Source organism: Hevea brasiliensis, chromosome 4 (genome assembly GCF_030052815.1).
Source record: "Hevea brasiliensis isolate MT/VB/25A 57/8 chromosome 4, ASM3005281v1, whole genome shotgun sequence".
NCBI lineage: Eukaryota > Viridiplantae > Streptophyta > Magnoliopsida > Malpighiales > Euphorbiaceae > Hevea > Hevea brasiliensis.
The window spans coordinates 29,359,630-29,503,808 of NC_079496.1; the positions used below are offsets into that span (position 1 = coordinate 29,359,630).

A 144,179-nucleotide genomic window follows, 5' to 3' on the forward strand; every position below is an offset into this window, starting at 1 on the left:
CGGCCTCCCCAAGGACAAATGGCAATTCGTCCACAGGCAAGTTCTCTTGAAGTCGATGCTTGTTTTGACCTAGTCGCTTAACCCTAGACCAGGATAATGGTTGTGGAAGGTTCAGGTCGCTCACTTGGTCTGACCACATCACCCTCATCCGATGTCCATGAAATGTGAATAGAGGGAGGGCTCGCAACTCTCTGAATGTCAGTACCGCTCATTTTCAAAGATAAATATAAAAATTAATCGAAGAAAGATTAAAGCTCTTATCGGAGTGTAAATCGGTGTCGGAAAACACTAGAAAATGAAAGAGAGCGTCGTAGCTACTCAGGGAATCCGAAAATGGCATAAGTGGGCAAATGGCCAATACTCCTTCCTATTTATACCTATCCAAGCATTAAATGCTCACAAAGCCCTAAGTGACGCATCAGTTAGTGAAATTTGACTGTTTCGATGACTCATCAAAAGAGAATTCTAGAAACATGGTAGGGAGATCGGATAGCTAAAGATTAGTTACAAGAGATTGGATGAGTGTGAGTTGTGAGAACAGATCAGACACAGCTATAAGAGATCAGGAAAAATAATGCAATCATAAAACAAAATAAATAATTAATTTTGAATAAACAAAACTTCATTTTATTTCCAAAAGGTCAGATTGCATCATTTGGGCGATCTCTCAAGATCAATAATTACAAATTTTCCTTAACTACATTTTACATATCTTGCTCCTATGGTTCGAACCACTCCTAATTCCAAGATGCCGTTTAAGAGATACATGGAGATTAAGAGGGTAGCTCTTGTCAATTATGGAAAAGACTATGGGAAGCTCGGTGTCTTCGTCAATGTCATCGACCAGAACCGAGCTACAATCGGGATCCCTGATGTGGTTAGGAGCCAAATGAACTTCAAGAGGCCGTCACTGATATCAAGATTGAAATTAGTGGTCCCCTTGTCAGAGATCGGTCTGTAGTCCATACCTGTAAACCGATCCAAGATAAACACGGTAGTCAATTTCGACCTGGATAAGTCAATTAGTCCAGTTCCCTCACCGTCATTAGACGATGCCCTCATAAGTCTCAGGTCACTATAATAATCCATTTTCAGATGATGGGCAAGGAAAACATTCAAAAAAAAGATCAAAGTGGTTGTCGTGAGGAGAATTCTTGCCGAAAAAATCAAAAGCAGAAAAGTGAAACATTAGTAATTCACCGGAATGTGAGTGTGTAAAGGACAAAATTCCTCTGCATATATATAGGGCCTCATTGTGGGCAGAACTCGACGCGGTTCATCAGTAATCAAAGAATTAATTGCTTTAGGAGATGAGAATGGGATCAGAAATTAAGATCAGGAAGAAGAAAGATCAGACGCAGAAAGAGCCGAATCGAGAGATCGAAATAAGAGGTCTCAGGTCTACCAACTATAAAAGAGATCGGCTAAACTGAGAAATGACCTATATGTTAGTAGTATGTCCTAGAGCATATCATTTAGTATGTATCTTGTACATGTTTTTATTAATAAAAGGCATTTCCATTTTTCCATTTACATAATATATTTATGTATCATAGAAAAGGTCCATTGATATTTTGTTAGAAATTCTATTCTTAAGTTGTTAAGAATATGAGTGACAGTATTTTCAGCACCAAGTATCATAAATAGGTTCACAATCGAGGATACTTCATAATAAGGACATGACTTATCCAAAAAGATTGTATTTATGTTTGTTCCCAAGTTATTTATATGAGATATAAATAAGATAGAATGGTGAGTCTCATGCCATATAACAAACATGATAGGCACTTATACATGATAAGTAGGCCGATCCAGTGACACTTATGACAAGCACATGGAGTTTACTCTTGTCAATGTATTGTCATAAATCATATCAGTGCATATAATCTTTAGACCTGAGATAGCACAGTTATCTTGTAAATAGGTGGTTTGAGTTTGATACTGTTGTCATACTTGTACTGTGTATGAGTATATAGGTGTAACACCTCTCAGTCATGTTAGTAGTATGCCCTAGAGCATATCATTTAGTATGTATCTTATACATATTTTTATTAATAAAAGGCATTTCCACTTTTCTGTTTACATAATATATTTATGTGTAATAGAAAAGGTCCATTGATATTTTGTTGGAAATATTATTCTTAAGTTGTTAAGAATATGAGTGACAATATTTCTAGCACAAAGTATCATAAATAGGTTCACAATCGAGGATACTTCATAATAAGGACATGACTTATCCAGAAAGATTGTATTCATATTTGTTACCAAGTTATTTATATGAGATATAAATAAGATGGAATGGTGAGTCTCATGCCATATGACAAACATGATCGGCACTTATAAATGATAAGTAGGCTGAACCAGTGACACTTATAACAAGCACATGGAGTTTACTCTTGTCAATGTTTTGTCATAAATCATATCAGTGCATATAATCTTTAGACCTGAGATAACACAGTTATCTTGTATATAGGTAGTTTGAGTTTGATATTGCTTTCATACTTATACTATGTATGGGTATATGGGCAACTATTGGCTCCTACTAGTTATATATGGAGGTAGGTGTTGATCAAGATGGAATCTATTCTTCTAAGTAAATAGGGATAAAATCCTATGTTCATTTAATTGTTCTTGATGTTTCAAGTTCCTAGCCAGGACAGATAGATTTATTCAGAAAAGAGTTTCTGATGAGAAAATCTTTTTAATCAAGTACTGGAATTAAAAGAGAACATAATATTCATAGCAAATGGAGTTTGACATAAACCATGACTCCAGCATGAGTTGTGTGACACCCCTTACCCGTGTACAGTATACCCGAGTAAGTAATGCTACACGGTGTACCGGCACACTCTAATATACCTTAATTAATTTATATCATGCCTTTGAATATAATTTATGAAACATACTTTATTTAAGCCATTTATCGAAAATATTATTTATTTGAGGTTCCGAAAATTTTAAAGAAAATCCGGCGGAGTACCGGCTAAAAATGGAGAAAACAGTTCTTCGGAACCTGTTAAAAACACTTCCAAATAATTTTCCAAACAATCCCAACTTCAATTCATTAACAAAGTCTCAATATCAAGATCTCAACAACATTTCAATTTCAGTTCTCAATCGTCATTTCTCAGGGTACTCATATGTATAAACAACAAATAAATACTCAAATTACTTCCATACATAACCATAAATCTTCATTATTTACATGAACTTCAAAATACATTACACAAGTTTAATTACATATAAGAAAATCAAAATTTAATACAGAATGCCAAAATGGCACCTAGTGTCCTACCAATGCACTGCAGAAGTTGAGGTGACACGGACACTGTGCAGAACTGCAGGATGGACTCACCCAGTCTGCGGTCTACTGGGCTCACGATCTGTATCTCCAGTACCTACGCGTGGCAAAAGCAACGCGCTAAGCAATAATGCTTAGTGGTGCAATAATATAATAAAAGAAAATAGCAGAAAGTAAGTATGTATAGAATGTGTATGATTTCTTTATTTGGTATTGGTATATCTATTATTTCATTAACTTTGCCCACTTTTATTCATTTGGTTGCCCAAGTAACCTACACTAGACCACTGGACTGGATAAACGGGTAAACTGGCACTGGGTATCGAGTACCTCGGGCCGTCACACCATCCGTCACATATGCATCTCCCGGTGTGCAGTAATGACTAACAAGTCAGAATAATATCAGGCACAAGGCCAAGTCTAAATGCAAGGTCAGAATGGCTAAAAGCCATAAAATCACAGAATGGCATATTGCCATGTGCAGTGTTGCTAACTGAACCCTATTGGCATGCCAAACTATCCAAACCAATCTTGTTAGGTATACTAGGGCATTTGAAACCTTTAAATTCTTCAATTTGTGAATTTCAAGTTTTTGGTGTCACTATTCACCTCATTGGTCAACAAAAATGTTGACTTTTAGGTAGAAAATATGTACATTGACTTTGGCACTCCCAATATACCACATTTGGCATTCAAAACTTGTTGGCATTAAGCATTTATACCATTTCAAAGTTTAAACCAAGGGAAACAGAATTTTTAGTTTTTGTAGCTCAACTTTACTGTTCCATTGGACACTGTTGGAGTGGGAATTTGAAGAAATGGCAAACATGAAAGTTGTTCCTTATTTTGTCTAGTTGAATTTCCTTTTTTGAATCACTCCATTTGGAGTTTTTTACCTCTAGATATGGTCCAAAAACCACAGCTGGCCGGATTGCCAATCTGCAGAATTGACCATATCTACAGTAACATGAACAGTAAATGGAATCACTTGGTTGGATGGGTTCTGGCCATAATTTGGGGTAGGTTATTTCATGAAAGTTGTTTTTCTATGCCTTAACTTGTTGCTGTAAAACTTTCAGGTCAATTGACCACATCTACAGTGAGTTATGGCCAAATGAACAGTTACTGTTCATTTGGTCATTCTGCAGAATCAGTTGTAGGGTATCAGGATTGGGGCCAACTTTTGGTCCTCTTGCTTTGGTCTTTTGGGCATGGTTTCTTCAGCAAAAATGTGCCATTATAAGCCTAGTTTCATGTCCAATTGGCCAAACACCAATTGGACCTACACAGCCAAAGTTATGGCTGTCTATGTGGACTGAAATTTCAGTCATCATTCTGCACCCTCTAGGCAGCACACTCATTCCCTTTGCCACGCTTTATTTCAGTCCCAATTAAGGTCAAATTCCTTCAAATGGTCACTAATTGACCATTAGGATGTTCTTTAACAATTTCATAAGCCAAGCCAATTTTCACTCCCCAAAACCCTAGCTTCACATTATAATTTCTACAAGATGTCTTAGTTAGCATACCAATTCATCATCCATATATATATATATCCTAAACATCATTTTTAGTCCACTCTAAGACCAACAAAACACTTATTCCTATACCTTCAATAGGGCTGCCGAATTCTCTAATGGACATACACATGAGTTTGGTTCATTTCATTCACAAATACTTGTTGGTTTCAAGTCCCTAACATAGAAAATAAAAGTTTTAAGTAGATAGGTGCACTAACCTCTTGTAGGCAGATTTTTCCCAACCCAAAACTTCACTTTCCTTCACTTCCTAGGCTGCCAAACACTCTTCCAACATGAGTGGACAACTTTTAATGAAAGGGGTTTAGGGTTTATGGTGAAAAGAAGGGAGAAAGTAAGCTTTGATTGAAATTGTCAATGGAGGTTGGCTATGGGCAAGGGTTTCGGCTGGAATGGGAAAGAGATGGCTGCTGGTTTTTTTCTTTATTTCTTGGTCTCAATTATCTCTTTTATTAGTTAGTCAAATGGTTACTTAATTATGATTGGTTATAGTTTTCTTAATGACATCACCATGATGTCATAAATAAACCTTTTCCTCTTTTTCTTTTCTTTCCTCCACTACTCATTTTCAATTTAATTTCTAGTATTTTTTATTCATATTTTATGTCATATTAATTATTTACTCAACTGGACAAGTCGGCCAAAAATCACCTCTGAAGGCGAAATGACCAAAATGCCCTCCGTTTGGCTTAACGGGTCAAAATTGGCTATACCAATTGAAAAATTTTTCTAGGTATTTTCTTGGCATTCTAATGCCATGGGAACCTCAATAACCCTTCTCTGGAGTCCCAAAAATTATTTTATAATTTTTCCCCCGAGTCTAGGGCTCCTCGTTGCGAGAACCGCAACTTCTCTCTTATTACCCATCGCTTGGGCACCGGCTCATTTGACTTGGTTGTATTTTATTTCTAAAATTTTTACTAAATTTTTTTCATTAATATTTGAGTTAATTATGGTTCCTGACTTTAGTTTAAATATTTTTCCGGATGTTCTAGCTGTCCGGACCGACACCGGTGACTGGAACAGTAGAATGTACAGAGTTGCTACCAGGAGGGTGTTACAACTCTTCCCCTCTAATTTAAATTTCGTCCTCGAAATTTACCTGATGCAAACAGTTGAGGGAACTGTTGCCTCATCATCTCTTCACTTTCCCAAGTTGCCTCCTCAGTGTTGTGGTGCCTCCAAAGCACTTTCACCAGTGGAATCTGCTTGTTCATCAATTCTTTTACTTCCCGAGCTAGGATCCGTAGAGGTTCTTCTTCATAAGTCAAATCCGGTTGTATTTCAATTTCTTCTCTGGAGATGACATGTGAAGGGTCTGAGCGGTATCTTATGAGCATGGACACGTGGAACACATTGTGGATCTTGTCCAGCTCTGGTGGTAAAGCTAGCCTATAGGCCACTGGACCCACACGTTCAATGACTTCATATGGGCCAATGAACCTAGGGCTTAACTTACCTTTTCTTCCAAACATTAACACTTTCTTCCACAGTGACACCTTGAGGAACACTTTGTCGCCAACCACATATTCTATTTCTTTTCTCTTCAGGTCGGCATAAGATTTCTGTCTGTCCGAGGCAACCTTCAAGTTGGCTTTGATTAGTTTCACTTTCTCCTCAGTCTGTTTCACCAGGTCTGGCCCTACCAGTTTGTCTTCGCCCAATTCAGTCCAGCACACTAGAGTTCTACATTTTCTCCCATACAGTGCTTCATACGGGGCCATTTGGATGCTAGCTTGGTAGCTATTGTTGTATGCAAATTCTGCCAGTGGGAGGTATCTATCCCAACTTCCCCCAAACTCAATGATACAACTTCTCAGCATATCCTCAAGGACCTGACAAGTATTTCACGTTATTGTTATCATTTTAATTCAATATTTGTATCAATTTCATTGGTTTCAATTGTTTACCTGGATTACTCTTTCTGATTGCCCATCTGTCTGAGGATGGAAAGCTGTGCTGAAATGGAGTTGTGTACCCAAGGATTCATGCAACTTCTTCCAAAATCTCGATGTAAACCTTGGGTCTCGATCAGATATGATGGAAAGTGGAATTCCATGCAGTCTAACTATCTCAGCGATATACACCGCTAACTTCTCCGGTGAGTAGTCACCCTAATCGCGAAAGTGTGCTGACTTTGTCAATCTATCAACTATCACCCATGCTGCATCATGTTTCTTCTGGGTGAGAGGTAGACCACTTACAAAATCCATGGTGACCCGATCCCATTTCCATTCAGGTATGCGTATAGGCTGTAGCAAACCTGATGGAACTTGATGTTCTGCCTTGACTTGCTGACATGTCAAGCATTTAGTCATATAGTCAGCTATGTCCCTCTTCATACCAGGCCACCAATACTGGAGCTTCAAATCATGATACATCTTTGTACTTCCTGGGTGCATAGCATATACACTGGTGTGTGCCTCTTTTAGAATACTGACTTTCAATTCCCCATTATCTGGTACACACAGTCTTCCTTTATGTACTGAGACACCCATCCGCTTTCACTTCATGGTCGATTGCTTTTCCCTCCGGGATTTTGCTCATAATAGCCAAGAACTTTTCATCCGCTTTTGCCCATCTAAAATCTGCTGTAGTGTTTGGCCTCACTTGCAACTCACCAAAATAGCTCCATCTCGAATCAAAGATAGACGGGCATTCAATGATCTCAAGGTGTCATGGATTTTCTGCTCAAAGCATCAAGAACTACATTTGCCTTCCCGTGATGGTAGTCAATTATACAATAATCCTTCAGAACTCAATCCATCGCCTGTCTAAGGTTGAGCTCCTTCAGGTTGGCAAGTATTTGTGCTTTTGTGGTCCGTGTAAATGTAGCACTTTTCCCCATACAAGTAATGCCTCCATATCTTTAGTGCGAAGATAATTGCTGCAAGTTCTAGATCATGGGTAGGGTAGTTCTGTTCATGTGGCCTTAGCTGCCTGGAAGCATAAGTGACCACCTTCCCCTCTTGCATCAATACACACCCTAACCCATTATGTGAGGCATCACTGTAGACCACAAAGTCCTTTCCTGACACTGGCTGTGTTAACACTGGTGCCTCTGTCAACATAGCCTTCAACTTCTCAAAACTGGTCTGACACTTGTCATTCCAGTCAAATCTGACATTCTTGTGTAACAACTTGGTCATTGGAGCAACTATTAGGGAAAATCCCTTCACAAATCTTCTGTAATACCCAGCTAGCCCCAAGAAGCTTATGACCTCAGTTGTATTCCTGAGAGGCTTCCATTCCATCACTGCTTCTATTTTCTTGGGATCCACCCTAATCCCATCAGCTGACACTATGTGTCCAAGGAATGCAATTTCATTCAGCCAAAAGTCACACTTGGACAACTTAGCATACAGTTCCTTTTCTCTCAGGGTTTGCAGAACAATCCTCAAATGCTCATCATGTTCTTCCCTGGTCTTGGAATACACCAGAATATCATCAATAAAGACCACTACGAACCGATCTAAGTATGGGTGGAAGATACGGTTCATAAGGTCCATGAATGCCGCTGGTGCATTTGTTAGGCCAAAGGGCATCACCAGAAACTCATAATGCCCGTACCGGGTCCTGAATGCAGTCTTTGGCACATCTACATCCTTCACCCTCAACTGATGATACCCTGATCTGAGATCAATCTTAGAAAATACTCCTGCTCCCTTCAACTGATCAAACAGATCATCAATTCTAGGCAACGGGTATTTGTTTTTCACAGTCACTTTATTCAATCGCCAGAATCGATGCATAGTCTCAAAGTCCCATCCTTCTTTTTCACAACAACTTTGGAGCTCCCCATGGTGACACACTGGGCGTATGAATCCCTTATCAAGCAACTCTTGCAACCGAAGTTTTCAACTCCTCAATTCGATGGGTGCCATCCTATAAGGAGCAATGGAAATGGGTGTTGTACCGCAGTTGTCTCAATAGCAAATTCAACTTCCCTTCGGTGGCAAACCAGAAACTCTTCAGAAATACCTGGGAAGTCTCTTACTGTGGGTATATCACTCAGGTTTGGCTTAGCCTGCCTAGTATCCACCACATGTGCTAGGTAGGCTTCACAGCCTTTTCTCATCATTCTTCTTGCAACTGTGGCTGAGATGACATTGGATAAGAAATCTGTCCTTTCCCCCACAACTGTGATCTCATTACCCTCAGAAGTTTTCAAAGAAATCCTCTTCAGTTTATAATCAACTATTGCCTGATGACGTGACAACCAATCCATTCCCAAAATCACGTCAAACTCGTGGAAGGGCAACTCAATCAGGTCCGCCAAGAATTCATACCCTGAATCCTTAACGCAACCCTTGTATACCTCATTCACCACTACATCAGAACCCAATGGATTAGTGACCGAATGTCTTGGTCACTCTCCCTACTAGTATCCCCTTTCTACGGGTAGGTTGATGCAGATGTATGAATGAGTGGATCCTGGATCCACCAATGCATGCACAGGTGTAGTGTAGAGGGAGAATGTACCCCTGATGACGTCCGGGGCATCTTGCTCCTCCTGAGCTCTCAGGGCATAATTTCTGGCAGGTGATCCATTATCCGCCTCTCTGCCGCCTGATTCGTGCCTCTGTGATGGTCCTATCGCGTCGATTTGCGATTTTTACCTCTTTGTGGTGCGAGAGCAGTGTCATGCTTGTGTTGGAGCAACAGTAGTAGTTCTGCGGGCGCTTCACCGGTGATGCTCTGTCGACCCACATCTTAAGCAAGCACCAGTTACTCTCCAACATTCCCCCTTGTTCCATTTCAGACAGTGTGGACATGCAGAAGATGTTGGGGCTGGTCCCCTGAACCCCATCCCTGGAGAGCTGCCCACTGATGGTGTGGACTGACCTCTCCTAGGGGTGAACTGTGGCCTGGGCCCGGTGACCACGACCTTGTGGCTGACCTGAACTCTATACAGATGGACCTCTGAACTTCTTCCCAGGTGCAGGAGATGAGCTAGACTGACCCGGGCCCCTCTTCTGCTGTCTATCCCTTCTGGTCTGCTCACTGATTCTTACTTTTTCAACCTTTATTGCAGCTTCCACTAACTTGGTAAATTCTGTGATTCCCAAGGCAGTGAGCTGGATCTTTATGTTGTCATTTAGTCCCTCTTCAAATCTCTTGCACCTTTCAGCTTCATTAGGGACTATCTCCCTTCCATAGCGGCTCAATCAAACAAATTCTTTCTCATATTCTGCCACTGACAGCTGTCTCTGCCTCAAGTTAATAAACTCTCTTCTTCTCTCTTCCAGGTATACAGTACCCACATATTTCTTCTTGAATTCGGAGAGAAAGAAGTCCCAAGTTACAGCTTCTGGCTGCACTTCACTGGACACAGTATCCCTCCATTCGTAGGCATCATCTTGCAACAGGGATATGGTAGCTTCCAGGTTTTGCTCTGGAGTGCAGTGGAGTTGTTTTAGAACTCTGCCCATTCTGTTCAACCAATTTTCGGCTGCAACAGAGTCATCTTCTCTCTTACCATAAAAGTCCACTGCTCCATACTTCCTTAGCCTTTCCAAGTGTGATTTCTGCTGTGGAACTGGTGGTGGTGGTGGTGGTGGTGCTGGCATTACCCCGGCCATTTGTCTAAAGAAGTCGGCCATTTGCTGGAACATGGCCTGTGGAGGCTGAGCAGGCTCTGCTTGAGCTGGTGGAGTAGGTTCTCCCCTACCCCGGTCTCACCGCTGCAGTGGAGCACGACTCTCCACTTCCTCCTCATTGCTCTGTGATGAAGGGTCCATATCCTATTCAAAATAAGAAAAAACAAACAGATCTGCATTAGTGTCACCTCGACTCTTACAAATGCAATGCATGGTATGGACTCAATCTAGGCCCAGAAACGCCTAAACCGTGCTCTGATACCACTAAATATGACACCCCTTACCCGTGTACAGTATACCCGAGTAAGTAATGCCACACGGTGTACCGGCACACTCTAATATACCTTAATTAATTTATATCATGCCTTTGAATATAATTTATGAAACATACTTTATTTAAGCCATTTATCGAAAATATTATTTATTTGAGGTTCCGAAAATTTTAAAGAAAATCCGGCGGAGTACCGGCTAAAAATGGAGAAAACAGTTCTTCAGAACCTGTTAAAAACACTTCCAAATAATTTTCCAAACAATCCCAACTTCAATTCATTAACAAAGTCTCAATATCAAGATCTCAACAACATTTCAATTTCAGTTCTTAATCGTCATTTCTCAGGGTACTCATATGTATAAACAACAAATAAATACTCAAATTACTTCCATACATAACCATAAATCTTCATTATTTACATGAACTTCAAAATACATTACGCAAGTTTAATTACATATGAGAAAATCAAAATTTAATACAGAATGCCAAAATGACACCTAGTGTCCTACCAATGCACTGCAGAAGTTGAGGTGACACGGACACTGTGCAGAACTACAGGATGGACTCACCCAGTCTGCGGTCTACTGGGCTCACGATCTGTATCTCCAGTACCTACGCGTGGCAAAAGCAACGCGCTAAGCAATAATGCTTAGTGGTGCAATAATATAATTAAAGAAAATAGCAGAAAGTATAGAATGTGTATGATTTCTTTATTTGGTATTGGTATATCTATTATTTCATTAACTTTGCCCACTTTTATTCATTTGGTTGCCCAAGTAACCTACACTAGACGACTGGACTAGATAAACGGGTAAACTGGCACTGGGTATCGAGTACCTCGGGCCGTCACACCATCCGTCACATATGCATCTCCCGGTGTGCAACAGAACAGCTAACAAGCAGTAAATAATATCAGGCACAAGGCCAAGTCTCAATGCAAGGTCAGAATGGCTAAAAGCCATAAAATTACAGAATGGCATATTGCCATGTGCAGTACTGCTAACTGAACCCTATTGGCATGCCAAACTATCCAAACCAATCTTGTTAGGTATGCTAGGGCATTTGAAACCTTTAAATTCTTCAATTTGTGAATTTCAAGTTTTTGGTGTCACTATTCACCTCATTGGTCAACAAAAATGTTGACTTTTGGGTAGAAAATATGTACATTGACTTTGGCACTCCCAATATACCACATTTGGCATTCAAAACTTGTTGGCATTAAGCATTTATACCATTTCAAAGTTTAAACCAAGGGAAACAGAATTTTCAGTTTTTGTAGCTCAACTTTACTGTTCCATTGGCCACTGTTGGAGTGGGAATTTGAAGAAATGGCAAACATGAAAGTTGTTCCTTATTTTGTCTAATTGAATTTCCTTTTTTGAATCACTCCATTTGGAGTTTTGTACCTCTAGATATGGTCCAAAAACCACAGCTGGCCGGATTGCCAATCTGCAGAATTGACCATATATATAGTAACATGAACAGTAACTAGAATCACTTGGTTGGATGGGTTCTGGCCATAATTTGAGGTAGGTTCCTTCATGAAAGTTGTTTTTCTATGTCTTAACTTGTTTCTGTAAAAATTTCAGGTCAATTGACCACATCTATAGTGAGTTATGGCCAAATGAACAGTTACTATTCATTTGGTCATTCTGCAGAATCAGTTGCAGGGTATCCGGATTGGGGCCATCTTTTGGTCCTCTTGCTTTGGTATTTTGGGCATGGTTTCTTCAGCAAAAATGTGCCATTATAAGCCTAGTTTCATGTCCAATTGGCCAAACACAAATTGGACCTACACAGCCAAAGTTATGGCTGTCTAAGTCGACTGAAATTTCAGTCATCATTCTCCACCCTCTAGGCAGCACACTCATTCCCTTTGTCATGCTTTATTTCAGTCCCAATTAAGGTCAAATTCCTTCAAATGGTCACTAATTGACCATTAGGATGTTCTTTAACAATTTCATAAGCCAAGTTAATTTCACTCCCCAAAACCCTAGCTTCACATTATAATTTCTACAAGATGCCTTAGTTAGCATACCAATTCATCATCCATATATATATATATATATATATATATATCCTAAACATCATTTTTAGTCCACTCTAAGACCAACAAAACACTTATTCCTATACCTTCAATAGGGCTGCCGAATTCTCTAATGGACATACACATGAGTTTGGTTCATTTCATTCACAAATACTTGTTGGTTTCAAGTCCCTAACATAGAAAATAAAAGTTTTAAGTAGATAGGTGCACTAACCTCTTGTAGGCAGATTTTTCCCAACCCAAAACTTCACTTTCCTTCACTTCCTAGGCTACCAAACACTCTTCCAACATGAGTGGACAACTTTTAATGAAAGGGGTTTAGGGTTTATGGTGAAAAGAAGGGAGAAAGTAAGCTTTGATTGAAATTGTCAATGGAGGTTGGCTATGGGCAAGGGTTTCGGCTAGAATGGGAAAGAGATGGCTGCTGGTTTTTTTCTTTATTTCTTGGTCTCAATTATCTCTTTTATTAGTTAGTCAAATGGTTACTTAATTATGATTGGTTATAGTTTTCTTAATGACATCACCATGATGTCATAAATAAACCTTTTCCTCTTTTTCTTTTCTTTCCTCCACTACTCATTTTCAATTTAATTTCTAGTATTTTTTATTCATATTTTATGTCATATTAATTATTTACTCAACTGGACAAGTCGGCCAAAAATCACCTCTGAAGGCGAAATGACCAAAATGCCCTCCGTTTGGCTTAACGAGTCAAAATTGGCTGTACCGATTGAAAAATTTTTCTAGGTATTTTCTTGGTATTCTAATTCCATGGGAACCTCAATAACCCTTCTCTGGAGTCCCAAAATTTATTTTATAATTTTCCCCCGGGTCTAGGGCTCCTCGTTGCGAGAACCGCAACTTCCCTCTGATTACCCATTGCTTGGGCACCGGCTCATTTGACTTGGTTGTATTTTATTTCTAAAATTTTTACTAAATTTTTCTTATTAATATTTGAGTTAATTATGGTTCCTGACTTTAGTTTAAATATTTTTCTGGACGTTCTAGCTATCCGAACCGACACCGGTCATCGGAACAGTAGAATGTACGGAGTTGCTAACGGGAGGGTGTTACAAGTTGGGATTTTAATCAAGAACTGGAATTAAAAGAGAACATAATATTCATAGCAAATGGAGTTTGACATAAACCATGACTCCAGCTTGAGTTGGGATTTTGTAACAGAGAGATTATAGTGCATGGTAACATATGATTATAGGTTCATTTAAGGTAAACCTTATTACTAATTGGGTGGCCATGGCATGCTATGCTAGGTGTTAACCATGGTCTATGAGGTTCATAAAATGATTTAGAGAAATCATTTATGGTAAGAAAGAGTTCTGATGATATTAAGAGTTGATATCATGTCTCATTGCCAATTAGTAATGAGCCTAGTAAGTCAAACACATACACAAGTTATCACCTTTTTAAATATGATTTAATTAATTAATTAAAGAGTTTAATTGATTAATTAAATAAGTTTGGTTTGCAATTAAATTGCAAAGTCCCTAGCATGACTTGAAACCAAATCTAGATTATTGAATGTGTAATATAAATTAAATTTATATTTAAAGTGTTTAAATATGAATTTAATTAATGAGAAATTAATTAATAGAGATTAATTAATTTATTTATATTTGATATAAATTAATTAGAAGAAGAGAAATAATTATTTTGGTTTAAGAACTCAAAATTAAGACACAGGGGCATTTTGGTCATTTCACAGTGTGACACGTGGCACCATGAGATGGTGACACATGGGATTACACATAAGCTTGCCAAATGTTTTTTAATCATGTAAGATGATTAAAATCAAGATTAAATATAGGTTTGACACTTGGCACAATGTGATTGGGTCACTTAAACCTAGAGCTAATCAAAGGGTGACATGTGGCAAGGGTTTAATGTGTTAACCTAGCTATTTAAGTGTGGTTATGAAAAGAAAAGCAACCAGCAGCCACTCCACTCCTTTGTCACGCCATTTTGAGGCTTTTCATCTATTCTTCTTCATCTCTCATCAATTCAAAGAGATTAGCCATCAATCTCTTGAATTAAGAACACTAGAAATTGTTTTCTAGTGTCCTGTTTACATCTCTAATCTCTTAAAAGGAAGAACTTGAATTTCTAATTAATATAAAAAGCTTTAGAAGCTATTCAAGGGCTGCCATAGGTGTTCTTGGTGTGGACAAGCTAGAGGGACAACATCTGGTGTCCTGAAGACGAATCTCAAAGGCGCAGACACGCTGCAGTGCATTAAGAGGTTAGAGTAATCGTTCTTGATTTAATCTAGGGTTCTAAAATTAATCTGATTAATTTTAAAATCTTAAATGGCAAATATAGATCCAAAAACATATTAAAAGAGTTTTAATATGTTGTTTATCATTGAAATCAAATAGATAAAAATAAATCTTGCATGGTGCATGCGACCCTAGGTGAAAATTTTTGAATTCAATAGTATAAACTTGTGTTTTTCATGCTTCCGATCCTTCAATTGGTATCAGAGCCACTATATTTGCCATTTAGATTGTTGATTATATGATTTAATTGTGTGTTTGATCATGAGATCAAAAGATCATTGCTGGTTGCAAAGCAAGGTGGCGGCATATTTAAAAAAAAACACCATCAATGGTGCGCATGGTTTGGCTACCATGGGTGGTTCAAGGTTTGGCTTTTAATTCTGCAATTGTTGTATGATCTAAGGCCTATTCTTTGACTAATTAAAGTGTTTAATTAGTAATTTTAATCATACAATTAAATTATGATTCAAATCAGAATTTTAAAAATTGTTTGAATGTGATTCAAATCTGAATTTTAAAAGTTGTTTGAATGTGATTCAAATCTAAATTTTTAAAGTTGTTTGAATCATATTTAAATCTGATTTTTTAAAATTGATTGAATAAAATTCAGATCTGATTTTTTAAAAAATGTTTGAATGTGATTTAAATTTGATTTTTTAAAAAATGTTTGAATGTGATTCAAATATGAATTTTTAAAGTTGTTTGAATGTGATTCAAATCTGAATTTTTAAATTTGCTTGAATGAGATTCAAATCTGAATTTTTAAATTTATTTGAATCATATTCAAATTTGGATTTTTAAGTTGAATATGAGATATTCAATTTAATTTAAGTATGTATGTTTTATTTAATTGCTAAATAGTGATATGCATAATGGATGATCATGGACTATAAAAGACAAATGTGATTGGATTTATTTCCTTTATGTTTCTTTGGGATTGTAAATTAATTAATTTATTTTAATTTATTTTGGGCATGTATTATTAAGTTTGTAATAATTTTTGGGTTGTAATTTCATTTATTTAAGTTCTTGTAAATTCGCCTTGACTTAGAAGCATTACACATTTCTGAGGATTTAACCCAAAATCGTTCAGAGTGGAAAAAGCGAATCCATATAGCCGACCCCAAATTTTTGGGATAAAGGCTTAGTTGAGTTGAGTTGAGTTTCTTGTAAATTCGCCTTGGTATGCCAAGGATTACTATGTAATATTGGATTGCAAGAAGTTCAAGGAGGTTAAGAGCATTGGTGGGACCAGTGGGAGGAATTCAAGATCAAGTGTTGATTATGTACTCCTTCAGCAACTCTTGTAAAATGAATGAATGAAATGCACCTAGGAATGCCCTGATTCAATTCTTGGTGGCTCAGAATTGAATCCCGTAGAAAGTCCATGATCATACCATATTTATTGCTTATCCATGAATGCATGAGATGTAAGGGAATGTATGCTATTATATGATATATACATGCTAATTGGATAAGGTGCAAAGTGAGACCTTAATTGTAATTAGAATGACCAATAAAATCTTCCAAACAAATGATTTAGTTGGAAATGCCATAATTAAAGTAATTATAACATAGGCTCTCCATTGGGACAATTATTTTAAGAAATTTTAAATAGTTGCATAAGATGCAATTAATTTAAGAGATTTTCTTAAGAATAATTGTTAAGCATGAGATGTTGTAAATATGTAAATGGTTTAGTGGCCAATATTAGATGTACCTGAGGACATTAAAATTATTTGCATAATTACTGGCTCAATGGGATTAACTTAACTAATGCAAGATAAGTCAATAATGGATGTACCTGAGATTTTGAGCATTAGGGGCCAGGTAAAGGATTGAACCTCACATGAGATGTGATGGGCAAGGAGTTGCTCTGTGACACCCCTTACCCGTGTACAGTATACCCGAGTAAGTAATGCCACACGGTGTACTGGCACACTCTAATATACCTTACTTAATTTGTGTCATGCCTTTGAAGCCAATTTATGAAATATGATTTATTTAAGCCATTTATCAAAATTATTATTCATTTGAGGTTCCGAAGATTTTAAAGAAAATCCGGCGGAGTACCGGCTAAAAATGGAGAAAACAGTTCTTCGGAACCTGTTAAAAACACTTCCAATATTTGTATTCCATCATCTCAACTCCAATATCCACAATCTCATCAATATTTCTCAAACATTCCTTTCTCATATTCAAGCAATAAATAAATGCTCAAATTTTGCATTCATAGTCATCACTTTCATTATTTACATGAACATCAAAATATATTACATAAGTTCAAATACATATGAGAAAACAAAATTAAGTTACAAAATGACAAAATGACATCTAGTGTCCTACCAATGCACTGCAGGTGACGAGGTGACACGGACACTGAGCCGAGCTGCCGGATGGACTCACCCAGTCTGTGGTCTACTGGGCTCGCGATCGGGATTTCCAGTACCTACGCGTGGCAAAAGCAACGCGCTAAGCAATAATGCTTAGTGGTGCAATAATATAATAAAAGAAAATAGCAAGAAAATAAATGTGTAGAGAATGTTTATGCTTTCTTTGTTTGGTATTGATATATTCATTGTTTCATTAACGTTGTTCACTTTTATTCATTTGGTTGCCCCAAGTAACCTACACTAGACATCGGATGGATAACGGTAAACCGCACTGGGTACCTAGTACCTCGGGCGTCACACCATCGGTCACATATGCATTTCCGGTGTGCATGAGCGGCTAACAAGTCAGAATAATATCAGGCACAAGGCCAAGTCTCAATGCAAGGTCAGAATGGATAAAAGCCATGAAATCACAGAATGACATTTTTGCCATGTGCAGTACTGCTAACCGAACCCTATTGGCATGCCAAACTATCCAAACCAATCTTGTTAGGTATACTAGGGCATTTGAAACTCTTAAATTTGTCAATTTGTGAATTTCAACTTTTTTGGTGTCACTATTCATCATTGGTCAACAAAAATGTTGACTTTTAGAATAAAAATGTGTACATCAACTTTGGCACTCCCAACATACCACATTTGGTGTTTAAAACTTGTTGGCATTAAGTGTTTTTGCCATTCCAAAGTGTAACTCAACACAAACAGATTTTTCAGTTTTGGTGAGTCAACTTCACTGTTCCATTGGACACTGTTACTGTTGGAATTTGAAGAAATGTAAAACATGAAAGTTGTTCCTTATTTTGTCTAGTTGAATTTTCTTTTTTGAATCACTCCATTTGGAGTTTTGTAACTCTAGATATGGCTCAAAAACCCAAGCTGTCTGGATATGCATTCTGCAGAAATTTACCATATCTACAGTGCATGAACAGTAACTTGAGTCACTTGGTTGAATGGGTTCTGGGCATAATTTGGGGTAGGTTCCGTCATGAAAGTTGTTTGTCTATGTCTTAACTTGTTGCTGTAAACATTTCAGGCCAATTGACCAAATCTACAGTGAGTTATGGCCAAATGAACAGTTACTGTTCATTTGGTCAATTCTGCAGAATTCAGTGCAGGGTATCTGGATTGGGGCTGAGTTTTGGTCCTCTTGTTTTGGTCTTTTGGGCATGGTTTCTTCAGCAAAAATGTGCCATTATAAGCCTAGTTTCATATCCAATTGGCCAAACTTCAATTGGACTACCACTGCCCAAGTTATGGTAGTGCAAAGGGACTGAATTTTCAGTCCCTCTGCTGCTGTCCTAGGGCAGCTTGCAAACTCAATTTGCAACCTCATTTTTCAGTCCATTTGTTAGTCAAATTACCTAAAATGGTCACTAATTGACCATTAAAATGTCCTCTAATAATTTCCTAAGCCAAGTCACACTTTCACCTTTCCAAACCCTAATATCCAAATCAATTTACTCATAAACCTTAATTACATACTTAGTTCAATATCCATGCATTTTAATACCTTAACCCTCATTTCCAGCCACTCTAAGTTTATTAAACAATCAAACTCAATCTTCCATAGGGCTGCTGAAAATTGAAGGTACCCTTAACACATGTAATTTACTTCAATTCCTTAAGATTTCTTAGCTCAAAAATGTTATAACTAGAATTTAAAAGAAGGAAAATGAGATTGTAGCACTAACCTCACTTAGGGCAGATTTTTCCCTTCCTCAAAGTCTTGGTTTCCTTTTCTTTTTGCTCCCACAATAATCAGCAAGATGATAGAATGAATTTTTGTGTTGGTAGTTAGGGTTTTTAGTGGAAGAAAACTAAGAAAGATGAAGGATGAAAGGTTGTTAATGGTGGAATGGGTAAGGGTGAGTGAGTGGCGTGAAGAAGACGAGAGGCAGCTGGTTTTGGGTTTCTAAAATTCTGCCTCATTACCCATTTTTATTTCCTTTTTATGGACTTGCTTAAATTTGATTGGCCAATACACTTTTACCTTTCGAAATTTACCTGATGCAAACAGTTGAGGGAACTGTTGCCTCATCGACTCTTCACTTTCCCAAGTTGCCTCCTCGGTGTTGTGGTGCCTCCAAAGCACTTTCACCAATGGAATTTGCTTGTTTCTCAACTCTTTCACTTCCCGAGCCAAGATCCATAGAGGTTCTTCTTCGTATGTCAAATCCGGCTGTATTTCAATTTCTTCTCTGGAGATGACATGTGAAGGATCTGAGCGGTATCTTCTGAGCATGGATACATGGAACACATTGTGGATCTTGTCCAGCTCTGGTGGTAAAGCTAGCCTATAGGCCACTGGACCCACACGTTCAATGACTTCATATGGGCCAATGAACCTAGGGCTTAACTTACCTTTCCTTCCAAACCTCAATACCTTCTTCCATGGTGACACCTTGAGGAACACTTTGTCGCCAACCCCATATTCTATTTCTTTCCTCTTCAGGTCGGCATAAGATTTACATGCATGCGAGGCAATCTTTAAATTGGCTTTGATTGATTTCACCTTTTCCTCAGCCTGTTTCACCAGGTCTGGCCCTACCAGTTTGTCTTCGCCCAATTCAGTCCAGCACACTGGAGTTCTACATTTTCTTCCATACAGTGCTTCATATGGGGCCATTTGAATGCTAGCTTGGTAGCTATTGTTGTATGCAAATTATGCCAGTGGGAGATATCTATCCCTACTTCCCTCAAACTCAATGACACAACTCCTCAAAGATATCCTCAAGGACTGACAAATATTTCACGTTATTGTTATCATTTTAATTCAATATTTGTATCAATTTCATTGGTTTGATTGTTTACAGATTACTCTTTCATTGCCCATCCGTCGAGGATGGAAAGTCATCTTGAAATGGAGTTGTGTACCCAAGGATTCATGCAACTTCTTCGAATCTCGATGTAAACCTTGGGTCTCGATTAGATATGATGGAAAGTGGAATTCCATGCGATCTAACTATCTCACCGATATACAATTACGCTAACCTCTCTAGTGAGTAGTCACCCTAATCGGCGAGAAAGTGTCTTGACTTTGTCAATCTATCAACTATCACCCATGCTTGCATCATGCTTCTTCCGGTGAGAGGTAGGCCACTTACAAAATCCATGGTGACCGATCCCATTTCCATTCGGTATGCGTATAGTCAGCAAACCCGATGGAACTTGATGTTCTGCCTTGACTTGCTGACATGTCAAGCATTTAGTCACGTAGTCAGCTATGTCCTTCTTCATACCAGGCCACCAATATTGGAGCTTCAGATCATGATACATCTTTGTACTTCCTGGGTGCATAGCATATACACTAGTGTGTGCCTCTTTTAGAATATTGGTTTTCAATTCCTCATCATCTGGTACACACAGTCTTTCTTTGTAGTATAGACACTAATCAGCTTTCACCCCATAGTCAGTTGCTTTTCCCTCTGGGATTTTGCTCATAATAGCCATTAGCTTCTCATCTACCTTCTGCCCATCTAAAATCTGCTGTAGGAGGTTTGGCCTCACTTGCAACTCAGCCAAGATAGCTCCATCACGAACCAAAGATAGACGGGCATTCAATGATCTCAAGGCTGTCATGGATTTTCTGCTCAAAGCATCAGCAACTACATTTGCCTTCCCAGGATGGTAATCAATTACACAGTCATAGTCCTTCAGGAACTCAATCCATCGCCTCTGTCTAAGGTTGAGCTCCTTCTGGGTTGGCAAATATTTCAGGCTCTTGTGGTCTGTGTAAATGTAGCACTTTTCACCATACATTTAATTCCTCAATATCTTATGTTCGTAGATAATTGCTGCAAGCTCTAGATCATGGGTAGGGTAGTTACATTCGTGTGGCCTCAATCGCACTGGAGGCATAGGCGACCACCTTCCCCTCTTGCATCAATACACACCCTAACCCATTATGTGAGGCATCACTATAGACCACAAAGTCCTTTCCGGACACTGGCTGTGTTAACACTGGTGCCTCTGTCAACATAGCCTTCAATTTCTCAAAACTGGTCTGACACTTGTCATTCCAGTCAAATCTGACATTCTTGTGTAACAACTTGGTCATTGGAGCAGCTATTAGGGAAAATCCCTTCACAAATCTCCTGTAATACCCAGCTAGCCCCAAGAAACTTCTGACCTCAATTGTATTTCTGGGAGGCTTCCATTCCATCACTGCTTCTATTTTCTTGGGATCCACCCTAATCCCATCAGCTGACACTATGTGTCCAAGGAATGCAATCTCATTCAGCCAAAAGTCACACTTGGACAACTTAGCATACAGCTTCTTTTCTCTCAGGGTTTGCAGAACAATCCTCAAATGTTCATCATGTTCTTCACTGGTCTTGGAATACACCAAAATATCATCAATAAAGACCACTACGAACCGATCCAGGTATGGATGGAAGATACGGTTCATAAGGTCCATGAATGCCGCTGGTGCATTTGTTAAGCCAAAGGGCATCACCAGGAACTCATAATGCCCATACCGGGTCCTGAATGCAGTCTTGGGCACATCTACATCTTTCACCCTCAGCTGATGATACCCTGATCTGAGATCAATCTTAGAAAATACTCCTGCTCCCTTCAACTGATCAAACAGATCATCAATCCTGGGCAACGGATATTTGTTCTTCACAGTCACTTTATTCAACCGCCAGAATCAATACAAAGCCTCAAAGTCCCATCCTTCTTTTTCACAAACAACCGAGCTCCCTATGGTGACACACTGGGGCGTATGAACCCCTTATCAAGCAACTCTTGCAACTGAGTTTTCAACTCCCTCAATTCAGTGGGTGCCATCCTAAAAGGAGCAATGGAAATGGGTGTTGTAACCGGCAGTGTCTCAATAGTAAACTCGACTTCCCTTTCTGGTGGCAAACCAGGCAACTCTTCTGGAAATACCTCTGGGAAGTCTCTCACTGTGGGTATATTACTCAGGTTTGGCTTAGCCTGCCTATTATCCACCACATGTGCTAGGTAGGCTTCACAGCCTTTTCTCATCATTCTTCTTGCAACTGTGGCTGAGATGACATTGGACAAGAAATCTGTCCTTTCCCCCACAACTGTGATCTCATTACCCTTTTTTTTATTGTCACACCCCGGCTTAGTGGGCCCCAGCTCAAGCCCCTCTATGGGTGGCCATCTTGCCAGCGTACCCCTCTAGAGGCCGGCGATGGAACTCAAATCGGTACTGTCCGCTTTGGTGGAGTTCAATCCCTTCGCCCTGCAGAGCTAGGATTCGAACCCATATCACCTCACGGATTTGCTTCGCCTCTTACCAATTGAGAGCTCAATTCAATTGGTAAGAGGCAAAGCAAATCCGTGAGGTGATATGGGTTCGAATCCTAGCTCACAGGCGAAATTGAACTCCACCAAAGCGACATCGATTTGAGTTGCATCGCCGACCTCTGGCAAGATGGCCACCAAACTGAAGAGGGGTGTGACATGCTCACTTATAGTTTATTGTAATTCCAATAATGGATGTACCTGAGGATGATCAATAGAATTATAAGAATTCAATCACCCACTAGAAATCCATCCAACTAGGATTTCCGTTTTCTACTTTGGAAGTGTAGGATTCGCTAAGTTAGTGGGAGGACCAATTTGATTAAAAGACCATAATGATTTTGGTTAATTACATGATACATTTACTAATTAATCTGGTTATTTTCTGCAGTTAATTTTCTGATTAAAATGAGCACAAAACAACCACCACCATCCAATATCCTTGCAAGCATACTTGATCACAATAGGTTGATAGGACCTAATCTGTCTGATTGGCTAAGAAATTTGAAACTTGTCCTGAACCTTAAACATATAGGATATGTTATAGATTCAAATGTTCCTGGTCCCTTACCTCCAGAGGCCTCACAAGAGGAACATGAAACTTTGGACAAGTGGAAGGAGCATGATATGAGAGCAAAGTGTTACATGCTTGCTTCCATGAGTAATGAGTTACAGAAGCAACATGAGAACATGCAGAGTGCTAGTGAGATCCTCCTTCACCTACAAGAGTTGTATGGTGAGCACAGCAGGAATGCTAGGTATGAGATATCTAGATAGCTATTCCGTATGAGGATGTCTGAGGGACAGAATGTTGGGGATCATGTCCACAAGATGATTCGGCTGATTGAACAGTTAGAACATCTTGACTTCAACATGGATTTCCACCTACAGACGGATTTGATCCTTCAGTCCCTTCCTGAGTCTTTTGAGAATTTTGTGACAAATTTCCATATGACTCAACAGGAATGCACCTTAGCTGGTTTACTCAACATGCTGGTTATTGCCCAAAAGAATATGCCGGGCAATAAAGGAAAAGAGGTAGCTTTGATTGCATCTTCTTCTGTTGGAAAGTCCAACAACAAGAAGGGCAATAAGAAAAAGAAACCTCAGATTCCTGGTCCTTCCAAGAAAATAGCTAAATAGAAAAGGAAGACTAAAGCTGATGGAGGCAAAGGAAAGTGTTTGCACTGCCAAAAGGATGGGCACTGGAAAAGGAACTGCCCAGAGTATCTTGCTTCTCTAAAGGACAAAAATGATACACCTTCGGAAGGTATGTCCATATTTTGTTATTTAGATTCTGATGATACTCATAGTTCATCTACAGCTTGGGTTTTAGATACTAGTGCCAGTTCTCACATTTCTAATGATATGCAGGAACTAGCAAATAGTAGCAGCTTGCGTTCTCAAGATATTAGAGTCCAGATTGGCAATGGTTCAACTGTTGAAGCTTTAGCCATAGGATCTAAATCTTTTTACATGTTTGGACATGTTTTGTGTTTGGATAATATTTTATATGTACCTGATGCTTTTAAGAACATCATTTCTATATCTAGTTTGACTAGAAATGGCTATGAATTTCAGTTCACAGATGATGTTTGCAATATTTATTTTGGAAATAAATATGTTGGTTCGGGTTATATGAATGATGGTCTTTATTATTTGGATAATAATGACAAACACAAATTGAATGCAAGTGATCTAAAAGAATGCAATGCCATGGTGAAAACCAACTCAAGTTCAAAATATATTTGGCACTTAAGGTTATGTCATGTTGCAGAAGATGTTAGTAGTATGCCCTAGAGCATATCATTTAGTATATATCTTGTACATATTTTTATTAATAAAAGGCATTTCCACTTTTTTGTTTACATAATATATTTATGTGTAATAGAAAAGGTCCATTGATATTTTGTTAGAAATATTATTCTTAAGTTGTTAAGAATATGATTGACAATATTTCTAGCACGAAGTATCATAAATAGGTTCACAATCGAGGATACTTCATAATAAGGACATGACTTATCTAGAAAGATTGTATTCATGTTTGTTCCCAAGTTATTTATATGAGATATAAATAAGATGGAATGGTGAGTCTCATGCCATATAACAAACATGATAGGCACTTATAAATGATAAGTAGGCCGAACCAGTGACACTTATGACAAGCACATGGAGTTTACTCTTGTCAATGTTTTGTCATAAATCATATCAGTGCATATAATCTTTAGACCTGAGGTAGCACAATTATCTTGTATACAGGTAGTTTGAGTTTGATACTGCTTTCATACTTGTACTATGTATGGGTATATGGGCATGTGTTGGCTTCTACTAGTTATATATGGAGGTAGGCGTTGATCAAGATGGAATCTGTTCCTCTAAGTAAATAGAGATAAAATCCTATGTTCATTTAATTGTTCTTGATGTTTCAAGTTCCTAGCCAGGACAGATAGATTTATTGTAAAAGAGTTTACGATGAGAAAATCTTTTAATCAAGAACTGGAATTAAAAGAGAACATAATATTCATAGCAAATGGAGTTTGACATAAACCATGACTCCAGCTTGAGTTGGGATTTTGTAACAGAGAGATTATAGTGCATGGTAACATATGATTATAGGTTCATTTAAGGTAAACCTTATTACTAATTGGGTGGCCATGGCATGCTATGCTAGGTGTTAACCATGGTCTATGAGGTTCATAAAATGATTTAGAGAAATCATTTATGGTAAGAAAGAGTTCTGATGATATTAAGAGTTGATATCATGTCTCATTGCCAATTAGTGATGAGCCTAGTAAGTCACACACATACACAAGTTATCACCTAATTAAATATGATTTAATTAATTAATTAAAGAGTTTAATTGATTAATTAAATAGGTTTGGTTTGTAATTAGTTTGCAAAGTCCCTAGCATGACTTGAAACCAAATCTAGATTATTGGATGTATAATATAAGTTAAATTTATATTTAAAGTGTTTAAATATGAATTTCATTAATGAGAAATTAATTAATAGAGATTAATTAATTAATTTATATTTGATATAAATTAATTAGAAGAAGAAAAATAATTATTTTGGGTTGAGAACTCAAAATTAAGACACAGGGGCATTTTGGTCATTTTGCAGTGTGACACGTGGCACCATGAGATGGTGACACATGGCATAACACATAAGCTTGCCAAATGTTTTTTAATCATTTAAGATGATTAAAATCAAGATTACATATAGGTTTGACACTTGGCACAATGTGATTGGGTCACTTAAACCTAGAGCTAATCAAAGGGTGACATGTGGCAAGGGTTTAATGTGTTAACCTAGCTATTTAATTGTTGTTATGAGACAATAAAATACAACCAGCAGCCACACTCCTTGGTCACGCCATTTTGCAGCCCTCCCTCTATTCTTCTTCATCTCTCATCAATTCAAAGAGATTAGCCATCAATCTCTTGAATTAAGAACACTAGAAATTGTTTCTAGTGTCCTGTTTACATCTCTAATCTCTTAAAAGGCAGAACTTGAATTTCTAATTAATAGAAAAGGCTTTAGAAGCTGTTCAAGGGCTGCCATAGGTGTTCTTGGTGTGGACAAGCTAGAGGGACAACATCCGTGTCCTCAAGACGAATCTCAAAGGTGCGAACATTTGCGATTGCATCAAGAGGTTAGTGTAATTGTTCTTGATTTAATCTAGTGTTCTAAAATTAATCTGATTAATTTTAAAATCTTAAATGGAAAATACATATCCAAAAACATATTAAAAGAGTTTTAATATGTTGTTTATCATTGAAATCAAATAGATAAAAATAAATCTTGCATGATGCATGTGACCCTAGGTGAAAATTTTTGAATTCAATGGTATAAACTTGTGTTTTTCACGCTTCCATTCCTTCAATTGGTATCAGAGCCACTATATTTGCCATTTAGATTGTTTATTATATGATTTAATTGTGTGATTTGATCATGAGATGATTGATCCATTGCTGGTTGGATCAAGAGGTGTGGCAGCATGCTTGATGAACTCCAACATGGTGCGCATGGCTTTGGAAGATCATGGTGCGCATGGTTGTTAATAAATTCTACAATTGTTGCATGATGAAAGGTTCATCATATGACTAATTAAAATGTTTAATTAGGAATTTTAATCGCACAATTAAATTATGATTCAAATCAAAATTTTAAAAATTGTTTGAATGTGATTCAAATCTGAATTTTAAAAGTTGTTTGAATGTGATTCAAATCTGAATTTTTAAAGTTGTTTGAATCATATTTAAATCTGATTTTTTAAAATTGATTGAATAAAATTTAGATCTGATTTTTTAAAAAATGTTTGAATGTGATTCAAATCTGATTTTTTAAAAAATGTTTGAATGTGATTCAAATCTGAATTTTTGAAGTTGTTTGAATGTGATTCAAATATGAATTTTTAAATTTGTTTGAATGAGATTCAAATCTGAATTTTAAATTTATTTGAATCATATTCAAATCTGGATTTTTAAGTTGAATATGAGATATTCAATTTAATTTAAGTATGTATGTTTTATTTAATTGTTAAATAGTGATATGCATGATGGATGATCATGGACTATAAAAGACCAATGTGATTGGATTTATTTCTTTTATGTTTCTTTAGGATTGTAAATTAATTAATTTATTTTAATTTATTTTGGGCATGTATTATTAAGTTTGTAATAATTTTTGGGTTGTAATTTCATTTATTTAAGTTCTTGTAAATTCGCCTTGGTATGCCAAGGATTACTATGTAATATTGGATTGCAAGAAGTTCAAGGAGGTCAAGAGCATTGGTGGGACCAGTGGGAGGAATTCAAGATCAAGTGTTGATTATGTACTCCTTCAGCAACTCTTGTGAAATGAATGAATGAAATGCACCTAGGAATGCCCTGATTCAATTCTTGGTGGCTCAGAATTGAATCCCTTAGAAAGTCCATGATCATACCATATTTACTGCTTATCCATGATGTATGGAAATGTATGCAATTATATGATATATGCATGCTAAATGGATAATGTGCAAAGTGAGACCTTAATAGTAATTAGAATGACCATAAAATCTTCCAAACAAATGATTAAGTTGGATATGCTATAATTAAAGTAATTTTAACATAGGCCGTCCATTGGGGCAATTATTTTAAGAAATTTTAAATAGTTGCATGAGATGCAATTAATTTAAGAGATTTTCTTAAGAATAATTGTTAAGCATGAGATGTTGTAAATATGTAAATGGTTTGGTGGCCAATATTGGATGTACCTGAGGACATTAAAATTATTTACATAATTACTGGCTCAATGGGATCCACTTAACTAATGCAAGATAAGTCAATAATGGATGTACCTGAGATTCTGAGCATTAGGGGATAGGTATAGGAATGAACCTCACATGAGATGTGATGGGCAAGGAGTTGCTCACTTATAGTTTATTGTAATTCCAATAATAGATGTACCTGAGGATGATCAATAGAATTATAAGAATTCAATCACCCACTAGAAATCCATCCAACTAGGATTTCCGTTTCCTACTTTGGAAGTGTAGGATTCGCTAAGTTAGTGGGAGGACCAATTTGATTAAAAGACCATAATCGTTTTGGTTAATTACATGATACATTTACTAATTAATCTGGTTATTTTCTGCAGTTAATTTTTTGATAAAAATGAGCACAAAACAACCACCACCATCCAATATCCTTGCAAGCATACTTGATCACAATAGGTTGACAGGACCAAATCTGTCTGATTGGCTAAGAAATTTGAAGCTTGTCCTGAACCTTGAACATATAGGATATGTTCTAGATTCAAATGTTCCTGGTCCCTTACCTCCAGAGGCCACACAAGAGGAACATGAAACTTTGGACAAGTGGAAGGAGCATGATATGAGAGCTAAGTGTTACATGCTTGCTTCCATGAGTAATGAGTTACAGAAGCAGCATGAAAACATGCAGAGTGTGAGTGAGATCCTCCTTCACCTACAAGAGTTGTATGGTGAGCATAGCAGGAATGCTAGGTATGAGATATCTAGACAGCTATTCCGCATGAGGGACAGAATGTTGGGGATCATGTCCACAAGATGATTCGGCTGATTGAGCAGTTGGAACATCTTGACTTCAACATGGATTTCCAACTACAGACGGATTTGATCCTTTAGTCCCTTCCTGAGTCTTTTGGGAATTTTGTGACAAATTTCCATATGACTAAATAGGAATGCACCTTAGCTGGTTTACTCAACATGCTGGTTATTGCCCAAAAGAATATGCTGGGCAATAAAGGAAAAGAGGTAGCTTTGATTGCATCTTCTTCTGCTGGAAAGTCCAACAAGAAGAAGGGCAATAAGAAAAAGAAACCTCAGTTCTGGTCCTTCAAGAAGATAGCCAAACAGAAAAAACAAAGATCAAAGTTGAAAAAGGTAAAGGAAAGTGTTTCCACTACCAGCAGGAAAGTGTTTCCACTGCCAGCAGGAAAGTGTTTCCACTGTCCAGAGTATAGCAATCTAAAAGAATGTAATGCCATGATGAAAATCAACTCAAAATTCAAAATATATTTGGCACTTAAGATTAGGTTATGTTGCAGAAGATAGGATTGCAAAATTGGAGAAAATTGGGATTTTATCCTCATTGGGCTCTGAGCCTACTCCAACTTGTGAATCTTGCCTTCAGGGTAAAATGACTAGATCACCCTTTGTTGGACAAGGGCTAAGAGCTAAAAATATTTTGGAGCTAATACATAGTGATGTATGTGGTCCATTTAAAGAAATGGCTAGAGGGGGTTTTCATTATTTTATTACCTTTACTGATGATAAATCAAGGTTTGGGTATTTGTATTTGATGAAATACAAACATGAATCTTTTGAAAAGTTCAAAGAATTTAAATCTGAAGTAGAAAATCAAACAGGAAACAATATTAAAGCTCTTCGATCAGATCGTGGAGGTGAATGTTTGAGTACTGAATTTGATGAATACTTGAGAGAGCATGGCATTGTTTCTCGGTGACTCCTCTAGGAGCATCAATTTGAATGGTGTATCTGAAAGGAGAAATCGCACCCTATTGGATATGGTAAGTAGTATGATGAGCTATACTGATATGCCAATCTTCTTTTGGGGATTTGCATTAGAATCAGCTTTGTATATTCTGAATAGGATTCCATCAAAATCAGTTTCTTCCACACCTTATGAGATATGGCATGGAAGAAAACCAAGTCTTAAGCATGTTACGATTTGGGGTTGTCGACTTATATCAAAAGTGAACAACGATAAATTGGAGACCAGATCGAGAAAAGGTCGATTTGTTGGATATCCAAAAGATAGTTTTGGATATTATTTTTATTTGCCTACTTCACAAAGGTTGTGATAAGTAGAGATGCCACATTTCTTGAACAACGGTTTGTTCAAGAAGGAGGCAAAGGAAGGCAAATAGAGTTAGAATTGGAGAATTCGACCAACCAATGCATCGGATGGATATAGATCCATCTAGTCAACCAATACCCGTTGATGAAACATCTACAATTTGTTCCTCGTAGAACAACCAGGGTATCTCACCCACCAGTGAGATATGGTTTTCTTCATGAAGAAGAACAAGAGTTGTCTACTCATGAAGAAGTAGATCATGGAGATGATCCACTTACCTATGAAGAAGCTATATCAGATATAGACTCTTCAAAATGGATTGATGCTATGAAATCTGAGATTGATTCCATGTATAAAAATCAAGTTTGGGATCTTATTGACCCACCTGAAGGTATTATACCTATAGGGAACAAATGGGTTTTCAAGAAGAAAATTGGTTCTGATGGAAAGGTAAAGACCTATAAGGCAAGGCTAGTAGCAAAAGGGTTTCGCCAAAGGCAAGGAATCGACTATGAGGAGACTTTCTCGCCTGTTGCCATGATTAAATCAATTAGGATTTTATTAGCAATAGCTGCATACTATGATTATGACATTTGGCAGATGGATGTCAAAGCAGCTTTTCTCAATGGATATATTGAAGAAAACATTTTCATGGAACAACCTAGGGGTTTTGAATCCCAAGATGGTTCCAAGGTATGCAAGCTAAAGCGATCTATTTATGGGTTAAAACAAGCTTCGAGGAGTTGGAACATCGTTTTGATGAAGCCATTAAATCCTTTGGTTTTATCAAAAAAGAGGATGAGCCATGTGTATATAAGAAGGTTAGTGACAGTGCTATCACTTTCCTTGTCTTATATGTGGATGACATACTATTGATGGGTAATGACATAGGTATGTTGACAACTATAAAGGTATGGTTGTCAAATACATTCTCCATGACAGACTTAGGGGAGGCAACCTATATTCTTGGGATTCGCATATATAGAGATAAAGCGAAAAGAATAATTGGTTTATCCCAAAGTCTATACTTGGAAAAGGTGTTAAAGAGGTTTAACATGCTTCATTCCAAGAGAGGATTGTTACCAGTGAGACATGGTATCCACCTTTCTAAAGAGATGTCTCCAAAGACACCTAAAGAAAGAGATAAGATGGCCAGGATTCCATATGCTTCGGCTATTGGAAGTTTAATGTATGCAATGTTGTGTGCTAGGCTGGATATCGCATATGCTGTTAGTTTGACTAGCAGGTATCAATCCAATCCAAGTTTGGAACACTGGATAGCTGTCAAGAACACTGGAACTACACTTCGGTGATAGTGAACAGACATATAATGATGAAATAAATAAAAAGAAAATACAAGAAAAATCAAACAAAAATGAAAGAGAGAAAATGAAGCTAAGTTAAACGAGCCGACATGGCGATGGGTGACCGCCTTTGGGAAGGTCGTTGCAGGCCCGGAGACAATGGAACCCTCAGAATTTAATTCCGGGACGTAAGTAAAGGTCTATTGAAATATAATTGACACTATAATTATTAAAAAAAAATAATAAATTAGTACAAAGAAAAACGAAAAATCGAGAAACAGACAAAAATTGGTGTTACCGAAAAATGGGGAATATAACCCGAAGTGGGGTATTTTGGTCATTTGACACCTAGAGTTGCCTTTTGACCTCAATGTCCATTAAAAATAAATGGAATTAAACTTTTGAAAATTCCATGAAAAATGAAATTATAAATGAAATGCAATTAAAGGAAATATGGGGCTATAATTAGAATTATGAAAGTTTAATTATTTTAACTATTATTTAAATGTTTAGTGGGGTATAAAACCATAAGGGGACAGCATTTTCCACTAAACCATTTCATCTTCTTCACTCCTTCATCACCATAGCCGAATTTGATTTTCTCTCCCAAGCTCATCCATGGATGTCCATGAAGCAAGCTTCATCAACCCATGATCAAGCCATTTTTTCCTATAAGTTTCTTTATTAAAATTGTTCTACACATCATGGGCAACATATAGAGAGGAAAAAGGGCAGCTCTTGATGAAGTTTGATCAAGCTCCATAAAGATTAGTGCTAGTTTTCCTTACCTCAATTAAAATTTGTACTAAGGTTGAGATGAGTTGAATTATTGAAAAATTAGAAGGATTGGATGAATATTTAATGGTGATTGAATTTGGCAGCCATGGAACCTAAAGAGGTTTGAATTATCTTTATATGTATTTGATGGGAAATGATATTGATTAAGGTAATTAGAGGTCCTAGCTAATTAACTTTATGTATATGTTGAGATTGAGTGATTGAATTAGGAGTTTGAAAGAATTGTTGAAGACCTTGGATAATTGTTGAATTGGGGCAGCCTTGAGAAGCATGAAAATGTTAATTTATGCATATTATTGTTGATTAATGATGCTCAATTTATGTGATTATAAGTGTTAGAATTTAATTATAAGAGTACATATGAGGTTGACAATGTGAAAGTGGGTTTTGAACAAAATTTTGAAGACTTGGACATTTGAGCTTGAAATTGACAGCCTATTAAATCATGAATTTGTGTGTCTAAATATGTAGTTTATTATTGAAATGTAATGGTGTTAAATTGTGGGCAGTATGTACAGTTAAAATGAAAATGTTTGTGTGTAACATAAGTGTTGATGCACATTGAATTTGGGTGGATGTAAATGTTGAAGTTTAATGGTGCATTGTGTGCCTTGTGCACTTGAGTATTCTATCCAGAATTTTTGCTGGAATTGTGTACAATATATATATGGAAGTGTTGTTGATTGAATTTTGTAGTAATGAGGAGGAGAAGGAACATCAAATTGGGAGTGTATGTGCTTTGTGCAGGTTATGTATCGAAGGTAGCACTTAAATTAGGCCATAAGTGCCAAACTGTGAACCCAATTGGTATGAGGCCAATACGGGGTGAAACTAGACACCAAATAGACCAACTTTCATGTAGAAATGTTGCCAAAATTCTGCCTAAAAAATGACCTTAAAAAGTGACCAAATCCGGATTAGTGCATTTAAGGCCTGAAAACTGACCATTTGGGCAGCAGTTAGTGTTTAGGCTATAACTCACTCAAAACAGATCCAATTGACCTGCAATTTTGACCATGAATAGTGAAGACCTATATCTACAAGTCTTATGAAGACACCCAAGCCCAGAAATGACCATAAGAAAGTCAAAAAGCTTGCACAAGTTCGGGTCCAAAAACTGGCCGAACCTAAAATGACCTAAAATGACCTAAAGTGACCAATTTTGATACAATCTGTCCAGCTTTAGTAAATTGACCATATCTTGGTCTATATAACTTAGAATGACCTGAAATTTTTTCCCGAGTGCAATAAGACATAGAGCTACAATTCTTTTGAAGACACCAAAACCCAGAAATGGCCAGAACCAAGTCAAATGGCTTGCAAAATTTCAGGTACCAAAACTGCAAGAACTAAAACTGACCAAATTTTGCACTAAAGGTGCAATCTGTCTAGCTTTAGTAAATTGACCATATCTTGATCTACAGAATTCAGAATGACCTGAAATTTTGCTCCGCATGCAATAAGACATAGACCTACAAGTTTGTAGTTTGGACCGAAACCCAAAAACTGAGGGAACTAGGTCGTCCAGCTAGGTCAAAATAGTACACTGAAATCTGGTAAATTGCAATAAAATGCAATACACTTGGAAATAAAATTGGTAACATTAGAATTGACTCACATAGAGTGCATTAAGGGTCAACATTATAGGTTGACTATTGAAATGAATTGAAGGGAATAGTACCAAGAGAAATAGGACTTTAAGCTAGACAAATCTAGCACGCAAAATTTGAGAAATTGACCAAATTTTGAAGTAAAGGTGTAATCTGTCCAGCTTTAGTAAATTAACCATAACTTGGTCTATACAACTTGAAATGACCTGAAATTTTTCCCCGCGTGCAATAAGACATAGAGCTACAATTTTGCTTCTTTGACCAGAAGCTAAAAACCAAGGAAAATTGGGTTTTAAGCTAGACCAATCTAGCGTACTAAAATTGAAAATTGGTAATTACATAAAATGATGCTTGAAGTAATTTGGCAATGAATGCCAACTTGTGAAAAAGGTAAATTGCATTATATTGATAACATATTGAATTGTAAATTGTGACATGTTGATGCTAGAATCAACCTATCCATGATGCATAAAAAGGTCAATAATTTTATTAACTAGTGAAAGGCATAAAGATGTATAAATCCTATGAATAAAAAATTAAATATGTAACATTGTAATATGCCCTAATTTGCCTAGTTGACTAGTTTGGATAGGCTGGCATGCCAATAGGATTCTGACAGCTATTCTGTAAATGACTTTACGTCATACTGTGTTTTATGGCTTATTATGCCATACTATGATTTTAATAGCCTATGGCTATACAGTTTGTGTTATTATACTCGGCTTAATGCCTGATTGATTATATGGCTTTTAGCCACACTGTTTGCACACCGGGAGATACTTTGTGACCGATGGTGTGACGACCCGAGGTACTAGGTACCCAGTGCTAGTATATCCGTTTATCCAGTCTGGTCAGTGTATAGGCTATGTGGGCAGTCATTTAAAACATTATTCAATTCAGGAAGCTAAGTTAAGTTAAGTATAATAAAATTTCAGTACAATTAAATTAAGTATTGAATGAATGAGTAGAAGAAATTAGCAAAAGAAACATAACAAAAATATAAATTGCAGAATTGTAGAGACTTAAAATACAATACAGTTAGAATAAATTGTATACTGGGTAGTATTACTGAAAAGTTATAAACTAAGCACTTCCAAAGAGGAACAAATTAGTATATAAGATCGTTGATACTAGAAATACCATACCAAATTAAATTGATTCTTGAGTATCTGAATTATGATTTATTTCTTTCTTTAATTATATATATTATTTCTTGTTATACTATTGCACCACTAAGCAGAAATGCTTAGCGCGATGGAATTGCTTCCTTAAGCAGGTACTGAAGGTAAGACTAGTAGACTGTCAACTGAGATTTTTGGAGTCCAGATCTGCAGAAGTGTCAGAAGGGTTCAAGATTGTCACCTCCTCAGCAATGCATGTAGATAGGGCTCATTTTATACATGTTATGTATATTATTCATTCCTAGCACATTATAAATTATTTGTATATCTTGTACAAAATAAACTCATGTAATTAACCTATGAATTATGGAAGCTACTCAAAGTAAGTATTTTAATATGTGAATTGAATTTGAGTTATAATGAGATTGCACTTGTGAATATTGAGATGTTGAAAATCTGATGAGATTTCTGAGAAATCTGGATACTGTATTGAGATACATTATGTTCGAAAATTTTTGCGACTATTAAGTTTGAGAAATTGAGTATATATTGAAATTTTTTTTGGCAGGTTCAGAAGAACTGTTAGTCCAAATTATAGTCGGCACGTTGCCGGATTATCGTTAAAAGTTTTTGAAATTTCCAAATTAGTCAGATTTTAATAAAAGTAAAAATAGCCTAAACCTCAGATAAAGTTTTTGAACAAGTAAATCTAGAACTATAATGAAATCAGATAAGATCAGGTGCTCCGGCACGCCGTGTAGCACGTCTTGCTCGGCTACACTGTAGATGGGTGAGGGGTGTTACATTTAGTGGTATTAGAGCACGGTTTAGGCGTTCCTAGGCAAAGATAAGTAGAAAGATAGTATGCATACACGCATTGCATTCATAGGGGTTGAGGTGACACTATGCAGATCTGTTTACTTTTGATTATTCAAAGTTAAGATATGGACTCAGAGTCGCAGAGGGTATTAGAAAAAGAAGTAGAAAACCTAGATCATGAGGTTATAACGTAGTGACTATGTAATATTCTCGATGTTTGTATTGTAAGCTGCAGATTACAGTACTGACATGGGATTATTGTATAGAGCTACGTGCTTCCTCATGGTACAATAAATTAAGAATATTTGTAAGTAATCTATAATTTGATACAGTTACGCCCAAATATAGTACTATTACGGGAAATAAATGTAAAAATTATAGTCAGAAATTTAAAACTTCAGAACTAGCCTATCGAAAGACTACACTTCTAAGGTAGCTAGAGTAAGTGACTCGGTTACACTAATGTGGACTACCATTACCACAAAAATTGCTATGAGTTTAGAGAATCTAGTATGGCTATAAATTAGAAAGAACACCTTGAGGATAAAGATATATGGACATTGATATGGAGTCTTATCAGTATTTTAATATTTTTGACAGGAAGGAATGATGTAGGTATTTGAGAATACATTTAGAAATTGTATTGATGCTCTCTCCGGAAGCAAGAATAGATACCTTCCATTGATGGAGTTATTTTGGCTGAGCTGCAAGTGAAGCTGAATCTGTTACAACAGATACAGGATGGGCAGAAGACAGATGGGAAATTAATGGCTGTTATGGGCAAAATCACTGAGGGGAAGGAAACTGAATATGAAGTGAAAGAAAATGGGTGCCTGTACTATAAAGAAAGAGTGTGTATTCCAGATGATAAAGAATTGAAAACCAGTATTCTGAAAGAAGCACATAACAGTGTGTATGCTATGCACCCAGGAAGCACAAAAATGTACCATGACCTGAAACTCCGATACTGGTGGCCAGGTATGAAGAAGGACATAGTTGACTATGTAACTAGATGCTTGACATGTCAGCAAGTCAAAGCAAAACATCAAGTTCCATCAGGTTTGTTACAGCCCATAAACATACCTGAATGGAAATGGGATCAAGTCACTATGGACTTTGTCAGTGGTCTACCTCTCACTCAGAAGAAGCATGATGCAGTATGGGTGATTGTGGATAGGTTAACCAAATCAGCACATTTTCTGCCAGTCAGAACTGACTACTCACTGGAAAAGCTAGCAGAATTGTACATCAGTGAGATAGTTAGACTACATGGAATTCCACTTTCCATTATATCTGATAGAGACCCGAGGTTTACATCTAGATTTTGGAAGAAATTACAAGAATCCTTGGGCACACAACTCCATTTTAGTATGGCTTTTCATCCTCAGATGGATGGATAGTCAGAAAGAATAATCCAGGTCCTTGAGGATATGCTGAGAAGTTGTGTTATTGAGTTTGAAGGAAGTTGGGACAGATACCTTCCACTGGCATAATTTGCATACAATAATAGCTATCAAGCTAGCATACAAATGGCACCCTATGAAGCACTATATGGGAGAAAATGCAGAACACCTGTATGTTGGACTGAGTTGGGTGAAGATAAGCTAGTGGAGCCAGACCTGATAAAACAGACAGAGGAAAAGGTGAAACTGATAAAGGCCAATTTGAAAATTGCCTCAGACCGACAGAAATCTTATGCTGACTTGAGGAGAAAAGACATTGAGTATGAAGTTGGCGAGAAGGTATTTCTCAAAGTATCACCGTGGAAGAAAGTGTTGAGATTCGGGAAAAAGGGAAAATTAAGCCCTAGGTTCATTGGCCCATATGAAGTTATTGAACGTGTGGGACCAGTAGCCTACAGATTAGCCTTACCACCTAAGCTGGACAAGATACATAATGTGTTCCATTTCTCGATGCTCAGAAGATACAGATCAGATCCTTCACATGTCATCTCTGCAGAAGAAATTGTAGTACAACCTGACCTGACATATGAAGAAGAACCAATTAAAATCTTGGCACGAGAGGTAAAAGAGCTCAGAAACAAGACATTTCCACTAGTGAAAATCCTATGGAGACACCACAACACGGAAGAGGCAACATTAGAGAGCAAGGAGACAATGAGACAACAGTTCCCTCAGCCCTTCACATCAGGTAAATTTCGAGGATGAAATTTTTATTATGTACGTTCTATTGCTCTAGTGGCTAAATAACAGTCCAGGCAAGTCAGGATGTCTGGAACTACACTTCGGTGATAGTGAACAGACATATAATGATGAAATAAATAAAAAGAAAATACAAGAAAAATCAAACAAAAATTAAAGAGAGAAAATGAAGCTAAGTTAAGCGAGCCGACACCGCAGCGATGGGTGACCGCACTGGGAAGGCCGTTGCCGACCCCAGGACAGTGGGGAACCCTTAGAATTTAATTCCGGGACGTAAGTAAAGGTCTATTGAAATATAATTGACACTATAATTATTAAAAAAAAATTAATAAATTAGTACAAAGAAAAACAAAAAATCAAGAAATAGACAAAAATCGGTGTTACCGAAAAATCGGGAATATAACCCGAAGTGGGGTATTTTGGTCATTTGACACCTAGAGTTGCCTTTTGACCTCAATGTCCATTAAAAATAAATGGAATTAAACTTTGAAAATTCCATGAAAAATGAAATTATAAATGAAATGCAATTAAAGGAAATATGGGGCTATAATTAGAATTATGAAAGTTTAATTATTTTAACTATTATTTAAATGTTTAGTGGGGTATAAAACCATAAGTGGACAGCATTTTCCACTAAACCATTTCATCTTCTTCACTCCTTCATCACCATTGCCGAATTTGATTTTCTCTCCCAAGTTCATCCATGGATGTCCATGAAGCAAGCTTCATCAACCCATGATTAAGAAATTTTTTTCCTATAAGTTTCTTTATTAAAATTGTTCTACACATCATGGGCAACACATAGAGAGGAAAAAGGGCAGCTTTTGATGAAGTTTGATCAAGCTCCATAAAAGGTTAGTGCTAGTTTTCCTTACCTCACTTAATTAAAATTTGTACTAAGGTTGAGATGAGTTGAATTATTGAAAAATTAGAAGGATTGGAAGAATATTTAATGGTGATTGAATTTGGCAGCCATGGAACCTAAAGATGTTTGAATTATCTTTACATGTGTTTGATGGGAAATGATATTGATTAAGGTAATTAGAGGTCCTAGCTAATTAACTTTATGTATATGTTGAGATTGAGTGATTGAATTAGGAGTTTGAAAGAATTGTTGAACACCTTGGATAATTGTTGAAGACCTTGGATAATTGTTGAATTGGGGAAGCCTTGAGAAGCATGAAAATGGTTAATTTATGCATATTATTGTTGATTAATGATGCTCAATTTATGTGATTATAAGTGTTAGAATTTAATTATAAGAGTACATGTGAGGTTGACAATGTGAAAGTGGGTTTTGAACAAAATTTTGAAGACTTGGACATTTGAGCTTGAAATTGGCAACCTATTAAATCATGAATTTGAGTGTGTGAATATGTAGTTTATTAATGAAATGTAATGGTTTTAAATTGTGGGCAGTATGTATAGTTAAAATGGAAGTGTTTGTGTGTAACATAAGTGTTGATGCACATTGAATTTGGGTGGATGTAAATGTTGAAGTTTAATGGTGTATTGTGTGCCTTGTGCACTTGAGTATTCTGCCCAGAATTTTTGCTGGAATTGTGTACAATATATATATGGAAGTGTTGTTGATTGAATATTGTAGTAATGAGGAGGAGAAGGAACATCAAATTGGGAGTGTATGTGCTTTGTGCAGGTTGTGTATCGAAGGCAGCACCTAAATTAGGCCATAAGTGCCAAACTGTGAACCCAATTGGTATGAGGCTAATACGGGGTGAAACTAGACACCAAATAGACCAACTTTCATGTAGAAATTTTGCCAAAATTCTGCCTAGAAACTGACCTTAAAAAGTGACCAAATCCGGATTAGTGCATTTAAGGCCTGAAAACTGACCATTTGGGCAGCAGTTAGTGTTTAGGCCATAACTCACACAAAACAGATCCAATTGACCTGAAATTTTGACCATGAATAGTTAAGACCTATATCTACAAGTCTTATGAAGACACCCAAGCCCAGAAATGAACAAAAGCAAGTCAAAAAGCTTGCACATATTCGGGTCCAAAAGCTGGCCGAACCTAAAATGACCTAAAATGACCTAAAGTGACCAATTTTGATACAATCTGTCCAGCTTTAGAAAATTGACCATATCTTGGTCTATATAACTTAGAATGATCTGAAATTTTTCCCCAAGTGCAACAAGACATAGAGCTACAATTCTTATGGAGACACCAAAACCCAGAAATGGCCAGAACCAAGTCAAATGGCTTGCACAAGTTCAGGTACCAAAACTGCAAGAACTAAAACTGACCAAATTTTGCACTAAAGGTGCAATCTGTCTAGCTTTAGTAAATTGACCATATCTTGATCTACAGAACTCAGAATGACCTGAAATTTTTCCCCGCGTGCAATAAGACATAGGCCTACAAGTTTTTAGTTTGGACCGAAACCTAAAAACTGAGGGAACTAGGTTGTCCGGCTAGGTCAAAATAGTACACCGAAATCCGGTAAATTGCAATAAAATGCAATACACTTGGAAATGAAATTGGTAACATTAGAATTGACTCACATAGAGTGCATCAAGGGTCAACATTATAGGTTGACTAATGAAATGAATTGAAGGGAATAGTACCAAGAGAAATAGGACTTTAAGCTAGATAAATCTAGCACACAAAAATTGAGAAATTGACCAAATTTTGAAGTAAAGGTGTAATCTGTCCAGCTTTAGTAAATTGACCATAACTTGGTCTATACAACTCAAAATGACCTGAAATTTTTCCCCGCGTGCAATAAGACATAGAGCTACAATTTTGCTTCTTTGACCAGCTAAAAACCAAGAAAAATAGGACTTTAAGCTAGACTAATCTAGCATACTAAAATTGAAAATTGGTAATTACATAAAATGATGCTTGAAGTAATTTGGCAATGAATGCCATCTTGTGAAAAAGGTAAATTGCATTATATTGACAACATATTGAATTGTAAATTGTGACATGCTGATGCTAGAATCAACCTATCCATGATGCATAAAAAGGTCAATAATTTTATTGACCAGTGAAAGGCATAAAGATGTATAAATCCTATGAATAAAAAATTAAATATGTAACATTGTAATATGCCCTAATTTGCCTAGTTGACTAGTTTGGATAGGTTGGCATGCCAATAGGATTCTGACAGCTATTCTGTAAATGACTTTACGTCATACTGTGTTTTATGGCTTATTATGCCATACTATGATTTTAATAGCCTATGGCTATACAGTTTGTGTTATTATACTCGGCTTAATGCCTGATTGATTATATGGCTTTTTAGCCACACTATTTGCACACTGGGAGATACTTTGTGATCGATGGTGTGACGGCCCGAGGTACTAGGTACCCAGTGCTAGTATATCCGTTTATCCATGCAGTCGATGTATAGGCTATATGGCGATCATTTAAAACATTATTCAATTCAGGAAGCTAAGTTAAGTTAAGTATAATAAAATTTCAGTACAATTAAATTAAGTATTGAATGAATGAGTAAAAGAAATTAGCAAAAGAAACATAACAAAAATATAAATTGCAGAATTGTAGAGACTTGAAATACAATACAGTTAGAATAAATTGTATACTAGGTAGTATTTCTGAAAAGTTATAAACTAAGCACTTCCAAAGAGGAACAAATTAGTATATAAGATCGTTGATACTAGAAATACCATACCAAATTAAATTGATTCTTGAGTATCTAAATTATGATTTATTTCTTTCTTTAATTGTATATATTATTTCTTGTTATACTATTGCACCACTAAGCAAAAATGCTTAGCGTGATGGAATTGCTTCCTCGCGCAGGTACTGAATGTAAGACCAGTAGACTGTCAACTGAGATTTTTGGAGTCAAGATCTGCAGAAGTGTCAGAAGGGTTCAAGATTGTCACCTCCTCAGCAATGCATGTAGATAGGGCTCATTTTATACATGTTATGTATATTATTCATTCCTAGCACATTGTAAATTTAATATGTGAATTGAATTTGAGTTATAATGAGATTGTACTTGTGAATATTGAGATGTTGAAAATCTGATGAGATTTATGAGAAATCTGGATACTGTATTGAGATACATTATGTTCGAAAATTTTTGAGACTATTAAGTTTGAGAAATTGAGTATATATTGAAATTGTTTTTGGTAGGTTCAGAAGAACTGTTAGTCCAAATTACAGTCGGCACGTTGCCGGATTATCGTTAAAAATTTTTGAAATTTCCAAATTAGTCAGATTTTGATAAAAGTAAAAATAGCCTAAACCTCAGATAAAGTTTTTGAACAAGTAAATCTAGAACTATAATGAAATCAGATAAGATCAGGTGCTCCGGCACGTCGTGTAGCACGTCTTGCTCGGCTACACTGTAGACGGGTGAGGGGTGTTACAAGATAGGTCTAAGATATTGTAATGAATGGCTCTAGTGCTAGGGAGAGATTGTTAGTAGTATGCTCTAAAGCATATCATTTAGTATGTATCTTGTACATATTTTTATTAATAAAAGGCATTTCCACTTTTTTCGTTTACATAATATATTTATATGTAATAGAAAAGGTCCATTGATATTTTGTTAGAAATAGTATTCTTAAGTTGTTAAGAATATGAGTAACAATATTTCTAGCACAAAGTATCATAATAAGGTTCACAATTGAGGATCCTCATAATAAGGACATGACTTATCCAGAAAGATCGTATTCATATTTGTTACCAAGTTATTTATATGAGATATGAATAAGATGGAATGGTGAGTCTCATGCCATATGACAAACATGATAGGCACTTATAAATGATAAGTAGGCCGAACCAGTGACACTTATGACAAGCGCATGGAGTTTACTCTTGTCAATGTTTTGTCATAAATCATATCAGTGCATATACTCTTTAGACCTGAGAGAACATAGTTATCTTGTATATAGGTAGTTTGAGTTTGATACTGCTTTCATACTTGTACTATGTATGGGTATATGGGCAACTCTTGGCTCCTACTAGTTATATATGGAGGTAGGTGTTGATCAAGATGGAATCTATTCCTCTAAGTAAATAGGGATAAAATCCTATGTTCATTTAATTATTCTTGATGTTTCAAGTTCCTGGCCAGGACAGATAGATTTATTCATAAAAGAGTTTCTGATGAGAAATTCTTTTTAATCAAGAACTGGAATTAAAAGAGAACATAATATTCATAGCAAATGGAGTTTGACATAAACCATGACTCCAGCTTGAGTTGGGATTTTGTAACAGAGAGATTATAGTGCATGGTAACATATGATTATAGGTTCATTTAAGGTAAACCTTATTACTAATTGGGTGGCCATGGCATGCTATGCTAGGTGTTAACCATGGTCTATGAGGTTCATAAAATGATTTAGAGAAATCATTTATGGTAAGAAAGAGTTCTGATGATATTAAGAGTTGATATCATGTCTCATTGCCAATTAGTGATGAGCCTAGTAAGTCACACACATACACAAGTTATCACCTATTTAAATATGATTTAATTAATTAATTAAAGAGTTTAATTGATTAATTAAATAGGTTTGGTTTGCAATTAAATTGCAAAGTCCCTAGCATGACTTGAAACCAAATCTAGATTATTGGATGCGTAATATAAATTAAATTTATATTTAAAGTGTTTAAATATGAATTTAATTAATGAGAAATTAATTAATAGAGATTAATTAATTAATTTATATTTGATATAAATTAATTAGAAGAAGAGAAATAATTATTTTGGGTTGAGAACTCAAAATTAAGACACAGGGGCATTTTGGTCATTTCACAGTGTGACACGTGGCACCATGAGATGGTGACACCTGGGATTACACATAAGCTTGCCAAATATTTTTTAATCATGTAAGATGATTAAAATAAAGATTAAATATAGGTTTGACACTTGGCACAATGTGATTGGGTCACTTAAACCTAGATCTAATCAAAGGGTGACATGTGGCAAGGGTTTAATGTGTTAACTTAGCTATTTAAGTGTGGTTATGAAAAGAAAAGCAACCAGCAGCCACTCCTCTACTTTGTCACGCCATTGAGGTTTTTCATCTATTCTTCTTCATCTCTCATCAATTCAAAGAGATTAGCCATCAATCTCTTGAATTAAGAACACTAGAAATTATTTCTAGTGTCCTGTTTACATCTCTAATCTCTTAAAAGGTAGAACTTGAATTTCTAATTAATAGAAAAAGCTTTAGAAGCTATTCAAGGGCTGCCATAGGTGTTCTTGGTGTGGACAAGCTAGAGGGACAACATCTGGTGTCCTGAAGACAAATCTCAAAGGCGCAGACACGCTGCAGTGCATCAAGAGGTTAGTGTAATCATTCTTGATTTAATCTAGGGTTCTAAAATTAATCTAATTAATTTTAAAATCTTAAATGGAAAATATAGATCCAAAAAAATTTTAAAAGAGTTTTAATATGTTGTTTATCATTAAAATCAAATAGATAAAAATAAATCTTGCATGGTGCATGTGACCCTAGGTGAAAATTTTTGAATTCAATGGTATAAACTTGGGTTTTTCACGCTTCCGATCCTTCAAGTCGACTACAGTGTGGCCGAGCAAAGTGTGCTACATTAAATGCCGGAGCACCCTATCTTATCTTACTTTATTCCTTTAATCATTTTCAAGTTATTATCTTTTAATATCAATTATTTTTCGACGGAGAAACTAACGGAGTTTCCCTTATTTTATTAACATTTGACGTATTTCACTATTCATCTGCTTGAAATTTTCAATAATATTTTAAAATAAAAATCTCATCAATAATTCTCATAATCATCTCATCATTTCATGCATCATCATTTCTGATAGTGTCCATACATTTCGATTCTTATTCATTACCATCCATATTCATTCATGCTCATTTCATATATCAAAAATTTCAAATTCCCATTAATTACATAATTTACAATTTACATAATACACAAATTAATTACAATTTCATAATTTATATTTCAATATGATAACTAATTATAAATACATAAAATAACTTTTATGAGCCCTATCTACATGCATTGTTGAGGAGGTGACAACTTGAACACTTTTGACACTTTTACTTATTTGGACTCAAAAAAATCTCAGTCAAAGTACCTGCGCGAGAAAACAAATCCATCGCGCTAAGCATTGCTGCTTAGTGGTGCAATAATATAACAAGAAAATAATATATACAAATTAAGAAAAAAAAATAGAGCATAATTTAAGTATTCAGGAATCAATTTGATTTACTATGATGTTTCTAGTATTATCTATCTTATATGCTAATTTGTTCCTCTTTGGAAGTACTGAGTTTATACAGTAATAATATTTGATATACATATTAATTCTAGGAGTAATGTATTTTCGGTTTCTACAATTCTGAAATTTTCATTTACTACTACTTGATTCAATTATGTTTCCATTGCTAATCTTTTTTTTTTTCTCATTTCATTCAATACTTTCTAATATTTTTAATTACTAATGTTCTTAAATAATTTTAATAATTTACATTGCCCAAGTAACCTATGACAAACTGACTAAACTAGATAACGGGTCGTTGGCACTGAACACCGCAATGCCTCGGGCCTTCATACCATGGGACGCAGAACGTCAACCACGTATGCAGTCAGTATGGCTAAAAAGCCATGATAATACATAATCGGGCATAAAAGCCATGAATACGGGCATAAAAGCCATGAATACGAGCATAAAGCCATGAATACAGGCATAAAAGCCATGAATACGGGCATAAAGCCATGAATATAGGCAGAAAGCCTTTCGCAGTACTGCTAAAACAATACCCTATGGGCATGCCAATCTATCAAATCTAACACACATGTCTAGGCAATACAAGGGCACATAATATCATTAAATATTAATATATGTGTTTTATGACTTCATTATTTCATGATAAATTTTAATTATAATTTATACATTCATTTGATCATTTATATGATCACAATTCACATCAATTATCCTTTTATATCATTGTACTTAAAGTACTTTTCCTTTCTAGAATAATGAGAACTAATGTCTCATTCATACATTAATATGATTCATTTATTCATTTATTCATTTATTATGTTATTCATATTGATCACAATTCTAAACAATGGTTCACATGTACCAGTGTATTCAAAGCATTTTTCCTTTCTCATTTATACATTCAAAAATCTACTTATGTAATTACAAATTTTATATTTCAAGTTGAGTTAATAATATTTTATGAATTCTATTTGTGATGGGCATATAAGCCCTACTATCTATTCACATCAATTAGGTGACTTATTTTTCATGTTTCAAGTAATCCATGAACATTTCATGGATTTCAAATTTATGGCCTTAATTTCCCTTTAACAATTTTGACTAGGATGCATAGTCCACATTTGTCATACAATTCTAAGCATTTAAGCTTAGAATTGGTTTTAGGTCTTCATCTTAGTTTGCTAATCATTTTGATTACTATTCACCTTACTAGTCAACCAAAATGTTGACTTTTCATACTTAATGGATATATTAATTCTAATTATACCAAGATCCCACATTTTGAGTTTTATATTTGCTAGTGTTAATAGCCAATTGCAATTTAAAGTCCCCTAGATGTATTTCTAAATTTTCAGTTTTGATTACCTAAGTTCACTGTTCCATTGGACAATTTTACAGTGAAAACTAGGCTAACTTTTCTTCATCAAAGTTGTTTCTTATTGTGTCTTCTTTAATTCTCTTTTTGAATCACTCCATTTAGAGTTTTGTAGCTCAAGTTATGGTCATTTTACCATAACTGGCCATAGTGACCTGTACCCAGATTTTCTGGGCAATTTGGTTTTGCCAGATTTGGTGACCTAAGTTTGGTTGGCAATTTGACTATGTTATGGTCAGAATTTGGATGTGTGTTCTCCATGAAAGTTGTAGGTCTATGTCTCAGCTTTCCGCTAGTAAAATTTCAGATCAATTAAACTTGCCTACACTGAGTTATGACCATTTGAACAAATACTGTTCATTTGGTCATTTTTCAGGGGCAGCCTGTTGGTCACCCAGATTAGGGTAATTTTTAGGTTACCAAACTGACCAAATACTATTTATTTGGTCATTTTGCCCAGGCAAAATGCAGGTAAATCCCACATCAGCAAAGCACGGAGATGGTCTTGGGTTCAAAAAGTAATGATATATAAGTTGGGAGAACTAATCACTAGAGGCGCCTTTTAGTGGAATGGCTTGGAGAGTTGGAAGAACTCCAAGGTTAAGCGTGCTCGCTTGAGAGAAATCCTAGGATGGGTGACCTCCTGGGAAGTTCTCCATTCTACCTATGGGACAAAACCATGAGGCTTATGGCCAAAGCGAATGATTTTTCTAGTGGTTGGAGCCCAATCATTACAATTGGTATCAAAGCCGCTCGCGTGTCCTCTTGAGCGATGGTGGGGCAAATCTCAGTGAGGACGCTGAGTCCCGAAAGGGGGGGAGAAAGGTCCCTTAGGTAAATCCCATATCAGCAAAGCACGGAGATGGTCCTGGGTTCAAAAAGTAATGATATATAAGTTGGAGGAACTAATCATTAGAGGCGTCTTTTGGTGGAATGGCCTGGAGAGTTGGAAGAACTCCAAGGTTGAACGTGCTCGCTTGAGAGAAATCCTAGGATGGGTGACCTCTTGGGAAGTTCTCCAATCCACCTATGGGACAAAACCGTGAAGCTTATGGCCAAAGCAGACAATTTCTCTAGTGGTTGGAGCCCGATCATTACAATGGGCATGTGTTGGCTCCTACTAGTTATTTATGGAGGTAGGTGTTGATCAAGATGGAATCTGTTCCTCTAAGTAAATAGAGATAAAATCCTATGTTCATTTAATTATTCTTGATATTTCAAGTTCCTGGCCAGGACAGATAGATTTAATCAGAAAAGTGTTTCTGATGAGAAAATCTTTTAATCAAAAACTGGAATTAAAAGAGAACATAATATTCATAGCAAATGCAGTTTGACATAAACCATGACTCCAGCTTGAGTTGGGATTTTGTAACAGAGAGATTCTAATGCATGGTAACATTTGATTATAGGTTCATTTAAGGTAAATCTTATTACTTATTGGGCGGCCATGGCATGCTATGCTAGGTGTTAACCATGGTCTATGAGGTGTATAAAATGATCTAGAGAAATCATTTATGGTAAGAAAGAGTTCTGATGATATTAAGAGTTGATATCATGTCTCATTGCCAATTAGTGATGAGCCTAGTAAGTCACACACATACACAAGTAATCACCTAATTAAATATGATTTAATTAATTAATTAATTAAAGAGTTTAATTGATTAATTAAATAGGTTTAGTTTGCAATTAGATTGCAAAGTCCCTAGCATGGCTTGAAACTAAATCTAGGTTATTGGATGTACAGTATAAGTTAAATTTATATTTAAAGTGTTTAAATATAAATTTAATTAATGAGAAATTAATTAATAAAGATTAATTAATTTATTTATATTTTACATAAATTGATTAGAAGAAGAGAAATAATTATTTTGGGTTGAGAACTCAAAATTAAGACACAGGGGTATTTTGGTCATTTCATTGGGTGACATGTGTCACCATGAAATGGTGACACATGGCATTACACATAAACTTGCCAAATATTTTTTAATCATGTAAGACGATTAAAATTAAGATTAAATATAGGTTTGACTCTTGGCACAATGTAATTGGGTCAATTAAACCTATAACCAATCAGTGGGTGACATGTGGCAAGGGTTTTATGTGTTGGCCTACCTATATAAGTCTTGTTATGAAAAGAAAACACCACAACCAGTAGCGAATAACCTTGGTGCCACCACCCAAGAGACTTCCCCTTCTCCATCTTCTTCTCTCATCTATTCCAAGAGATTAGCAAACAATTTCTTGAATTAAAAATACTAGAAATTGTTTCTAGTGTTCTGTTTACATCTTTATTCTCTTAAAAAGCAGAACTTGATTTTCTAAATAATAGAAAAAGCTTTAGAAGCTATTCAAGGGCTGCCCTAGGTGAACTTGGTGTGGACAAGCTAGAGGGACGACATCTGGTGTCCTGAAGACGCATCTCAAAGGCACAAATACACTGCAGTGGATCAAGAGGTTAATGTATTTGTTCTTGATTTAATCTAGGGTTCTAAAATTAATCTGACTAATTCTAAAATCTTAAATGGCAAATACATATCCAAAAACATATTAAAAGAGTTTTAATATGTTGTTTGTCATTGAAATCAAATAAATAAAAATAAATCTTGCATGATGCATGTGACCCTAGGTGAAAATTTTGAATTTAATGGTATAAACTTGTGTTTTTCACGCTTCCGCTCCTTCAATTGGCATCAGAGCCACTATATTTGCCATTTAGATTGTTGATGATATGATTTAATTGTGTGATTTGATCATGAGATAATTAATTCATTACTGGTTACAATGGATATGTGGCAGCATGCTTGAAGAACACCAACATGGTGCGCAAGGTTTGTGGCTTCATGGGTGGTGCAAGGTTTAGCTTTTTAATTCTGTAATTGTTGCATAAGAATCAACTTTGTATATTCTGAATAGGATTCCATCTGTAACATCCTCCCTATACGTGTTCTGTACGTTCTATTGCTCCAGTAGTCAAATAACAGTCCAGGCAAGTCAGGATGTCTGGAACTACACTTCGGTGACAGTGAACAGACATATAATGATGAAATAAATAAAAAGAAAATACAAGAAAAATTAAAGAAAAATAAAAGAGAGAAAATGAAGCTAAGTTAAACGTGCCGGCACCACAACGATGGGTGATCGCACTGGGAAGGCCGTTGCCGACCCCATGACCGCAGAGAACCCTCTGAATTTAATTTTGAAACATAAATAAAAGTTTATTGAAATGTAATTGACACTAGAAATATTAAAGAAAAATTAACAAATTAGTACAAAGAAAAATGAAAAATCGAGAAACAGACAAAAATTAGTGTTACCGAAAAATCGGGAATATAACCCGAAATGGGGTATTTTGGTCATTTGATACCTAGTATTGGCTTTTGACCTAAATGTCCATTAAAAATAAATGATATTACACTTCAGAAATGACATGAAAAATTAAATTATGATACATTATGTAAATTGTGAAAGAAAAGAGGTAAATGTGTAAATAAAGGAAACTTAGTATAATTAAACATTAAACCATTTATTAGTGCTCCACTAACTATAATATAAAGTACATAAAATAAACAATAGTGGGCAGAAATGGGTCAACTTCAACCTTGAGAAAATGCTTGCCGAATTTACTCCTCCCAAAAACCTCCATGGCCACCATGCATAAAGCTTTCTCTCTCCATCATCAAGCCCTCATTTTCACTTGCTTCCTTCATTAAAGCTTGCCTATTCACCTTGGGGAAGATATTGGCAACAAGAAAAACCAGATTTGGTGAAGTTTTGATAAGCATCAAAAGTTGTAAGTGTCCAAAACCTCTCCCTAGCTTTAGTAAAGCTTGTGTTTAGGTTGAGGTGAGTGTTTTAATGAAGAGAAATGAAAGAAATAGTGAGAAATGGACTTGTCCATTTTTGGCAGCCATAAACCCTTGTTGAGCTTGAGTTATTTTTACTTCTAATGAATGAAAATGAAGGTTGATTAATTCAAATGAAAATTGTAGTAAGTTTGTATTTAAGTATGTGCATGTAGTGTTTAGATTAAAGGTGTGAAATGGAACCTTGATGCCTTGAGCAAACTGTCATGTTTGGTAGCCCCTAATAGCATGAATTTGTGTGTGAACATGTGGTTATTAATGATATATGTTAATGTTAAATTGTGGGCAGCAAGTGTAAGTGATATTGAAGTATGAATATGTTGAAGTATATGTGTAATATTAGCATTTAAGTATGTTGAATTTTGGTGGAAGTGAATGATGAACTTAATGATGAATTGTGTGCATTGAGCACTTGATCATTCTGCCCAGAATTGTTGCTGAAATTGTGTACAATATACGTATGGAAGTGTTATTGATTGAATATTGTAGTAATAAGGAGGAGAAGGAACATTAAATTGGGAGTGTATGAGCTTTGTGCAGGTTGTGTATTGAAGGTAGCACCTAAATTAGGCCATAAGTACCAAACTGTGAACCCAATTGGTATAAGACCAATTGGGGGTGAAACTAGACACCAAATAGGCCAACTTTCATGTAGAAATGTTGCCAAAATTCTTCCTAGAAACTGACCTTAAAAAGTGACCAAAACCGGATTAGTGCATTTAAGGCCTGAAAACTGACCATTTGGGCAGCAGTTAGTATTTAGGCCATAACTCACTCAAAACAGGTCCAATTGACCAGAAATTTTGACCATGAATAGTTAAGACCTATATCTACAAGTCTTATGAAGACACCAAAGCCCAGAAATGGCTAGAACTAAGTCAAATGGCTTGCACAAGTTCAGGTACAAAAACTGCCGAACCAAAAGTGACCTAAAAATTTACCAAATTTTGCACCAAAAGTGCAATCTGTCTAGCTTTAGCAAATTGACCATATCTTGGTCTACATAACTCAGAATGACCTGAAATTTTTCCCCGCATGCAATAAGACATAGAGCTACAATTTTGCTTCTTTGACCAGAAGCTAAAAACCAAGAGAAATAGGACTTTACGCTAGACCAATCTAGCATACAAAAATTGAGAATTTGACATTTTGCATACAGTGATGCTTGAAGCATTTTGGCAATGAACGCCAACTTGTAAAAATGATAAATTGCACTATATTGGCAACATATTGAGATATAAATTTTGGCATATTGATGCTAGAAACAACTTATCCATATTACCTAAAAAGGTCAATATATGCATTGACTTGTGAATTATATAATAGTTAGTAAACTCCAAAGATTGAAGAATTAAACAATTAATTTATAATGTGCCCTAGTTTGCCTAGTTGACTAGTATGGATAGGTTGGCATGTCAATAGGATTCTGACAGCTGTTCTGTAAATGGCTTCATGCCATACTGTGTTTCTACGGCTTATTATGCATGAACTGTGACTTTAATAGCCTACGGCTATACATATTGTGTATTTATTTTTGGCTTATCGCCAGATTGACTAAATGGCTTTTTAGCCACACTATTTGCACACCGGGAGACACTTTGTGATCGATGGTGTGACAGCCTGAGATACTAGGTACCCAGTGCTAGTATATCCATTTATCCAGTCTGGTCAGTATATAGGCTACACGGGTAGTAATTCAAGTACTATTAAATTCAAATACCTAAATCCAATCTACTGACATACAGCACCACCAAAAATTTGTAAACACTTTATTTACTTTATTTTAGTGTATATTTCTTTATATTTGGCACCACTAAGCAAAATTGCTTAACGCGTTGCTTTTGTAATGCGTAGGTATTGGAGACACAGCTGGGGAGCCCAGCAGGCCTATGACCAGGTGAGACATCAGATCTGCACAGGACTCCAGAGTCATATGCACTGCATTGCATACATGGTACGACTTAGGATGTCTTGTATTTTGTACTTTTGTTATATATTTGAAATTTAGCCCTGTATTTTGTAATGTTATGAAAGCTCTAAAGTTTGTAATATTTTGTACATATTAAATAACATGAAGATTTTCTGTATATATTTAAATTATTATGAACTGTATTATGGAATTGTTTAATGACTGTAAAAGTCTATTGACTTTACTGAGAAATAGGGACTGTGAAATATTTGAGATTTTGATATCATAATTTAAACTGTTTTCAACAGGTTTGGAAGGACAGTTTGTCCTAAATATAGACGGCACCTTGCCAAATTTTTATTACGATTCTTGAAACACTGATTTTAACAAAGTATGACAATAGTGTCAACATGATATGAATATTACATAAATGACTTCTTAAAATTAAATTGAGTTTAGAAAATGTGATATTCACAGACTAGGTGCTCCGGCACGCCGTGTAGCACGCCTTGCTCGGCTATTCTGTAGACGGGTAAGGGGTGTTACATTTAGTGGTATCAGAGCACGGTTTAGGCGTTCGACCTAGATAGATTGCACATCATGCATTGCATTGTAAGTGTTAAGATGACTCTAATGCGATCTTTTGATTTGTTTTGTTATTTTGATCGAATATGGACTCCACATCGCAGAGCGGTCGATGAGGAAGTGGAAAGTCATGCTCCATCTATGGTGAACCGAGAGACAGAGGGAACCTGTTCCACCAGTACCAAATGCATCAACCACATTTCAGCAAATGGCTGAGTTCTTTAGACAGATGGCAGGAGTTATGCCACCACCACCACCTCCACATCAAAAATCTCATATGGAGAGACTCAGAAAGTTTGGAGCAGTGGACTTTCTGGGCAAAAGGGAAGATGATTCACATCACAGTGGCTGGTTGGATAGAATCGAAGAGTCTTGAAACAACTTCATTGTACTCGAGCGGAATTTGGAAGGCTTTGTATCACTACTACAGGATGATGCATACCAGTGGTGGGATACAGTAACTAGTGAGGTGCCACCAGAACAGATAACTTGGGATTTCTTTCTCACTGAGTTCAGAAAGAAATATGTGGGCAGTGTGTACCTAAAAGAGAAGAGAAGGGAGTTTATTACCCTACGCCAGAGATAGCTAACAGTGGCTGAATATGAAAGAGAATTTGTCAGGCTGAGCCGCTATGGGCGGGAAATAGTCCTTAATGAGGCAGAAAGATGCAAGAGATTTGAGGAAGGACTCAATGATAACATTAAAGTAATGATTACAGCCTTCGGGATTACAGAGTTTGCCAAGTTAGTGGAAGCTGCACTGAAGGTTGAAAAAGTTAGAATGAATGAGCAGAACAGAAGGGACAGACAGCAGAAAAGAGGTCAGGGTCAGACCGGTACATCTTCTGCCCCTAGCAAGAAATTCAGAGGTTCGCCTACTCAGAGTTTTAGTAGAGCACCAAGTCAGGGTCAGTCACAGAGGCCCAAATCTCAGTTTGCACCAAGCAGAAGCAAGTCCACCCCTTCAATGGCTAGCTCTCTAGGAACAGGGTACAGGGGACCAGCCCCAACAGTATCTGTTGCTTGCCCACATTGCCAAAAATGGCATAAGGGTGAATGTTGGAGGATGATAGGTGCTTGTTTACAGTGTGGATCTACAGACCACCTAGTCCGAGATTGTCCACGCAGAACTGCTACATCCACTCCGGTATCAACTGATAGGCCTGCCCCTCCAGCTCCAAGGGGTAGAAGGCCGGGTAAGGCTGAGGCAGCCGGTACTTCACAGAAACCTGTGTCAGAGTCTGTGGAGAGAGCAGAAGGCAGAAAACTAGCCAAAGCCTATGCTATAAGGGCACATGAGGAACAGGATGCTCCAGATGTTATCAAGGGTACGTTCCTCCTTTATAATACTTCTGTGCATGCATTAGTGGATCCTGGATCTACTCATTCATATATTTGTATCAAGCTGCCCATAGAAAAGGGAATATCAGTGGAGGAAAGTGACCAAGACATCCTGGTCACAAATCCACTAGGCCACAGTGTGGTAGTAAACAAGGTGTATAAGGGTTATCCATTGAAGATTCAAGGGAAAGAGTTCTTAGCAGACTTAATTGAACTACCTTTCCATGAGTTTGATGTGATTTTGGGAATGGACTGGTTATCCCATCATCAGCCAATAGTAGATTGTAAATTGAAGAGAATCTCTCTGAAAACTGCTGAGAACGAAGAAATAATAGTTGTGGGTGAAAGGATAGATTTCTTGTCCAATGTCATCTCAGCTACAGTTGCAAGGAGATGGCTGAGAAAAGGGTGTGAAGCCTATCTGGCACACGTGGTTAACACTAGGCAGGGTAAACTTGACTTGTTTGATATACCCATAGTAAGGGATTTCTCTGAGGTATTTCCTGAGGAATTGCCTAGTTTGCCACCAGAAAGAGAAGTTGAATTTGCTATTGAGATTATGCCGGGTACAGCTCCAATTTCAATTTCTCCATATAGGATGGCACCTGCTGAATTGAAAGAGTTAAAAATCCAGCTACAAGAATTACTAGACAAGGGGTTCATACGCCCTAGTGTGTCACCGTGGGGAGCTCCGGTACTGTTTATAAAGAAGAAAGATGGGACACTGAGGTTATGTGTTGACTACCGGCAGTTAAACAGAGTAACAGTGAAGAACAAGTATCTGTTGCCTAGGATTGATGATCTGTTTGATCAGTTGAAGGGAGCCGGTGTGTTTTCTAAGATTGATCTCAGATCAGGGTATCATCAGCTAAGGGTTAAGGATGCAGATGTGCCTAAGACTGCATTTAGAACCCGGTATGGGCATCATGAATTCCTGGTGATGCCATTTGGGTTAACAAAAGCTCCAGCAGCATTCATGGACCTTATGAACCGTATCTTCTATCCATACTTAGATCAGTTCATAGTGGTCTTCATTGATGACATCCTAGCGTATTCCAAGGATAAAGCAGAACATGATGAGCATTTGAGAATTGTTCTGTAGACTCTAGAAGAGAAGAAATTGTATGCTAAATTGTCCAAGTGTGAGTTCTGGTTGAATGAGATTGCATTCCTTGGACATGTAGTATCAGTTGAAGGGATTAGAGTGGATCCCAAGAAGATTGAAACAGTGATGAAATGGAAGCCTCCCAGAAATACAACTGAGATCAGAAGTTTCTTGGGGTTAGCTGGATATTATAGAAGATTTGTAAAGGGATTTTCCCTGATAGCTGCTCCAATGACCAAATTACTACACAAGAATATGAAATTTGACTGGAATGATAAGTGTCAAGCCAGTTTTGAGAGGCTGAAGGCTATGTTGACAGAGGCACCAGTGTTAACACAGCCAATGTCTGGAAAAGACTTTGTAGTCTACAGTGATGCCTCACACAAGGGTTTAGGGTGTGTACTCATGTAAGAAGGGAAAGTGGTCGCATATGCTTCCAGGCAGTTAAGGCCACATGAAAAGAATTACCCTACTCATGATTTAGAATTAGCAGCAATTATCTTCGCATTGAAGATATGTAGGCATTACTTGTATGGAGAAAAATGCTACATATACACAGACCATAAGAGTCTGAAGTATCTACCAACCCAGAAGGAACTTAATTTGAGACAGAGGCGATGGATTGAATTCCTGAAAGATTATGATTGTGTAATTGACTACCACCCTGGGAAGGCAAATGTAGTCGCTGATGCTTTAAGCAGAAAATCTATTGTAGCATTAAGATCTCAGAATGTCCAACTATCCTTAACTCATGATGGAGTTATTTTGGCTGAGTTGCAAGTGAAGCCGAATCTGTTACAATAGATACAGGATGGGCAGAAGACAAATGGGAAATTAATGGCTGTTATGGGCAAAATCACTGAGGGGAAGGAAACTGAATATGAAGTGAAAGAAAATGGGTGCCTGTACTATAAAGATAGAGTATGTGTACCAGATGATAAAGAGTTGAAAACCAGTGTTCTGAAAGAAGCACATAACAGTGTGTATGCTATGCACCCAGGAAGCATAAAAATGTACCATGACCTGAAACTCCGATACTGGTGGCCAGGTATGAAGAAGGACATAGTTGACTATGTAACTAGATGCTTGACATGTTAGCAAGTCAAAGTAGAACATCAAGTTCCATCAGGTTTGTTACAGCCCATAAACATACCTGAATGGAAGTGGGACCGAGTCACTATGGACTTTGTCAGTGGTCTACCTCTCACTCAGAAAAAGCATGATGCAGTATGGGTGATTGTGGATAGGTTAACCAAATTAGCACATTTTCTGCCAGTTAGAACTGACTACTCACTGGAAAAGCTAGCAGAATTGTACATCAGTGAGATAGTTAGACCACATGGAATTCCACTTTCCATTATATCTGATAGAGACCCGAGGTTTACATCTAGATTTTGGAAGAAATTACAAGAATCCTTGGGCACACAACTCCATTTTAGTACGGCTTTTCATCCTCAGACGGATGGACAGTCGGAAAGAATAATCCAGGTAAATTTTGAAACTCATTGAGTTATTGTAAACAATAATTGAACTGATAATGATAGTAATAACTGAATATATGTGATAGGTCCTCGAGGATATGCTGAGAAGTTGTGTTATTGAGTTTAAGGGAAGTTGAGACAGATACCTTCCACTGGCAGAATTTGCATATAATAATAGCTATCAAGCTAGCATACAAATGGCACTCTATGAAGCACTATATGGGAGAAAATGCAGAACACCTGTATGTTGGACTGAATTGGGTGAAGATAAGCTAGTGGGGCCAGACTTGATAAAACAGATAGAGGAAAAGGTGAAACTGATAAAGGCCAATTTGAAAGTTGCCTCAGATCGACATAAATCTTACGCTGACTTGAGGAGAAAAGACATTGAGTATGAAGTTGACGAGAAGGTATTTCTCAAAGTATCACCGTGGAAGAAAGTGTTGAGATTCGGGAAAAAGGGAAAATTAAGCCCTAGGTTTATTGGCCCATATGAAGTTATTGAACGTGTGGGACCAGTAGCTTACCGATTAGCCTTACCACCTGAGCTGGACAAGATACATAATGTGTTCCATGTCTTGATGCTCAGAAGATACAGATCAGATCCTTCACATGTCATCTCAGCAAAAGAAATTGTGGTACAACCTGACCTGACATATGAAGAAGAACCAATTAAAATCTTGGCACGAGAGGTAAAAGAGCTCAGAAACAAGACAATTCCACTAGTGAAAATCCTATGGAGACACCACAACACGGAAGAGGCAACATGGGAGAGCGAGGAGACAATGAGGCAACAGTTCCCTCAGCTCTTCACATCAGGTAAATTTCGAGGACGAAATTTTATTTAGAGGGGAAGAGTTGTAACATCCTCCCTATACGTGTTATGTACGTTTTATTGCTCCAGTAGTCAAATAACAGTCCAGGCAAGTCAGGATGTCTGGAACTACACTTTGGTGACAGTGAATAGACATATAATGATGAAATAAATAAAAAGAAAATACAAGAAAAATTAAAGAAAAATGAAATGAAGCTAAGTTAAACGAGCCGGCACCACAACGATGGGTGACCGCACTGGGAAGGCCGTTGCCGACCCCAAGACCGCGGGGAACCCTCTGAATTTAATTTTGAGACATAAATAAAGGTTTATTGAAATGTAATTGACGCTAGAAATATTAAAGAAAAATTAACAAATTAGTATAAAGAAAAATGAAAAATCGAGAAACAGACAAAAATTAGTGTTACCGAATATAACCCGAAGTGGAGTATTTTGGTCATTTGACACGTAGTATTGGCTTTTAACCTAAATGTCCATTAAAAATAAATGATATTACACTTTAGAAATGACATGAAAAATTAAATTATGATACATTATGTAAATTGTGAAAGAAAAGAGGTAAATGTGTAAATAAAGGAAACTTAGTATAATTAAACATTAAACCATTTATTAGTGCTCCACTAACTATAATATAAAGTACATAAAATAAACAATAGTGGGCAGAAATGGGTCATCTTCAACCTTGAGAAAATGCTTGCCGAATTGCTCCTCCCAAAAACCTCCATGGCCACCATGCATGAAGCTTTCTCTCTCCATCATCAAGCTCTCATTTTCACTTGCTTCCTTCATTAAAGCTTGCCTATTCACCTTAGGGAAGATATTGGCAACAAGAAAAACCAGATTTGGTGAAGTTTTGATAAGCATCAAAAGTTGTAAGTGTCCAAAACCTCTCCCTTGCTTTAGTAAAGCTTGTGTTTAGGTTGAGGTGAGTGTTTTAATGAAGAGAAATGAAAGAAATAGTGAGAAATGGACTTCTCCATTTTTGGCAGCCATGAACCCTTGTTGAGCTTGAGTTATTTTTACTTCTAATGAATGAAAATGAAGGTTGATTAATTCAAATGAAAATTGTAGTAAGTTTGTATTTAAGTATGTGCATGTAGTGTTTAGATTAAAGGTGTGAAATGGAACCTTGATGCCTTGAGCAAACTACCATGTTTGGCAGCCCCTAATAGCATGAATTTGTGTGTGAACATGTGGTTATTAATGATATATGTTAATGTTAAATTGTGGGCAGCAAGTGTAAGTGATATTGAAGTATGAATATGTTGAAGTATATGTGTAATATTAGCATTTAAGTATGTTAAATTTTGGTGGAAGTGAATTATGAACTTAATGATGAATTGTGTGCATTGAGCACTTGATCATTTTGCCCAGAATTGTTACTGAAATTGTGTACAATATATGTATGGAAGTGTTATTGATTGAATATTGTAGTAATGAGGAGGAGAAGGAACATTAAATTGGGAGTGTATGAGCTTTGTGCAGGTTGTGTATTGAAGGCAACACCTAAATTAGGCCATAAGCACCAAACTGTAAACCCAATTGGTATGAGGCCAATTGGGGGTGAAACTCGACACCAAATAGGCCAACTTTCATGTAGAAATGTTGCCAAAATTCTGTAACACCCTAGGCAAACTGACCTTAAAAAGTGACCAAATCCGGATTAGTGCATTTAAGGCCTGAAAACTGACCATTTGGGCAGCAGTTAGTGTTTAGGCTATAACTCACTCAAAACAGGTCCAATTGACCTGAAATTTTGACCATGAATAGTTAAGACCTATATCTACAAGTATTATGAAGACACCCAAGCCCAGAAATGGCCAGTACTAAGTCAAATGGCTTGCACAAGTTCAGGTACAAAAACTACCGAACCAAAAGTGACCTAAAAATTTACCAAATTTTGCACCAAAAGTGCAATCTGTCCAGCTTTAGCAAATTGACCATATCTTGGTCTACACAACTCGAAATGACCTGAAATTTTTCCCCGCGTGCAATAAGAAATAGAGCTACAATTTTGCTTCTTTGACCAGAAGCTAAAAACCAAGGAAAATAGGACTTTAAGCTAGACCAATCTAGCACACAAAAATTGAGAATTTGACATTTTACATATAGTGATGCTTGAAGCATTTTGGCAATGAACGCCAACTTGTAAAAATGGTAAATTGCACTATATTGGCAGCATATTGAGATATAAATTTTGAGATATTGATGCTAGAAACAACTTATCCATATTACCTAAAAAGGTCAACATATGCATTGACTTGTGAATTATATAATAGTTAGTAAACTCCAAATATTGAAGAATTAAACAATTAATTTATAATGTGCCTTAGTTTGCCTAGTTGACTAATATGGATAGGTTGGCATGCCAATAGGATTCTGACAACTGTTCTGTAAATGGCTTCATGTCCTACTGTGTTTCTACGTCTTATTATGCCGCACTGTGACTTTAATAGCCTACGGCTATACATATTGTGCATTTATTTTTGGCTTATCACCAGATTGACTAAATGGCTTTTTAGCCACGCTATTTGCACACCGGGAGACACTTTGTGACCGATGGTGTGATGGCCCGAGGTACTAGGTACCCAGTGCTAGTATATCCGTTTATCCAGTCTGGTCAGTATATAAGCTATACGGGCAGTAATTCAAGTACTATTAAATTCAAATACCTAAATCCAATCTACTGACATACAGCACCACCAAAAATTTGTAAACACTTTATTTACTTTATTTTAGTGTATATTTCTTTATATTTGGCACCACTAAGCAAAATTGGTTAGCGCGTTGCTTTTGTAATGCATAGGTATTGGAAACACAGCTAGGGAGCCCAGCAGGCCTACGATCGGGTGAGACATCAGATCTGCACAGGAGTTCAGAGTCATCTGCACTGCATTGCGTACATGGTAGGACTTAGGATATCTTGTATTTTATACTTTTCTTGTATATTTGAAATTCAGCCCTGTATTTTGTAATGTTATGAAAGCTCTAAAGTTTGTAATATTTTGTACATATTAAATAACATTGAGATTTTCTGTATATATTTAAATTATTATGAACTATATTATGGAACTGTTTAATGACTGTAAAAGTCTATTGACTTTACTGAGAAATAGGGACTGTGAAATATTTGAGATTTTGATATCATAATATTAAACTGTTTTCAACAGGTTTGGAAGGACAGTTTGTCCTAAATTTAGACGGCACCTTGCCAAATTTTTATTACTAGTCTTGAAACACTGATTTTAACAAAGTATGATAATAGTGTCAACATGATATGAATATTACGTAAATGACTTCTTAAAATTAAATTGAGTCTAGAAAATGTGATATTCACAGACTAGGTGCTCCGGCAAGCCGTGTAGCACGCCTTGCTCGGCTATTCTGTAGACGAGTAAGGGGTGTTACACCATCAAAATCAATTTCTTCCACACCTTATGAGATATGGCATGGAAGAAAACCAAGTCTTAAGCATGTTAAGATTTGGGGTTTTCTAGCTTATATCAAAAAGCTGAACATTGATAAATTGGAAACCAGATCAGAAAAGGGTCGATTGGTTGGATATCCAAAAGATAGTTTTGGATATTATTTTTATTTGCCTACTTCACAAAAGGTTGTGATTAGTAGAGATGCTACATTTCTTGAACAACAGTTTGTTCAAGAAGGAGGCAAAGGAAGGCAAATAGAGTTGGAATTAGAGAATTCTGACCAACCAATAGATCAGATGGATATAGATCTATCTAGTCAACCTACACCCGTTGATGAAACATCTACAGCTGTTCCTTGTAGAACAACTAGGGTATCTCACCCACCAGTGAGATATGGTTTCCTTCATGAAGAAGAACAAGAGTTGTCTACTCATGAAGAAGTAGATGATGGAGATGATCCACTTACCTATGAAGAAGCTATATTAGATATAGACTCTTTAAAATGGATTGATGCTATGAAATCCAAAATTAATTCCATGTATAAGAATCAAGTTTGGGATCATGTTCACCCACTTGAAGGTATTGTACCTATAGGGAACAAATGGGTTTTCAAGAAGAAAATTAGTTCTGATGGAAAGGTAGAGACCTATAAGGCAAGGCTAGTAGTGAAAGGGTTTCGCCAAAGGCAAGGAATCGACTATGAGGAGACTTTCTCGCCTATTGCCATGCTTAAATCAATTAGGATTCTATTAGCAATAGCTGCATACTATGATTATGAGATTTGGCAGATGGATGTCAAAACAGTTTTTCTCAATGGAAACATTGAACAAAACATTTTCATGGAATAACCTAGGGGTTTTGAATCCCAAGATGGTTTCAAGGTATGCAAGCTAAAGCGTTCCATTTATGGGTTAAAGCAAGCTTTGAGGAGTTGGAACATCCATTTTGATGAAGCCATTAAATCATTTGGTTTTATCAAAAATGAGGATGAGCCATGTGTATATAAGAAGGTTAGTGACAGTGCTATCACTTTCCTTGTCTTATATGTGGATGACATACTGTTAATGGGTAATGACACAGGTATGTTGAGAACTCTAAAGGTATGATTGTCAAATACATTCTCCATGAAAGACTTAGGGGAGACAACCTATATTCTTGGGATTCGCATCTATATAGATAGAGCAAAAAAAATACTTAGTTTATCCCAAAGTCTATACTTGGAAAAGGTGTTAAAGAGGTTTAACATGCTTGATTCCAAGAGAGGATTGTTGCCAGTGAGATATGGTATCCACCTGTTTTAAGCGATGTCTCTAAAGACACCTGAAGAAAGAGATAAAATGGCCAGGATTCCATATCTTCGGCTATTGGAAGTTTAATGTATGCAATATTGTGTACTAGGCCGGATATCGCATATGTTGTTAGTTTGACTAGCAAGTATCAATCCAATCCAGGTTTGGAACACTGGATAGCTGTCAAGAATATCCTTAAGTACTTGAGAAGGACTAAGGATTTATTCTTGATCTATGGAGGTGGAGACTTACAATTGGATGGTTATCACGATTCGATTTCCAATGGATTCCGATTTCCATCGATATCGATGATAGAAAGTCTACCTCTGGATATGTGTTCATTTGTAATGGAGGTGCGATCGGTTGGAAGAGTTCCAAGCAGAGTACGACATGATCCACTACACTAAGGTATAGTATATTGCATCATCATATATATAAAAAGGAAGCTGTTTGGATAAAGAAGTTTGGGATAGAACTTACAGTAGTTCTTTCTATTGAGTCAGCAGTTCCACTACACTGTAACAACAATGGATCGGTCACATAGGCTAAGGAACCCAGGTCCCACCAGAAATCCAAACACATAGAAAGGCGCTACCACATTATCAGAGAAATAGTTGGGCGAGGCGATGTAGCCATGCAGAAAATAGCATCAGCTGAAAATCCAGCTGATCCATTCACTAAGCCTATGTCACAGGCTCAGCTAGACTGACATCTTGAGAAGATGGGTCTAAGATATTGTAATAAATGGCTCTAGTGCTAGTGGGAGATTGTTAGTAGTATGCCCTAGAGCATATCATTTAGTATGCATCTTGTACATGTTTTTATTAATAAAAGGCATTTCCACTTTTCCGTTTACATAATATATTTATGTGTAATAGAAAAGGTCCATTGATATTTTGTTAGAAATTCTATTCTTAAGTTGTTAAGAATATGAGTGATAATATTTCTAGCATAAAGTATCATAAATAGGTTCACAATCGAGGATACTTCATAATAAGGACATGACTTATCCAGAAAGATCGTATTCATGTTTGTTCCCAAGTTATTTATATGAAATATAAATAAGATGGAATGGTGAGTCTCATGCCATCTAACAAACATGATAGGCACTTATACATGATAAGTAGGCCAAACCAATGACACTTATAACAAGCACATGGAGTTTACTCTTGTCAATGCATTGTCATAAATCATATTAGTGCATATAATCTTTAGACCTGAGATAGCACAGTTATCTTATATATAGGTGGTTTGAGTTTGATACTGCTGTCATACTTGTAGTGTGTATGGGTATATGGGCATGTGTTGGTTCTTACTAGTTATATATGGAGGTAGGTGTTGATCAAGATGGAATCTGTTCCTCTAAGTAAATAGAGATAAAATCCTATGTTCATTTAATTGTTCTTGATGTTTCAAGTTCCTAGCCAGGACAGATAGATTTTTTAAAAAAAAGAGTTTCTGATGAGAAAATCTTTTAATCAAGAACTGGAATTAAAAGAGAACATAATATTCATAGCAAATGGAGTTTGACATAAACCATGACTCCAGCTTGAGTTGGGATTTTGTAACAGAGAGATTCTAGTGTATGGTAACATATGATTATAGGTTCATTTAAGGTAAACCTTATTACTAATTAGGTGGCCATGGCATGCTATGCTAGGTGTTAACCATGGTCTATGAGGTGCATAAAATGATTTAGAGAAATCATTTATGGTAAGAAAGAGTTATGATGATATTAAAAGTTGATATCATGTCTCATTGCCAATTAGTGATGAGCCTAGTAAGTCACACACATACACAAGTAATCACCTAATTAAATATGATTTAATTAATTATTTAAAGAGTTTAATTGATTAATTAAATAGGTTTGGTTTGCAATTAGATTGCAAAGTCCCTAGCATAACTTGAAACCAAATCTAGGTTATTGGATGTACAGTATAAGTTAAATTTTTATTTTAAGTGTTTAAATATGAATTTAATTAATGAATACAAAATAAGTTAAATTTTTATTTTAAGTGTTTAAATATGAATTTAATTAATGAGAAATTAATTAATAAAGATTAATGAATTGATTTATATTTCACATAAACTGATTAGAAGAAGAGAAATAATTATTTTGGGTTGAGAACTCAAAATTAAGACACAGGGGCATTTTGGTCATTTCATAGGATGAGATGTGGCCCCATGATATGGTGACATGTGGCATTACACATAAGCTTGTCAAATGTTTTTTAATCATGTAAGATGATTAAAATTAAGATTAAATATAGGTTTGACACTTGGCACAATGTGATTGATTTCGATTAAACTATAACCAAAATCAGAGTAACATGTGGCAAGGGTTTTATATGTTGACCTACCTATATAAGTGTTGTTATGAAAAAAAAAAAAATAACAACATAACAAATAACCTTACCACCCACCCAAGAGAGACTTTCTTTTCTCTCTTCCTTCTTCACTCATTAGCAATTAAGATTAAATCTCAAAAAATAAAAAAAATTAAAATTAGTGTTTTGTTTAGTAGGTTAGGTTTATCTCTTAAAAAAAAAGAAAAAAAAGAAAAAAATAAAAAAAAAAAAAAGAAGCTATATTAGGGGGCTACCATAGGTGAACTTGGTGCACAAGCTAGAGGACAACAACATGTGTCAAGAAGAAGGCTCAAAAGACCAAAAATAAATACAATGCATGAAGAGGTTAGTGTTTTTGTTGTTCTTTTTTTTTATTCATTTTTTTTAAAAAAAAATAAAAAATAAATAAAAAAAATAAAAAAAAAAAAAATATAAAAATTTTTTTATATGTTTGTTCAAAAAAATAAAATAAAATAAAAAAAATAAAATGCACATGGAAATGAAATTTTGAAATTCAATTTTGAATTCAATGGTATTTTCTTGTTTTTTCTTTTCTTTTCACTTTCCTTTAGAAAGAGGAATCATATCATCACAATCAATTTAAATGTCATGTGTTAACCCTTAAATGTCATCAACCAAAAAATCTCAAAAATCTAAAAAAGTTCAAATTCTCAATTTGCATTCCACTCTACAAAATCAAAGACAAGATCAAATTTGAATTTTGAGTCAAATGAATCAACAACAATAAACACTTTTAACTCTTTTTGCTCCTAACATTTGAAATTCTGAATTTGGGATTAAAGGATTAAAGGACAAAGAACAAAGAAATCCGATCCTCAATCAAATCTCTCTTTCCCTCAAATCTGATCCATTCTATTTATTTCTGATCTCTCCATCCCTCTTTAATCATCTTCTCCATCTCTCTTTTTTACTTGACCTATAAATACTTGCATGTAATATAACATTATGAGTAAAGAGGATTTATAGTGATTGATTTTATTTTGATTTAGTTTTATATTTTTTCAACCCTTTATTATCCTTAGAGACTCAAAAGAAAGTTTTTTAGAAAATTCTTTTTTCTTTTTCTTTTCAACTTGTTGTCACAATACCAGTAGTATCCATGTACCATGGAAGCCCAATTTCGTTATTTAGATTCAATAGAGTTTGTAAGTTCCCTTTGTACTCATTCATCTTATCTCACATCTTAACTCATGACTCCATCCAGCTATAACATTCATCAGTTTTAGCTATCTATTTTGTGCATCTATTTGTTTCAGCTCTCTAATGTCTGCTTGTTTGATGTCATAATGTAATCATTCATGTGTGTTTCATCTTTGTTGTTAGTTTCGGTTCATGATGGTGAGTAGTTTGGATGTATCAAGTTTGAGTATTACCTCTTGTCATTATATATTCATATTGTATTTTATTGTTTATTTACATTTATTATTTATTTATTTTTATTTTTTTTTTTAGAAATATTTTCAAGTTTTTTTTGGCTCAAATGAATGAAGGTGATGATGATGAATAATAAATATAAAAAAATTCAGAAAATAATTAATAAAAATAGATGTATTAAGGAAAATAAGTAATAAATAAAATAAATATTTAGGAATTAGGATGTAGAGCGAGAGAGTTGATGAGTAGAAATTGAAGTAGGAAAAAAAAAGAAAAAAAAAAGAAAAAAGCAACAAAAAAAGCAAAAAAGAAAAAAAAAAAAAAAACCCAAAATAAAAAAAAAAAGAAAAATAAAAAGAAAAAAAAATAAAAATATGAAAAAAAACAAAGAAATGAAATATAACAGAAGATAAGAGGACAAAGATCGAAGATGAATGAAGTCGTGAGAGATCAAAACATTAATAAAATTTTCAAAAAAAGTTCATTCAGATAAATTTCTAAATTTAAATTCATAATAATAAAATAATAATTTCGGAAAAAATAAATTCTAATAATTTAATAGATAAATTAAATAAAATTCTCCTAGTTAGATATAAAATATCTATTAAAATATCTTATAGATATTCAATCAAATATTCTAGATAGAAGAAGAGAATAAAAAATATTATCTTCTCTTAAGAGAAGAAGTCATAAAAAATATATTCTAGTTAAAATTAAAAAAAAAAATTCTAATATCTTAAAGAAAGAGTAATAAGAAATTAAGAGAATTATCTAATTCTAAAAAATTCTCTTAAATCTAAAATAAGTTAAAATAATTCTCTAATAAAATAAGAGAAATAAAATAAATTCTAGAGAGAAAAAGAAAAAAGAAAAGAGAAAAGAGATAAAGATTCTAAGAAAAAAATTCTCTTAAAAAAATTTTAAGAAAAATAAAAAAAATAAAATAAGAATATTCTAATAGAAAAAATTTAAAAAAATTTAATTAATAATTCTTAATAAAATTAAGAGAGAATAATAATAAAAATCTAAAAAAAAAAAATATTCTAAAAATTAATTTTAATTTTAATAGCCAAAATTTAATAATTTCAATTCTCTAATTCTAATAAATACATTGAGATTTGCCTAGGGTGTTATAGAGATTCACCATTCCATCTTATTTATATCTCATATAAATACATTGGGAACAAACATGAATACAATCTTTCTGGATAAGTCATGTCCTGTGTGAAGCCTCCCGATTGTGAACCAATTTATGATACTTTGTGCTAGAAATACTATCACTCATATTCTTAACAACTTAAGAATAGAATTTCTAACAAAATATCAATGGACCTTTTCTATTACACATAAATATATTATGTAAACGGAAAAGTGAAAATGCCTTTTATTAATAATACATGTACAAGATACTTACTAAATGATATGCTCTAAGGCATACTACTAATAATCTCCCACTAGCACTAAAGCCATTCATTACAATATCTTAGACCCATCTTCTCAAGATTTCAGTCTAGTTGAGTTTGTGACATAGGCTTAGTGAATGGATCAGCTGAATTTTCAACTACTGCTATTTTCTGCATAGCTACATCGCCTCGCCCAACTATTTCTCTAATAATATGATAACGCCTTTCTATGTATTTGGATTTCTGGTGAGACTAGGGTTCCTTAGCCTATATGACTGCTCCATTGTTGTCACAGTGAAGTTGAACTACTGACTCAATGGAAGGAACTACTGCAAGTTCTGTCACAAACTTCTTTATCCAAACAGCTTCCTTTGCAGCATCTAATGCAGCAATATACTCAGCCTCTGTAGTGGAATCTACAGTCATACACTATTTGGAACTCTTCCAACTGACTGCACCTCCATTACAAATGAACACATATCCAGAGGTAGACTTTCTATGATCAATATCTAATTGGAAATTAGAATTAGTATAACCATCCAATTGCAAGTCACCACCTCCATATACCAAGAATAAATCCTTAGTTCTTCTCAAGTACTTAAGGATATTCTTGATAGCTATCCAGTGTTCCAAACCTAGATTGGATTGATACCTGCTAGTCAAACTAACAGCATATGCAATATCCGACCTAGTACACAACATTGCATACATTAAACTTTCAATAGCCGAAGCATATGGAATCCTGGCCATTTTATCTCTTTCTTCAGGTGTCTTTGGAGACATCTCTTTAAAAAGGTGGATACCATGTCTCACTGGTAACAATCCTCTCTTGGAATCAAGCATGTTAAACCTCTTTAACACCTTTTCTAAGTATAGACTTTGGGATAAACTAATTATTTTTTTTTCACTCTATCTTTATAAATGCGAATCCCAAGAATATAGGTTGCCACCCCTAAGTCTTTCATGGAGAATGTATTTGACAATCATACTTTTATAGTTGTCAACATACCTGTGCCATTACCCATCAACAGAATATCATCCACATGTAAGATAAGGAAGGTGATAGCACTATCACTAACCTTCTTATATACACATGGCGCATCCTCATTTTTGATAAAACCAAATGACTTAATGGCTTCATCAAAATGGATGTTCCAACTCCTAGAAGCTTGTTTCAACCCATAAATGGATCGCTTTAGCATGCATACCTTGGAACCATCTTAAGATTCAAAACCCCTAGGTTGTTCCATGAAAATGTTTTCTTCAATGTATCCATTGAGAAAAGCTATTTTGACATCTATCTGCCAAATTTCATAATCATAGTATGCAGCTATTGCTAATAGAATCCTAATTGATTTAAGCATGGTAACAGGCGAGAAAGTCTCCTCATAGTCGATTCCTTACCTTTGGTGAAACCCTTTCGCTACTAGCCTTGCTTTATAGGTCTTTACCTTTCCATCAGAACCAATTTTCTTCTTGAAAATCCATTTGTTCCCTATAAGTACAATACCTTCAGGTAGATCAACAAGATCCCAAACTTGATTCTTATATATGGAATCAATCTCGAATTTCATAGCATTAATCCATTTTGAAGAGTTTATATCTGATATAGCTTCTTCATAGGTAAGTGGATCATCTCCATGATCTACTTCTTCATGAGTAAACAACTCTTGTTCTTCTTCATGAAGAAAACCATATCCCACTGGTCGGTGAGATACCCTAGTTGATCTACGAGGAATAACTGTAGATGTTTCATCAATAGGTATCGGTTGACTAGATGGATCCATATCCATTTGATCTGTTGGTTAGTCAGAATTCTCCAATTCTAATTCTATTTACCTTCCTTTGCCTCCTTGAACAAACTGTTATTCAAGAAATGTGGCATCTCTACTTACCATAACCTTATGTGATGTAGGCAAATAAAAATAATATCCAAAACTCTCTTTTGCATATCCAACAAATCGACCCTTTTCTAATCTATTTTCCAATTTTTCAGTGTTCAGTTTTTTGATATAAGCTTGACAACTCTAAATCTTAACATGCTTAAGACTTGGTTTTCTTCCATGCCATATCTCATAAGGTGTGGAAGATACTGATTTTGATGGAATCCTATTCAGAACATTCAAAGCTGATTCTAATGCAAATGCCCAAAAGGAGATTGGCAAATCAGTATAGCTCATCATACTATGTACCATATCTAATAGGGTATGATTTCTCCTTTTAGATGCACCATTCAGCTGTGGTGTTCCTGGAGGAGTCAGCTGGGAAATAATACCATGCTCTTTCAAGTATTCATCAAATTCAGTACTCAAGTATTCACCTCCACGATCTGATCGAAGAGCTTTATTACTTTTTCATGTTTGATTTTCTACTTCAGATTTAAATTCTTTGAACTTTTCAAAGGATTCATGTTTGTATTTTATCAAATATAAATACCCAAACCTTGATTTATCATCAGTAAAGGTAATAAAGTAATGAAAATCGCCTCTAGTCATTTCTCTAAATGGGCCACATACATCACTATGTATTAGCTCCAAAATATTTTCAGCTCTTAGCCCTTGTCCAACAAAGGGTGATCTGGTCATTTTTCCTTGAAGGAAGGATTCACAAGTTGGAGTAGGTTCAATACCCAATGAGGATAGAATCCCCATTTTCTCCAGTTTTGCAATCCTATCTTCTGCAATATGACCTAATCTTAAGTGCCAAATATATTTTGAACTTGAGTTGATTTTCACCATGGCATTGCATTCATTTAGATCACTTGCATTCAATTTGTGTTTTTCATTATTATCCAAATAGTAAAGACCATCATTCATATAACCCAAACCAACATATTTATTTCCAAAATAAATATTACAAACATCATCTGTGAATTGAAATTCGTAACCATTTTTAGTCAAACTAGATATAACCATTTCTAGTCAAACTAGATATAGAAATGATGTTCTTAAAAGCATCGGTACATATAAAATTTTATCCAAACACAAAACATGTCCAGACATGTAAAAAGATTTAGATCCTATGACTAAAGCTTCAACAGTTGACCCATCGCCAATCTAGAGTCTAACATCTCGAGAACGCAAGCTGATATAGTTTACTAGTTCCTGCATATCATAAGAAATATGAGAACTGGCAGCAGCATCTAAAACCTAAGCTGTAGATGAACTATGAGTATCATCAGAATCTAAATAACAAGATATGGACATACCTTCCGAAGGTGTATCCTTCTTGTCCTTCAGAGAAGCAAGGTACCCTGGGCAGTTCCTTTTCCAGTGCCCATCCTACTAGCAGTGGAAACACTTTCCTTTGCCTCCATCAGCTTTAATCTTCCCTTTTTATTTAGCTATCTTCTTGGAAGGACCATGAATTTGAGATTTCTTTTTCTTATTGCCCTTCTTGTTGTTGGACTTTCTAGTAGAAGAATATGCAATCAAAGCTACCTCTTTTCCTTTATTGCCCGACATATGCTTTTGGGCAATAACTAGCATGTTGAGTAAACCAGCCAAGGTGCATTCCTGTTTAGTCATATGGATATTTGTCACAAAAATCCCAAATGACTCAGGAAGGGACTGAAGGATCAAATCCGTTTGCATTTGGAAATCCATGTTAAAGTCAAGATGTTCTAGCTACTCAATCAACCAAATCATCTTGTGGACATAATCCCCAACATTCTGTCCCTTAGACATCCTCATGTGGAATAGCTGCCTAGATATCTCATACCTAGCATTCCTACAGTACTCACCATACAACTCTTGTAGGTGAAGGAGGATCTCACTTGCACTCTGCATGTTCTTATGCTGCTTCTGTAACTCATTACTCATAAAAGCAAGCATGTAACACTTGGCTCTCATATCCTTCCACTTATCCAAAGTTTTATGTTCCTCTTGAGTGGACTTTGGAGGTAAGGGACCAGGAACATTTAAGTCTAGAACATATCCTATATGTTCAATGTTCAGGACAAGTTTCAAATTTCTTAGCCAATCAGAGAGATTAGGTCCTGTCAACTATTGTGATCAAGTATGCTCGCAAGGATATTGGATGGTGGTGGTTGTTGTGTGCTCATTATTATAAAAAAATTAACTGCAGAAAATAACCAAATTAATTAATAAATGTATCATGTATTTAACCAAAATGATTATGGTCTTTTAATCAAATTGGTTCTCCCACTAGCTTAGCGAATCCTACACTTCCAAAGTAGAAAACAGAAATCCTAGTTGGATGGATTTCTAGTGGGTAATTGAATTCTTATAATCTTATTGATCATCCTCAGGCATATCCATTATTGGAATTACAATAAACTATAAGTGAGCAACTCCTTGCCCATCACATCTCATATGAGGTTCAATCCTTTACCTCGCCCCTAATGCTCAAAATCTCAGGCACATCCATTATTCACTTATCTTGCATTAGTTAAGTTGATCCCATAAAGCCAGTAAACATGCAAATAATTTTAATGTCCTCAGGCACATCCATTATTGGCCACCAAACCATTTACATATTTATAACATCTCATGCTTAACAATTATTCTTAAGAAAATCTCTTAAATTAATTGCATCATATGCAAGTATTTAAAATTTCTTAAAATAATTGCCTCAATGGAGGGTCTATATTATAATTACTTTAATTAAACCATATCCAACTTAATCATTTGTTTAGAAGATTTTGTGGTCGTCCTAATTACTATTAAGGTCTCACTTTGCACATTATCCAATTAGCATGCATATGTCATATACTTGCATACATTCCCATACATCTCATGCATTCATGGATAATAAATATGGTATGATCATGGACTTTCTAAGGGATTCAATTCTAAGCCACCAAGAATTGAATCAGGGCATTCCTAGGTGCATTTCATTCATTCATATTACAAGAGTTGCTGAAGGAGTATATAATCAACACTTGATCTTGAATTCCTCCCATTAGTCCCACCAATGCTCTTGACCTCCTTGATCTTCTTGCAATCTAATTACATAGTAATCCTTGACATATCAAGGCGAATTAACAAGAACCAAATAAATGAAATTACAACCCAAAAAATATTATAACCTTTATAATACATGCCACTAAAATAAATTAAAATAAATAAATTAGTTTACAACCCAAAGAAACATAAAAGAAATAAATCCAATCACATTGGTCTTTTAATGTCAATGATCATCCATCTTGCATATCACTATTTAACAATTAAATAAAGCATACATACTTAAATTAAATTGAATATCTCATATTCAACTTAAAAATCCAGATTTAAATATGATTCAAACAAATTTAAAAATTTAGATTTAAATCACATTCAAACAAATTTAAAAATTCATATTTGGATCAAAATTTAATTGTGTGATTCAAACTCCTAATTAAACATTTAATTAGTCATTAGATGGGCCTTAGACAATACAACAATTACACATACAAAACCCATTTACCTTGTGCATACCATGGTGCCCAATCTATGCGCATACTTTGTGGTCACTACATCATGCTGCCACTTTTGGTGAAGGCAACCAGCAATAGATCAATCATCTTATGAACAAATCACACAATTAAATCAGATATTAAACAATCTAAATGGCAAATATAGTGGCTCTGATACCAATTGAAGGAGCAAAAGCATGAAAAACATAAATTTAGATCATTGAATTCAAAATTTTTCTTCTAAGGTCTCATGCATTATGCAAGATTCATTATTTTTCTATTTGATTTTAATGTTAAACAGCATATTAAAACACTTTTAATACGTTTTTAGATCTACATTTGCCATTTAAGATTTTAGAATTAATAGATTAATACATTAGAACTCTAGATTGAATCAATAACAAGTGCACTAACCTTTTGATGCACTGTAGTTGTGTTTGGTACCTTTGGGATGCACCTAGGACACCAGATGTTATCCCTCTAACTTGTCCACACCAAGATCACTAATGGTAGCCCCTTGAACAGCTTCTCAAGCCTTTCCAATTAATTAGAAATTAAGATTTTGCCTTTAGAGATGTTATAGATGTATATAGGACACTAGAAATGATTTCTAGCAATTTTTATTCAAGAGAATGTTGGCAATTCTCTTTGAATTGATGAGAGATGAAGAAGAAGAGAGGGAAGATCTTCTGTGGGTGGCGGCACATATGAAAGAAATAGCAGATTGTGTTTTGTTCTTTCATCCTTTCCCTCATATAGCTAGGTCATCACTTAAAACCCTTGCCACATGTCATCTTCTGATTGACTCTTAGTTTAATTGACCCAATCACATTGTGCCAAGTGTCAAACTTAGATTTAATCTTGACTTTGATCATCTTATATGATTGAAAGACAAATGGCAAGCTTATGTGTAGTGCCATGTGTCACCATCCCATGGTGCCACATGTCACCCTGTGAAATGACCAAAATACCCTTGTATCTTAATTTTGAGTTCTCAAACCAAAATAATTATTTCTCTTATTCTAATCAATTTATATCAAATATAAATTAATTAATTAATGTCTATTAATTAATTTCTCATAATTAAATTCATATTTAAACACTTTAAATATAAATTTAACTTATACTGTACATCCAATAACCTAGATTTGGTTTCAAGCCATGCTAGGGACTTTGCAATCTAATTGCAAACCAACTTATTTAATTAATCAATTAAACTCTTTAACCAATTAATTAAATGACATTTAACTTGGTAATTACTTGTGTATGTGTGTGACTCACTAGGCTCATCACTAATTAGCAATGAGATATGATATCAACTCTTAATATCATCAAAACTCTTTCTTACCATAAATGATTTATTTAAATCATTTTAGGTAGCTCGTAGACTATGGTTAACACCTAGCATAGCATGCCCTAGCACCCAACTAGTAATAAGGTTTACCTTAAATGAACCTATAATCATATGTTACCATGCACTATAATCTCTCTGTTACAAAATCCCAATTCGAGCTGGAGTCATGGTTTATGTCAAGCCCCATTTGCTATGAATATTATATTCTCTTTTAATTCTAGTTCTTGATTAAAAAGATTTTCTCATCAGAAACTCTTTTCTGATTAAATCTATCTGTCCTGGCTAGGAACTTGAAATATCAAGAACAATTAAATGAACATAGGATTTTATCTCTATTTACTTAGGGTAACAGATTCCATCTTGATCAACACCTACCTCTATATATAACTGGTAGGAGCCAACACATGCCCATATATCCATACAAAATACAAGTATGAAAACAGTATCAAACTCAAACTACCTATACACAAGATAACTGTGCTATCTCAGGTCTAAAGATTATATGCACTGATATGATTTATGACAATGCATTAACAAGAGTAAACTCCATGTGCTTGTCATTAATATCACTGGTTCGGCTTACTTATCAGGCATAAGTGCCTATCATATTTGTTATATGGCATGTGACTCATAATTCCATCTTATTTATATCTCATATAAATACATTGGGAACAAACATGAATACAACCTTTCTAGATAAGTCATGTCCTGTGTGAAGTATCCTCGATTGTGAACCAATTTATGATACTTTGTGCTAGAAATACTGTCACTCATATTCTTAACAACTTAAGAATAGAATTTCTAACTGTAACACCCCTATGTTTGATAGTGCGTTCAACTGTTCCGGTGACCAGTGTTATCCGGACAGCTAGGATGCCTAGAACTGCACTTAGATATGGGTGAGAAGACATAAAATAATGAAATACAAAAAAAGAAAATACAAGAAAAACAAAGGAAAAATAATAGCAATGAAATGTAACCAAGGTTATGGGTAGTTGGTTTATGGAAGAATTTTTGAAGTTTAATGTTTTAATGGAGATGTACATTTTGGCAGCCATGGAACCTCAATGAGAACAACTTATTCTTGCATGTAAATAGTGGTTTGAATGATGATTTAAATGTTTGGTTGTATTGTAGTTGAATTCCATGAGTAAGGTTTGATTTGTAAGCTTGAAAATTGCAAATGGAGGTTGATGGGTATGTGTAAACTTGTGGCAGCCTCATGAAGAAGATTGAAGTGTTTGAGTTCATGAAATATTGTTGAATTATGTTGTCATGGATGGCAGCATGTGTGTGTGTTTAATTGTTAGAATTTGGACATGGAAATGAGGTATGTTCTTGTAGTTGAATTGTGGTAAATGGGACTTTAATTATTGTAAATGAGACTTTGGAAAATTCTGTATTATAGTGTGTATATTGAGAGTGGTTACAAGCTGCCAAAATGACCAAAAATGTGTTGCTAAATGTGTTAATGTTGTGGTACAAATCAAAATTGGCATGGAAGAGTGAACTTAGTAAGCATAGGATATGTAATTGGTAAAGGATGAACAAATTATAATAGGGCAGTGTATGTTTTAGCTTAGAACCTTAAGTATGTGGCTCCAATTGGTATGAGACCAATTGAAAGTGAAACTAGGCACAAAATGTGCTAACTTTCATGAAGGAAGCTTACCAAAATTCTGCCTAGAAGGTGACTTGAAAAATGACCAAATCCGGATTAGTGCTTTAAAAACCTGAAAATTGACCATTTGGGCAGCAGTTAGTGTTTTGGCCATAACTCACTCAAAACAGGTCCAATTGACCTGAAATTTTTACCATGAATATTTGAGACATATATCTACAATTCTTATGAAGGCACCAAAGCCCAAAAAAGGCCAGAACCAAGATAAACAACTTGTACAATTTCAGGTCCAAAAATTGGCCGAACCAAAAGTGACATAAAAATGACCTAAAGTTACCATTTTAATGCATTCTGTCCAGCATTGGTAAATTGACCATAACTTGGTCTACACAACTCAGAATGACCTGAAATTTTTCCCCGCATGAAATAAGACATAGACCTACAAGTTTGTAGTTTGGACCGAAACCTGAAAACTGAGGGAACTAGGTCATTCGGCTAGGTCAAATTAGTATACCGAAATCCAGCAAATTGCAATAAAATGCAATATACTTGAAAGTGAATTTAGTAACATGTTCCAATACTAAAAGGCTATAAAATGTGACATATTGGTAATATTAAAACCTAATTCACCTAGAATGCATCGAGGTCAACATCTTAGGTTGACTAAGGAAATAATAGAATTTAATAAGTTAATTATTAAGCTTTATTCTTAGAGACAGTTTAAATGAGTACTGAAACACTTCAAATTGTGTGTTTCAGTTGGCAAAAACTCAGGGAAGGGGAAGGAAACACTGAGTCAAGGCTAAGAGACATTTATCAGAGCTTTATGCGTAACAGTTATTTCTTTTGAATTTTTCAATTGAAATAAATTATGACTATTTATATGTTATTATTTTAAATTGTGAAAAATTGTTTGAATGATATTTGATGGATACTTATTGATTGAAAAACATTGTAAATGGTTTGAAACCACAACTATCATGTATATTGATTGAATTTCTCGCTATCTTGTCTAGTGGGATGAATTGACTTTGAATTCCCTCTCTGACTGAAGTGTTGAGATGTGTGCCTGTTGAGGACGAATAGAATGAGTACTCATATTATTGCTAGCTAGCTATATTATTCCTCATTAGCCATCGGCTTTTAAGATGAATTGGACTTTGGAACATGATTAAGCTGTGTATGTGATTTATTGATATTTATTGTTGTATTGTGAAATGGAGTTTAAATTCTTTATGACATTTACTGTCTTTGAATTTAACTATGGTTTTAAGTATCCACTATTTATGTGATTTATGATTTATGATTTAAAGTTATATTTTGTTAATGTTGTGCACCACTGAGACATTGGCTCAGCGATAGCTTTCATTCTTTGTCATGAGTAGACTGATTGTGAGCGTGATTAGGCTGCTAGTACTACACTGAGAGATCATCGGGTATATTGAGTATACCATTTTGCATTTTGTATTGTAACATATATTCACTGTATGTATATATTGTTCTTGGTTTTGAGCAGTTGTAAATTAAAATTGTACATTGAAGTTGTAAAATAAATTGTGAATTATTTTGGCTTGTAAAATTTGTGATATATTTCTTTTATCTTAGCTTTTGAAAACACTGGAAAAATTATTGTGAATTTGGGTTGGCAAATGTTGAGAAACTTACTATGTTAATTGGATATTGGAGTTTGGGAATTGAACAAAATGTAGGAAGTGCTTTTTACAGGTTTTTGAAGAACTGTTTTATTCAAAATACAGATGGCACTCTGCCAAAATTTTTACAGAAATTATTAATTCTTCAAATATATTATCTGGTTTCACTTCAGTTAAAATTTTTTTAACACCTATAAATAGTGCTCACTACTGTAAAAAGAAGTAAGAAAAGGTTTAAAATCCCTTGTAGTGTATTTAATGGGTTATCAGTAGACAAAATTAGTAATTCATTAGGTATACTACGGGATCATGTTATGCCTTACGGAGGGGTAGGGTGTACACTAACCACATATCAATGGACCTTTTCTATTACACATAAATATATTATGTAAACGGAATAGTGAAAATGCCTTTTATTAATAAAACATGTACAAGATACATACTAAATGATATGCTCTAGGGCATGCTACTAACACAAATAACACCTCATTGGAATTAGGGTCCTAATTTGAAGAGGAAAAAATTTGATAAAATATTTAACAAATCAAATAAATATAACACCAATTCACTGTAGGGTCATCCCATATACCCATATTCTTAGGAAGCCCAAAAATTTGATAAAATATTTAACGAATCAAATAAACAAAACACCAATTCACTGCTAAACGTTTCTTTTAACAGGGACTAACATTATAACTCCAACCCCAAAATTATCAATATTAAGTTATAAGGTGAAGGAGCGGAAGCGTGAAAAATACAAGTTTATGCCATTGAATTCAAAATTTTGACCTAGGGTCACATGCATCATATAAGATTTTTCTTATCTATTTGATTTCAATGATAAACAACATATTAAAACTCTTTTAATATGTTTTTGGATCTGTATTTGCCATTTAAGATTTTAATATTAATCAAATTAATTTTAGAACCCTACATTAAATTAAGAACGATTACACTAACCTCTTGATGCACTGCAACGTATTTACGCCTTTGAGATGCATCTTCAGGACACCAGATGTTGTCCCTCTAGCTTGTCCATACCAAGAACACCTATGGCAGACCTTGAACAGCTTCTAAAGCTTTTTTTATTAATTAGAAATTCAAGTTCTGCCTTTTAAGAAACTAGAGATGTAAACAGAACACTAGAAACAATTTCTAGTATTTTTAATTCAAGAGATTGATGGCTAATCTCTTTGAATTGATGAGAGATGAAGAGGAAGAGAGGGAGAGCTTCAAAATGGCGTGACAAAGGAGTGTGGCTGCTGGTTGTCTTTTTATTTTTCTCATAACAACACTTATATAGCTAGGTTAACACATTAAACCCTTACCACATGTCACCTTTTGATTAGCTCTAGGTTTAAGTGACCCAATCACATTGTGCCAAGTGTCAAACCTATATTTAATCTTAATTTTAACCATCTTACATGATTAAAAGACATTTGGCAAGCTTATGTGTAATGCCATGTATCACCATCTCATGGTGCCACGTGTCACACTGCAAAATGACCAAAATGCCCCTGTGTCTTAATTTTGAGTTCTTAACCCAAAATAATTATTTCTCTTCTTCTAATTAATTTATATCAAATATAAATTAATTAATTAATCTCTATTAATTAATTTCTCATTAATTAAATTCATATTTAAACACTTTAAATATAAATTTAACTTAGACTATACATTCAATAATCTAGATTTGGTTTCAAGTCATGCTAGGAACTTTGTAATCTAATTACAAACCAAACTTATTTAATTAATCAACTAAACTCTTTCATTAATTAATTAAATCATATTTAATTAGGTGATAACTTGTGTAAGTGTGTGACTTACTAGGCTCATCACTAATTCGCAATGAGATATGATATCAACTCTTAATATCATCAGAACTCCTTCTTACCATAAATGATTTCTCTAAATCATTTCATGCACCTCATAGACCATGGTTAACACCTAGCATAGCATGCCATGGCCACCCAATTAGTAATAAGGTTTACCTTAAATGAACCTACAATCATATGTTACCATGCACTAGAATCTCTCTGTTACGAAATCCCAACTCAAGCTGGAGTCATGGTTTATGTCAAACTCCATTTGCTATGAATATTATGTTATCTTTTAATTCCAGTTCTTGATTAAAAAGATTTTCTCATCAGAAACTCTTTTCTGATTAAATCTATCTGTCCTGGCCAGGAACTTGGAACATCAAGAACAATTAAATGAACATAGGATTTTATCTCTATTTACTTAGAGGAACAGATTCCATCTTGATCAACACCTACCTCCATATATAACTAGTAGGAGCCAACACATGTCCATATACCCATACACAATACAAGTATGAAAGCAGTATTAAACTCAAACTACCTATATACAAGGTAACTGTGCTATCTCAGGTCTAAAGATTATATGCACTGATATGATTTATGATAAAATATTGACAAGAGTAAACTCCATGTGCTTGTCATAAGTGTCACTAGTTCGGCCTACTTATCATTTATAAGTACCTATCATGTTTGTCATATGGCATGAGACTCACCATTCCATCTTATTCATATCTCATAAAAATAACTTGGGAACAAACATGAATACAATCTTTCTGGATAAGTCATGTCCTTATTATGAAGTATCTTTGATTGTGAACCTATTTATGATACTTTGTGCTAGAAATAATGTCATTCATATTCTTAATAACTTAAGAATAATATTTCTAACAAAATATCAATGGACCTTTTCTATTACACATAAATATATTATGTAAACGGAAAAGTGGAAAAGCCTTTTATTAATAAAAATACGTACAAGATACATACTAAATGATATGCTCTAGGGCATACTACTAACATAAAGAGCACATCGTTAAATTTGCTTACCCTTGTTGAGGGACAAGGTGGGGTGCCTAACACCTTTCCCACACGTAAATGGACCCCGAACCTAGAATCTCTGTTTTAGAAGTAGTTTTACAATTTTTTTAATTTTTATTTTTACAAATAGTTTCCTTTAATTTCCCTCAAAATTAAAGTAGCGACTCCTCACTTTTTCCACTTTCGTGAGAATCGTCCGGCAACCGCAAAACCCTTGCGAAAGTATGGCGACTTCGCTGGGGACGAAACCAAAATAACCCTGGTTTAGAAGTCCAAAAAGCAAATTTAATCCTATAGTCTTATAAATTAAAATCGATAATTATGGGGGTTAACTTATTAAATCAAAAGTCTTAATATTTTGATTATTACTGTTCTTCCTAACCGTTTTGTTGGTTTTGATTATTTGATTTATTGTAGTAATCCTCATCTAAATTCTCCTGAATAAGGAAGAGGTAAATGTGTCCCTTCCCACAACGATCACCTACACAATGTCCTCACACACTTTAGCTGTAACATCTCCACTGTACGTATTCTGTACGTTCTGTTGCTCTGATGACCTAATATATGTCCGAAAAAGTCAAGATGTCTGGAACTACACTTCGGTGATAGTGAACAGACATATAATGATGAAATGAATAAAAAGAAAATACAAGAAAAATTAAAGAAAAATAAAAGAGAGGAAATGAAACTAAGTTAAACGAGCCGGCACTGTAGCGATGGGTGACCACATTGGGAAGTTACGGCGAAGGCAATTGCCGACCCTAAGACTGCGGGAAACTCTCAAAATAAATTTCTAGACATAATTAAAGGTTTATTAAAATGTAATTGACAATAGAAATATCAAAGAAAAATTAATAAATTAGTATAAAGAAAAACAAAAAATCGAGAAACAAACAAAAATCGGTGTTACCGAAAAATCAGGAATACAACTCGAAGAAGGGCATTTTGGTCATTTGACACCTAGAGTTGCCTTTTGACCTCAATGTCCATTAAAAATAAATGATATTACACTTTGAAAATATCATGAAAATTTAATTGTAGTACATTATATGAATAGTAAAAGAAATGGGGCATAAAATCTAATTTATGAAACTTTAAATAATTAAACACTAAAATGGAACTTAGTGCTCCACTAACTTGAATCTTGGGACACCAAAATAAGCCTTGGGACAGCAGAAACCACTTCATCTTCAGCCTTCCACAAACCAACCGAATTCCACCATGGAAGAACTCCATAGCCAACCATGGAAGGACCACCATGCAATCATGTTCTAACCATCCTTTCTCACTAGTGTCTTCATTAAAGCTTATGCATTCAACTTGAGGAAGCCATTGGTAGCAATAAGAAAGGGATTTAGTGAGTTTTTAGCAAGCTCCAAAAGAAGTAATTGTCCAAATCCCTTCCCTTGCTTTAGTAAACTTCATATTTAGGTTGAGGTGAGTTGAATGGTGAAGAGAATGGAAGAATTTGTTGACTTATGGTATTGTTCAATTTTGGTAGTCATGAGAACCTATGTTGCTTGAGTTTTTCTTACCTCTAATGGACAGAAAATAATATTGATTTAGTCATTTTAAAGTTGTAGCAATTTAGTTTCCATGTATATGTACATTGTGTACTTGAAATTAAGGGTTTGGAAAACAATTTGTATACCTTAGTAAACTATCATTTTTGGCAGCCTTTAAAATCATGAATTAGTGTTTGGTTTCATGAATTTTCTTTATGAATTATGGTGAAGATCAATTGAGGGCAGTGAATGTGAAGTACTGGTTGGGAGGTATATGTTATAATCAAGTGTTTTCATGTATATATTATGTTGAATTTAACATTGCAAATTAGGGTTGTATAATGTATATGGATCACTTATATATTCTGCCCAAATGGACATGAATGAGATATGATGAATGGTATAGAAGTGTTATGAATGTGTATTTGTAGTTTTGGGAGGAGGAAAAGTGTTATTTGGAAGTGTTCTTTGTGTGCAGATTTTGTGTTGTGAAGGTAGTAGGTAAATTGAACCATAAGTGATAATTGGTGACCTCATTTAGTATGAGGAAAATGGGAGGTGAAACTAGACACAAAATAGGCCAACTTTTATGTAGAAATGTTGCCAAAATTCTGCCTAGAAACTGACCTTAAAAATGACCTAATCCGGAATTGGTAAGTGCAAGCCCAGATTTTTGACCATATGAATAGTAGTCACTAAGATGACCATAACTCACTCAAAACAGGTCCACATGACCTAAAATTTTTACTATGGAAAGCTTAGACATAGAGCTACAATTCTTATGGGGACACCAAAGCCTAGAAATGACTAGAACCAAGTCAAATTGCTTGCCCAAGTTCTGGTACCAAAACTGCCAGAACTGAATTTGACCTAAAATTGACTAAATTTTGCACTAATGATGCAATCTGTCCAGGTTTAGTAAATCGACTATATCTTGGTCTATACAACTCAGAATATCCTAAAATTTGTGCCAAAAGTTCAATAAGACATAGAGCTACAATTTTGCTTCTTTGACTAGAAGCTAAAAACTAAGAAAAATAGGACATTAAGCTAAACCAATCTAGCACACTAAAACTGAAAATTTGACATTTACATACAATGAAGCTTGAAGTAATTTGGCAATAAATGCCAACTTGTGAAAAGGGTAAATTGTACTATATTGGCAGCATATTGAATTACAAATTGTGACATGATATGAGAATCAACTTATCCATGATATCTAAAAAGGTCAATATTTGCATTGACTTGTAAATTACATAATAGCTAGTAAACTCTAAAAATGAAGAATTAAACAATTAATTTGTAATGTGCCCTAGTTTGACTAGTTGACTAGTTTGGATAGGTTGGCATGCCAATAGGATTCTGACAGCTATTCTGTAAATGGCTTTACGCCATACTGTGTTTTTACGGCTTATTATGCCGCACTGTGATTTTAATAGCCTAAGGCTATACGGATTGTGTTATTATACTTGGCTTATCGCCTAATTGACTATATGGCTTTTTAGCTACACTGTTTGCACACTGGGAGATACTTTGTGACCGATGGTGTGATAGCCCGAGGTACTATATACCCAGTGCCAGTATATCCGTTTATCCAGTCTGGTCAGTGTATAGGCTACACGGGCAGTTAATTTAACCATTATTAAATTTAAATAGCTAAATTCAGTTTATTGACATACAACACCACCAAAAATTAACAAAAATGAAATGTTAGCAAATAAAAGTAGAAACAGCAACTGCAAAGAATATCGATGTCATAAATTCATAAACAATTCATTTATTTTATTTTAGTGTATATTTCTTTATATTTAGCACTACTAAGCAAAATTGCTTAGCGAGTTGCTTTTGCTACGCGTAGGTACTGAAGACACAGCTGGGGAGCTTGCAGACCTACGACCGGGTGAAACATCAGATCTGCACAGAAGTCTAGAGTCATCTGCACTGCATTGCATACATGGTAGGACTTTGGATCTTGTGTAAGGACTATCAATTGTATTTTGACATTTTGTTATGTAATATGTATATCATAAAACTTAAAGGTTTGTAATAATTTGTACATATTAAACTCCTATGGAGAGTATTAGATGAATGTAAATTATGATGGATTGTATTTTGAAACTATGAAATTTTGAGACTGAAAAATTATTTGGTACGTTGAGATTACCATATTGAACTGTTTTTAACAGATTTAGAAGGACAGTTTGTCCAAAATACAGACGGGACCTTGCTAAATTTTTATTATTATTTTTGAAACACTGATTTTATTAAAATATGAAAATAGAACCAGTATGTTATGAATATTACATAAAGACTTCTTGAATCAAATTGAGTTCAGAAAATGAGATAATCACATACTATGTGCTCTGGCACGCCGTGTAGAACGCCATGCTCGGCTACACTGTAAACGAGTAAGGGGTGTTACATTAGCCCTATACCCGAGCTCTCTTACCCTTTAGGAAGCAGGCGGGTTTTACCCCTTTAGTATTCATGAAGACATCTGCTCAAATTAGAACTTGTTTCACTTATTGTGATACTCATGAATTTTTCCTGTTACTATCATAATGATGAAATGAGGCTCTACTGTTTATAGTGGCGACAATTTAGGAACCTGTGGCTTTAGAAAATTATACCTGGAGCTAAACCATCACATTAGTCAAAACTTATAGTAAACTATCCTTAAGGGTAGAACCATCTAATTAGATAATACCTACCTGGTGTTACGGCTCCCCTATTTTAAGGCAAAAGGGACGTACTTGCTTTTACCTTACTCTGTTTATATCTTTAGACTTTTCTTTAATAATATGAGGGTAATTTTGAATCATACTATCAGGATAGTGTAAATACCTTCCTACTTTGATATGTGTATAAATGTTGCCACACTAACAGTATAATTTAAAATTACTTGAATTTATTTTGTTGACTTATTTTTTCTACAGGTATTATAAATTAGTAACTGCAGAGGGTAAGGAAAACTTTAAAATGGCATCTTCTGTCAGTCAGCCGAAAAGGTTTCAAAATAGAAACGGAATGCTCAACAAAGATCCAGATCAATCCATAACTCGGAATCTTTACAGACTGATGAAATAGAAGCAGAAACCCATGCATTGCCCGCATTTGATCCTAGTAAAATTGAGATCAGAATAGCCGGTCTTGATGATTTATTAAACAGTTGGAAATCATTGCCCAATCATGCCCAAGCACAGTTCGAGGAAAAGTATGCAAAGATTGCCTCTTTGACACGGGTCAGAGCATAAACTCCTGCACTAAAGGCCATGTTATCTACTTGAAATCCCAGTTATAGAGTATTCTCTTTTAATAATGTTGATACGACACCCACGGTAGAGGAGTATCAGACGCTACTGAAGATCCCTTATGTAACCCAGAATCGCATTTATCTCCATCTTGATTATAGACAGACATGGAAACGGTTCGCGCACATAATAGGAGTCCAAGTAGAAAAAGCAAAAGTAAAAGAAACTGTTAAGGGAAACTCGTATGGGTGGCCTTGGACTTACGTTAAGAAACATTTGGACTAGCATATTCAGGGTAAGAGATGGGACAAGGCTTTATCAGCACTAGCTCTGGGAATTTATGGACTGGTCTTGTTCCTAGACCTCTGGAAATTGTAACTCATAACGTCACGAAATTGTTTTGGGTAGTGGAAAAGCAGAATGTTGATCCAATACCTGCCATCCTCGCTGAAACCTTTTTGACTCTAACATATTGTCTGTAACAAAGTACGGGAGTCATCAAATGTTGCTTCCAGTTACTGTATCTTTGGATCCTCAGCTATGTCTGTCCACTAGAAACTAAGGGTTTAACCTGATACTCCGATCAACCTATTATTGAAAAGATGGCGAAGTTAGCAATAAGTCAAAAGAATGAACAACAATGGCAAGAGCAGATTTTAAGCTTTAATAGTCATAATTATTGCTAAAGGAAATTGTGGACTATGGGCCAACCCATCTTAAACAGTACAAGAGATCATCATTTTATACCTTTGGTAGGGCTAACCGGATGCACAAGTTATATCCCAGCTATGGTAATGAGGCAATTCAGCTCGACTCAATTCATTCCCAATATCGAAGGATTCCATCGAACTCATTTCTATCATGAACCCGATAGAGAGAACGAACTGATAGCCCTGTGCAAATCTTAGGAAAAGGTAATCTTGATGGAACGGTCACCTAAAGGGCCGAGTACAACAGAAAAGTATCTCCTATGGAGAAATAGGAGGGACAAGGAGTATTAAGTCTCCAAACTAATAGGGTCCAAGGGTAGCATGTCTCACTAAGAAGTCCGCTTGGAAGAAGTTAATACTGGATCGATTAGTCCTCTCTAGAGTTCAACCACTGAGAACCAGCAACTGAAGGAACGCATAAAATAGTTAGAAGATCAACAATAAATTTTGAAAAAGGAGGTAAAAAGGCTTAGAGAAGAAATGATGATAGGGAAGGCAGAATATGAGGGACAAAAAACGCAGTGGGAAAAAGAGAAAGCCTTACTACAAAGCGCTGTAAGAGAGGCAGGGATACAAAATGGTGAGTTACAGAAAAGATTGGAATATCATGAGATACTAGTGGAAGAATACAATAAGAGAACAAAAGGAGGAAGCTTAAGCTTAAGGATCAGGCACAACTAGTCAATGATATCTCGAAAGAATGTGCCAAGGAAAGAAAGGAAAAATACAGACAAGCTACCCTCTATCATGAACTGCGAGGAAATATTGACCGATTAGAGAAAATGATAGCACAAGGGAAATAAGAACTGCTGCCAGAATTCGAATATGCTTTGAAGATGTTCAACCCTGTGAAACAAGAAGCAAGATTATATGAGTACCTCAAAAGATGTTATTGTATTTTAAGGAGCCTTCCTGAGCCTAGGCAATAGCACAATACTATGTATGCTTTACGAATAATAGAATTGTGTTTTGGGACCTTAAAATTTATGAATGAATAGTGTAACTCCCGTGGGATTTATCCTTGTTATAGCTATGTGAAAAGACGTATGTGCTATATGAACAAGTATCATAGCCATGCATACGCCCCGTCATTCACAGTTGGACTATCGAATGATGCCATTATAAAGATTGACATGATTCACCCTTGGCAGAGACCATTTTGGCAATTACTTGCCGCAGTATCCTTTAATCAGTCAGGACTTTGGTCACGATAAAATTATTTTAAGAAATAAAACTGATAATACATTTTTTTTACAGGAAATGAATATTGCTTCCAATAAAGTAAATCCGATTGAGCAACCGGTTGTACCAAGAAGAGTTTACTTAACAAGATCTCGAATGAAAAGGATAATGGAAAAGCAAGAACAAGTGTAGAACTTGCAAGGACAAGTTTTAGAATTAAGGGAATAGATCTCAGAGACAATGAAAATGATGTGAGAAATGTCCCAAAGCAAAGAAACCACCCAGCCGGCACTGTAACCAAATTTACTAGTAATTCCCCCACTTACAACAACAATTGATTCTCATGCTCAAAAGCTTCATGATCAAGCCTCAACTTCTTTCACCTTCCAAACTCCCATCCCTGACCCATTAATCACCTTCAATCCACATTCCCAAGTAGTGAATTACCTGTCTCTTACCATTAGGCTATCCCGAATGCAGAATTTCATCCTTCAGCACCAATCCCTTCAGTTTACCCTACAACTAATCTTCCAACTGGGGGAATAGCTTATGCAGCAGAGGGAGAAAATAAAGAGAAAGAGAATGAAAAGCTGTTAACTATAGAGGAAAGACTAAGATCTATTGAAGGGTTAAATATGTATGGCTCAGTTGATGTGTCTTCACTGAGATTAGTACCAGATGTAGTGGTACTACCAAAATTCAAAGTTGCGAAATTTGACAAGTACAGCAGAAACTCTGACCCTTGCATCCACTTGGCCACCTACATAGCCAAGATGTCCGCTCTTACAGAAGATGACAGACTCTTAGTACACTTTTTTCATGAAAGCCTCTTAGAAGCAGCCTTGCATTAGTGCATACAATTGGATAGGAGTAAATTATGCTCCTGGAAGGATTTGATGGATGCTTTCCTCAAACAATATAAATTCAATTATGATGTTGCCCCAACATGGAGAAACCTCCAAAACCTAGTACAGAAAGATAGGGAGAGCTTTAAGGAGTATGCCCAGAGATGGAGAGAAAAGGCAGCTGAGGTTTGTCCTTCTGTGACAGACAATAAACTTTGCTCTTTATTTATTGAGACTCTGAAGGCCCTGTATTTCAACTTGATGATTGGGAACACTTCCAATAGCTTTTCTGATATTATCCAAACAAGGGAAAGGATTGAAGCAAATCTCAAGTTGGGGAGATTACAGGAAGTAGCAAGGGAGAGTTATGCGAAAAAGACTACTAATTTTGGGAAAAAGAAGGAAGGGAATGTGCACTCCATTTCTAACCAGACTCACTCACCACCACAAAACAATTTTTGCCCATACGTTCTGGCTCAAAGCCCAATAGTAGCAAACGTTCCTCCTCTATTCACAAATTATCCTCGCCCACAATATCCTCCCCAAGCAGCTTACAATCCTAGACCACCTGAACAACCTGCTCCATTCAAACCACCTGCTCCTTAATCCAGTCCGAGACCAATAAGGAATCCTGATCCACCATTACCTCTCCTACTTAGTGAAATCTATCATTACTTTTTGGGTATCAATTAGATAGTACCCATCCCACTAGACCCTGTCCAGTCACCATATCCCAGGTGGTATGATGCAAGCACTAGATGTGAATATCATGGCGGGGTTGTGGGACATTCAACAGATAACTATGGAGCACTTCGAGGAAGGGTACAATCCCTAATTAGGAATAGGTGGCTGAAGATTGAAGGGAATAGCTCTGCTCCTAATGTCTCTATAAACCCATTACCCCATCATGATACGGGAAAAGGGAATGGTGTGAACATGGCAAAGTCCCTAGATGAGAACTTGATTATGGAAGTAAATCAGTTGATCTCGTACTTTTGATGAAATTCTTGTTAGTAGTATGCCCTAGAGCATATCATTTAGTATGTGTCTTGTAGATGTTTTTATTAATAAAAGGCATTTCTACTTTTTTGTTTACATAATATATTTATGTGTAATAGAAAAGGTCCATTGATATTTTGTTAGAAATTCTATTCTTGAGTTGTTAAGAATATGAGTGATAGTATTTCTAGTACAAAGTATCATAAATAGGTTCACAATCGAGGATACTTCACAATAAGGACATGACATATCTAGAAAGATTGTATTCATGTTTGTTCCCAAGTTATTTATATGAGATATAAATAAGATGGAATGGTGAGTCTCATGCCATATGACAAACATGATAGGCACTTATACATGATAAATAGGCCGAACCAGTAACACTTATGACAAGGACATGGAGTTTACTCTTGTCAATGTATTATCAAAAATCATATCAGTGCATATAATCATTAGACCTGAGATAACACAGTTATCTTGTATATAAGTGGTTTGAGTTTGATACTGCTTTCTTACTTGTACTGTGTATGGGTATATGGGCATGTGTTGGCTCCTACTAGTTATATATGGAGGTAGGTGTTGATCAAGATGAAATCTGTTCCTCTAAGTAAATAGAGATAAAATCCTATGTTCATTTAATTGTTCTTGATGTTTTAAGTTCGTGGCCAGGACAGATAGATTTAATCAGGAAAGAGTCTATGATGAGAAAATCTTTTTAATCAAGAACTGGAATTGAAAGAGAACATAATATTTATAGCAAATGGGGTTTGACATAAACCATGACTCCAGCTTGAGTTGGGATTTTGTAACAGAGAGATTCTAGTGCATGGTAACATATGATTATAAGTTCATTTAAGGTAAACCTTATTACTAATTGGGTGGCCATGGCATGCTATACTAGGTATTAACCATGGTCTATGAGGTGCATAAAATGATTTAGAGAAATCATTTATGGTAAGAAAGAGTTCTGATGATATTAAGAGTTGATATCATATCTCATTGCCAATTAGTAATGAGCCTAGTAAGTCACACACATACACAAGTAATTACCAAATTAAATATGATTTAATTAATTAATTAAAGAGTTTAGTTGATTAATTAAATAGGTTTGGTTTGCAATTAGATTGCAAAGTCCCTAGCATGACTTGAAACCAAATCTAGATTATTGGATGTATAGTATAAGTTAAATTTATATTTAAAGTGTTTAAATATGAATTTAATTAATAAAAAATTAATTAATAAAGATTAATTAATTGATTTATATTTGATATAAATTGATTAGAAGAAGAGAAATAATTATTTTGGGTTGAGAACTCAAAATTAAGACACTGGGGCATTTTGGTCATTTCACAGGGTGACATGTGGCACCATGAGATGGTGACACATGGTATTACACATAAGCTTGCCAAATGTTTTTTAATCATGTAAAATGATTAAAATTAAGATTAAATATAGGTTTAACACTTGGCACAATGTGATTGGGTTAATTAAACCTAGAACCAATCAGAGGGTGACATGTGGCAAGGGTTTAAGTGGTGACCTAGCTATATAAGTATTGTTATGAAATAAAAACAATACAACCAGCAGCTGATATCTTTGGTGCCGCCACCCAAGAAGCTCTCCCTTCTCTTCATCTTCTTCTCTCATGTATTCCAAGAGACAAGCAAACAATCTCTTGAATTAAAAATGCTAGAAATCGTTTCTAGTATTCTGTTTACATCTTTAATCTCTTAAAAGGCAGAACTTGAGTTTCTAAATAATAGAAAAAGCTTTAGAAGCTATTCAAGAGCTGCCATAGGTGTTCTTGGTGTGGACAAGCTAGAGGGACAACATCTGGTGTCCTAAAGTCGCATCCCAAAGGAACAAATACGTTGCAGTGCATCAAGAGGTTAGTGTATTTGTTCTTGATTTAATCTAGGGTTCTAAAATTAATCTGATTAATTCTAAAATCTTAAATGGCAAATATATATCCAAAAACATATTAAAAGAGTTTTAATATGTTGTTTATCATTGAAATCAAATAGATTAAAAAAAATCTTGCGTGATGCATGTGACCCTAGGTGAAAATTTTTGAATTCAATGGTATAAACTTGTGTTTTTCATGCTTCTGCTCCTTCTATTCTCACAATGGCAGTACAGGAAGGGCATATACACCCATAAGGACTTGATTCTGAAAATTATCGGCCAGGCCCTGGATGTCCCTATCATAATGGAGTAGTTAATCATGAGTTGCAGAATTGTGATGAATTCAAGAAGGAAATCCAAAGAATGGTATCGCTTAGAATCTTGAGGTGTCAATTGAAGTCAAAAGAAGAAAAGGAAGTAAACACTGCTACATATGGCGATGACATCTCAAGATCTGCTCCAAAGATGGTTTTTTTTGCACCTACCATACCAACACTGCCAGCACCGCCCCTGACAATCATACGAACCCCACCACAGTTGCCAGTTACCAATACTCATGCTGTGCATTGGAATTATAATTTTCAAGTTTTTACACAGAGTGCAACTAGTAACACTTCTACTCCTACCCTCAACCATGCCTGTTCTCAACCCATCACCACCCCTAAACCATGTTTCACCCCCCATGCTCACTTCAAAATGACCTATATGGGCCCCTCCAATGATACTACTCTCCAACTCACACCAAAACCTATCCTGGTAAATGACTAACCCATACCAGATTAAGAAGTAGAATTTATTACTAGAAGTGGGAGGTGTTATAGCAGTGATGAAAAGAAAAATAAAGGGAAAGTAGAGGTAGGAGAGTCACTCGTGAATGTAGAAAAAGCGGGGAAAGTGGTAAAGAAAGGAGAATCCAGTGAAAAGAAATAGGAAGATGAACAGTTGTTGTGGATCATGAAGTAGAGTGAGTATGATGTGATTGAACAGCTAAAGAAGACACCTGCTAAAATCTCCTTGCTATCATTAATATTGAGCTCGGAAGTGCATCGCCATGCCTCACAGAGGGTTCTGGACCAAGCCTTTATAACCCCCGATATCACACCAGGGCAATTTGAGAAAATAGTTAGACAAATTTAGGCATCCAATTTCGTCACTTTCTCAGAAAACGAAATAGACCTGGCTGGCTTGAAGCATACTAAGGCTCTGCATTGGACAGTTAAGTGTAAAGGATGTATGGTCGCTAAAGTCTTGATTGACAATGGCTCGACACTCAATGTCTTCCCTAATGCAACCCTGGTAAGACTCCTAGTAGACCCATCTGGGGTACGCTGAAGTGCTATGATTGTAAGGGCATTTGATGGCACAAAGAGAGATGTACTAAGAGACATTGACTTGCCACTTCAAATTGGGGCATGTACTTTCGATGTTACATTCCAGGTAATGAATATTGAACCAGCATACACTATGCTGTTATGAAGGCCTTGGATCCATTCAGCAAATGCGGTGCCCTCAACTCTACACTAGAGGATCAAATATGTCTTGAATGGCAAAATCATCTGGTGAGAGAAGAAGAAGCTATGCTAGTCACTAAGCCCCAGTTAGTTCCTTATATGGAAGCAACTGAACGATCCTTAGAGAGTTCATTCCAAGCATTGGAATTGCAAGGAACTACCTTGGGAGATGGGGGAGCTATGGCCATGGTTGCAAAAGTGATGATGAAAAATGGTTATGAAGAGGGCAAGGGATTAGGCGCTACCCTATAAGGAATTATCAAACCCATGTCAGCTACTCGAAGAAATGGTCACTCTGGGTTGGGATATGATAAAGATGCCCTGACTGACGAAAGGTTTTGGATGAGGAACATGCTCAGGGATAAGAGATTTGACAAATCACTCAAAATGAGGAAAAACGTTCCAAAAATAGCAGATGTTTTTATTAGGCCAATCATTGAAAACTTAGAAGAACAAGATGGAGAATCTCCCTCAAGGCTATCTATCAATGTCCTGCACCTAGATCCCATGTCTGAAGTGCTAATCTCATCGACCGCTAAGGGGCAAGAGCTTGACAATTGGGAAGCCGAGGATATCCCTATGCTTTATTTCGAGTAAAGTATATTTTATCACTAACACTTGATTACTTCGTCCATGGTGTCAAGTGTGATTTTGTAAATGGACCTTTTCTTATGATTAAACGATTAACAAATTAATAGCGCACTTTCCCAAGTTCTGTGTCCAATCTTTTCTTTTAAAAAATTCATGATTAAAATTTAATCTTTAATATACTCAATTTTCATTTCTTCAGGACCATTAGCCAACCCAGCCATAATAATCCAAACAACTCTAAAATCCCTTGTGTTAACTTTGAGAGTCCCATTATTGCCATTGACACAAGTGATTCTGAAGAAGAGCCTGTGAAAGAGCAGGGGGAAGCAGACAAACCCACTCTGGTACCCTGTAGAGATGAAATGAGTACCTTAAATTTAGGGATAGAGGAAAATAAAAAGGAACTCAGAATAGTGAATAATGAAGAATTAAAAGACATGATTCAATTGCTAAAGGAATTCATCGACGTATTCGCATGGGGTTACAATGATATGCCAGGACTGGATCCTCAAATAGTCACGCATAAAATTCCCTTGATTCCTGGTACAGTCCCAGTTAAATAAAAAATAAGGAGAATGAACCCTAACACACTGCTCAAGGTTAGGGATGAAGTTAAAAAGCAATATGATGCCAGATTCCTAGAGGTGGTAAAATACCCTGAATGGGTAGCTAATGTTATCCCCATAACGAAAAAGGATAACAAGGTAAGATATGTGTTGACTACAGGGACCTTAATAAGGCAAGTTTGAAAGATGATTTCCCTCTCTCACATATAGATGTGCTGGTGGACAATGCTGCAGGATTGGAGAGATGTTCATGTATTAACGGAGCCTCAGGGTATAATCAGATTTTGATGGACAATGACAACAAAGAAAAGACTGCCTTTATCACTTAGTGGGGAGTTTTTTGCTATTGAGTGATGCCCTTTGGGCTAAAGATTGCAGGGGCTACCTACCAATATGCCATGGTCACATTAGTCCATGACATGATGCACAAAGAAGTGGAAGTTTATATGGATGACATGATCATTAAATCCAGAGGGACTGAAAGCCAAGTACAAGTATTTGAAATGTGACACGCAAGTTATGCCACTAGCACTCTATTTTATCGATTTCATTTGATTTATTTATTCAAAAACTTTATTGAATATTTAGTCTATTTTTACTTTTATCAAAATATAACTAAATTTGAAATTTCAAAAATTTTAAAGATAAGCCGACAAAGTGTGTAATTTGGACTAAAGACAATTTCAATATATACTCAATTTCTCAAACTTAATAGTCTCAAAATTTTCAAACATAATGTATCTCAATGCATTTCTAAATCTCATTAGATTTTCAATATCTCAATATTCACAAGTATAATCTCATTATAACTCAAATTCAATTCACATACTAAAATACTTACTTTGAATAGCTTCCATAATTCATAGGTTAATTACATGAGTTTATTTTGTACAAGATATACAAATAATTTACAATGTGCTAGGAATGAACAATATACATAACATGTATATAATGTGCCCTATCTACATGCATTGAGGTGACAATCTTGAACTCTTGACACTTTTGCATCCGACTCCAAAAATCTCTTTTACCTTGATGAAGCAATTCCATCGCTAAGCATTTCTTAGTGGTGCAATAATATAACTAGAAATAATATATACAAGTAAAGAAATAAATAAATGATTATTCATATACACAAGAATCTATTTAATTTGGTATGTTATTTCTATTATCAACAATCTTATATACTAGTTTGTTCCTCTTTGGAAGTGCTTAGTTTATAACTTTTCAATACTAGCGGTATATAATTTATTCTATCTGTATTGTATTTCAAGTCATTTATATTTTTGTTATGTTTCTTTTGCTAATCTCTTTTGCTTATTCATTCAATACTTAATTTAATTGTGATTTTCATTATACTTAACTTAACTTAGTCATCAATTGAATAATACTTTAATTGAGTAACCTATACTAGATGATACCATGGGACGCGCCAACCACGATGGCTAAAGAGCCATGATATCACATAATCGGCATAAAAGCCATGAATACGGGCATAAAAGCCATGGATACGGGCATAAAGCCAAGAATATAGGCATAAAGCCTTTCCTTTCGCAGTACTGCTAAAACAATACCCTATTGGCATGCCAAACTATCCAAACCAATCTTGTTAGGTATACTAGGGCATTTGATATTTTAAAATGTTAATATATTGTGCTTTATAACTTCATTATTTCATGATAAATTTCAATCATAATTCATACATTTATTTGATCATTTATATGATCACAATTCACATCAATTATTCTTTTATACCATTGTACTCAAAATACTTCTCCTCTTTACAATAATGAGAACTAATGTCTCATTCATACATTAATATAGTTTATTTATCCATTTATTATGTTATTCATATTGATCGCAATTCTAAACAATTGTTCACATGTACCATTGTATTCAAAACATTTTTCCTTTCTCATTTATACATTCAAGAATCTACTTATGTAATTACAAATTTTATATTTCAAGTTGAGTTTCTAATATTTTATGAATTCCATTTGTGATGGGCATATATGCCCTAACTATCTATTCACATCAATTAGGTGACTTATTTTTCATGTTTCAAGTAATTCATGAATATTTCATGGATTTCAAATTTATGGCCTAAATTTCTTTTTAACAATTTTGACTAGGATTCATAGTCCATATTTGTCATACAATTCTAAGCATTTAAGCTTAGAATTGGTTCTAGGTCTTCATCTTAATTCACTAATCATTGTGATTACTATTCACCATACTAGTCAACCAAAATGTTGACCTTTTTATACTTAATGAATATATTAATTCTTATTACACCAAGATCCCACATTTTGAGTTTTACATTTGCTAGTATTAATTGCCAATTGCAATTTAAAGTCCCCTAGATGCATTTCTAATTTCAAATTTTGAATTTCAAGTTTTGGTGTCACTATTCATTTCATTAGTCAACTAAAATGTTGACTTTTGCATAAACAATAGGTACATTGGTTTTAATACTCCCAACATACCACATTTTGTATTCAAAACTTGTTGGTTTTGGTCACTTTCTCAAAGCTTAGGTCATTTTGGCAAAATTGCCAATTTTTGGTTTTGGTGTCACTATTCACCTCATTGGTCAACAAAAATGTTGACTTTTGGATAGAAAATAGGTGTATTGGTCTTAACACCTCAAACATACCACATTTTGTATTTCAAACTTGTTGGTATTGGTTGCTAATACCATTTTTAAGCTTAATGCTAATTGAGCAAAATTTTCGGTTTTCATGCTTCATCTTTACTGTTCCATTTGTTATTTTTACAGTGGGAATTTGAGGAAATGGTAAACATGAAAGTTTTTCCTTATTTTGTCTAGTTGAATTTCCGTTTTTGAATCACTCCATTTGGAGTTTTGTAGCTCAAGTTATGGCCAAAATAAGTTTCGAGATTTTGGATTTTTGGTCCAACTTTGGTCAGTAATTTGATTAAGTTAAGTTCATAATTTGGTCTAAATTTCTTCATATGAAATGTTCTACTATGCCTTAGGTTTTCATCGGTTCAAGAATCGCCTAAATCCGAGTTTTCTAGAGAGAGTTATAGCCATCCAAACATTACTGCTCAAATGAAAATCTGCAGAGTTGCAGGTTTGAACAGTATCTGTGACTGCCATTTGGGTTAGGTTCTGGTCATAATTTGGGGTAGGTTTCTTCATGAAAGTTGTTTGTCTATGTCTTAACTTATTGCTGTAAAAATTTCAGGTCAATTGACCAAATCTACAGTGAGTTATGGCCAAATGAACAGTTACTTTTCATTTGGTCAGTTCTGCAGAATTCAGTGCAGGGTATCCGGATTGGGGCTGAGTTTTGGTCCTTTTGCTTTGATCTTTTGGGCATGGTTTCTTCAGCAAAAATGTGCCATTATAAGCCTAGTTTTATGTACAATTGGCCAAACATCAATTGGACTAACACAGCCCAAGTTATGGCAGTGCAAAGGGACTGAATTTTCAGTCCCCATGCTGCTGTCCTAGGGCAGATTTCACCTTTACTTTACCATACTATTTTTCAGTTCTAATTATGGTCAACATACCTAAAATGGTCACTAATTGACCCTTATAATGTTCTTTCACAATTTCATAAGCTAAATCCAAGTTTCACTTCTCAAAACCCTAATGTCCAATTTAAATTACCCATAAACCTCAATTAGCACACTAATTCAACATCAATGCATATTCATACCTTAAACATCATTTCTATCCATTCTAAATTCATTAAAACAATCAACCACATCCTTCCTTAGGGCTGCCAAAAATTGAAGATGCCCTAACACATATAATTTACTTCAAATTCTTACAATTTCTTAACTTAAAATGATGCTCTAACAAGGATTAAAGGAGTGTGAGTGAAAGGATAGCACTAACCTCACTTTAACCTCTTGTAGGGCAGATTTCTTCAAGCTAAAACTTCACTTTCCTTCTTCTTCTTGGCTGCCAAAAGCTTCCCCAAGTGATATGGTCAAGGTTTAATGAAAGGGGTTAGGGTTTAGTAGTGGAAACAAGAGAGAAATGAAGCTTAAAGGAGCTTTAATGGTGGAACCTCTTCTCTCTCTCTCTCTCAACGTTTTTTAGGCTGCCCAAGGTTGAAGATGCAGATTGGTTTTTTATATTTTTGGTCTCTTTTATCTCTTTTAATAAGTTTAACAAATTGTGATTGGTGGAGTAAATTTAAATGACATCATATGATGTCATAATTAGCATTTTCTTTCATTTTCTTTTCTTCTCTTCTCTACTCATTTTCAATTCAATTTCTAGTAATGTTTATTCATATTTTATGTCATATTAATTATTTACTCAACTGGACAAGTCAGCCAAAAATTGTCTCTGAAGGCGAAATGACCAAAATGCCCTCCGTTTGGCTTAATGTGTCAAAATTGTCTGTACCGATTGAAAAATTTTTCTAAATATTTTCTTGGCATTCTAATGCCATAGGAACCTCAATGACCCTTCTCTGGAGTCTCAAAAATTATTTTATAATTTTTCCCCCGGGTCTAGGGCTCCTCGTTAACCGCAACTTACCTCTGTTACCCATCGCTTGGCTCATTTGACTTAGTTGCATTTTATTTCTAAAATTTTTTCTAAATTTTTCTTATTAATATTTGAGTTAATTTTGGTTCTTGACTTTAGTTTAAATATTTTTCCGGACGTTCTAGCTATCCAGTTGCTACCGGGAGGGTGTTACATGAAAGGCTCAGAAAGTATTAGCTGAAGCTGAACCCAGCTAAATGTGTGTTTGGGGCAAGATCAAGAAAGCTGTTGGGATTTATAGTAAGTGAGAAAGGAATAGAAGTAGATCCAGACAAAGTTCGAGCCTTCAAGAGATGCCATCCCCAAAGACAGAAAGGGATATGCGTAGTTTCCAGGGAAAATTGAACTACATTTCAAGATTCATCTCTAATCTCATTGCCAAGGCGGAACCCATTTTCAAGTTACTTAAGAAGAACAATACCGCCAAGTAGGATCATATAATGCCCTCACCGTAAGTAGTCCGTACATTCTACTGCTTCGATGACTAATGTCTGTGCGGACAGTTAAAATGTCTATAACTACACTTAAACTATATTGAGGAGATATAAATTGATGGAATAAATATTAAGAAAATATAGGAAATAATTTTGGGACTTAATTAAAGGTTTATTTAGGTAAAAATGACATTAAAGATGTTAAAAAATATTTAAGAGAATTTATTAATTAGTACAGACAAAAATAAACCGATAAGCACAACGAAGGACATTTTGGTCATTTCACCCCCAAAGATGAATTTTGACCTAAATTGCAACACCCCTAATTATATAGCCTAGTATATTTCACTATTCCAGTAACCGGTGTCAATCCGGATAATTACTGGGATTAGAACCACACTTAAGACAACTAGATAAGCCCTGAACACAAATAATTAGTAATTGTCAATTAGTTAAGTATAAATAAGAAAAAAAGAACATAAGAAGTTAAATGAGCCGAGAGTCACAGCGATGGGTGACCTTCTCGGGAAGGATTGCGAAGTCGATTTAAACTCAAATTTCGAACCGTAAAATATAACGCTGCGGTCCTTAGGACTAGTGCGAACACAATGGAAAAGAGAAAATCACGAAAAAGAATTGTTAAGGCAGTCAAATAATTAGGTCAGGGATCTGAAAGAAATATTGAATTATTTACAGACCGGGTCGAACCGACGAGGGGCAATTTGGTCAATTGACCCCGAGAGTTGACTCCTGACCTAACTGTCAAATAAAATTGGAGAAAAAAAATTTTCATAATCAAAAATTAAATTGAAAAACTAATAGAAAAATTTAAAAAAAAAGAGAAAAAAAAAGTAAAAAGTGATGACATTATGCATGACCTCATGCATATGCAATAATTATTATAACTAAAATTTATTTTATTTTAATTTTGGTCTTCCTAAGGGATAAACTAATAAAAGAAAAAGAAAAGAAAAAAAAAAAAGAAAACACTCATCTTCCATTCCTTACCGTCTCTCTCTCTCTCCTAATCTCTCTCTTTCAAAATCCTCCATGAAAGCTTAAATTCAAGCTTTCAAACCTTCAAAGTAACCATAGATTTCCCCAATTTTATTACTTAAAACTTGTTTTGGCAACTTAAAAAGAAGTTTGAGCAAGAAAGAAAGAAGAAAAGAACAAGGGAATTAAGGATTGAAAATCAAAGGGTGAGGTTAGTGAGCAAACCTCCATTTCTTAGTTTAATTTCTATGTTTTTGGTTCAAGTAGCTTAGATTTTAACTTAAAATTAAAAGAAAATAATTGTTGAAGGACTAGAGGAAAATTTGGCCAGCTATAGTTTGTGATGATAATATATGAATTTGATTGAATAAATAGTGTAGGTAAGTTTGAATGAGTTAAGGAAGCATGTGTATATGTGTTTAACCAGTTAAATGCAACAAATAAGTGAATTAGGGTTTGGCACCTAGGGTTTGGAATACAAAAATGTGAGAATATATTAAATGGTGTGTTGGACTTAGTTTGAGGTGAGAAATGGTCATTTGTGACCAATTGGAGTATGTTAGATGTCTTGGAACTAAATGCAAATTCAGATTGCTTAGAGTCATGCTGCAGGCAGTAGGACCAAGGTCCCTTTCAGGGACCAAAACTGAAAATTTACAAGTCAAATTGGTGTGAGGTCAATTAGGAATGAAAATAGACATAAAATGAAACATTTTTCATTAAAGAATCATGCCCAAAAAGGGCCCAAATCCTAGTGAACAAATTGACCAAATCTGGAATTGGCAATCTGACCTGTACCAAAAATGACCAAATGAACAGTATCTGTTCATTTGGCCATAACTTGAGCTAGGCAGGTCTAAATGACCTGAAATTTTACCAGTGGAAATTTGAGATATAGGCCTAAAATTTTCATGAAGAACACAAACACAAATTATGCACTTAACCAAGTTATTTGGCCACCCAAAATTGGTGACCTAAAACTGTAAGAACCAGTTTGGTGCCCACAAATCTGAGTTAAGTCCAATCCGGCAGCCATGATTCAAATGGCTATAACTTGAGCTACAAAACTCAAATTGGAGTCATTCAAAAAGGAGAATAAAGTTAAGACAATAGGGAACATTTTCTATGAAGAAAATTTTATCAAATTCTAACAGTAAAATGACTAATGGAACAATGCAACTTAAGACACCAAAACTGAAAATTTGCAAATATGCCTCTAAGACTTAGAATTTGAGTAAACAACCAAAACAAACAAATTTAGTAACCAAAATGTGGTATGTGGGTGAAGTTGGAATTCCCATGCCTATTAAGCCTTGGAAAGTCAACAAATTGACTTGAATAGTATCGTGAATAGTAACCCCAAAACACAAATTTTAAAGAACGTCAAGTTTAGCACATTAGAGCTAGGTAAAAGTGAATTTAAATTTATTTTTGGATTTATGCTAAGTTATAATCCTGAAACACTATGAAACTGTGTGTTTCAGTGGAAAAGAATAGCGGGAAGGAACCCGAGGTGTCGAGTCAAGGCCAAAAGGCGACTCATATATGGTTTGTGCACAACGTAGAATTTCTGTAAATTTTCTTTTGCATATTGTTTTGAATAATTTGAAATATTGAATTGTGACATCATTGTTATGAAATATTTATTATGCTTTTGATTTAAATTGTTGAAAGTTATATGTGTATATTTGAGATGGCATAAATGTTTAGTAAATTATTAAGATAAGTTTTGAAACCACAGTGTCATGACCATATATTTGAACACTTCACTAGCATGACTAGTGGGGGTAATCAGTTTTGAATTTTGATTCCTTCTCTGGCTGAAGTGTTGAGGCGTGTGCCAGTAGAAAAAGAAAAAGAATGGGTTCTCATATATTTGAGCTAGCTAGCCTTATGATGTGACTTCTCCTTATCCTCTGGCTATTGAGATTATATTTATTTCAAATGGCATGATATAACTGTGAGTTTTATGAAATTGGTTTTGACACTTCGAAATGAAATTGTTTGGATTAAAATCTCATAATTCATGTTTTGTATTTAATTCTCATGTTCAGTCCAATTTTTTAATACATATGATTTAAATTCTGCATAAAGATTATTTTAGTATGTTGTGCACCACTGAGTCCTAGTACCCGGCAATTATTCTTTATCATGCAGATATAGAGACTAGAAGAGCAGCAGAGTGAGCTGCTGAGGACAGAGGAGCTACCTACTCTGAAGTCTATCGGGTATATTTTATACCCTGACTATAAAAATTTATTTTGATGTATGTAATATATGTAAAGGTATGGATATGTAAAACTGGTCTTGAGCGGTTTGTATAAAGTTTGTAACAAATTTTAGTTTGGATTTTTCCTAATGTAAATTTTTAGTATGATGTATATAAATTGTTTTACATTTAATTACATATGAATGGAAGTATTTTGTTTTGATTTGAATGAAATTAATTAGTAATATTTTGGATGATATTTGAATTGGAAATTGTGGATTTGAATTTTTGGAATTTGAGAAATGATGTTGAAATTGATTGGGATGATTGTGAATTTGAAGAAGTTGTTGAGACAAATTATTGGAAGTGTTTTTTACATGATTTTGAAGAACTATTTTCTCAAAATACAGACGGCACTCTGCCGAAATTTCTATAAAATTTGCGAAAAAATAAAATGGGACAAAAATTTTACTAGTTTTAAAACTTTGAATAAATGATTTTAATATCTATTTAAAAATGCTCACCACTTATAAAAAGTAAGAAAATTGTTTTAAAATCCCTTGTAGGGTACTTAATGAGTTATCGGTAGGTGAAGTTTAGTAGTTCATTAGGTATTCTACGAGATCATGTTATACCTTGCAGAGGGGTAAGGTGTGACATGTTTTAGTGGTATTAGAGCAAAATTTTTGAAGTATGTTTTAACTTATGAATTTGTGTCTTTTCTTTGCTAAGTACAACTGCTCAATGTCCGTATTTGTTACATATAGTGCATTACATCATAAATATGAACTAACGGAGGGAAATCTCCTTGTGTTATTTGTTCAGGAGATACCCTAACTTCATACTGAAAAGAAACAAGGGGATCGCTTAGTCGAGCAATCTATTGAAGCTGAGGCACAAGGGGAAGCCCCAGCTCTATAAAATGTCAGTGGATCAGTAGCACCAGCCCCACAAATGCCGCAGTTTCCTGCACAGTTCGCACAGCAGATGGCTGTGATGTTTCAACAATTGGCTGGGGGTATGCTGGCTCAAGCTCCACCCTAAACACCTATGGTACAACCACTGCCTCCAGCCAGACAGTATGACAAGTTATTAAAGTATGGGGCTATAGAGTTTAAGGGTACAGTGGACCCTTTAGAGGCAGAGTAATGGCATGAAAGGATGGATAGAGTGTTTAAGAAGCTGCACTGCCCAGATGAGTTGAAGTTTGAATACTCTGTGTCACTATTGCAAGGAGATGTGTATGATTAGTGGAAGACCATCCCCCACAGCTTAGCTGAACCGCCAGTACTGACCTGAGATGACTTCATCAGAGAATTCAGAAAAAAAATATGTCCCAAACGCATATGTGGATCAAAAGTTACAAGAATTTCTGAGTCTAAAGCAAGGCAACAGAACAGTGGCAGAATATGAGAGGGGGTTCTCCCACTTAAGCCACTATGCTGGGAGTCTCCTTTCTACCAGCAAGGAAAGGTGCAAGAGATTTGAGACTGGTTTGAAGCGCAGTTTGAGGATGCAAGTAGTGGGATTCAGACACAGCAACTTCTCTAAGCTCATTTCTCAAGCACTTGAGTTGGAATGAATTGAATCAGAAGCAACCCCAGAAAAAGAAAAATCAAAGAAAGCTGAGAAATCAGAGAAAGATAAGGGGGAAAAGTCAGTAGAGCCAAGTTCTGGTAGTACTTCTAGGAAGAGGAAGAAATTTGGTGGACCTAGCAGAGGTCAAGGTGGAAGGTTTGGAAGGGGCAGATTTTCTGGACAGAGACCCTCTAGGTCTGGTCAACAGTCAAGCAGGGGTTCACAACCTCCCTGCCCCTGTGAGACTAGTGGCAAGATTCATGGGGGAGAATGCTATTGGGCAACATGAGCCTGCTTTAACTGTGGAGGCAAGGGCCATTTAGCTAAAGACTGCACTAGTGCTCCTAGATTTTGTCCAGTTTCTACTACTGTCGAAGGATCTATTCAGAGTCCTAATCCCATAGGTTCACGATCAGTTGGTAGAGGAAGAGGCAGAGGTAGAGGCACTGCTTCAGGCAGTCAGGGTACTGTTGGTCAGTCAGTACAAGGAAGTGCTTTAGCCAGAGTTTACACAATGAGACAGAGAGAAGAGGTTGAGACTTCTAATGTTGTAGCTGGTACATTATCTATCTCTAATCAAGAAGTATTTGTGTTGTTTAATCCGGGTTCAACCCACTTATATGTTAGTGCTAGCATAGTTAGTTCACTTGCTGTTCCATGTGTCCAAATGGGTTTTGAAGTGCTAGTAACTAGTCCATTAGGACAAGAAGTTCGGGTCAACATAATCTATAGAGACTATCCTTTGGTGATCCAAGGACATGTTTCTGTCAAATTTGATTGAAATGCCCTTCAGAGATTATGATATTATCTTAGGTATGGACTGGTTAGCCAAGCATCACGCCATGATTGACTGTAGATTGAAGACAGTCACTTTTGGTCTCCCTTTGTACGGTGATGTGGTAATACATGGGGAGAGGCATTTACTGCCATCAAACATCATTTCGGCTGCACTGGCCAGAAGGATGTTCAGAAAGGGGTGTGAAGTATATTTGGCACATGTGATAGACACCCAGATGGGGAGTCCAACACTAAGGGACATTCCTAATGTATGTGATTTTCTAGATGTGTTTCCTAATGAATTGCCAGGATTACCTCCAGAAAGAGAGGTGCAATTTGAGATTGATGTTATGTCTGGTGTGAACCCAATCTCCATAACGCCATATAGAATGGCACCTATAAAATTGAAAGAGTTGAAAGTGCAGTTGCAAGAATTGGTTGACAAGGGCTTTATACGCCCTAGTGTGTCACCTTGGGGAGTGCCAGTATTGTTTGTTAAGAAGAAAGATGGCACTCTCCGCTTATGTATTGACTATCAGCAGTTGAATAAGGTGACAATAAAGAATAAATATCCATTGCCCTGCATTGATGACTTGTTTGATTAGTTGAGGGGTGTAGCTGTGCTCTCCAAAATTAACCTCAGATCAGGTTATTATCAGCTGAAAGTACAAGAGCAGAGTATTCCTAAAACTGCCTTCAGAACCTGCTATAGCCATTATGAGTTCTTGGTCATGCCATTTGGGTTAACTAATGCTCCGGCTGCTTTTATGGATCTGATGAACACTATGTTCAGACCATACCTCGATCAGTTTGTTGTAGTATTCATAGATGATATATTGGTCTATTCGAGGAGTGCAGAAGAGCATCATAGACATCTGCGGATTGAACTACAAACTTTGAGGGAGAAATAGCTATACGCCAAATTATCGAAATATGAATTTTGGCTGAAAGAAATATCTTTCTTGGGGCATGTAGTATCAGTAGAGGGCATCAAGGTAGATCCAAGTAAGATAGAAGCTGTCCTTAATTGGAGACCACCTAGAAATATCACGGAGATTCGCAGTTTTCTGGGTTTAGCTGGATACTACCATCGATTTGTGAAAGGGTTCTCCATGTAGGCATCTCCATTGACTACGCTACTTCGAAAAGATGTGAAATTTTAGTGGATGGACAAATGCTAACAGAGTTTTGATGAATTGAAGAGATGTTTGGCTGAAGCTCCAGTCCTGACTTTACCTACTCCGGGTAAAGAATACACAGTTTACAGTGATGCTTCTTACAATGGGTTAGTCTGTGTATTGATTCAAGATCGAAATGTCATTGCCTATGCATCACGCCAGCTGAAACCGCAGGAGAGGAACAATCCGACACATGACTTAGAGCCTGCAGCTATAGTGTTTGCTCTTAAGATCTGGAGACACTATTTGTATGGGGAGAAGTGCTACATCTACACAGATCATAAGAGTTTAAAATATCTGGGTACTCAGAAGGAGTTGAATTTGAGACAGAGGAGATGGTTAGAGTTGATAAAAGACTATGATTGTCTGATAGACTATCACCTAATGAAAGCTAATGTGATGGCTAACGCCTTAAGTCGCAAGACTATGGCAAGTCTACGAGTCAGTCCTTTGTCTATGGTATATGAGTTGAGATCATTACATGCCAGCTTAGAGATTAATGATGAGGGGCATACAGCAGTTGCATGGCATGTACAGCCAATGTTGATTGATCAGATCAGAATGGCTGCTCAGAAAGATCAGAAGTATCAAAAGCTGTTGGAAGAAGTCCGGCAGGGTAAGAAACCAGAATTCTCAATAAGAGATGATGGTCTACTATTACACAAGGGTAGAATGTGTGCTCCTAATGATTTTGATTTGAGGCAGATCATTTTGAAGGAAGCACATGAGTCTCCTTTTGCCATGCACCATGGTAGCATAAAAATGTGTAGAGGGCTAAGCGAGCATTATTGGTGGATGGGTATAAAAAGAGATGTGGCAGAGTTTGTTTCCAAATGCCTAACTTATTAACAAGTAAAGGCAGAGCATCAAGTACCCACTGGGTTGTTACATCCACTACCAGTACCAGAGTGGAAATGGGAGAGAATAATAATGGATTTTGTGATGGGACTTCTGAGGACACAGAAGAGTCATGATATGGTTTGGGTCATTATTGACAGACTAACCAAGTCTGCTCATTTTCTGCCAATTCGGATGGACTATAGTCTAGAAAAATTGGCCAAGTTGTACATTGATGAGATAGTAAGACTGCATGGAGTGCCAATATCCATCGTATCTGACAAAGATCCTAGGTTCACTTCTAGATTATGGGGTAGTCTTCAGAGAGCCCTAGGAACTAGATTGAACTTCAGTACAGCATTCTACCCACAGACAGATGGCCAGTCTGAGAGGGTAATTCAGATCTTGGAGGACATGTTACGGGCTTGTGTGATTGAGTTTGAGGGAAATTGGGACACACACTTGCCTTTGATTGAGTTTGCTTACAACAACAGCTACCAATCAAGCATTGGGATGCCTCTATATAAAGCTTTGTATGGTAGAAAATACAGAACTCCCTTGTGTTGGGATGAAGTAGGTGAAAGAAAGATGATTGGACCCGAAATTGTTCAGCAAACTGAAGAGAAAATTAGGATGATCAGAGATTGACTTAAGACTGCATCAAACCGTCAGAAGTCCTATGTTGATTTAAAGAGAAGGGATGTTGAGTTTGCAGTGGATGACAAAGTATTCCTTAAGGTTTCCCCTTGGAAGAGAATTATGAGATTCGGTGGAAAGGGGAAACTGAGTCCTCATTTTATTTGGCCATATGAGGTGCTAGAAAGAGTAGGTCCTTTAGCATATCGTTTGGCACTACCTCCAGAGTTAGAAAAGATACATAATGTCTTCCATATGTCTATGTTGAGGAGGTATCAATCAGACCCATCTCATGTACTACTAGTAGAAGAAATTGAAGTGAATCCAGACCTCACATATGAAGAACCCATAGAGATTCTGGCTTTATGAGGTGAAGCAGCTACGGAATAAGCAGATACCGTTAGTGAAAGTGCTGTGGAACCATCATTCAGGCCAAGAAGCTACTTGGGAATGAGAGGAGGACATGAGGAGACAGCACCCACAGCTGTTTAGAGACTGATTAATAGGTAAAATTTTGAGACGAAATTTATTTTAAGGGGGGGGGGGGGGGGGGGAGAATTGTAACACCCCTAATTGTATAGCCTAGTATATTTCACTATTCTGGTGACCGGTGTCAGTCCGGATAATTACTGGGATTAGAACCACACTTAAGACAACTAGATAAGCCCTGAACACAAATAATTAGTAATTGTCAATTAGTTAAGAATAAATAAGAAAAACAGAACATAAGAAGTTAAATGAGCCGAGAGTCACAGCGATAAGTGACCTTCTCGGGAAGGATTGTGAAGTTGATTTAAACTAAAATTTCAAACAGTAAAATTTGATGCTACGGTCCTTAGGACTAGTGTGAACACAGTGGAAAAGAGAAAATCACGAAAAAGAATTGTTAAGCTAGTCAAATAATTAAGTTAGGGATCTAAAAGAAATATTAAATTATTTGTAAACCGGGTCGAACCGGCGAGGTGCAATTTGGTCAATTGACCCCGAGAGCTGACTCCTGACCTAACTGTCAAATAAAATCAGAGAAAAAAAAATTTTCAGAATCGGAATTAAATTAAAGAACTAATAGAAAAATAAAAAAAAGAGAAAAAAAAAAGAAAAGTAAAAAGTGATGACATCATGCATGACCTCATGCATGATGCAATAATTATTATAACTAAAATTTATTTTATTTAAATTTTGATCTTCCTAAGGGATAAACTAATAAAAGAAAAAGGAAAAAAAAAGAAAATACTCATCTTCCATTCCTTGCCGTCTCTCTTTCTCCCAAGCTCTCTCTTTCAAAATCCCCCATGAAAGCTTAAATTCAAGCTTTCAAACCTTCAAAGTAACCATAGATTTCCCCAATTTTATTACTTAAAACTTGTTTTGGCAACTTGAAAAGAAGTTTGAGCAAGAAAGAAAGAAGAAAAGAAGAAGAGAATTGAAGATTGAAAATCAAAGGGTGAGGTTAGTGAGCAAACCTCTATTTCTTAGTTTTATTTTTATGTTTTTGGTTCAAGTAGCTTAGATTTTAACTTAAAATTAAAAGAAAATAATTGTTGGAGGACTAGATGAAAAATTGGCCAGCTAGGGTTTGTGATGATAATATATGAATTTGATTGAATAAATAGTGTAGGTAAGTTTGAATGAGTTAAGGAAGCATGTGTATATGTGTTTAACTAGTTAAAAATAATAAATAGGTGAATTAGGATTTGGCACCTAGGGTTTGGAATACAAAAATGTGAGAATGTATTAAATGGTGTGTTGGACTTGGTTTGAGGTGAGAAATGGTCATTTGTGACCAATTGGAGTATGTTAGAAGTCTTGGAACTAAATGGAAATTTGGATTGCTTAGGGTCATACTACAGGCAGCAGGACCAAGGTCCTTTTCAGGGACTAAAACTAAAAATTTACAAGTCTAATTGGTGTGAGGTCAATTGGGAATGAAAATAGACACAAAATGGAACATTTTTCATTTAGGAATCATGCCCAAAAATTGACCAAAACCTAGTGAACAAATTGACCAAATCTGAAATTGGCAATCTGACCTATACTAAAAATGGCCAAATGAACATTTGGCCTTAACTTGGGCTAGACAGGTCTAAATGACCTAAAATTTTACCAGTGGAAATTTGAGATATAGGCCTAAAACTTTCATGAAGAACACAAACCCAAATTATGCCCTTAACCAAGTCATTTGGCCACGCAAATTTGGTGACCTAAAACTGTCAGAACCAGTTTGGTGCCCAGAAATCTGGGTTAAGTCCAATCCGGCAGCCATGATTCAAATGGCTATAACTTGAGTTACAAAACTCCAATTGGAGTGATTCAAAAAGGATAATAAATTTAATACAATAGGAAACATTTTCTATGAAGAAAATTTTGCCAAATTCTAACAGTAAAATAACCAATGAAATAGTGCAACTTAAGACACCAAAACCAAAAATTTACAAATTTGCCTCTAAGACCCAGAATTTGAGTAAACAACCAAAACCAACAAATTTAGTAACCAAAATGTGGTATGTGGGTGAAGTTGGAATTCCCATACCTATTAAGCCTTAGAAAGTCAACAAATTGACTTGAATAGTATCATGAATAGTAACCCCGAAACACAAATTTTAAAGAACATCAAATTTAGCACATTAGGGCTAGGTAAAAGTGAATTTAAATTTATTTTTTGGATTTATGCTAAGTTATGATGCTGAAATACTGTGAAACTGTGTGTTTCAGTGGAAAGGAATACCAGGAAGGAACCCGAGGTGTCGAGTCAAGGCCAAAAGGCGACTCATACAAGGTTTGGGCACAACGTAGAATTTCTATAAATTTTCTTCTGCATATTGTTTTGAATAATTTGAAATATTGAATTGTGACATCATTGTGATGAAATATTTATTATGCTTTTGATTTAAATTGTTGAAAGTTATTTATGTATATTTGATATGGCATAAATGTTTAGCAAATTGTTAAGATAAGTTTTAAAACCACAGTGTCATGACCATATATTTGAACACCTCACTAGCATGACTAGTGGGGCTAATCAGTTTCGAATTTTGATTCCTTCTCTGGCTGAAGTGTTGAGGTGTGTGCCAGTAGAAGAAGAAAAAGAATGAGTTCTCATATATTTGAGCTAGCTAGCCTTGTGATGTGACTTCTCTTTAGCCTCTGGCTATTGAGATTATATTTGTTTCGGATGGCATGATATAACTGTGGGTTTTATGAAATTGGTTTTGATACTTTGAAATGAAGTTGTTTGGATTAAAATCTCATAATTCATGTTTTGTATTTAATTCTCATGTTTAGTCTAATTTTTGAATAAATATTATTTAAATTCTGCATAAAGATTAATTTAGTATGTTGTGCACCACTGAGTCCTAGTACTCAGCGATGGCTGTTATTACTGTTGCAGATATAAAAACTAGAAGAGCAGCAGAGTGAGCTGCTGAGGACAGAGGAGCTACCTACTCTGAAGTCTATCGGGTATATTTTATACCCTGACTATAAAAAATTATTTTGATGTATGTAATGTATGTAAAGGTATGGACATGTAAAACTGGTTTTGAGCTGTTTGTATAAAGTTTGCAATAAATTTTAGTTTGGATTTTTCCTAATGTAAATTTTTAGTATGATGTATATAAATTGTTTTACATTTAATTACATATGAATGAAAGTATTTTATTTTTATTTGAATGAAATTAATTAGTAATATTTTGGATGATATTTGAATTGGAAATTGTAGATTTGAATTTTTAGAAATTGAGAAATGATGTTGAAATTGATTGGGATGATTGTGAATTTGAAGAAGTTGTTGAGACAAATTATTGGAAGTGCTTTTTACAGAATTTTGAAGAACTATTTTCTCAAAATACAGACGGCACTCTGCCGAAATTTCTATAAAATTTGCGAAAAAATAAAATGAGAAAAAAATTTTACTAGTTTTAAAACTTTGAATAAATAATTTTAATATCTATTTAGAAATGCTCACCACTTATAAAAGTAAGAAAATTGTTTTAAAATCCCTTGTAGGGTACTTAATGAGTTATCGGTAGGTGAAGTTCGGTAGTTCATTAGGTATTCTACGAGAGAAATTAAAATAAATTAAAATAAGAGAGAATAAAATAATTAACATAAATTAAAAGTATAACTTAATTTATGAAAATGAGAAAAGAAAGAAAAAGAAGTGAAAAGAAAAGAAAATAAATAGACTTATAACATAAGCAATGACATTATAAAAAAATTAAGTACAATATATATATATATATATATAGACATAAGAGACAAAACTCTCTTACCTCAAGTCATCTTCTTCATTTCTCCTCTCTCCTTGGCCGGCCACCATGTTTGCTTTCTTCCACCATTTTTATCAAGCTTTAAAGCTTGAATATCTTTTCATTCACTCACCAAAACTCATAGTTCCCTTCATTAAAAATTAATCCTACACCTAGATAATGAGATTTGAAGCAAAGAAATTTGAAATTAGCGAAGTTTGGGAAGCTTGAAGTTGGGTCACAAGAGGTAAGTGCAAGATACCACTCCTTTTCTTCTTTAAATTTTGTAAGCATGATGAAATGAGTGAGTATAACATGAAATTAAAAACAAATGATAAGAAATTTAAGAACCCTAATTTCTATAGCCATTAAACTCCTTGGGGTTTGATGCTTTTAAATGATGAAAATCGGTTCCATGAGGATGTTTGATAAGTTGATACGATTAGAAATTTGAATCAGTTAAGTTTGTATAAATTGGATAATTGAAATTAGGTTTTGTGTACATGAATTGGGGATTTTGTGTAATTACTTGAAATTGACCTAATTGAGATGAAATTGTTGCTTATAGAAGTGCTATGTGATTGCATCAAATTATATAGATATTTAAGCTTAACATACATTGCATTTTGTTAGCATTTACTGTTATTTTATGTTTATTTTTATGTGTCTTTATTATTATTTTAGAAAACATATTAATCCAACTTAATTCATTGATTTTTATATTTTATCAGGTGTTTTATGTGGTTCTAGAATCAAAGACGAGTTTGAAAGAGATTTAGAGATCAAAACGTGAAGAATATAGTGCTAAAAATATTACACAGGTAGTGTAACTTGCCCCGTGTAACTCTTTAGACTGAAGAAAATGTGAAAAATGAAGTGGCAAAAATTTCACGGGGCGTGTACCACTACACGGCCCGTGTAAAGTCCCTTGACAGCAATTTTCATGCGACTTTTTTTCGCTCCAACTCGACCCGGATGGACTCCTAATGCTTCTAGGACTCTGAAATTACGGTTTTTACACCAGATATAAATAGAACAAGTCAGGAATTGAGGGGGAAGAGAGAATTTATATCGAAAGAGGAGAATTAACATTCAAGAGTCGATTTACATTCAAGGAGGCACATCAACCTCAAGGGAAGCAAAGGAGAAACAAGATATGCAAGATTGCTAGAAGGGACTTTCAGCTAAAGTTCCAAAAGTCCAAGGCTGCAATTCTTTTTCTGGGTTCTTTTACTCTATTTTCTTCTCATGTCTTCTCTTTATCTTTTTATAATCTTGATTGTAAAACCATGGGTGAGTAGGTTCTTTATTCTAGGGTTAGGGTGTAGTACTATCAATTTCATTATGGATCTAGTTTGATTTTAGCTTAATACATTGGGCATTTTATTCTTTGATTCAATCTCTTGTGATTTTAATGCATGCTATGTATTGATACTGAAGGAACGGAAGCGTGAAAAACACAAGTTTATACCATTGAATTCAAAAATTTTCACCTAGGGTCACATGCATCATGCAAGATTTATTTTTATCTATTTGATTTCAATGATAAACAACATATTAAAACTCTTTTAATATGTTTTTGGATCTGTATTTGCCATTTAAGATTTTAAAATTAATCAGATTAATTTTAGAACCCTAGATTAAATCAAGAACGATTACACTAACCTCTTGATACACTGCAGCGTGTCTGTGCCTTTGAGATTCGTCTTCAGGACACCAGATGTTGTCCCTCTAGCTTGTCCACACCAAGAACACCTATGGCAACCCTTGAACAGCTTCTAAAGCTTTTTCTATTAATTAGAAATTCAAGTTCTGCCTTTTAAGAGATTAGAGATGTAAACAGGACACTAGAAACAATTTCTAGTGTTCTTAATTCAAGAGATTGATGGCTAATCTCTTTGAATTGATGAGAGATGAGGAAGAATAGATGAAAAGCCTCAAAGTGGCGTGACAAAGGAGAGGAGTGGCTGCTGGTTATTTTTCTTTTCATAACAACACTTAAATAGCTAGGTTAACACATTAAACTCTTGCCACATGTCACCCTTTGATTAGCTCTAGGTTTAAGTGACCCAATCACATTGTGCCAAGTGTCAAACCTGTATTTAATCTTGATTTTAATCATGTGATTAAAATCAACATTTGGCATGCTTATGTGTAATCCCATGTGTCACCATCTCATGGTGCCACGTGTCACACTATGAAATGACCAAAATGCCCCTGTGTCTTAATTTTGAGTTCTTAACCCAAAATAATTATTTTTCTTCTTCTAATTAATTTATATCAAATATAAATTAATTAATTAATCTCTATTAATTAATTTCTCATTAATTAAATTCATATTTAAACACTTTAAATGTAAATTTAATTTATACTACACATCCAATAATCTAGATTTGGTTTTAAGTCATGCTAGGGACTTTGCAATTTAATTGCAAACTAAACCTATTTAATTAATCAATTAAACTCTTTAATTAATTAATTAAATCATATTTAAATAGGTGATAACTTGTGTATGTGTGTGACTTACTAGGCTCATCACTAATTGGCAATGAGACATGATATCAACTCTTAATATCATCAGAACTCTTTCTTACCATAAATGATTTCTCTAAACCATTTTATGCACCTCATAGACCATGGTTAACACCTAGCATAGCATGCCATTGCCACCTAATTAGTAATAAGGTTTACCTTAAATGAACCTATAATCATATGTTACCATGCACTAGAATCTCTCTGTTACAAAATCCCAACTCAAGCTGGAGTCATGGTTTATGTCAAACTCCATTTGCTATGAATATTATGTTCTCTTTTAATTCCAGTTCTTGATTAAAAGATTTTCTCATCAGAAACTCTTTTCTGAATAAATCTATCTATCCTGGCCAGGAACTTGAAACATCAAGAACAATTAAATGAACATAGGATTTTATCTCTATTTACTTAGAGGAACAGATTTCATCTTGATCAACACCTACCTCCATATATAACTAGTAGGAGCCAACACATGCCCATATACCCATACATAGTACAAGTATGAAAGCAGTATCAAACTCAAACTACCTATATACAAGATAACTGTGCTATCTCAGGTCTAAAGATTATATGCACTGATATGATTTATGACAAAACATTGACAAGAGTAAACTCCATGTGCTTGTCATAAGTGTCACTGGTTCGGCCTACTTATCATTTATAAGTGCCTATCATGTTTGTTATATGGCATGAGACTCACCATTCCATCTTATTTATATCTCATACAAATAACTTGGGAACAAACATGAATACAATCTTTCTGGATAAGTCATGTCCTTATTATTGTAACACCCTCCCGATAACCACTCCGTACATCCTACTGTTCCGGTGACCGGTGTCGGTCCGGACAGCTAGAATGTCCGGAAAAATATTTAAACTAAAGCCAGGAACCATAATTAACTCAAATATTAATAAGAAAAATTTAGTAAAAATTTTAGAAATAAAATACAACCAAGTAAAACGAGCCGGTGCCCAAGCGATGGGTAACCGGAGGGAAGTTGCGGTTCTCGCAACGAGGAACCCTAGACCCGGGGGAAAAATTGTAAAATAATTTTTGGGACTCCAGAGAAGGGTTACTGAGGTTCCCATGGCATTAGAATGCCAAGAAAATACCTAGAAAAATTTTTCAATCGGTACAGACAATTTTGACCCGTTAAGCTAAACGAAGGGCATTTTGGTCATTTCGCCTTCAGAGGTGATTTTTGGCCGACTTGTCCAGTTGAGTAAATAATTAATATGACATAAAATATGAATTAATGTTGATGAAAAATTTATTAAAAATGAGAAATGAAAATAAGAAAACAAAAGTAAGAAGAAAAGTAAGTAAATGGGAATTATGATGTCATTAAGAAAAACTATGACCAATCAAAATTTAGCCATTATTTGACTAACTAATAAAGAGATAAAAGAAGACCTAAACAATTAAAAAAACCAGCTGCTTTCTTCTTCTTCTTCCTTAAAAACGTGATCCTCTCTTCTTCCTCCCTCCATGAAAATTTTCTTTCATTACCTCCATTTCCCATGAGTTTCCACCACTAAACCCTAACCCCTTTCATTAAACCTTGACCATATCACTTGGAGAAGCTTTTGGCAGCCAAGGAAAGGAAGAAAAGTGAGGTTTAGGGCTTTGGAAATTCTGCCCAAACAAGGTTAGTGCATTTATACCCATTAAACTCTTTATTTCCATGATTTTGGACTTGAACTTAGTAAGATTTGTAGTTTAAATGAACAAAAAACCTATGGGTATGAACACTTCAATTTCGGCAGCCCTAAGAAGAAACAATAAGGGAGTGTTTTGAATGTTTTTTTAATGGACTTAGCATGAGTTGGAGATTGTATTTAAGTTATATATTTACATAGATGTTGAACTAGGGTGCTAATGGAGGGTTATGGGTAAATTGCCTTGGATACTAGGGTTTTGAAGCATGAAAAAGTGACTTGGCTGACCAACCTATTAAAGAGCACTCTAATGGTCAATAAGTGACCATTTTGGATATGTTGACCATAAATGGGACTGAAAAATGGTGGGGCAAAGTCAAGGTATAAACTGCCCTATGACAGCAGCATAGGGACTGAAAATTCAGTCCCTTTGCACTGCCATAACTTGGGCTGTGTTAGTCCAATTGATGTTTGGCCAATTGGACATGAAACTAGGCTTATAATGGCACATTTTTGCTGAAGAAACCATGCCCAAAAGACCAAAGCAAAAGGACCAAAACTCAGCCCCAATCCGGATACCCTGCACTGAATTCTGCAGAATTGACTAAATGAATAGTAATTGTTCATTTGGCCATGACTCACTGTAGATTTGGTCAATTGACCTGAAATTTTTACAGCAACAAGTTAAGACATAGACAAACAACTTTCATGAAGGAACCTACCCCAAATTATGGCCAGAACCCATCCAACCAAGTGACTCTAGTTACTGTTCATGCACTGTAGATATGGTAATTTTCTGCAGAATGCACATTCGGCCAGCTTAGGTCTTTGGACCATATCTAGAGTTACAAAACTCCAAATGGAGTGATTCAAAAAAGGAAATTCAACTAGACAAAATAAGGAACAATTTTCATGTTTTACATTTCTTCAAATTCCTACAGTAACAGTGTCCAATGGAACAGTGAAGTTGACTCACCAAAACTGAAAATTCTGCTTGTGTTGAGTTACACTTTGAAATGGTATTAACACTTAATGCCAACAAGTTTTAAACACTAAATGTGGTATATTGGGAGTGCCAAAGTCAATGTACATATTTGCTATCAAAAAGTCAACATTTTAGTTGACCATAGAGGTGAATAGTAATACCAAAACTTGAAATTCAAAGATTGAAGAATTTAAAAGTTTCAAATGCCCTAGTATACCTAACAAGATTGGTTTGGAAAGTTTGGCATGCCAATAGCGTTCAGTTAGCAGTACTGCACATGGCAATATGCCATTCCATGATTTTATGGCTTTTAGCCATTCTGACTTTGTATTGAGACTTGGCCTTGTGCCCAAATTATTCTGACTTGTTAGTTGTTACATTTACTGCCGGGAGATGCATATGTGATCAATGGTGTGACGGCCCGAGGCACTAGGTACCCAGTGCCAGTTTACCCGTTATCCAGTCCAGTCGTCTAGTGTAGGTTACTTGGGCAACCAAATGAATGAAAATGAGCAATGTAGAAAAAAAATAAATGAATGGATATACAAATACATGACAAACAAAACATGTACATGCAATACATATTTATATCTGTTATTTCTTGTTATTTTATTATTGCACCACTAAGCATTATTGCTTAGCGCGTTGCTTTTGCTACGCGTAGGTACTGGAGATCCTGATCGTGAGCCCAGTAGACCACAGACTGGGTGAGTCCATCCTGCAGTTCTGCGCAGTGTCCGTGTCACCTCACTACCTGCAGTGCATTGGTAGGGCACTAGGTGTCATTTTGTCATTTTGATATTTTGTAGCAGATTTTTACTTTTTTTTTTCATATGTATTTGAACTCATGTAATATATTTTGATGTCCATATAAATGAATGAAAGTTATGACTATGAATGCAAAATTTGAGCATGTATTTATCGCTTGTATATGAGAAATGGATGTTTGTGAAATGAAAAGATTATTGAGAATTTGCTATTGAGAAATATTATTGAGATGATGGAATAAAAATATTGGAAGTGTTTTTAACAGGTTCCGAAGAACGGTTTTCTCCATTTTTAGCCGGTACTCCGCCGGATTTTCTTTAAAATTTTCGGAACCTTAAATGAATAATACTTTTGATAAATGGCTTAAATAAATTGTATTTCATAAATTATATGCAAAAGCATTGTATAAATTAATTGAGGAATATTAGAGTGTGCCGGTACACCGTGTGGCATTACTTACTCGGGTATACTGTACACGGGTAAGGGGTGTCACATTTAGTGGTATCAGAGCACGGTTTAGGCGTTTCTGGGCCTAGATTGAGTCCATACCATGCATTGCATTTGTAAGAGTCGAGGTGACACTAACGCAGATCTGTTTATCCTTCTTATTTTGAATAGGATATGGACCCTTCATCTCAGAGAGCCATTGAGGAGGAAGTGGAGAGTCATGCTCCACCTGCAGTAGCTGAGACTGGGGGCATGAGAGAATCTGCTCCGCCAGCTCAAGCAGAGCCTGCTCAGCCTCCACAGGCCATGTTTCAGCAAATGGCCGACTTCTTTAGACAAATGGCCGGGGTAATGCCAGCACCACCACCACCACCACCAGCTCCACAGCAGAAATCACACCTGGAAAGGCTAAGGAAGTTTGGAGCTGTGGACTTCTATGGCAAGAGAGAAGATGACTCATTGCGGTAGAATTGGTTGAGCAGAGCAGGCGAGTACTAAAACAACTCCACTTGCACTCAGTTCTGCAAGATGATGCATATGAGTGGTGGGACACCGTGTCGATGAAGTGCAGCGGAAGTCAGAACTTGGGACTTCTTTCTCTCTGAGTTCAAGAAGAAATATGTAGTCTTGTATACCTAGAAGAGAGAAGAAGAGAATTTATTAACCTGAGGCAGAGACAATTGTCAGTGGCTGAGTATGAGAAAGAATTCGTCCGATTAAGCCGCTATGGAAGGGAGATAGTCCCAAATGAAGCTGAAAGATGCAAGAGATTTGAAGAGGGACTAATGACAACATCAAGATCCAGCTCACTGCCTTGGGAATCACAGAATTTACCAAGTTAGTGGAAGCTGCAATAAAGGTGGAAAAAGTAAGAATTAGTGAACAGACTAGAAGGGATAGACAGCAGAAGAGGGGACCAGGTCAGTCTAGTTCCACTCCTGGATTTGGGAAGAAGTTTAAGGGTCCTCCTGCACAGAGTTCGGGCCAGCCACAGGGCTAGGGTCAGTCTCAGGGGCCCAGGCCACAGTTTACCCCTAGGAGAGGTCAGTCCACACCATCAGTGGGCAGCTCTCCAGGGATGGGGTTCAGGGGACCAGCCCCAACATCTTCTGCATGTCCGCATTGCCTGAAATGGCACAAGGGGGAATGTTGGAGAGTAACTGGTGCCTGTTTAAGATGTGGGTCAATAGAGCATTAGTTTAAGAACTGTCCACGCAGAACTACTACAGCTGCTCCAACACAAGCAGACAGACCTGCTCCTGCACCACAGAGAGGTAGAAAACCTGGCAAATCTGACGCAGTGGGACCATCACAGAGGCCGAGATCCGAGCGGCAGAGAGGCGGATAATGGACCACTGCGGAAATTATTCCTTAAGAGCTCAGGAGGAGCAAGATGCCCCGGACGTCATCAGGGGTACGTTCTCCCTCTACAATACTCCTGTGCATGCATTGGTGGATCCAGGATCCACTCATTCCTACATTTGCATCAACCTACCCGTAGAAAGGGGGATATTGGTAGGGGAGAGTGACCAAGACATTCTGGTCACTAATCCATTGGGCCACAGTGTAGTGGTGAACAAGGTATACAAGGGTTGCCCGTTAAGGATTCAGGGGTATGAATTCTTGGCAGACCAAATTGAGTTGCCCTTCCATGAGTTTGACGTGATTTTGGGAATGGACTGGTTGTCACGTCATCAGGCAATAGTTGATTGCAAATTGAAGAGAATTTCTCTAAAAACTTCAGAGGGTAATGAGATCACAGTTGTGGAGGAAAGGACAGATTTCTTGTCCAATGTCATCTCAGCCAGAGTTGCAAGAAGAATGATGAGAAAAGGCTGTGAAGCCTACCTAGCACATGTGGTGGATACTAGGCAGGCTAAGCCAAACCTGAGTGACATACCCACAGTGAGAGACTTCCCAAAAGTATTTCCTGAAGAGTTGCCTGGTTTGCCACCAGAAAGGGAAGTCGAATTTGCTATTGAGACACTGCCGGGTACCGCACCCATTTCCATTGCTCCTTATAGGATGGCACCTACTGAATTGAGGGAGTTGAAAACTCAGTTGCAAGAGTTGCTTGATAAGGGGTTTATACGCCCCAGTGTGTCACCATGGGGAGCTCGGTCTTTGTTCGTAAAAAAGAAGGATGGGACTTTGAGACTTTGTATTGATTACCGGCAGTTGAATAAAGTGACTGTGAAGAACAAGTATCCGTTGCCTAGAATTGATGATCTATTTGATCAGTTGAAGGGAGCAGGAGTATTTTATAAGATTGATCTCAGATCAGGGTATCATCAGCTGAGGGTGAAGGATGTAGATGTGCCCAAGACTGCATTCAGGACCCGATATGGGCATTATGAGTTTACGTGATGCCCTTTGGCCTAACAAATGCACCAATGGCGTTCATGGACCTTATGAACCGTATCTTCCATCCATACCTAGATCGGTTCGTAGTGGTTTTATTGATGACATTCGTGTACTCCAAGACCAGGAAGAACATGATGAACATTTGAGGATTGTTCGCAAACCTGCGGGAAAATAAAGCGTATGCTAAGTTATCCAAGTGTGACTTTTGGTTGAATGAGATTGCATTCCTTTCAAACATAGTTTCAGCTGATTGGATTAGGGTGGATCCCAATAAGATAGAATAGGTGATGGAAAGGAAGCCTCCCGAAACACAATCGAGGTCAAGCTTCTTGGGGCTAGCTAGGTATTACAGGAGATTTGTGAAGGGATTTTCCCTAATAGCTGCTCCAATGACCAAATTGTTACACAAGAATGTCAAATTTGACTGGAATGACAAATGTCAGACCAGTTTTGAGAGGTTGAAGGCTATGTTGACAGAGGCACCAGTGTTAACACAGCCAGCGTCAGGAAAGGACTTTGTGGTCTACAGTGATGCCTCTCATAATGGGTTAGGGTGTGTATTGATGCAAGAGGGGAAGGTGGTCGCCTATGCCTCCAGGCAGTTGAGGCCACATGAACAGAACTACCCTACCCATGATCTAGAGCTTGCAGCAATTATCTTCGCACTGAAGATATGGAGGCATTACTTGTATGGTGAAAAGTGCTACATTTACACAGACCACAAGAGCCTGAAATATTTGCCAACCCAGAAGGAGCTCAACCTTAGACAGAGGCGATGGATTGAGTTCCTAAAGGATTATGACTGTGTAATTGACTACCATCCTGGGAAAGCAAATGTAGTTGCTGATGCTTTAAGCAGAAAATCCATGACAGCTTTGAGATCATTGAATGCCCGTCTAACTTTGGATCGAGATGGAGCTATTTTGGCTGAGTTGCAAGTGAGGCCAAACCTGCTACAGCAGATTTTAGATGGGAAAAAGGCAGATGAAAAGTTAATGACTATTATGAGCAAGATCTCAGAGGGAAAAGCAACTGACTATGGGGTGAAAGCTGATGGGTGTCTGTACTACAAAGAAAGACTGTGTGTACCAGATGATGGGGAATTGAAAGCTAGTATTCTAAAAGAGGCACACACTAGTGTATATGCTATGCACCCAGGAAGTACAAAGATGTATCATGACCTGAAGCTTCAGTATTGGTGGCCTGGTATGAAGAGGGACATAGCTGACTATGTGACTAAATGCTTGACATGTCAGCAAGTCAAGGCAGAACATCAAGTTCCATCGGGTTTGCTACTCTGACCTATACGCATACCTGAATGGAAATGGGATCGGGTCACCATGGATTTTGTAAGTGGCCTACCTCTCACCCGGAAGAAGCATGATGCAGCATGGGTGATAGTTGATAGATTGACAAAGTCAACACACTTTCTGCCAGTTAGGACTGACTACTCACTAGAGAGGTTAGCAGAATTGTATATCAGTGAGATAGTTAGACTGCATGGAATCCCACTTTCCATCATATCTGATCGAGACCCAAGGTTTACATCGAGATTTTGGAAGAAGTTACATGAGTCCTTGGGTACACAACTCCATTTCAGCACAGCTTTCCATCCTCAGACGGATGGGCAATCAGAAAGAGTAATCCAGGTAAATAATTGAAACCCATGAAATTGATACAAATATAGAACTGAAATGATAATAATAACATGAAATATTTGTCAGGTCCTTGAGGATATCTTTGAGGAGTTGTGTCATTGAGTTTGAGGAAGTTGGGATAGATACCTCCCATCGCGTAGTTTGCATACAATAATAGCTATCAAGCCGGCATCCAAATGGCCCCATATGAAGCAATCGTATGGGAGAAAATGTAGAACTCAGGTGTCTTTGGACTGAATTGGCGAAGACAAGCGGTAGGGCGGACACAGTGAAACAGACTGAGGAGAAAGTGAAACTAATCAAAGCCAACTTGAAGGTTGCCTCAGACAGACAGAAATCCTATACCGACCTGAAGAGAAAAGAAATAGAATATGGGGTTGGCGACAAGGTGTTCCTCAAGGTGTCACCATGGAAGAAAGTATTGAGGTTTGGAAGGAAAGGTAAGTTAAGCCCTAGGTTCATTGGCCCATATGAAGTCATTGAACGTGTGGGTCCAGTAGCCTATAGGCTAGCTTTACCACCAGAGCTGGACAAGATCCATAATGTGTTTCATGTATCCATGCTCAAGAGATACCGCTCAGATCCTTCACATGTCATCTCCAGAGAAGAAATTGAAATACAGCCGGATTTGACATACGAAGAAGAACCTCTACGGATCTTGGCTCGGGAAGTGAAAGAGTTGAGAAACAAGCAAATTCCATTGGTGAAAGTGCTTTGGAGGCACCACAACACCGAGGAGGCAACTTGGGAAAGTGAAGAGTCGATGAGGCAACAGTTCCCTCAACTGTTTGCATCAGGTAAACTTCGAGGACGAAATTTAAATTAGAGGGGAAGAGTTGTAACACCCTCCCGATAACCACTCCGTACATCCTCATTTGTTTGGTGTCACCCTGATCAGCTAGAATGTCCGGAAAAATATTTAAACTAAAGTCAGGAACCATAATTAACTCAAATATTAATAAGAAAAATTTAGTAAAAATTTTAGAAATAAAATACAATCAAGTAAAACGAGCCGGTGCCCAAGCGATGGGTAACCGGAGGGAAGTTGCGATTCTCGCAACGAGGAACCCTAGACCCGGGGGAAAAATTGTAAAATAATTCTTGGGACTCCAGAGAAGGGTTACTGAGGTTCCCATAGCATTAGAATGCCAAGAAAATACCTTGAAAAATTTTTCAATCGGTACAGACAATTTTGACCCGTTAAGCCAAACGGAGGGCATTTTGGTCATTTCGCCTTCAGAGGTGATTTTTGGCCGACTTGTCCAGTTGAGTAAATAATTAATATGACATAAAATATGAATTAATGTTGATGAAAAATTTATTAAAAATGAGAAATGAAAATAAGAAAACAAAAGTAAGAAGAAAAGTAAGTAAATGGGAATTATGATGTCATTAAGAAAAACTATGACCAATCAAAATTTAGCCATTATTTGACTAACTAATAAAGAGATAAAAGAAGACCTAAACAATTAAAAAAACCAGCTGCTTTCTTCTTCTTCTTCCTTAAAAACGTGATCCTCTCTTCTTCCTCCCTCCATGAAAATTTTCTTTCATTACCTCCATTTCCCATGAATTTCCACCACTAAACCCTAACCCCTTTCATTAAACCTTGACCATATCACTTGGAGAAGCTTTTGGCAGCCAAGGAAAGGAAGAAAAGTGAGGTTTAGGGCTTTGGAAATTCTGCCCAAACAAGGTTAGTGCATTTATACCCATTAAACTCTTTATTTCCATGATTTTGGACTTGAACTTAGTAAGATTTGTAGTTTAAATGAACAAAAAACCTATGGGTATGAACACTTCAATTTCGGCAGCCCTAAGAAGAAACAATAAGGGAGTGTTTTGAATGTTTTTTTAATGGACTTAGCATGAGTTGGAGATTGTATTTAAGTTATATATTTACATAGATGTTGAACTAGGGTGCTAATGGAGGGTTATGGGTAAATTGCCTTGGATACTAGGGTTTTGAAGCATGAAAAAGTGACTTGGCTGACCAACCTATTAAAGAACACTCTAATGGTCAATAAGTGACCATTTTGGATATGTTGACCATAAATGGGACTGAAAAATGGTGGGGCAAAGTCAAGGTATAAACTGCCCTATGACAGCAGCATAGGGACTGAAAATTCAGTCCCTTTGCACTGCCATAACTTGGGCTGTGTTAGTCCAATTAATGTTTGGCCAATTGGACATGTAACTAGGCTTATAATGGCACATTTTTGCTGAAGAAACCATGCCCAAAAGACCAAAGCAAAAGGACCAAAACTCAGCCCCAATCCGGATACCCTGCACTGAATTCTGCAGAATTGACCAAATGAACAGTAACTGTTCATTTGGCCATAACTCACTGTAGATTTGGTCAATTGACCTGAAAGTTTTACAGAAACAAGTTAAGACATAGACAAACAACTTTCATGAATGAACCTACCCCAAATTATGGCCAGAACCCATCCAACCAAGTGACTCTAGTTACTGTTCATGCACTGTAGATATGGTAATTTTCTGCAGAATGCACATTCGGCCAGCTTGGGTCTTTGGACCATATCTAGAGCTACAAAACTCCAAATGGAGTGATTCAAAAAAGGAAATTCAACTAGACAAAATAAGGAACAATTTTCATGTTTTACATTTCTTCAAATTCCTACAGTAACAGTGTCCAATGGATGTGAAGTTGACTCACTAAAACTGAAAATTCTGCTTGTGTTGAGTTACACTTTGAAATGGTATTAACACTTAATGCCAACAAGTTTTAAACACTAAATGTGGTATATTGGGAGTGCCAAAGTCAATGTACATATTTGCTATCAAAAAGTCAACATTTTAGTTGACCATAGAGGTGAATAGTAACACCAAAACTTGAAATTTAAAGATTGAAGAATTTAAAAGTTTCAAATGCCCTAGTATACCTAACAAGATTGGTTTGGATAGTTTGGCATGCCAATAGGGTTCAGTTAGTAGTACTGCACATGGCAATATGCCATTCCATGATTTTATGGCTTTTAGCCATTCTGACTTTGTATTGAGACTTGGCCTTGTGCCTGAAATTATTCTGACTTGTTAGTCGCTGTTACACCGGGAGATGCATATGTGATCGATGGTGTGACGGCCCGAGGTACTAGGTACCCAGTGCCAGTTTACCCGTTATCCAGTCCAGTCGTATAGTGTAGGTTACTTGGGCAACCAAATGAATGAAAATGAGCAATGTAGAAAAAAATAAATGAATGGATATACAAATACATGACAAACAAAACATGTACATGCAATACATATTTATATCTGTTATTTCTTGTTATTTTATTATTGCACCACTAAGCATTATTGCTTAGCGTGTTGCTTTTGCTACGCGTAGGTACTGGAGATCCTGATCGTGAGCCCAGTAGACCACAGACTGGGTGAGTCCATCCTGCAGTCACAGACCGTCCATGTCACCTCACTACTGCGATTGCATTGGTAGGGCACTAGGTGTCATTTTGTCATTTTGATATTTTGTAGCAGATTTTTACTTTTTTTTTTCATATGTATTTGAACTCATGTAATATATTTTGATGTCCATATAAATGAATGAAAGTTATGACTGTGAATGCAAAATTTGAGCATGTATTTATCGCTTGTATATGAGAAATGGATGTTTGTGAAATGAAAAGATTATTGAGAATTTGCTATTGAGAAATATTGTTGAGATGATGGAATAAAAATATTGGAAGTGTTTTTAACAGGTTCCGAAGAACGGTTTTCTCCATTTTTAGCCGGTACTCCGCCGGATTTTCTTTAAAATTTTCGGAACCTTAAATGAATAATACTTTTGATAAATGGCTTAAATAAATTGTATTTCATAAATTATATGCAAAAGCATTGTATAAATTAATTGAGGCATATTAGAGTGTGCCGGTACACCGTGTGGCATTACTTACTCGGGTATACTGTACACGGGTAAGGGGTGTCACAATTATGAAGTATCCTCGATTGTGAACCTATTTATGATACTTTGTACTAGAAATATTGTCACTCATATTCTTAACAACTTAAGAATAATATTTCTAACAAAATATCAATGGACCTTTTCTATTACACATAAATATATTATGTAAACAGAAAAGTGGAAATGCCTTTTATTAATAAAAATATGTACAAGATACATACTAAAAGATATGCTCTAGGGCATACTACTAACAATCTCCCACTAGCACTAGAGCCATTCATTACAATATCTTAGACCTATCTTCTCAAGATGTCGGTCTAACTGAGTCTGTGACATAGGCTTAGTGAATGGATCAGTTGGATTTTCAGCTGATGCTATTTTCTGCATGGCTACATCGCCTCGCCCAACTATTTCTCTGATAATGTGGTAGCGCCTTTCTATGTGTTTGGATTTCTGGTGAGACCTTGATTCCTTAGCCTGTATAACTGCTCCATTATTGTCACAGTGTAGTGGAACTGCTGACTCAATGGAAGGAAGTACTGTAAGTTCTGTCACGAACTTATTTATCCAAACAGCTTCCTTTGTAGCATCTGATGCAGCAATATACTCAGCCTCTGTAGTGGAATCTGCAGTCGTGCTCTGTTTGGAACTCTTCCAACTGACTGCACCTCCATTACAAATGAACACATATCTAGAGGTAGACTATCTATCATCGATATCTGATTGGAAATCAGAATCAGTATAACCATCCAATTGCAAGTCTCCACCTCCATAAATCAAGAATAAATCCTTAGTTCTTCTCAAGTACTTTAGGATATTCTTGATAGCTATCCAGTGTTCCAAACCTGGATTGAATTGATACCTGCTAGTCAAACTAACAGCATATGCGATATCCGGCCTAGTACACAACATTGCATACATTAAACTTCCAATAGCCGAAGCATATGGAATCCTGGCCATCTTATCTCTTTCTTCAGGTGTCTTTGGAGACATCTCTTTAGAAAGGTGGATACCATGTCTCACTGGTAACAATCCTCTCTTGGAATCAAGCATGTTAAACCTTTTTAACACCTTTTCCAAATAGACTTTGAGATAAACCAATTATTCTTTTTGCTCTATCTCTATAGATGTGAATCTTAAGAATATAGGTTGCCTCCCCTAAGTCTTTCATGGAGAATGTATTTGACAACCATACCTTTATAGTCGTCAACATACCTGTGTCATCACCCATCAACAGTATGTCATCCACATATAAGACAAGGAAAGTGATAGCACTGTCACTAACCTTCTTATATACACATGGCTCATCCTCATTTTTGATAAAACCAAAGGATTTAATGGCTTCATCAAAACGGATGTTCCAACTCCTTGAAGCTTGTTTCAACCCATAAATAGATCACTTTAGCTTGCATACCTTGGAACCATCTTGGGATTCAAAACCCCTAGGTTGTTCCATGAAAATGTTTTCTTCAATGTATCCATTGAGAAAAGCTATTTTGACATCCATCTGCCGAATCTCATAATCATAGTTTACAGCTATTGCTAATAAAATCCTAATTGATTTAAGCATGGCAACAAGCGAGAAAGTCTCCTCATAGTCGATTCCTTGCCTTTGGCGAAACCCTTTCGCTGCTAGCCTTGCCTTATAGGTCTCTACCTTTCCATCAGAACCAATTTTCTTCTTGAAAACCCATTCGTTCCCTATAGGTACAATACCTTCAGGTGGGTCAACAAGATCCCCAACTTGATTCTTATACATGGAATCAATCTCGGATTTCATAGCATCAATCCATTTTAAAGAGTCTATATCTGATATAGCTTTTTCATAAGTAAATGGATCATCTCCATGTTCTAATTCTTCATGAGTAGACAACTCTTGTTCTTTTTCATGAAGAAAACCATATCTCACTGGTGGATGAGATACCCTGGTTGTTCTACGAGGAACAGCTGTAGATGTTTCATCAACGGGTATAGGTTGACTAGATGGATCTATATCCATCTGATCTGTTGGTTGGTCAGAATTCTCCAATTCTAACTCTATTTGCCTTCCTTTGCCTCCTTCTTGAACAAACTGTTGTTCAAGAAATGTGGCATCTCTACTTATCACAACCTTTTGTGAAGTAGGCAAATAAAAATAATATCCAAAACTATCTTTTGGATATCCAACAAATCGACCTTTTTCTAATCTGGTCTCCAATTTATCAGTGTTTAGCTTTTGGTTTTCTTCCATGCCATATCTCATAAGGTGTGGAAGAAACTGATTTTGATGGAATCCTATTCAGAATATACAAAGCTGATTCTAATGCAAATCCCCAAAAGAAGATTGACATATCAGTTTAGCTCATCATACTACGTTCCATATCCAATAGGGTACGATTTCTCCTTTCAGATACACCATTCAGTTGTGGCGTTCCTGGAGGAGTTAGCTGAGAAACAATGCCATGCTCTCTCAAGTATTCATCAAATTCAGTACTCAAATATACACCTCCACGATCTGATCGAAGAGCTTTAATACTCTTTCCTGTTTGATTTTCTACTTCAGATTTAAATTCTTTGAACTTTTCAAAAGATTCATGTTTGTATTTCATCAAATACAAATACCCAAACCTTGATTTATCATCAGTAAAGGTAATAAAATAATGAAAACTCCCTCTAGCCATTTCTTTAAATGGACCACATACATCACTATGTATTAGCTCCAAAATATTTCAGCTCTTAGCCCTTGTCCAATAAAGGGTAATCTAGTCATTTTACCCTGAAGGCAAGATTCACAAGTTGGAGTAGGCTCAGAGCCCAATGAGGATAGAATCCCCATTTTCTCCAGTTTTGCAATCTTATCTTCTGCAACATGACATAACCTTAAGTGTCAAATATATTTTGAACTTGAGTTGGTTTTCACCATGGCATTGCATTCTTTTAGATCACTTGCATTCAATTTGTGTTTGTCATTATTATCCAAATAATAAAGACCATCATTCATATAACCCGAACCAACATATTTATTTCCAAAATAAATATTGCAAACATCATCTGTGAACTAAAATTCATAGCAATTTCTAATCAAACTAGATATAGAAATAATGTTCTTAAAAGCATCAGGTACATATAAAATATTATCCAAACACAAAACATGTCCAAACATGTAAAAAGATTTAGATCCTATGGCTAAAGTTTCAACAGTTGAGCCATTGCCAATCCGGACTCTAATATCTTAAAAACGCAAGCTGCTACTGTTTGCTAGTTCCTGCATATCATTAGAAATGTGAGAACTGGCACCAGTATCTAAAACCCAAGCTGTAGATGAACTATGAGTATCATCGGAATCTAAATAACAAGATATGGACATACCTTCCGAAGGTGTATCCTTCTTGTCCTTTAGAGAAGCAAGATACTCTGGGCAGTTCCTTTTCCAGTGCCCATCCTTTTGGCAGTGGAAACATTTTCCTTTGCCTCCATCAGCTTTAGTCTTCTTTTTCTGTTTAGCTATTTTCTTGGAAGGACCAGGAATCTAAGGTTTCTTTTTCTTATTGCCCTTCTTCTTATTGGACTTTCCAGCAGAAGAAGATGCAACCAAAGCTACCTCTTTTCCTTTATTGCCTGGCATATTCTTTTGGGCAATAACCAGCATGTTGAGTAAACCAGCTAAGGTGCATTCCTATTTAGTCATATGGAAATTTGTCACAAAATTCCCAAAAGACTCAGGAAGGGACTGAAAGATCAAATCCGTTTGTCGTTGGAAATCCATGTTGAAGTCAAGATGTTCTAACTGCTCAATCAGCCGAATCATCTTGTGGACATGATCCCCAACATTCTGTCCCTCAGACATCCTCATACGGAATAGCTATCTAGATATCTCATACCTAGCATTCCTGCTGTGCTCACCATACAACTCTTGTAGGTGAAGGAGGATCTCACTCGCACTCTGCATGTTCTCATGTTGCCTCTGTAACTCATTACTCATGGAAGTAAGCATGTAACACTTAGCTCTCATATCATGCTCCTTCCACTTGTCCAAAGTTTCATGTTCCTCTTGTGTGGCCTCTGGAGGTAAGGGACTAGGAACATTTGAATCTAGAACATATCCTATATGTTCAAGGTTCAGGAAAAGTTTCAAATTTCTTAGCCAATCAGACAGATTAGGTCCTGTCAACCTATTGTGATCAAGTATGCTTGCAAGGATATTGGATGGTGGTGGTTGTTTTGTGCTCATTTTTATCAGAAAATTAACTGCAGAAAATAACTAGATTAATTAGTAAATGTATCATTTAATTAACCAAAATGATTATGGTCTTTTAATCAAATTGGTCATCCCACTAACTTAGCGAATCCTACACTTCCAAAGTAGAAAACGGAAATCCTAGTTGGATGGATTTCTAGTGGGTGATTGAATTCTTATAATTCTATTGATCATCCTCAGGTACATCCATTATTGGAATTACAATAAACTATAAGTGAGCAACTCCTTGCCCATCACATCTCATGTGAGGTTCAATCCTTTACCTAGACCCTAATGCTCAAAATCTCAGGTACATCCATTATTGACTTATCTTGCATTAGTTAAGTTGATCCCATTGAGCCAGTAATTATGCAAATAATTATAATGTCCTCAGGTACATCCAATATTGGCCACTAAACCATTTACATATTTACAATATCTCATGCTTAATAATTATTCTTAAGAAAATCTCTTAATTAATTGCATCTTATGCAACTATTTAAAATTTCTTAAAATAATTGCCCCAATGGAGGGCCTATGTTATAATTACTTTAATTATAGCATTTCCAACTTAATCATTTGTTTGGAAGATTTTATGGTCATTCTAATTACTATTAAGGTCTCACTTTGCACATTATCCAATTAGCATGCATATATCATATAATAGCATACATTCCCATACATCTCATGCATTCATGGATAAGCAATAAACATGGTATGATCATGGACTTTCTAAGGGATTCAATTCTTAGCCACCAAGAATTGAATCAGGGCAATCCTAGGTGCATTTCATTCATTCATTCATTTTACAAGAGTTATTGAAGGAGTACATAATCAACACTTGATCTTGAATTCCTCCCACTGGTCCCACCAATGCTCTTGACCTCCTTGAACTTCTTGCAATCCAATATTACATGGTAATCCTTGGCATACCAAGGCGAATTTACAAGAACTTAAATAAATGAAATTACAACCCAAAAATTATTACAAACATAATAATACATGCCCAAAATAAATTAAAATAAATTAATTAATTTACAATCCCAAAGAAACATAAAAGAAATAAATCCAATCACATTGGTCTTTTATAGTCCATGATCATCCATCATGCATATCATTATTTAACAATTAAATAAAACATACATACTTAAATTAAATTGAATATCTCATATTCAACTTAAAAATTCAGATTTGAATATGATTCAAATAAATTTAAAAATTCAGATTTGAATCTCATTCAAACAAATTTAAAAATTCAGATTTGAATCACATTCAAACAACCTTAAAAATTCATATTTGAATCACATTCAAATATTTTTTAAAAAATCAGATTTGAATCACATTCAAACATTTTTTAAAAAATCAGATCTGAATTTTATTCAATCAATTTTAAAAAATCAGATTTAAATATAATTCAAACAACTTTAAAAATTCAGATTTGAATCACTTTCAAACAACTTTTAAAATTCAGATTTGAATCACATTCAAACAATTTTTAAAATTCTGATTTGAATCATAATTTAATTATGTGATTAAAATTCTAATTAAACAATTTAATTAGACATAGGATGAGTTTTTAGATCATACAACAATTGTAAATTAAAAAGCAAACCTTGCGCCACCTTGAAGAACCTATGTTGCCGCCACCAATGGTGGCTTCACCATGTGTGCCGCCACACATCCATTGCAACCAGCAATGGATCAATCATCTCATGATCAAATCACCCAATTAAATCACATAATCAATAATCTAAATGGCAAATATAGTGGCTCTGATACCAATTGAAGGAACGAAAGCGTGAAAAACACAAGTTTATACTATTGAATTCAAAAATTTTCACCTAAGGTCACATGCATCATACAAGTTTTATTTTTATCTATTTGATTTCAATGATAAACAATATATTAAAACTCTTTTAATATGTTTTTGGATATGTATTTGCCATTTCAGATTTTAAAATTAATCAGATTAATTTTAGAACCCTAGATTAAATCAAGAATGATTACACTAACCTCTTGATGCACTGCAGCGTGTCTGCGCCTTTGAGATTCGTCTTCAGGACATCAGATGTTGTCCCTCTTGCTTGTCCACACCAAGAACACCTATGGCAGCCCTTGAACAGCTTCTAAAGCCTTTTCTATTAATTAGAAATTCAAGTTCTGCCTTTTAAGAGATTAGAGATGTAAACAGGACACTAGAAACAATTTCTAGTGTTCTTAATTCAAGAGATTGATGGCTAATCTCTTTGAATTAATGAGAGATGAAGAAGAATAGATGAAAAGCCTCAAAGTGGCGTGACAAAGGAGAGGAGTGGCTGCTAGTTATTTTTCTTTTCATAACAACACTTAAATAGCTAGGTTAACACATTAAACCCTTGCCACATGTCACCCTTTGATTAGCTCTAGGTTTAAGTGACCCAATCACATTGTGCCAAGTGTCAAACCTATATTTAATCTTGATTTTAATCATCTTACATGATTAAAAAAAACATTTGGCAAGCTTATGTGTAATCCCATGTGTCACCATCTCATGGTGCCACGTGTCACACTGTGAAATGACCAAAATGCCCATGTGTCTTAATTTTGAGTTCTTAATCCAAAATAATTATTTTTCTTCTTCTAATTAATTTATATCAAATATAAATTAATTAATTAATCTCTATTAATTAATTTCTCATTAATTAAATTCATATTTAAACACTTTAAATGTAAATTTAATTTATACTACACATCCAATAATCTAGATTTGGTTTCAAGTCATGCTAGGGACTTGCAATTTAATTGCAAACCAAACCTATTTAATTAATCAATTAAACTCTTTAATTAATTAATTAAATCATATTTAAATAGGTGATAACTTGTGTATGTGTGTGACTTACTAGGCTCATCACTAATTGGCAATGAGACATGATATCAACTCTTAATATCATCAGAACTCTTTCTTACCATAAATGATTTCTCTAAATCATTTTATGCACCTCATAGACCATGGTTAACACCTAGCATAGCATGCCATGGCCACCCAATTAGTAATAAGGTTTACCTTAAATGAACCTATAATCATATGTTACCATGCACTAGAATCTCTCTGTTACAAAATCCCAACTCAAGCTGGAGTCATGGTTTATGTCAAACTCCATTTGCTATGAATATTATGTTCTCTTTTAATTCCAGTTCTTGATTAAAAGATTTTCTCATCAGAAACTCTTTTACGAATAAATCTATCTGTCTGGCAGGAACTTTAAACATCAAGAACAATTAAATGAACATAGGATTTTATCTCTATTTACTTAGAGGAACAAATTCCATCTTGATCAACACCTACCTCCATATATAACTAGTAGGAGCCAACACATGCCCATATACCCATACATAGTACAAGTATGAAAGCAGTATCAAACTCAAACTACCTATATACAAGATAACTGTGCTATCTCAGGTCTAAAGATTATATGCACTAATATGATTTATTACAAAACATTGACAAGAGTAAACTCCATGTGCTTGTCATAAGTGTCACTAGTTCAGCCTACTCATCATTTATAAGTGCCTATCATGTTTGTTATATGGCATGAGACTCACCATTCCATCTTATTTATATCTCATATAAATAACTTGGGAACAAACATGAATACAATCTTTCTGGATAAGTCATGTCCTTATTATGAAGTATCCTAGATTGTGAACCTATTTATGATACTTTGTGCTAGAAATATTGTCACTCATATTCTTAACAACTTAAGAATAATATTTCTAACAAAATATCAATGGACCTTTTCTATTACACATAAATATATTATGTAAACGGAAAAGTGGAAATGCCTTTTATTAATAAAAATATGTACAAGATGCATACTAAATGATATGCTCTAGGGCATACTACTAACAGGTACCCACTTAGTATTGATTACAGATATTAATTGAAGGACTGAAAGGTGAAAATTAATATAAGAAAATCGAGATTTTGAACCTAGAAAATCTGACCTAGAGATAGGCTGATGACCTTTGTGGAGTTCTAAAATTAATCAAAGATCTTAATAGGTTTTAATTAATTTAATTACCACAAAAGTAGGGTTTAGGTTAATTAAAATACACCTTGAGTGCCTTGAGAGAGGACTTAAGATAACTTAGGATTAATTTCCATAAAAGTAATAATCTCCCAACTATTGAATGAATTAGATTGATTCTATAATTGATTGAAGTGTGAACCCATAGCTTTAGAATGTTCCCGTCCATTGGTATTTTAGTTTAGTCAATTATTTAGATTTTATTTCTTTTAATTTAGATATAATTGTTAATTCTTTATAATTCGATCGTCTAGATAATTAAAATCACTATAGTTTGGTACTCAACACGGTCCTCATGGGAATGATACTCTACTCATCACTTTATTACTTATTAGTGATTCGTGCACTTGCGAGGGTTGAAAAACTAGCAAATAAGTTTTTAGCGCTGTTGCCGGGGACCGATGCTTGATATTGAATGATTAGTGATTTGGTTACTCTAGACATTCTTATTTTTTTTTTTTTAGTTTATTTCTTATCTAATTTTATTTTTGCTTGTTATTCTTGTGAGGTACATTGAGATGTTTCATTAACAAATCTTCTCAAGTTTTATTCAACAACACAATGAACCGTTTTATAATGCTTGGAGAAGATTCAATGAATTGGTAAAACAATTTGCCAATCATAGCCTTTCAAATTATGAACTCACTCTCAATTTCTACAATGGTCTGAATGAAGTGACAAGGAATTGGGTAGATTATGGAGCTTAGGCTACCGGTGATCATGTTCTTCAAAGAAACCATGAGGATGCCATTCATTTATTGAATGACATGGCAGATTTTGATTACCATTGGCAATGGGATCCTTCACTGCAAGGTTGGAGTCACCAATACCCTCCAGACATCTATCAATAAAATATTTCACACCAACCATTTGAGTTGCAATTAGAGAAGGGAGTGGGACTTGAAGAGCTCCATTGGAAAATTTTGACAACCTTATGATGAACAATGAGCTATCACTCTATGAGGAGGAAACAAATGAACAAAGTTGGGAGAATGAAGAAGCTTCATGGGAATTTGAACCTATAGAAGAAGTTGAGCCTGAAGAACAAAATTCCTTTGAAGATGACTTACCAGTAGAGTTACCATAAGAGCAGGAGTTACTTGAAGAAGAAATTGTACCTGAAGTTGAAGAAAACAACTCCTTTATTGTTGGAGGGGCATTAGAAGAGTGCTTACATGAAGATAGATCAGAGGTGAAGGTGGTAGATGAAGAAATTGATGAGACTATCAATTTAAGTTCATTAACAATGTTTACACACACACCACCAGAAGACCCTTTTCTATCATGGACACCTCCTACATCATCACATGTCCTCCATGAGCTAAAGCAGTCATCTTCCCAAGCACATAACTCTAAACCATGTGTTGTTCGTGCTATGTGAAAACTTATTCCAAATCTTGCTAATCTTGGGGGTACCACAAATTAAGACCCATATGTGGTGTTACATGACAACTACTATGGGTGAAAACTACTTTTTGATCAGTAATTCTAAAAAGGGTCAAGCTAATGACCTTAAATTAGCTCTTCTTGGGAGGCAACCTAAGTTTTAAATTTAATCTTTGCATTTATCTATTTCTTTTATTTTATCACCCTCCTAAACTTGATTTCGATATTTGTTCACTTTATAGGTTCAAGAAGCACTTGAAAGGAGCAATGGAGATCAAACTCACAAATCTTCAAGGGAAGGCATGCTTCAAGGGGGAGTATTCTATATCCATTAGCTTTTCCTTGTTATTACATTTATGATGTTGCTCTTGACCTGATTATGATATCTTGATGACATTGAGGACAATGTCAAATTTGAGTTTGGGGGTGCATTTCATGCATTGCATTCATATATTGCATTTCATCACCTTATTATGTCTATATTATATTTGTGTGTCAAAAATCCAGAAAATTTTTATAAATTTTGAAAATTCTGGACTTTTTCAAAAGGTTTTTAACTTAGAATTGTAACTAAAACCTTGATGAGCTAACGATTGGACTCTTTAGGAAAGAGGAATGAATGTAACTTGATAGGCAAAAAGGCTTCAATATGTTGTTTGTGACAAGCTAAATCACCTAAGTGGAGTTAAACTAGTTAAACCCCTTCATAGCCATTAATCTGTCACATTGAACTTGCAAAATTAGGAGAAAATTTTTGAAATACAAGCAAGCCTAAAAATGCCTCACCAGCTCTAGAACATATATCTTGGACCTATCAAAGCGAAATCCTAGTAGATGCTTGATGAAGAGATGATTAATGTATTCTTTGATATAACCTCACTAAGCCTTAGCCACCTCTAATTAAAATATATATGTCCCTTGCAGCTAATTTGAAACCTATATCTATCCCTTAAAATTTATTGCTTACCCATATTATTTACTTAGCCCCTAGCCTAAACACCTATCCTACCCTTTTGAGGAGGTTAAATGCATAAGTAAAAAGTATATTAAGTGCAAAAAAAAATGTGGAGAGAGGATGTAGAACTCAAGAAAGAGTGCAAGTGTACAATTGAAATCAAAGAAAAATTTTCCTTTCCAACCCAACAAAAGTAATGAGTTTAGGGGAGAGGACAAAAGGGACATAAATAGAAAAAAAAAAAGGGAAAGAAGAAGAAAAAAAAAAACAAAAAGAAGAAGAAGTTCTAGGATAAGTATTGTGGAAGCATGCTTGGCACTATAAAAAAACTAAAAGCCCCTCCTCTCCTTACAAAATCAATAGAATAAACTTAGTATACTTGATATTTTATACATACATGCTATCCTCATATTTGCATTCCCTAAAAACCTTTCATTGGCAACCAAGTCATTATCCCTTTAGCCCCATTATAACCCTTTTAAAGACCTTTTGATCTTTTGAAAAGTGTATGCTACATTAGTGGAGATAGAAAATTGAGATATGCCTATGGAGTTGGAATTGAGTCACTTCATCACAATTATTCACAATAGAGGCAAATTTGGGAGAGTAAGTGTTTCTAAAGTCTCTCCTGATAAAACAGGTTATTTGTGGCTTATTAATGGCCTTGCATAGAGGAATAGTTAGTTGAAGCAACATAAAGGGGGTGAGATTCTAGCGGGTAACTATTGAGGTCCTTATGCCTTGAAAGTGGGAATTGACATGAAGGTTGAAGAGTGTCTAATTATGTGCAAGTTAAGTTTTCTGTTATGTCTCTAAGTACCCCCAATGAGTTTTTATAAAGTTTTAATTTGCTTGAGGATAAGCAAAGGTTTGAGTTTGAGGGTATTTGATTGCATCAAATTATATAGATATTTAAGGTTAACATGCATTGCATTTTGTTAGCATTTAGTATTCTTTTATATTTATTTTTATGTGTCTTCATTATTATTTTAGAAAACGTATTAATCTAACTCAATTTATTGATTTTTATATTTTATCAAGTGTTTTTATGTGGTTTTATAATCAAATACGAGTTTGGAAGAGATTTGGAGGTCAAAACGTGAAGAATACAGTGCCAAAAACATTACACGGGCCATGTAACTTGCCCCGTGTAACTTCCTGATCCCTGTGCAACTCTCTAGATTGAAGAAAATGTGAAAAATGAAGTGGCAGAAATTTACACGGGGCGTGTATCACTACACGGCCCATGTGTGACACCCCTTACCCGTCTACAGTGTAGTCGAGCAAGATATGCCACACAGTGTGCCAGAGCACCAAATCATATTTCCATTACAATTTACCCTTTTTGATTCATTTATTTACCATTTTGTTTAATCTGAATTTTCTACAAATTTTATAGAAAATTCGACAGAATACCAGCTGTAAATTGGAAAAACAGTTCTTCTGAATCTATTAAAAACACTTCCAATATAATCATATTATTAATCTCAGTCAACCACCAACATCTTTCCACAATTTCTCAAATGACTTCAATATCTCAAAATTCAATTCGTTTCATATCATACTCAACTCAATAAGAAATACTCAAATTTATTACTGAACATGATTTATAGATGTTTACATCAAAACATAATTACATGAGTTTATATTATACATGACAAAATAAAAGTCTAATTACAAAGATTTACAAAATATAAAATACCAAAAGTAACCTAATGTCCTACCAATGCACTGCAAATGTGAGGTGACTCTGGACTCTGTGTGCAGATATGAAAGTTCATCCAGTCTGAGGTCTGTTGGACTCTCCAGCTATGTCTCCAGTACCTGCGCGTGACAAAAGTGACGCATTAAGCAATTCTAGTTAGTGGTGACAATATAAAATAAAATAACTAAAATAAAATAAATATGCAAAATGTATGTTTACATTTTAGGTAGACTTAATTTCTGGCATTTATTATATTATTATTCGATTAAAATTTAGTAAGATTTATTTTCATTGCCCGAGTAACCCATACTAGTCAACTGGACTGGATAAACGGGTAAACTGGCACTGGGTACCAAGTACCTTGGACCATCATACCATCGATCACATTGTGTCTCCCGGTGTGCAACAGAACAGCTAATAAGCTGTAATAATTATCAGGAATAAAACCCAAATATAACAACTCAATCAACATAGCCAAAGGTTATTATAACACAGAATGGCACGTGAGGCCATAAAACGCAGAATGGCATGAAGCCATATGCAGTACTGCTAACAGAACTCTATTGGCATGCCAACCAATCCAAACCAATCTTGCTAGGTGTACTAGGGCACGTTACACTTTTAAATTGTACAATTCTTGAAATTTAAGTTTAGGTGTTACTATTCATTTCATTAGTTAACTAAAATGTTGACTTTTGCATAGACAATAGGTACATTGGTTCTACTACTCCTAACATATCACATTTTGCATTCTAAAGTTGTTGGTATTGGTTGCCAACACCTTTTTCTAAGCTTAGTGTTGGTTATTCAAAATTTTCAGATTTCAAGCCTTGTATTTATTGTTCCATTGATCCTTTTTACAGTGGGAATTTGACAAAGTTGCCAACATGAAAGTTGTTCCTTATTGTGTCTAGTTACATTTCTTTTTTTGAATCACTCCATTTGGAGTTTTTTATCTCAAGTTATGGCCTAAAAACTATAACTGGCCGGATTGTAAACTTTTCAGATTTTCTGGACTGACCAAATCTATAGTATTTTGTGCAGTGATTGCAGGTCACTTTTTGAACATGTTATGGTCAAAATTTGGGTTAGTTTCTTCATGAAAGTTGTAGGTCTATATCTTAGTTTTCTGCTGGTAAAATTTCAGGTCAATTGGACCTTTCTACACTGAGTTATGACCACATGAATAAATACTGTTTATTTGATCATTTTGCCCAGGCAGAATGCAGGTCACCCAGATTAGGGCAATTTTTAGGTCAACTTGGTTTGGTTTTTTGGGCAGGATTTCTTCACCAAAGTTGTGTCATTATATGTCTAGTTTCATGTCCAATTGGCCTTGCAGCAATTGAACCTACACAACTCTAGTTATAGCTGCCCAAACCTGCTGGACTCACACCTAGTCCTGCAGGTCCCCAAGGGCAACAACACTAACTTTAATTCGCACTAAACAAACCACTTCATTTCTTATTCACACATAACCAAATGGTCACTAATTGACCATTAAAACTTACTTTCACCATTACATGATCAAAGTCTCAATTTCATACCCAAACCCTAACTCAACCATCTCAAATCATGCATTCACTTACTTTTCATTATCCTAAACAATAGGTTAGTATTAAGGGCAGCTAGGGTACCATTTTAATTCAAGAAAATCTTCAAAACCCTGCCAAGCCCAAGGCTACTGAAATTTTAAGTAAGGCATACACATAATGTTTATTCAATTTTCTTGTAAATTTGCATTCAATTTCACTCCTTCAACATGAATTGAAAGAGAATGATTAAGTTTGGTCACATACCTCTAATGGAGTTAATCTCAAACATGTAAAAGCTCCTCCTTTCTACTTCTTTTTTTTATCTTTAGCTTGCCAAAGGTGTATAAATAATTTTTTGTGAAGACAAAGATGAGTTTCAAGGTAATTTGGTGGGTTATCTCAAGCTTTCTTAAGCTTTCGTGGAGGTGTGGAGTTGGGAGAGGTTTTCGGCCAAGGAAGGAAGAAGAAGCATCTAATTTTTTTCTTTTCTTTTTCTGCCCCTTTTATGTATTATAATTATTTTTTTTTAATTTGATTGGCCATAGACTTTAATTACCTCATGCTTACATAAGCATGATGTAATAAATCTCATTTATTTTCATTTTCTTTCCTTTTCTTGTCTACTTAATTTTAATTAAATTTTTAACAATATTTATTCACATTTTATGTCATATTAATTATTTATTTAACTGGACAAGTTGGCCAAAAATCATCTTTGAAGACGAAATGACCAAAATGCCCTCCTTTTGGCTTAACGAGCTAACATTGTGTGTACCAATTGATTAAATTTCCCTTGTGTTTTCTTAACATTTTATTGTCATTGAAACCCCAAAAATCCTTCCCTGAGGTCCCAAAAATTATTTCATAAAGTTTTCCCCAGGTTTAGTGTTGTTAATGGCCTTCACCGTCACTTCCCCTTCGGGTTACTCATCACTTGGGTTTCGGCTCATTTAACCTTAGTGTATTTTGTTTCTAAAAATTTTCCTTGATTTTTATAAGCATTGTTTGATTTATTTATAACTCCTTACTCTAGTCTAATTATAATTTCAAATATTCTACCTGCCTGGATCAACATTGCTCACTGGAACAGTAGACTGTACAGACTAGCTAAAGTGAGGATGTTACAACTCTTCCCCTCTAATAAAAATTTCGTCCTCGAAATTTACCTGATGCAAATAGTTGAGAGAACTATTGCCTCATCGTCTCTTCACTTTCCCAAGTTGCCTCCTCGGTATTATGATGCCTCCAAAGTACTTTCACCAGTGAAATTTGTTTATTTCTCAGTTCCTTCACTTCCCAAGCCAGGATCCGTATAGGTTCTTCTGCATATGTCAAGTTTGGTTGGATTTCAATCTCTTCCATGGAGATGACATGTGAAGGGTCTGAGCAGTATCTTCTTAGCATAGACACATGGAATACATTATGGATCTTATCCAGTTCTGGTGGTAAAGCTAGCCGATAGGCTACTAGTCCCACACGTTCAATGACTTCATATGAGCCAATGAACCTAGGGCTTAACTTACCCTTTCTTCCAAACCTCAGTACTTTCTTCCACGGTGAGACTTTGAGAAACACTTTATCGCCAACTGCATACTCTATCTCTTTTCTCTTCAAGTCGACATAAGATTTTTGTCTATCTGAGGCAACCTTCAAGTTAACTTTGATTATCTTCACTTTCTCCTCAGTCTGTTTCACCAGGTCTGGTCCTACCAGCTTATCTTTGCCCAATTCAGTCCAACATACTGGGGTTCTACACTTCCTCCCATATAGTGCTTCATACGGGCCCATTTGAATGCTAGTTTGATAGCTATTATTATATGCAAATTCTGCCAGTAGGAGATATCTATCCCAACTCCCCTCAAACTCAATGACAAAACTCCTCAGCATATCTTGCAAGATCTATCACATAATTCACATTGTTACTATCATTTCAATTTATTAATTATGAAAATTCAATTAGTTTTTAGGTTTACCTGGATTACTCATTCTTACTGTCCATCCGTCTGAGGATGAAAAGCCGTGCTAAAGTGGAGTTGTGTGCCCAAGGCTTCTTGCAACTTCTTCCAAAATCTCGATGTAAACCTTGGGTCTTGATCAGGTATGATGGAAAGTGGGATTCCATGTAGTCTAACTATCTCACTAATATACAATTCTGCTAGCTTCTCCAGTGAGTAGTTAGTCCTAACTGGTAGAAAATGTGCTGACTTCGTCAATCTATCCACTATCACCCATACTGCATCATGCTTTTTCTGGGTGAGAGGTAGACCACTAACAAAATCCATAGTGACCCGGTCCCATTTCTATTCAGGTATGCTTATAGGCTGTAGCAATCCTGATGGAACTTGATGTTCTACTTTAACTTGCTGACATGTCAAGCACTTAGTAACATAGTCATCTATATCCTTCTTCATACCATGCCACTAATAATGAGGCTTCAAATCATTATACATTTTTGTGCTTCCCGGGTGCATAGCATAAATGCTAGTGTGTGCTTCTTTCAGAATACTAGTCTTCAGCTCCCCATCATCTGGTACACACACTCTTCTTTTGTAGTACAGACACCCATCTGCTTTCACCTCATAATCAGTTTCCTTTTCCTCTGGAATTTTACCCACAGTAGTCATTAATTTTTCATTTGCTTTCTGCCCATGTTGTATCTACTGTAACAGGTTTGGCCTCACTTGTAACTCAGCCAAAATAGCTCCATTTTGAGCTAAGGACAGACAGGCATTTAGTGATCTTAAAGCTGTGATGGATTTTCTGCTTAGAGCATCATTAACTACATTTGCCTTCCCAACATGGTAATCTATCACACAATCATAGTCCTTTAGGAACTCAATCCATCGCCTATGTCTAAGATTGAGCTCCTTCTGGGTTGGCAAATATTTTAAACTTTTGTGGTCTGTATAGATGTAGCATTTTTCACCATACAAATAATGCCTCCATATCTTCAATGCAAAGATAATTACTACTAACTCCAAGTCATGAGTAGGGTAGTTCTGTTCATGTGGCCTTAACTGCCTGGAAGCATAGGCGACCACTTTCCCCTCTTGCATCAATACACACCCTAACCCATTATGCAAGGCATCACTATAGACCATAAAGCCTTTTCCCGACACTGGCTATGTTAACACTGGTGCTTCTATCAACATAGCCTTCGGCCTCTCAAAACTGGCTTGGCATTTGTCGTTCCAGCCAAATTTCACATTCTTGTGTAATAACTTGGTCATTGGAGCAGCTATGAGAGAAAACCCCTTCACAAATCTTCTGTAATACCCAGCTAGCCCCAAGAAACTTCTGACCTTAGTTGTATTTCTGGGAGGCTTCCATTCCATTATTACTTCTATCTTTTTGTGATCCACTCTAATCCCCTCAGCTGATACTATGTGTTCGAGGAAGGAGATTTCACTCATCCAGAAGTCACACTTGGACAACTTAGCATACAGCTTCTTTTCTCGCACGATTTGCAGAACAATCCTCAAATGTTCATCATGTTCTTTCCTTGTCTTGGAATACACCAGAATATCATCAATAAAGACCACTACAAACCGATCTAAATATGGATAGAAGATAAGGTTCATAAGGTCCATAAATGTTGCTAGTACATTTGCTAACCTAAACGACATCACTAGGAATTCATAATGTTCATATCAGGTTCTGAATGCAGTTTTTGACACGTCTACATCCTTTACCCTTAACTGATGATACCCTGATCTGAGATTAATTTTTGAAAATACACAGACTGCCTTTAACTGAACAAACAGATCATCAATTCTAGACAACGCATATTTATTCTTCACAGTTACTTTATTCAACTGCCGATAATCAATGCATAATCTTAAGGTTCCATCCTTTATCTTTACAAACAGCATCGGAGTTTCCCATGGTGAGACACTGGGGCGTATGAACCCCTTATCGAGTAACTCCTACAACTGAATTTTCAACTCCCTCAATTCAGTGGGTGCCATCCTATAAGGAGCAATAGAAATTGGTGTTGTACCCGGCATTACTTCAATAGCAAATTCGACTTCCCTTTCTGGTGGTAAACCAGGCAATTCTTCAGGAAATACGTCTGGAAAGTCTCTTACTGTGGGTATATCATACAAGTTCGGCTTAGCCTGCCTAGTATCAACCACATGTGCTAGGTAAGCTTCACAGCCTTTTCTCATTAATCTTCTTGCAACTGTGGCTGAGATAACATTGGATAAAAAATCTGTCCTTTTCCCCACAACTGAAATATCATTACCCTCAGGAGTTTTTAGAGAAATCCTCTTTAGTTTGCAATCAATTATTTTCTGATGACATGACAACCAGTCCATTCCCAAAATCACGTCAAACTCATGGAAGGGTAATTCAATTAGGTCTGCCGAGAATTCATGCCCCTGAATCTTCAACGAGCAACCTTTATACACCTTATTCACTACCACACTGTGGCCTAGTGGATTTTTTACCAGAATGTCTTGATTACTCTCCTCTACTGAAACTCCCCTCTCTACGAATAGTTTGATATAGATGTATGAATGAGTGGATCCTGGATCCACCAATGCATGCACAAATGTGTTGTTAAGGGAGAACGTACCCTTGATAACATCTGGGGCATCTTGCTCCTCCTGGGCTCTCATGGCATAGGCTCTAGTAGGTACTCTGGCCTCTGGCCTCTCCGCTGACTCAGATGCAGGCCTCAGTAATGGACTAGCTGCCTCAGATTTATCGGGCTTCCTACCCCTTTGAGGTGCAGGGACCCCTCTTCTGCTATCTTTCCCTTCTATTTTGCTCATTTATTCGGACTCTTTCTACTTTCGATGCGACATCTACTAATTTGGCAAAATCAGTGATCTCCAATGCTGTTATCATGACTTTGATGTTGTCATTGAGCCCTTCTTCGAATCTTCTGCACCTCTCTACCTCTATAGGGACTATCTCCCTCCCATACCGACTTAGTCTGACGAATTCACGCTCATACTCTACCACTGATAATTACCTCTATCTCATACTGATAAATTCTCTTCTTTTCTCTTCTAAATATACTTTATTGACATACTTCTTCCTGAACTCTGTGAGGAAGAAATCCCAGGTGATCTGATCCGGTTGTACCTCACTGGATACTGTGTCCCACCACTGGTATGCA

At 35.7% G+C, this 144,179-nt stretch overlaps 1 protein-coding gene across 1 annotated transcript; it reads left to right on the forward strand.

The window, feature by feature from the left end:
- Positions 1-748: 748 nt before the first annotated feature.
- LOC131179445 (uncharacterized) lies at positions 749-87,863 on the forward strand. Its single transcript, XM_058146291.1, has 2 exons — positions 749-877; positions 87,477-87,863. Exons 1-2 carry the CDS (start codon positions 749-751, stop codon positions 87,861-87,863), a joined length of 516 nt encoding a protein of 171 aa, XP_058002274.1.
- The last annotated feature ends 56,316 nt before the right edge of the window (positions 87,864-144,179 follow it).

Coding starts and splice junctions, on each gene's coding strand:
- LOC131179445 (XM_058146291.1), top strand. CDS start 749: ATGCCGTTTAAGAGATACATGGAGATTAAGAGGGTAGCTCTTGTCAAT. Junction 878..87,476: donor CAATCGGGATCCCTGATGTG/GTTAGGAGCCAA, acceptor TCTTACCATTAG/GCTATCCCGAATGCAGAATT.